Consider the following 144,179-nt stretch of genomic DNA (forward strand, 5'->3'; position numbering starts at 1 on the left):
GTACCCAAGTACAGAGTTAATGCAAAATTAATTTGTTCCTTGCTTTACAAAAATTAATTGTATAAGCCTGTTTGGCTAATTGCATGCATATATATATATATATATATATATATTCCACCATATAAATACATTTTATATCAACACAGAGTGGAAAATCACATTCAGTGAAACAGTTTCATTTAACAGTCAATTGTTACAGTGCAAGAAGGTTAACTGAAATGCTGCGTGTAGAAAGGCAGTAAAAAGGTAAAGCATGTAGTAAGAATATACGGCTTTGGGTTTGGTGGTGAAAGATTAAGAGGAACTGAGGAAAAAGAAAGAATTTAAGTGTTTTTCGTATATATGTCAGATCCAGACAAAATAATGAGGAGACATGAAAGGAGGCATTAAAAAAAAGTATCGAGTGGTGTACATGATTTAGTTGTGTGCAACCTGGATTTCCTTTCTAACAAAAGATGAACAGGAACTTAAAAAAGGCCATTACTGATCTACATTCACGCATGCACTTAAAAAAAAAAAAAAAAAAAAAAAATCCAGCACCACAGGGCATACAAACATTTTAGAAAATGTACATCTCTGTATATATCCATATATGTCAAATATATTTTAGTTGTATATGATTTGAATGCAATAGATTATGGAGCTGTCCAAAGTTCAAACCCAGAACAATCCCATACAGAAAAATTCTACTTTTCATTCTGTCATCACACGCACTCCCTTGACTTTTAACAAGTCCATTATTGATGAAAATAAACAGTCCTTCTGATCAAACACAAATCAGCAATTTCTTTTAATCTGAACAATTTTGACATCAGGCGTTTCGCTCTTTGCCAAGCAAATGTTACTGGATTTTAATGCATGCAACAGTGGATTTTTTTTTTCTTTACAATATCTTAAATCGTATGCTAACTGCAGTTTTTGCTTTTATTCTTAAATTTTTTTAATTATTATTAATTTATGTCTGAGGATGATGAAGTCTTGACATGGCATAATAGGATTTTTCTTCAGAGCTCTAATTTTCTTTTTGCATTTGTGGTTTGCTTTCACAGGTCTCCTCTTCCAGTTCTTCAGGTCAGTGAGTTCTTTTCACTAAGAAAAAAAAAAGACAATGAAACAGGTTAAACTTGTTACATGCATTCCTGCCGTATCCTGACGAGTTCAGTTTTGAAATAACTATTAATTAATCAGAAGAAATATAATTGGGAAGTATTAGTAAGTTTGACACATAAACATTAAAAACCACATTTAAAGACACGATGGTGCCTAAATCTTTTGTGCAGTAATACATGGATATGTAAAAGGTGTATAAATAATAGGCATGCATAACCTATTATTTCTACACCTTTTATACACCTCAAGAACCTGCTTAACCAGGTTATTGAAGTTTTTTTTCTCCCAAATTATGGATGCATGTTGAGTGATTAGTCTGAGCCACAAAAAGAACAATTCAAAGAAATAACTAAAGCTCAATATTGTCTCAACATTCATGTCTGTTGTAAGGGTCTGTGAACATCTGAAAGACTGGCCCGTATCTGCTACATTGCAAAAAGCAGCGCACAGAGCATCGCTAATGTCACTGGTTGTTTCCTTTCCATACTGTTTTCATTGTTATGCCTCTAAATTATGACAGCAGCTGCATGCATGTGGGTGAGTGGGTGTTGCTGATGCATCCCTTGAACATCAAGATGAATCAATCAATCAACAACTTTATTAATCCCACAAGGGGCAATTTCATTTGAGTAGTCTGTTAAAAAAAAAACACACTAACATAATAACATATAACAAGAAAACTAATTAAAGCAAATAAAATCAAGTTGGATGATGTGATCTTGAACAAACATAAACAGTCACAGAGCCAAAACTAAGTGTCTCTGAAACCCTGTACTCCCTATAACTTTTCATAGATGTGAGACAAGTTGACCAAATTTGCATGTGTTTTCCACAAAATAGGCAAAACATAACTAAAATAAACTTCAACTTGCCATTCCTGCTTCACTTCCGGGTCAACCCCTGAGTTGGGACATTCCCTTTCCGGTTGATATAGATTGTAAATTTGTTTTGGGACCTGTTAATTTGTTTCAGCGTTTGTAAAAGTGTTTCACATCTTGTTAATTTGTTTTCTAAAATGTAATTTTGTTTTGGAACTTAAATGTAAATTTCTTTTGGAACTTGTAAATGTGTTATGGTAATGTAATTTTGTATTATGATATGTAAAATTGTTTTTTTAAAATGTAAATTTGTCTCAAGCTTTGTAAAAGTGTTTCAGAATTTGTAATGTTGGTTTGCACCTCCAGGCCACCGTACTTGATGGTCTGAGCCACGTTCAATGATGAGTGACCTTGACCAAATATTGAAGGCCACAGGGCCAAAACTAGTATCTGTGTGTGATGAAGACTGTACTCTCAATAACTTTCCTGGGATTTCAGACAAGTTCATCAAACTTGCAGCAAACATGCTTCGCTTCAAGGTCTAGGCCAACTACAACAGGGGACACTAGGCCTTCAGGCCAATATTGCATTTTGTTTTTGTTTTGTTTTAAAAGCGCAATGCTCAGAGGTGCCGTAGATAAGCGAGTTGCCTGCATATATCGTTGCCAGGTGCCTGAGGTGAAGTTTTGGTTCAATGACTGATTTTAATTTGCTTTCATTGTGTATGTTACTGCAAACAGAACTCAAGCATGCCAAAAGCATCTGCACCACTTATTCTGCATCCACCATCAAGATAAGGACCATTTGTTTGATGAGACCCCATTTACTTAAAACCTGGTAAAAAATATTGCATTTGTAATCAATATTTTTATTCCATTAACTGAGAAAACAAATTTTCAAATAATACTTCATAACAGTCATTACTGGGGAAACCCTCATTGCTGAGGCTTTGAGCAGCAGCAGCAGGATTGCTATTGTTCCTGCCCAGTCGGCTCTGCACACTCACTGCAGTGGTAAATCAATCTACACACGCGGCTTATAAATCTGCTGAGTTTGGATGCAGAACAGGTATTTGGTGGTGGAGTCATATATCAGCCTGCAATCACAATGCAGTAGGATATATATTTTTTAATATAAAATGTGTTGTGTCCATTCACATATCAGATAGTTTTTCCCCTTTTCCACATATTTACAGGGCGGCACATGGGGTTAGTGTAAATAAGGGTCAAATAAAGTGCCACGAACAAATTTGGCGTCTACTTTTAAACAATGAAAAACGTATGAAAACTTATGTGCATGCAATAGATGGGCGAGCTTTCCCCTGGAAGTACACATTTTAAATACAGATGGTTTCTCCTATTACCAGGCCTAGCAGTGTGCATTGGGCTGTGCAGTCATGAAGTTGCTGAACTGAGTTATAGATGATGCCCTACCAACAGATTACTCCTGCATTTGTAAAACACACCTTTCGCAAGCACAGAGCAGGCAATTTTGGTTCACTTCGTTAAGGACACCTGGCTAGTACCACACTGGACCCATTTTGCCTTCAGGACTGCATTGCTTGATGGTAGAGGTGTAACTTTGCAGTACTTGTACCTGAAACTGAGATGAAGACAATGAGGACGATCACTCCCAGTACGATGGAGACAATACCGAGCAGACGGGCCAGTCGCCCCAGCCTCCTGGCCCCATCCACATCCCCTGACTGGAGACTGTTTCTAGACTAGAGAGGGGACACAACACAGAAAAGCAAAGTAAAGGCTATTACAGTATTTGCACAACTAAAGGTTCACTCTGAGATCGCCACCAAAGTTAATAATTAACTCTATGACCCACAATTCTAATCCAAGGTGTTTTGTAGCATAACTGTGTGAAGGTCACCCCCACTGTGAAAAGATTTTGTTAAGCTATATCTAAACTTTTATCAAGTGCTTCATGAAATCCTACGTATTGTCATTGTAAATATGCCTGAAGTTTCAAGTGGTCAAGAAACAGCTCTGAATGAGAAAGATGTAATTTGTTTTTGAGAACAAATGAATTTAATAAATCATTCTCTCAAACTGAAAGACCACACTTTTGAATAAAGAGGAAATATAACATTCATACTATTTGGCACAATACTTGTTTGGACTCTGTGAGACAATGATAACTGCAATGGCAATCCAGCTATGCGACGATAAAGCTGTTATGCTTTACAAAAGAGTATTCAAATGTTTAATTACAATACATACGAGGTCTATTAGAAAAGTATCCGACCTTATTTTTTTCAAAAACCATATGGATTTGAATCACGTGTGATTGTGTCAGACAAGCTTGAACCCTCGTGCACATGCGTGAGTTTTTCCACGCCTGTCGGTTGCGTCATTCGCCTGTGAGCAGGCTTTGAGTGAGGAGTGGTCCACCCCCTCGGCGGATTTTCATTGTCAGGAAATGGCGGAATGATCTGGGCTTTTTTTTTTTCCATCAGAATTTTTTCAGAAACTGTTAGAGACTGGCAGCTGGAAACCGTTCGAAAAATTTATCTGGCTTTCAGTGAAAATTTTACGGGCTTCACAGAGAATAAGGACTGTTACTACAGCTTTAAGGACGGCTTTAAGGATGCTTGGCGCCATGCGGCACCGCCGTGACAGGGTCTGTCTGCCGAAAAAGTGTTGATGTCCACGTCTTTTCACAATTCCTGTGCTAGTCAGACGACGTCCTGGATAAAACACAGTGTCCAGTTTGGAAATGAATGGCACATTCCACTGTTACAGGAGTTTTTGTCATGGAAAGAGGAGCAGAGGCTTCGCGCGTCACGGCGGTGCTGCATGGCGCACAGCAACGCCGTGATGAAGCCTCACGGGACATGTTCTGGCATGTCCAGGCACATCCACAATTTCTCGGATAATCACTCGATGGAAAAACCACCGACAGCTGTCTGAACGCCATCTCAAAGCCGTCCTGTGAGACCAAAACGGAGGTGGTTTTGTCTCGCTCCATCAGCAAATCGGTCGTGAAGCGTGAAGCCTCCGCTCGGCTTTCCATGACAAAATCTCTTGTTAAAAGTGAAATCTGCCGGAAAATGGTTGATGTCCAGCTCTTGTGATAACCAGAGAAATGGCACACGATGGTCCCGGCTCCACAGAGCCATCTGTTTAGAAATGATCCGGTGTTTTGTGGCTCTCGATGGTGGCACAGAGCGAGGCGCGCCAAGCGTCCTTAAAGCTGTAGTAACTGTCCTTATTCTCTGTGAAGTCCGTAAAATTTTCACTGAAAGCCAGATAAATTTTTCGAATGGTTTCCAGCTGCCAGTCTCTAACAGCTTCTGAAAAAATTCTGATGGAAAAAAAGCCCAAATCATTCCGCTGTTTCCTGACAATGAAAATCTGCCGAGGGCGTGGACCACTCCTCACTCAAAGCCTGCTCACAGGCGAATGACGCAACCGACAGACGTGGAAAAACTCATGCATGCGCACGAGGGTTCAAGCTTGTCTGACGCAATCACACGTGATTCAAATCCCTATGGCTTTTGAAAAAAAATAAGGTCGGATACTTTTCTAATAGACCTCGTATTTACCTCATGTATGAGTGTCTGTTCAGTCGTCACAAGAAGCAGTTTACACTTGAGCTCTTTGTCTTATATGTACATACACACAAAACTAAAAAAAAACATATTGAAAGAAACACAATAAGACAAGTATTCAAATAAAATATACTAGATTAATATAAAATAAAAATACTGTGTAACAAGATTTGTCAAAGGCAGCATGTTGCAAGTTTAATGTTGCTATTAGCAGTGGTGAAAATAATTTTATTTTTAGAAATCTTTCCATATGGTACTTATGAAGTTTTCACACCAAAAAAAAGGCATAAAAAATTATGAACAATAAAAGGAAGGAATAAAAGTTCAAATGAAAACCAGTGTTTAAAAATACAAAATGCTAACTTAATTAGAATTACAGAAAATTCTCAATGATGACCATTGTCTTAATGGTAATGATGTTAACATTTAGTTGGGCTGCAACTAATCATTATTTAAGTAATCAATTACTTAGAATTTTTTTTTTCAATTGATCAGTTAATGTTGTGATCTTTCTCAATTAATCTATTGATTATTTTCTGATTAGCTGATTAATTCTTTGGTTAATGAGTCAGTAAATCAAAACCATAAATTCTTCTAAAAACTTTCAACCTTGTATTATTTTGTCATAAAATGTATTTTACACTTAAAAAAAAAAATAAATAAATCGAAGACAAAGGATATAAAATGCCAGAGATTAAAAAGGAATCTATGAAACTGAGAAAACCCAGCACAGAGCCCTAATTCTTCCTGAGATACAAAACGTCACATCAAATAATAATAATTAAAAAAATTATATTTTTCAGGGCAGCAACTAATGGTTATTTTCAGAATTAATCTATTGTTTATTTCATGGATTCATTAGTTGCTGTTCCCTGATCAGACATTCAATCAAACATTTTTGGGGCAGCATCAGAAATTTTACAGGTGTTGTGTCAGACCGTCAGGGTGAAGAAGGAGCTGAGCCGGAAGTTGATTTACGCTCCTATCCTCACCTGTGGTCATGACTTTGGGTAATGACTGAAAGAATAAGATTGTGGATACAAGCAGCAGAAATGATATTCCTCCATTAGATATCTGGGCTTACACTCCTGGACAGGGTGAGACGTTTGACTATCCAGGAGGGACTTTGAGTAGAGCTGCTTCTTCTTCCCATCAAAAGTAGCCAGGTGGGCATCTGGTGAGGATGTTCCCTGGTTGTCTCCATGAGGTCTTCCAGGCACGTCCAACTGGGAGGAGGCCTTGGGGAAGACCCAGGACACGTTTGAGAGATTATATTTCTCAGCTGGCTTGGAAATGCCTTGGAGTCTCCCGGGAAGAGGCACAGGACTTGGCTGAGGATAGGGAAGTGTGGTGTGAGCTGTTTGCTCTGCTGCCACCACGACCTGTACCCGGATAAGCAGCTGAAAATGAATGGCTGAATCCATTAGTTCTTTGGTCCATTACTTGACAGAAAATGATGAAATATATCAATGTTTCCCAAAGATGATGCCATCAAAAAAGGGAGCAAAGAAACCAGAAAATATTCACATTTAAGAATCTAAAATTATATAACTTAGTTGATTAATTGAATAATTAATCATTGCAGTTCAACTAAAGGTAGTGAAATGTCTTTAAAAATCATTAACAACCTTCCCTCCAATCATCACCATCATCATCAAATCTCGTCAGACAAAAAGGGAAAAAATTTTAAGGGGTACCAGATAACTGAACTACAACCACAAATCATAAATAAATAAATACACAGTGGGGAAAATAAGTATTTGACCCCCTGTTAGTTTTGCAGGTTTTCCCACCTACAAAGAATGGAGAGATCTGTAATTTTTACACTTCAACTGTGAAAGACAGAATCTAAAAAAACAAAAATCCAGAAAATCACATTGTATGATTGTTAAATAATTAGCATTTTATTGCATGAAATAAATATTTGATCTCTCTCTCTCTCTCTCTCTCCCCTCTCTCTCTCTCTCTCTATATATATAATTTTTATTGCAGACAGTATGAAGCAAAGATTTTTTTTGTTTTGTGAGGTCAAACAAATTTCATTAGTTAATATACATACGGGTGATTCTTAGACTACGGGCACTTATTATGTCCTTTGATCATATTGTATGAAAAACAGAAAAAAGGGGAAATGTCACGCTTTTATAGTTATCTTTACAATGAAAGTGTGTTAAGAAATTTGTTCTAGTAGTCTATGATGACTTTTTCACCTTTTTCAGTATCATTATATGCAAATATTGCCGTTTTGTGCTTGTCCCACATCCAGACTTTTGATCTTTAATGATAAAAATGAATGGTAAAGAAATGTTTTTTCTAATGTTTTAAAATATCTCTGAATAAAATATCAGTAAAATAATCACAACATAATTGGGGTATTCAATGTCATACAACTGTTGTGATTTTTTTAAACAAAATGTAGTTGTCCCACACTATTGCTGTAATTTCCACCACAACACTGTAATGTCCCTTTAAACAGTTTGTATGAAAGATTGTTTGGGTAGTTTCTATGGAGATAAACAGTGACATCAGAGCACATGTATATAGCACCAAATTACAACAAACAGTTGCCCCAAGGCGCTTTATACTGTAAGGCAATGGTGTGGTGGAAATTACATTTACAAGGCCAATAGTGCCCGTAGTTAAAGAATCACCCATTCATTCCTGTATTTAACACCTGCAACACATTCCAAAAAATAGTTGGGTTGAGGAAAATGTATTCTAAATATCACAATTACATCATTACTTTTACATTCTGATTACTTTAGACAAGTCAGGGGATGGATACATGAACATTTCCAAGTCACGGACTTCATTTAAATCATCCATGAAGAAGTACAAACACTACAATACTGTGTGGTAAATATGTGTAAAGTCTGCAGTTCTCAAAAACTGATTGGCCATGCTGGAAGGACATGTGTGGAAAGCCACACGAGAAACCTGAGCCTGGATTTGATCTGTTTTCCTGCTTTCTCTATTTCACTTCAGCATAAAGCTCTGAATAGGGACGCGACAGGAAAATGTTGCAGTGTTCCCATTTTATCTGCTCACATCCCCAAAAGGAGACCACAGGACACTTAACATTTTTTTAATTGAAAACCAATTTGTTGGGAATGTAAAGTTGATATGCAAGTTAAAAATGCATGTTTACATTGTCAGGACACTAAAAATCAATAAACACACCGTGTAATGGAATTACTACTTCAAAACAACACGTCAGCAATATGATAAATATCTGGGATTTTATAACCAGACTGTGTAAAAATGTTTTAGGGACTACAAAATAAATGAGTCCATCACCTTAAAAATTTAACATGATGCTAACTAAGATAATTACCTCCGCCAAGGACGTTATATTTTCGGTCGCATTTGTTTGTTTGTCTATCTGGTTTGTCAGCAGGATAACTCAAAAAGTTTTGAACGGATTTGATCAAATTTTCTGGAGTGGTTGGAAATGACAAGAGGAACAAGTGATTAAATTTTAGTGGTGATCTGGATCACGATCCGGATCCAGGAATTTTTTAAAGGATTCTTCACCATTGCGGGATAGGGGGAATTTTGACATTCTAGTTTCTAACTCCACAAAAACAAGGCAGAAAGGCTTGAAAAAAAATTAGGGTGTAACACAGTCAAATGTTCTATCAAACAACAAAGTTTGGTGATACTCGGATCCGGATTCCAGATCTGGTGATCCAGAATATGCAAAAATATAGGGAAAATAGAAAATGTGTCAGTGTGAGGTGACAAATGAAGCTAGAGATGCACAACTAAAACCAAATTGTAGCTGAATCTGTACTGATTCAGTAAGGTGTCATCAGATTTGATGTAGCTTCAAATGTTATGGAGCTAGATCCAAGAACTGGGAACCGCCATTAGCGCAAAACTGTTTTTATACAATAACTTTTGAACTAATAAAGACATAAAAGTGATTCCAAGTTCTAGTGGTATGTTTTCATGGTCAAGGATGTCAAATATACAGGAAAGAAAAGTGTATGTATCATAGTTTTGGTTGTAACACTGAATTATTGAATAGATCACTGTGCCAAGGAGGGAATCTCTTTAGGGTCAGTGATCCTATGGCCTTGGCGGAGGTTTGCACTCTTTGAGTGCTTCTAGTTTTTGTTTTTTATTTGCCAGGTTAAAAGGGAACATGAGGTCAAACTCATAAATGTCCTGTGAACTTTGATGCACCAGAACCAAAACTATCCCACAGCTTAACTGAACTGAGCTTTAAGAGATGAAACATTAAACCTTTTTGTCTTTTATAGGCTGGTCGCCGTGGTGGGTGAGCACTGCACCGCCATGTGGCAGAGCAAGGTTTTGTTTGTTTTACGGCAGGGCTGATGGGCTTGTTTCCACTGCAGAAGGTTCCCAGTTCAAGGCCACCCCTGCCCATTCTCCATGTGATGTTGAGTTGTTTCAGTAAGGACATCCGATGTAAAACTGGTGCCAAATCAACAGGCAGATGCACCTCAGATCTACTGTGGGGAGACCCGAGGGAAACAAGGGGGGACTGAAGGGACCTACTTTTTGGTGCCTGATGCGTTGCATGAAGTACATGTCTACAACTCCTGCTGGACAGGTCACCGTTCAGACTCAGGTTACTTCACCAGGCAGTCCAGGACCTGTTTTTACAGCTGGTTGGACTGAGACAATGCAGATTAAGTGTCTTGTCCAAGGACACAGACAGGCAGAGTAAGCAGGAATCAAACCCACATCTACATATTGGCAGGTCATCTCCTTATCCACTGAAGCACCTGCTGTACAATAACAGAACCACACTTCAACAGAACCAAACATTGACATCTGATTCCAACAGTATGGACTGTGACCATAATATACACAATGTACCATCTAGTGTCCAATGCAAAGAAACGCATTTCATTACGGAGATCACAGCAGCTAGGAGATGTTGTTCATCATCATCCAGTTGTGTGGAATATGTGCGCGGAACACTACAGTGACAGAAACAAGAGACAATAAATTGAATGAATGAATTTATTTGGCACACAATTCAACCATAATAAAAAAACTCATAAGAAAACAACTCTACAATGAACCCATGTGAATGACAATTAACAATTCACCTCTTACTGCTGCAGACAATTCTCTTTACTTCTCCAACTACACTTTGAACGTCCACAATCAAGCAGCTTCTCTCTACAAGTAATAAATGCTATATATGTATTACAATGCAAAAACTGATATCTAAGAAAGTAAAAAAGACTTGCTTAAAGAAAATTTGACTTAATTTTTGTCTAAAAAGAAAAATAATCTTGTCAAGCATTTTTTTACATAAGAAAAAATGTCTTATCTTGGGAAAATGTATCTCATTTTTTCTTAATAAGTTTGTCCAGCTCACATCAAGCTGTACTGAACCAGTAATAAGGAAAGGCAATGGATTTCAAATCATCCAAGCAAAGGAACAGGATTGTTTTCCTTATTTTAAGACAGAGGCTAATCATAATAAGAATTCTGTCTAGTTTTAAGGCACATTTTGATCATCCAGTGCCTAGACATTTTGCTAGTTTTGCAAATTCTAGCCAAGTAAATTTTTCCGACCCCATTGACAGATTTGCTTGTTTAATACAACACAATTTGACTCGATTTCATATTATTTGGCTTACTTGAGAGGGACAGTTTATACAGAGTAGTAGCTAGGTGGCCTCTGTGTACGTGTGTGTAATTTCGATCATGGAAAAACTGGGGAGAGCTGGCATTTGTTGTTTGGTACGCTTATGGGTGATTCTTTAACTATGGGCACTATTGGCCTTGTAAATGTAATTTCCACCACTCCATTGCCTTACAATATAAAGCGCCTTGGGGCAACTGTTTGTTGTGATTTGGCGCTATATACATGTGCTCTGATGTCACTGTTTATCTCCATAGAAACTACCCAAACAATCTTTCATACAAACTGTTTAAAGGGACATTACAGTGTTGTGGTGGAAATTACGGCAATAGTGTGGGACACCTAGATTTTGTTTAAAAAAATCACAACAGTTGTATGACATTGAATACCCCAATTATGTTTTGATTATTTCACTTATATTTTATTCAGAGATATTTTAAAACATTAGAAAAAACGTTTTTTTACCATTCATTTTTATCATTGAAGATCAAAAGTCTGGATGTGGGACAAGCACAAAACGGCAATATTTGCATATAATGATGCTGAAAAAAGGTGAAAAAGTCATCATAGACTACTAGAACAAATTTCTTAAAACACTTTCATTGTAAAGATAACTATAAAACTGTGAAATTTCCCCTTTTTTCTGTTTTTCATACAATATGATCAAAGGACATACGTGCCCGTAGTCTAAGAATTACCCTTATGTATTTTGGGTCAAGGAGCAGAGCAGAGTTGTAGTCTTACACACCTCTCTGCAGCTTCTCTCCCCCTGCCATCCCCTCATTACCCCATCCCCGTAGAGACGGTGCCTGCTCCCAGACTACCAATAACCAGCAAAAATCTATTTAAGCATAAAAATTCAAAAAGAAAAAATAATATAGCACCTTCAACTGCACCACAGACTAAAACAGTTAAATGTGGTCTATTAAACATTAGGTCTCTCTCTTCTAAGTCCCTGTTGGTAAATGATATAATAATTGATCAACATATTGATTTATTCTGCCTAACAGAAACCTGGTTACAGCAGGATGAATATGTTAGTTTAAATGAGTCAACACCCCCGAGTCACACTAACTGTCAGAATGCTCGTAGCACGGGCCGGGGCGGAGGATTAGCAGCAATCTTCCATTCCAGCTTATTAATTAATCAAAAACCCAGACAGAGCTTTAATTCATTTGAAAGCTTGTCTCTTAGTCTTGTCCATCCAAATTGGAAGTCCCAAAAACCAGTTTTATTTGTTATTATCTATCGTCCACCTGGTCGTTACTGTGAGTTTCTCTGTGAATTTTCAGACCTTTTGTCTGACTTAGTGCTTAGCTCAGATAAGATAATTATAGTGGGCGATTTTAACATCCACACAGATGCTGAGAATGACAGCCTCAACACTGCATTTAATCTATTATTAGACTCTATTGGCTTTGCTCCAAAAGTAAATGAGTCCACCCACCACTTTAATCATATCTTAGATCTTGTTCTGACTTATGGTATGGAAATAGAAGACTTAACAGTATTCCCTGAAAACTCCCTTCTGTCTGATCATTTCTTAATAACATTTACATTTACTCTGATGGACTACCCAGCAGTGGGGAATAAGTTTCATTACACTAGAAGTCTTTCAGAAAGCGCTGTAACTAGGTTTAAGGATATGATTCCTTCTTTATGTTCTCTAATGCCATATACCAACACAGTGCAGAGTAGCTACCTAAACTCTGTAAGGGAGATAGAGTATCTCGTCAATAGTTTTACATCCTCATTGAAGACAACTTTGGATGCTGTAGCTCCTCTGAAAAAGAGAGCTTTAAATCAGAAGTGTCTGACTCCGTGGTATAACTCACAAACTCGTAGCTTAAAGCAGATAACCCGTAAGTTGGAGCGGAAATGGCGTCTCACTAATTTAGAAGATCTTCACTTAGCCTGGAAAAAGAGTCTGTTGCTCTATAAAAAAGCCCTCCGTAAAGCTAGGACATCTTTCTACTCATCACTAATTGAAGAAAATAAGAACAACCCCAGGTTTCTTTTCAGCACTGTAGCCAGGCTGACAAAGAGTCAGAGCTCTATTGAGCTGAGTATTCCATTAACTTTAACTAGTAATGACTTCATGACTTTCTTTGCTAACAAAATTTTAACTATTAGAGAAAAAATTACTCATAACCATCCCAAAGACGTATCGTTATCTTTGGCTGCTTTCAGTGATGCCGGTATTTGGTTAGACTCTTTCTCTCCGATTGTTCTGTCTGAGTTATTTTCATTAGTTACTTCATCCAAACCATCAACATGTTTATTAGACCCCATTCCTACCAGGCTGCTCAAGGAAGCCCTACCATTATTTAATGCTTCGATCTTAAATATGATCAATCTATCTTTGTTAGTTGGCTATGTACCACAGGCTTTTAAGGTGGCAGTAATTAAACCATTACTTAAAAAGCCATCACTTGACCCAGCTATCTTAGCTAATTATAGGCCAATCTCCAACCTTCCTTTTCTCTCAAAAATTCTTGAAAGGGTAGTTGTAAAACAGCTAACTGATCATCTGCAGAGGAATGGTCTATTTGAAGAGTTTCAGTCAGGTTTTAGAATTCATCATAGTACAGAAACAGCATTAGTGAAGGTTACAAATGATCTTATGGCCTCGGACAGTGGACTCATCTCTGTGCTTGTTCTGTTAGACCTCAGTGCTGCTTTTGATACTGTTGACCATAAAATTTTATTACAGAGATTAGAGCATGCCATAGGTATTAAAGGCACTGCGCTGCGGTGGTTTGAATCATATTTGTCTAATAGATTACAATTTGTTCATGTAAATGGGGAATCTTCTTCACAGACTAAAGTTAATTATGGAGTTCCACAAGGTTCTGTGCTAGGACCAATTTTATTCACTTTATACATGCTTCCCTTAGGCAGTATTATTAGACGGTATTGCTTAAATTTTCATTGTTACGCAGATGATACCCAGCTTTATCTATCCATGAAGCCAGAGGACACACACCAATTAGCTAAACTGCAGGATTGTCTTACAGACATAAAGACATGGATGACCTCTAATTTCCTGCTTTTAAACTCAGATAAAACTGAAGTTATTGTACTTGGCCCCACAAATCTTAGAAACATGGTGTCTAACCAGATCCTTACTCTGGATGGCATTACCCTGACCTCTAGTAATACTGTGAGAAATCTTGGAGTCATTTTTGATCAGGATATGTCATTCAAAGCGCATATTAAACAAATATGTAGGACTGCTTTTTTGCATTTACGCAATATCTCTCAAATCCGAAAGGTCTTGTCTCAGAGTGATGCTGAAAAACTAATTCATGCATTTATTTCCTCTAGGCTGGACTATTGTAATTCATTATTATCAGGTTGTCCTAAAAGTTCCCTAAAAAGCCTTCAGTTAATTCAAAATGCTGCAGCTAGAGTACTGACGGGGACTAGAAGGAGAGAGCATATCTCACCCATATTGGCCTCTCTTCATTGGCTTCCTGTTAATTCTAGAACAGAATTTAAAATTCTTCTTCTTACTTATAAGGTTTTGAATAATCAGGTCCCATCTTATCTTAGGGACCTCGTAGTACCATATCACCCCAATAGAGCGCTTCGCTCTCAGACTGCAGGCTTACTTGTAGTTCCTAGGGTTTGTAAGAGTAGAATGGGAGGCAGAGCCTTCAGCTTTCAGGCTCCTCTCCTGTGGAACCAGCTCCCAATTCGGATCAGGGAGACAGACACCCTCTCTACTTTTAAGATTAGGCTTAAAACTTTCCTTTTTGCTAAAGCTTATAGTTAGGGCTGGATCAGGTGACCCTGAACCATCCCTTAGTTATGCTGCTATAGACGTAGACTGCTGGGGGGTTCCCATGATGCACTGTTTCTTTCTCTTTTTGCTCTGTATGCACCACTCTGCATTTAATCATTAGTGATCGATCTCTGCTCCCCTCCACAGCATGTCTTTTTCCTGGTTCTCTCCCTCAGCCCCAACCAGTCCCAGCAGAAGACTGCCCCTCCCTGAGCCTGGTTCTGCTGGAGGTTTCTTCCTGTTAAAAGGGAGTTTTTCCTTCCCACTGTAGCCAAGTGCTTGCTCACAGGGGGTCGTTTTGACCGTTGGGGTTTTACATAATTATTGTATGGCCTTGCCTTACAATATAAAGCGCCTTGGGGCAACTGTTTGTTGTGATTTGGCGCTATATAAAAAAATTGATTGATTGATTGATTGATTCACCCTGATGTCAGGCTGCTGCCATGCAAGGTGGTCATGAAGGTTGGATAGGATTACTTTGAAAGAATACATGTGGATTACATGTATGTATGTACATACATTTGGATTACTTGTAATCTGATTACTTTTGGATTACATTTCAAAGTAATCCTACCCAACCCTGGCGCTCACTACACACACGGGAGCAACTAGGGGATTAAAGACCTTGTCCAAGGGCCCTTAGTGATTTTCCAATCAGGCTGGGATTTAAACCGAGGATCCTCTGGTCTCAAGCCGAAGGCTTTAACCACTAGAACATCACCTCCATATTCTTACTATGATGCACAATAAGGTAAAGACCAAAGTGATGGAAACAAAGAAAAAACAACCAAAACACGGTGCTCATAGAGCACAAACCTCCGCCAACATTAGTTTCTAATTACACAAAATTTTTACCTTGGAAAAAAAATTTCAAGGTCAAAGTCCTGTTAGAAGTGACTTGTGATAAAGCTAAATTAAAATGTCAAGAGGATGTATTTAGTTCATGCACTTGAATAAAGTTTTTTTTGTGGTGTTGTCAGGTTTTGTTTTGTTTTGTTTTTTTCACCTTTTTCAGTTTCTGAATTCTTTTTTAGATCATTTTCACAAAACGTTGGTTATCTCTGCTATTCACAATTTCTCATTGCTTTTTGTCACTTGGTTCTGACTGATAACTGGAAGACAAACAGGCATAAAATTGGAGCCTCCATCCAATTTTGGTCAGTGGTGGGCACAGATAACCAAAAAAACTTCGATAACAGATAATCAGATAACTGAAAAGTTATCTTTGATAAAGATAAACCGATAAACCACCCAAAAATGTATCGGAAGTTACAGATAACCGATAACCGATAAATTCCAGTGTTGTCTCTGGTACATTTGCAACTACAACCCCTGGCAAAAATTATGGAATCACCGGTCTCGGAGGATGTTCATTCAGTTGTTTAATTTTGTAGAAAAAAAGCAGATCACAGACATGACACAAAACTAAAGTCATTTTAAATGGCAACTTTCTGGCTTTAAGAAACACTATAAGAAATCAAGAAAAAATATTATGGCAGTCAGTAACGGTTACTTTTTTAGACCAAGCAGAGGAAAAAAATATGGAATCACTCAATTCTGAGGAAAAAATTATGGAATCACCCTGTAAATTTTCATCCTCAAAACTAACACCTGCATCAAATCACATCTGCTCGTTGACATTGACCCTACGTGTCTTCTTGCAAGGAATGTTTTCGCAGTTTTTGCTCTATGGCAAGATGCATTATCATCTTGAAAAATGATTTCATCATCCCCAAACATCCTTTCAATTGTCCAAAATATCAACGTAAACGTGCATTTATTGATGATGTAATGACAGCCATCTCCCCAGTGCCTTTACCTGACATGCAGCCCCATATCATCAATGACTGTGGAAATTTACATGTTCTCTTCAGGCAGTCATCTTTATAAATCTCATTGGAATGGCACCAAACAAAAGTTCCAGCATCATCACCTTGCCCAATGCAGATTCGAGATTCATCACTGAATATGACTTTCATCCAGTCATCCACAGTCCACGACTGCTTTTCCTTAGCCCATTGTAACCTTGTTTTTTTCTGTTTAGGTGTTAATGATGGCTTTTGTTTAGCTTTTCTGTATGTAAATCCCATTTCCATTAGGCGGTTTCTTACAGTTCGGTCACAGACGTTGACTCCAGTTTCCTCCCATTCGTTCCTCATTTGTTTTGTTGTGCATTTTTCGATTTTTGAGACATATTGCTTTAAGTTTTCTGTCTTGACGCTTTGATGTCTTCCTTGGTCTACCAGTATGTTTGCCTTTAACAACCTTCTCATGTTGTTTGTATTTGGTCCAGAGTTTAGACACAGCTGACTGTGAACAACCAACATCTTTTGCAGCATTGCATGATGATTTACTCTCTTTTAAGAGTTTGATAATCCTGTCCTTTGTTTCAATTGACATATCTCGTGTTGGAGCCATGATTCATGTCAGTCCAATTGGTGCAACAGCTCTTCAAGGTGTGTTCACTCCTTTTTAGATGCAGACTAACGAGCAGATCTGATATGATGCAGGTGTTAGTTTTGGGGATGAAAATTTACAGGGTGATTCCATAATTTTTTCCTCAGAATTGAGTGATTCCATATTTTTTTCCTCTGCTTGGTCTAAAAAAGTAACCATTACTGACTGCCACAATCTTTTTTCTTGATTTCTTAGTGTTTTTTAAAGCCAGAAAGTTGCCATTTGAAATGACTTTAGTTTTGTGTCATGTCTGTGATCTGCTTTTTTTTCTACAAAATTAAACTGAATGAACATCCTCCGAGGCCGGTGATTCCATAATTTTTGCCAGGGGTTGTACTAACAAGCTGAATTTGAGTTTTAACACCACAATCGCTTTTGGAAGCGATATAAAACAAAATCTACAATCTACAAAATCTGTAATCTGGATCAGATCCAGATCAAACTTTGTCAGGTGATAGTGAGTGCCAGTGTGTACCTCACTTTCAAATATGAGAGTGACTGGGGCACGTTTGATTAAAATATAATGTAAAACATACATTAAATGGGGTTTCAATGTTAAATTTAAATGGCTACAAATTCTGTAATCTGGATCAGATCCGGATCAAACTTTGTCAGGTGATAGTGAGTGCCAGTGTGTACCTCACTTTCAAATATGAGAGTGACTGGGGCACATTTGATTAAAACATAATGTAAAACATACATTAAATGGGGTTTCAATGTTAAATTTAAATGGCTACAAATTCTGTAATCTGGATCAGATCCAGATCAAACTTTGTCAGGTGATAGTGAGTGCTAGTGTGTACCTCACTTTCAAATATGAGAGTGACTGGGGCATGTTTGATTAAGATACAATGTAAAATATACCTTAAATGGGGTTTCAATTTTAAATTTAAATGGCTACAAAATCTGTAATCTGGATTAGATCTGGATCAAACTTTGTCAGGTGATAGTGAATGCCAGTGTGTACCTCACTTTCAAATATGAGAGTGACTGGGGCACGTTTGATTAAGATATAATGTAAAATGTACATTAAATGGGGTTTCAATGTTAAATTTAAATGGCTACAAAATCTGTAATCTGGATCAGATCCAGATCAAACTTTGTCAGGTGATAGTGAGTGCCAGTGTGTACCTCACTTTGAAATATGAGAGTGATTGGGGCACGTTTGATTAAAATATAATGTAAAATATACATTAAATGGGGTTTCAATGTTAAATGTAAATGGCTACAAAATCTGTAATCTGGATCAAATCCGGATCAACCTTTGTGAGGTGATAGGGAGTGCCAGTGTGTACCTCACTTTCTAATATGAGAGTGATTGGGGCACGTTTGATTAAGATATAATGTAAAATATACATTAAATGGGGTTTCAATGTTAAATTTAAATGGCTACAAAATCTGTAATCTGGATCAGATCCAGATCAAACTTTGTCAGGTGATAGTGAGTGCCAGTGTGTACCTCACTTTCAAATATGAGGGTGATTGGGGCAGGTTTGATTAAGATATAATGTAAAATATACTGGGGTTTCAATGTTAAATTTAAATGGCTACAAAATCTGTAATCTGGATCAGATCCAGATCAAACCTTGTCAGGTGATAGTGAGTGCCAGTGTGTACCTCACTTTGAAATATGAGAGTGATTGGGGCACGTTTGATTAAAATATAATGTAAAATATACATTAAATGGGGTTTCAATGTTAAATGTAAATGGCTACAAAATCTGTAATCTGGATCAAATCCGGATCAACCTTTGTGAGGTGATAGGGAGTGCCAGTGTGTACCTCACTTTCTAATATGAGAGTGATTGGGGCACGTTTGATTAAGATATAATGTAAAATATACATTAAATGGGGTTTCAATGTTAAATTTAAATGGCTACAAAATCTGTAATCTGGATCAGATCCAGATCAAACTTTGTCAGGTGATAGTGAGTGCCAGTGTGTACCTCACTTTCAAATATGAGAGTGACTGGGGCACGTTTGATTAAGATATAATGTAAAATGTACATTAAATGGGGTTTCAATGTTAAATTTAAATGGCTACAAAATCTGTAATCTGTATCAGATCCAGATCAAACTTTGTCAGGTGATAGTGAGTGCCAGTGTGTACCTCATTTTCAAATATGAGGGTGACTGGGGCACATTTGATTAAGATATAATGTAAAATATACACATAAATGGGGTTTTAATGTTAAATTTAAATGGCTACAAAATCTGTAATCTGGATCAGATCCAGATCAAACTTTGTCAGGTGATAATGAGTGCCAGTGTGTACCTCACTTTCAAATATGAGAGTGATTGGGGCACGTTTGATTAAGATATAATGTAAAATGTACATTAAATGGGGTTTCAATGTTAAATTTAAATGGCTACAAAATCTGTAATCTGGATCAGATCTGGATCAAACATTGTCAGTTGATAGTGAATGCCAGTGTGTACCTCACTTTCAAATATGAGAGGGACTGGGGCACGTTTGATTAAGATATAATGTAAAATGTACATTAAATGGCTACAAAATCTGTAATCTGGATCAGATCCAGATCAAACTTTGTCAGGTGATAGTGAGTGCCAGTGTTTACCTCACTTTCAAATATGAGAGTGATTGGGGCATGTTTGATTAAGATATAATGTAAAATGTACATTAAATGTGGTTTCAATGTTAAATTTAAATGGCTACAAAATCTGTAATCTGGATCAGATCTGGATCAAACATTGTCAGTTGATAGTGAATGCCAGTGTGTCCCTCACTTTCAAATATGAGAGTGACTGGGGCACGTTTGATTAAGATATAATGTAAAATGTACATTAAATGGTGTTTCAATGTTAAATTTAAATGGCTACAAAATCTGTAATCTGGATCACATCCAGATCAAACTTTGTCAGGTGATAGTGAGTGCCAGTGTTTACCTCACTTTCAAATATGAGAGTGATTGGGGCACCTTTGATTAAGATATAATGTAAAATATACATTAAATGGGGTTTCAATGTTAAATTTAAATTGCTACAAATTCTGTAATCTGGATAAGATCCGGATCAAACTTTGTCAGTTGATAGTGAGTGCCAGTGTGTACCTCACTTTCAAATATAAGAGTGATTGGGGCACGTTTGATTAAGATATAATGTAAAATGTACATTAAATCAATCAATCAATCAATCAACATTTATTTATAAAGAGCTTTACAGCACCGACTGGTGTCCAAAGTGCTTAACATTAAAAACACAAATTTCCAAAAATAAAACATATAAAATAAAATAAAAAAAAAACCATAAAAAAGAACAAAAATAACAGAACATGTCACCTCCCCACTAAGTGTTAAAAGCCAGTTTAAATAAATAAGTCTTTAACTTAGATTTAAAAAGTGCTAGGTCAGGAATAGTACGTAACTCAAGAGGTAGCTCATTCCACAGTCTCGGGCCAGCTACCGCGAAAGCAAGATCACCCCAGCGTTTATATCTTGACCTTGGAACATCTAAGTAAAGCTGGCCAGACGCCCTTAATGTCCTACTGTAGGTGCGCAAAGTTAAAATTTCAGACAAGTAGGGAGGTGCAAGGCCATAAATAGCTTTAAAAACAAACATTAAAATTTTAAAATCAATTCTAAAACGAACTGGAAGCCAGTGGAGTGAGTACAGGACGGGCGTAATATGCTCACGTCTAAAAGTGTTTGTCAAAAGACGAGCAGCAGCATTCTGCACCAATTGGAGACGTGCAAGAGACGACTGATTAATGCCTGAATAAAGTGCATTACAATAATCAAGTCTGGAGCTGATGAAAGCATGAATGGCCGTCTCATAATCACATGTACTGAGAAAGTGCTTTATTTTAGCCAAAAGGCGAAGTTGGAAAAAACTAGCTTTGACAACAGAATTTATCTGTTGATCGAACCTCAAACAGCTGTCAAATATCACTCCCAAATTCTTGACAGCTGGTTTTACATAGTTAGCCAAAGCACCAAAATTTGGTGTTACCACATTTGGTATGCCAGAGCGCTCAAACACCATGATCTCAGTTTTACCATCATTCAGGTAAAGGAAGTTTTGGGACAGTCACTGCTTTACATCACGAATACAATTAAATAATGATGACAAAGCATCACTCCCATTAGTCCTCACAGGCAGATAGATTTGCAGATCATCTGCATAACAATGAAAGGACAGGTTGTGCTGGGTTATAATTGACCCCAATGGCAGAATGTACAAAGAAAATAGAATCGGCCCAAGGACAGATCCCTGCGGCACTCCACAGCACAGAGGAGCAGTTGATGAGGAAAGGTCCCCAATCATGACAGAAAAGCTCCTTTCAGCCAAATATGATCTAAACCACTTAAGTGCAGTACCATGAATGCCAATAAAATGTTCCAACCGGGAAACAAGTACTGCGTATCAAAGGCTGCTGTGAGGTCCAACAGAACCAGCACAGCAGGATTCCCTGCATCCACCGACAAAGTGATGTCATTATGAACTTTTAAAAGTGCTGACTCAGTGCTGTGTCGTGATCTAAACCCAGATTGGAATTTTTCAAGGATGAGATTGTCTTCTAAAAATGACTATAACTGTAAAAAGACAACCTTTTCTAAAACCTTAGATAGAAATGAAATGGTGTTTCAATGTTAAATTTAAATGGCTACAAAATCTGTAATCTGGATCAGATTCAGATCAAACTTTGTCAGGTGATGGTGAGTGCCAGTGTTTACCTCACTTTCAAATATGAGAGTGATTGGGGCATGTTTGATTAAGATATAATGTAAAATATACATTGAATGGGGTTTCAATGTTAAATTCAAATGGCTACAAATTCTGTAATCTGGATCAGATCCGGATCAAACTTTGTCAGGTGATAGTGAGTGCCAGTGTGTACCTCACTTTCAAATATGAGAGTGATTGGGGCACGTTTGATTAAGATATAATGTAAAATATACATTAAATGGGGTTTCAATGTTAAATTTAAATGGCTACAAAATCTGTAATCTGGATCAGATCCAGATCAAACTTTGTCAGGTGATAGTGAGTGCCAGTGTGTACCTCACTTTCAAATATGAGAGTGATTGGGGCACGTTTGATTAAGATATAATGTAAAATGTACATTAAATGGGGTTTCAATGTTAAATTTAAATGCTACAAAATCTGTAATCTGGATCAGATCTGGATCAAACATTGTCAGGTGATAGTGAGTGCCAATGTGTACCTCACTTTCAAATATGTGAGTGACTGAGGCATGTTTGTTTAAGATATAATGTAAAATGTACATTAAATAGTGTTTCAATGTTAAATTTAAATGGCTACGCAATCTGTAATCCGTAATCTGTATCAGATCCAGATCAAACTTTGTCAGGTGATAGTGAGTGCCAGTGTGTACCTCACTTTCAAATATGAGAATGACTGGGGCACGTTTGATTAAGATATAATGTAAAATATACACATAAATGGGGTTTTAATGTTACATTTAAATGGCTACAAAATCTGTAATCTGGATCAGATCCACATCAAACTTTGTCAGGTGATAGTGAGTGCCAGTGTGTACCTCACACTTTGTCAGTCAATAAAGATTAACATCCTACATAACACGCTGAAATATGAAAGAAATTCTTTTTTTTTTTGACAGAGTTATGAATTCTTGAAAATCCATTCAGTGTTAAAGGATCGTGATTTTTCCTGACTCTGACCTATGATCTTGAAAATTGAATCAGTTCTTGCCTATCAGGATATGAATCCTCTGTAAAAAAAAAAAAAAAAATTCATAACAATATATGAAAAATTGTGGGTTACAGGCTGTTCACAGATAGACAAAGAAACAGGGGTGAAAATCACCTCTACCCAACTTTGTTGGTGGAGGCAATAAATAAAAATAAATTTACACGTCAAAGATGCACAGTAAGCCCCCTTTGGCTACTCCCTTGTTTGCACTCAGGGTCGCCACAGTAGATCCAATGTGGATCAGCATGCTGATTTGGCACAAGTTTTACACTGCACGCCCTTCATGGCACAACTCCACAATACATGGAGATATGTGGCAGGGGTGGGGTTTGAACCGGGAACCTTCCACACTGAAACCAAGCACACAAACCACTTGGCCACCACCCCTGCCTACATCAAGGATGCATATATCTGATAAATATATTAAGGGTCAAAGCCTTAAAATACCCCAAAGAATGAAAACATCAGGCTTCATATTCTACAAAACATAACACAAGGAGTCAAGATTTTTCTGTTGCTGTTATTTCTTTTGTCAATTCTTCATAACTAGAAAATGATTTACATATTAATTATTTTAAAAAGATCTCACAGCTTTTGGTTTGATGGATCATATAAAAACACTATAAATGCAAGTTGGCAAAAAACAAAAAACAAAACTTAAAAACAAAACAAAATGAGGTACTGATTATCTCAATATTTAAAGTTTATATACTCAATAGGTTATTATAAATAACTCAAAAGTTAAACTAAAATGAATGTCGTTAATTTGACCTTAAACTAATTATGCATAATGATGTGATGTCCTAAATTTGAATTCAGCATTAATGTTGCACGACGGCACCAGGAAGCAGTCTGGTGTTGAAGCAGAGAGCTTCTGGTTTGTGGATATACCAGTTGACATATTCTTGTGCCAAAATATATTTGAACTATCTTGTTTTCTTTTCAAGTTGAAACTGCCCCTCAAGCTTGGGTCTCATTTGATGTTATTTTCTCTCTTTTGTGGTAAAGAGCCTGATGTATACACATTTACAGGAAGAGAGTACTGCTTTGGGGCAATGCTGAAGACGTGAAGGCATATTGAGAAACTAAAAAATTGGTGGATCGATTTCGATTACACGTCATCCAAAATGTCCATGAAAAGTCACAAAACCCCAAAATGCTGGAGTTCCACCTCCATTCAGTCCAAGTGTCAGTTATCAAGAGCCAATAATTGTGTGTTGAATCTGCAATTTTGCCTCAAGTTGTTGTTTGAATATCGTTTTTGTATTTGAAATTTTAAAGGTATATTTACACAAATATTGTAAATTGAAACAAAAATAGAAGCTAATTTATTTTTTAATTTAGCTGCAATCAAGACATGTAACACTAACTTCAGATATTTAAGTTCTAATAACTTGCTGTTGGTTTCTGACAACTGATTGTGTTTAGATAGATAGATAGATAGATAGATAGATAGATAGATAGATAGATAGATACGTTATTCAATCAATCAATCAATTTTTTTATATAGCGCCAAATCACAACAAACAGTTGCCCCAAGGCGCTTTATATTGTAAGGCAAGGCCATACAATAATTATGTAAAACCCCAACGGTCAAAACGACCCCCTGTGAGCAAGCACTTGGCTACAGTGGGAAGGAAAAACTCCCTTTTAACAGGAAGAAACCTCCAGCAGAACCAGGCTCAGGGAGGGGCAGTCTTCTGCTGGGACTGGTTGGGGCTGAGGGAGAGAACCAGGAAAAAGACATGCTGTGGAGGGGAGCAGAGATCGATCACTAATGATTAAATGCAGAGTGGTGCATACAGAGCAAAAAGAGAAAGAAACAGTGCATCATGGGAACCCCCCAGCAGTCTACGTCTATAGCAGCATAACTAAGGGATGGTTCAGGGTCACCTGATCCAGCCCTAACTATAAGCTTTAGCAAAAAGGAAAGTTTTAAGCCTAATCTTAAAAGTAGAGAGGGTGTATTGATCCCAGAAGGAAATTCAAGGCATCCAGCAGCTTACACATTAGACAAGACACACACATTGCACCAGACACACAAAATAGGGTTAAGTAAATAAAAGAAAAATGGACTAATCAATAAAAGCTACTAACTAAAAATAAAATAAATTTGTGTGCAAGTGCAGCATCCAGTCTCAGTGAATATGACGGAGGAGTAAATGTAGTAGTGCAGTAGTGAGAAGGTAGCACGAATAACAGCGAATAACAATAATTAAATAATAATAATAACAACAGGTTCCTACAATATATTAATAAAAATATCAGCAGCAATTCTTAAAGGAGTTAACTGCTGTGGTAAAAGTCAAAGATCCATAATATGTAGACTGATGTTTCAATACAATAAAGTGTTTTTGTGAGTTGGAGTTTCTCATTTTAATCCTGACATTTACCCACCAGCCCCAAGTGCACTCTGGGATATCTCTAAAGAAGACTCTGGAGACAAAAAGGCTCATGGGAGTGAAGAAACCACCTGAGTGTTTGCTGTGTTTCACCCGTGTTTGTTTCTTTGTGAACAGTCTAGAACCCACAATTTTCCATATATGGGTGATTGTTAGACTATGGCCACTTATGTCCTTTGATCATATTGTATGAAAAACAGAAAAAAGGGGAAATTTCACACTTTTATAGTTATCTTTACAATGAAAGTGTGTTAAGAAATTTGTTCTAGTAGTCTATGATGACTTTTTCACCTTTTTCAGCATCATTATATGCAAATATCTCCCCCTGCCATCCCCTCATTACCCCATCCCCGTAGAGACGGTGCCTGCTCCCAGACCACCAATAACCAGTAAAAATCTATTTAAGCATAAAAATTCAAAAAGAAAAAATAATATAGCACCTTCAACTGCACCACAGACTAAAACAGTTAAATGTGGTCTATTAAACATTAGGTCTCTCTCTTCTAAGTCCCTGTTAGTAAATGATATAATAATTGATCAACATATTGATTTATTCTGCCTTACAGAAACCTGGTTACAGCAGGATGAATATGTTAGTTTAAATGAGTCAACACCCCCGAGTCACACTAACTGCCAGAATGCTCGTAGCACGGGCCGAGGCGGAGGATTAGCAGCAATCTTCCATTCCAGCTTATTAATTAATCAAAAACCCAGACAGAGCTTTAATTCATTTGAAAGCTTGACTCTTAGTCTTGTCCATCCAAATTGGAAGTCCCAAAAACCAGTTTTATTTGTTATTATCTATCGTCCACCTGGTCGTTACTGTGAGTTTCTCTGTGAATTTTCAGACCTTTTGTCTGACTTGGTGCTTAGCTCAGATAAGATAATTATAGTGGGCAATTTTAACATCCACACAGATGCTGAGAATGACAGCCTCAACACTGCATTTAATCTATTATTAGACTCAATTGGCTTTGCTCAAAATGTAAATGAGTCCACCCACCACTTTAATCATATCTTAGATCTTGTTCTGACTTATGGTATGGAAATTGAAGACTTAACAGTATTCCATGAAAACTCCCTTCTGTCTCATCATTTCTTAATAACATTTACATTTACTCTGATGGACTACCCAGCAGTGGGGAATAAGTTTCTTTACACTAGAAGTCTTTAAGAAAGCGCTGTAACTAGGTTTAAGGATATGATTCCTTCTTTATGTTCTCTAATGCCATATACCAACACAGTGCAGAGTAGCTACCTAAACTCTGTAAGTGAGATAGAGTATCTCGTCAATAGTTTTACATCCTCACTGAAGACAACTTTGGATGCTGTAGCTCCTCTGAAAAAGAGAGCTTTAAATCAGAAGTGCCTGACTCCGTGGTATAACTCACAAACTCGCAGCTTAAAGCAGATAACCCGTAAGTTGGAGAGGAAATGGCGTCTCACTAATTTAGAAGATCTTCACTTAGCCTGGAAAAAGAGTCTGTTGCTATAAAAAAAAAAGCTCTCCGTAAAGCTAGGACATCTTACTACTCATCACTAATTGAAGAAAATAAGAACAACCCCAGGTTTCTTTTCAGCACTGTAGCCAGGATGACAAAGAGTCAGAGCTCTATTGAGCCACATATTCCTTTAACTTTAACTAGTAATGACTTCATGACTTTCTTTGCTAATAAAATTTTAACTATTAGAGAAAAAATTACTCATAACCATCCCAAAGACGTATCGTTATCTTTGGCTGCTTTCAGTGATGCCGGTATTTGGTTAGACTCTTTCTCTCCGATTGTTCTGTCTGAATTATTTTCATTAGTTACTTCCTCCAAACCATCAACATGTTTATTAGACCCCATTCCTACCAGGCTGCTCAAGGAAGACCTACCATTAATTAATTAATAGCTAAACTGCAGGATTGTCTTACAGACATAAAGACATGGATGACCTCTAATTTCCTGCTTTTAAACTCAGATAAAACTGAAGTTATTGTACTTGGCCCCACAAATCTTAGAAGCATGGTGTCTAACCAGATCTTTACTCTGGATGGCATTTCCCTGACCTCTAGTAATACTGTGAGAAATCTTGGAGTCATTTTTGATCAGGATATGTCATTCAAAGCGCATATTAAACAAATATGTAGGACTGCCTTTTTGCATTTACGCAATATCTCTAAAATCAGAAAGGTCTTGTCTCAGAGTGATGCTGAAAAACTAATTCATGCATTTATTTCCTCTAGGCTGGACTATTGTAATTCTTTATTATCAGGTTGTCCTAAAAGTTCCCTAAAAAGCCTTCAGTTAATTCAAAATGCTGCAGCTAGAGTACTGACGGGGACTAGCAGGAGAGAGCATATCTCACCCGTGTTGGCCTCTCTTCATTGGCTTCCTGTTAATTCTAGAATAGAATTTAAAATTCTTCTTCTTACTTATAAGGTTTTGAATAATCAGGTCCCATCTTATCTTAGGGACCTCGTAGTACCATATCACCCTAATAGAGCGCTTCGCTCTCAGACTGCAGGCTTACTTGTAGAGTGAGACTGCCCCTCCCTGAGCCTGGTTCTGCTGGAGGTTTCTTCCTGTTAAGAGGGAGTTTTTCCTTCCCACTGTTGCCAAGTGCTTGCTCACAGGGGGTCGTTTTGACCGTTGGGGTTTTTCATAATTATTGTATGGCCTTGCCTTACAATATAAAGCGCCTTGGGGCAACTGTTTGTTGTGATTTGGCGCTATATAAAAAAAAAGTTGATTGATTGATTGATTAATTAATGCTTCGATCTTAAATATGATCAATCTATCTTTATTAGTTGGCTATGTACCAGAGGCTTTTAAGGTGGCAGTAATTAAACCATTACTTAAAAAGCCATCACTTGACCCAGCTATCTTAGCTAATTATAGGCCAATCTCCAACCTTCCTTTTCTCTCAAAAATTCTTGAAAGGGTAGTTGTAAAACAGCTAACTGATCATCTGCAGAGGAATGGTCTATTTGAAGAGTTAGTGAATTAGTGAAGGTTACAAATGATCTTCTTATGGCCTCAGACAGTGGACTCATCTCTGTGCTTGTTCTGTTAGACCTCAGTGCTGCTTTTGATACTGCTGACCATAAAATTTTATTACAGAGATTAGAGCATGCTATAGGTATTAAAGGCACTGCGCTGCGGTGGTTTGAATCATATTTATCTAATAGATTCCAATTTGTTTATGTAAATAGGGAATCTTCTTCACAGACTAAGGTTAATTATGGAGTTCCACAAGGTTCTGTGCTAGGACCAATTTTATTCACTTTATACATGTTTCCCTTAGGCAGTATTATTAGACGGCATTGCTTAAATTTTCATTGTTACGCAGATGATACCCAGCTTTATCTATCCATGAAGCCGGAGGACACACACCAATTAGCTAAACTGCAGGATTGTCTTACAGACATAAAGACATGGATGACCTCTAATTTCCTGCTTTTAAACTCAGATAAAACTGAAGTTATTGTACTTGGCCCCACAAATCTTAGAAACATGGTGTCTAACCAGATCCTTACTCTGGATGGCATTACCCTGACCTCTAGTAATACTGTGAGAAATCTTGGAGTCATTTTTGATCAGGATATGTCATTCAAAGCGCATATTATACAAATATGTAGGACTGCTTTTTTGCATTTACGCAATATCTCTAAAATTAGAAAGGTCTTGTCTGAGTGATGCTGAAAAACTAATTCATGCATTTATTTCCTCTAGGCTGGACTATTGCAATTCATTATTATCAGGTTGTCCTAAAAGTTCCCTGAAAAGCCTTCAGTTAATTCAAAATGCTGCAGCTAGAGTACTAATGGGGACTAGGAGGAGAGAGCATATCTCACCCATATTGGCCTCTGTTCACTGGCTTCCTGTTAATTCTAGAATATAATTTAAAATTCTTCTTCTTACTTATAAGGTTTTGAATAATCAGGTCCCATCTTATCTTAGGGACCTCATAGTACCATATCACCCCAATAGGGCGCTTCGCTCTCAGACTGCAGGCTTACTTGTAGTTCCTAGGGTTTGTAAGAGTAGAATGGGAGGCAGAGCCTTCAGCTTTCAGGCTCCTCTCCTGTGGAACCAGCTCCCAATTCAGATCAGGGAGACAGACACCCTCTCTACTTTTAAGGTTAGGCTTAAAACTTTCCTTTTTGCTAAAGCTTATAGTTAGGACTGGATCAGGTGACCCTGAACCATCCCTTAGTTATGCTGCTATAGACTTAGACTGCTGGGGGGTTCCCATGATGCACTGAGTGTTTCTTTCTCTTTTTGCTCTGTATGCACCACTCTGCATTTAATCATTAGTGATTGATCTCTGCTCCCCTCCACAGCATGTCTTTTTCCTGGTTCTCTCCCTCAGCCCCAACCAGTCCCAGCAGAAGACTGCCCCTCTCTGAGCCTGGTTCTGCTGGAGGTTTCTTCCTGTTAAAAGGGAGTTTTTCCTTCCCACTGTCGCCAAGTGCTTGCTCACAGGGGGTCGTTTTGACCGTTGGGGTTTTTACGTAATTATTGTATGGCCTTGTCTTACAATATAAAGCGCCTTGGGGCAACTGTTTGTTGTGATTTGGCGCTATATAAATAAAATTGATTGATTGATTGACTTTGTCGTGACGACCCCACCCGCTGTGTTTCCAGCTGGACACCGTGCTTTGTTCCAATGGACGCTGCGCTTTGTGCGATAAACACTCCGTATATAAAATTATTTCGTAGTGGATTAATCATTTTCTCTTAGAGTTTGGCTGTTGAAAATGCCTCTAATTTCTTCCAGACTCACAGAGGGCCGTTTCATCTGGAGCTTTTTTCTCTCTTGTACGCTGCATGAGATGGAGAACATATTTGGAACAGTCTAAAAGGTAATTATTGCTAAAGTTTACATTGTAATGGCTTGGTAAAACAGTTGCATGTTTATTCCTTCTTGTGAGCTGCTGTAAAATTATGTTTATGATAGGTATAACATCTCGTTATAATTGTACGGACAAGTTGCGCTGTGATGCGGTGCACTGACGCAATCACTCACGTGCAATGTTTTTGAATTGTTTGCACAATGTTCATGTGAAGTTCACATAATTAATGCGTGATGGAGATTTTAAGCATCGCCAAGTGCTTGCTCACAGGGGGTCGTTTTGACCGTTGGGGTTTTTCCGTAATTATTGTATGGCCTTGCCTTACAATATAAGGTGCCTTGGGGCAACTGTTTGTTGTGATTTGGCGCTATATAAATAAAATTGATTTGATTTGATTTGAAATATTGCCGTTTTGTGCTTGTCCCACACCCAGACTTTTGATCTTCAATGATAAAAATGAATGGTAAAGAAACGTTTTTTCTAATGTTTTAGAATATCTCAATAAAATATCAGTAAAATAATCAAAACATAATTGGGGTATTCAATGTCATCCAACTGTTGTGGTTTTTTTTAAACAAAATGTAGTTGTCCCACACTATTGCCGTAATTTCCACCACAACACTGTAATGTCCCTTTAAACAGTTTGTATGAAAGATTGTTTGGGTAGTTTCTATGGAGATAAACAGGGACATCAGAGCACATGTATATAGCGCCAAATCACAAAAAACAGTTGCCCCAAGGCGCTTTATATTGTAAGGCAATGGTGTGGTGGAAATTACGTTTACAAGGCCAACAGTGCCCGTAGTTAAAGAATCACCTATATATTATAATGTGTTCTGTGAAAGGTATCTGAAAAGCAATTCAGAAAACGAAAAAGTTGAAAAAATACTGAGGAGTTTGACCATGTACGGCCTTAGACGTTCAAACTAAAATTTTAAAATGAAACCTAACCAATGAAGAGAAACCAAAACTGGAGTGATATGGGATTCTCTATTGGTGCCAGCCTTGCCGCAGCATTCTATACAGACTGAACGTGATCCAAAGCTGATTTACTGAAACAAGTACAAAGACTGTTACGATAATCCAAACGAGAAGAGAAAAAAAGCATGAATAATCATCTCAAATTCAACCTTTGACACCAGTAATCTGAGTTTTGAAATTTCCCTTAAATGATAAAAACAATTTCAAACCAGCTGTCTGGAAGGATGCTCGAGGGACATTGAACTGTCAAAAATGACACCTAAATTTCTAAGGCTCGATTGAACAGAAGAGCCAAGAAGCTGATATGCTGACAACACCACAAAAAATTTAGATTCAAGTGCATGAACTAAATACATCCTCCTGACATTTCATCACATCTAATTTAGTTTATGAAAAGTCACTTCTAACAGGACTTTGACCTTGAAATTAAATTTTTGGAATCGGAAATGAGTGTTGGCGGTTTGGGGTTTGCACGCTGCGAGTGCAGTGCTAGTTTTACTATTTTTAAAACAAACCCTACACAGAGTAAGCAGATTGTAAAATCTGTCTATCACAGATGTCAGTGTGTTTATTTTTTCATCTTTTCTACACAAACTGAAAAACTTCAGCATCTCACTATGTGCTCTGCAATGTGAGGCTCTGGCACAAACACAGTCTGAGAGGATCCTGTATCGATCGAACTGGACTCACATAGCAGAGAAAAGCAAGATCAGCACCTCAAATCAATGGAGCCGCCTTTTTAAGGGCCGCTGCTCCTTCAGCTTGTGCCCGATTAAAAGAAGAAGAAAAAAAGTGTTTGTTTGTGCATTCCATCAAACACAGGCAGCTGCAAAGTCAAAGTAAGATGAGTGTGTTTTTTTGAATCACAGCGTTGTTGATGTGATACGGACCTGCTGTGTGTACGTGCGGGTGTTTGTGTCGTGAGCGCTGTGTGGGTGATGAATGTCCACACTGATTCACAGTGAGAGTAATAAGCTCGGCCATATGGGTTTTCTGAATGGAAAACACCACCTGAACTCAGTCACTGTGCATCACACGCCACCCTAACCTCAGTCTATGTATTCTGGTCACACAAACAGTTCTCGTCGGTCATTTTAGAAGAAATGTCAGTTTATCCATGCAAATTATTTCTTTGTGATTCATTCCTACAGTAATTCGTGGGTTCTGTGTGGCTTCATACAACATTTCTGTCCAAACCTGACCCACTTTATCCTTCACTAATATGTCCTTTCACCACGTTTAAACCAAATTGGTTACAGACTCTGAGTTAAACATTTATGAGCCCTATCTTGACATTCTACAGCGCATAGTCTAAAGCGCATTAGCACAAGTGCACTTGGGCCTGTCCAACTCCACTTTGCTGTTTACACACCAAAGTATACCAGAGGACAAGTATAATTACTTTCCCTTCAGATAAATCAGCAAGCAAACCTAGCTCAGTCGCTAAATTGAGTCACCAAACCAGTTAGCATGACTCTGCTTTAGAGCTTTTTTGAGGAAGCATCATTTTCTGTTAATATAATGTTACGTTGGTACCCACTTTGTAATTTTATGAACTAGATAATTTGTGGTAATGTTTAATATACGTGATTATCCACACTGACGAAATGTTAGCAACATCAGGAGCCTGCATCATCAAACTTCTAGCCCCAACTATTCCTCCAGAATGCAATTTACAATGACAGAACCTTCTTCTTAAAACAAAGTCAACCTCAGACTGTTATGTTTAGTTATGTTTAGTCATGTCAGAATGAACCCAAAAAAATGCAGGCAGCAACCAAGCAGGAGGTATGTGAAAAAGGTGATTCATTTCCCCACACAGGTGAGTAAAGTCCAACAAACTGAGTGAGTACTAACAAGGTCCAAAAAAACAAACAAAAAATACAAACCAATAACACAAGCCAAGGGAGGAGACTAAATAAACTGACAAAGGAAAGTAATCAAACTTTAAGGCACATGGGGGAGACATGAGATCAGAAAAAACTAACAAACTGAAACACAGCTAAACATGGGTGGTGACAAGGATGAACAACATACTGACAATGAAATTGCAAGAGGGACCAAAAGAGAAGGAACTGGCAACTAAACAGGGAAAAGGTGCAGGCTTAAACACATAGTGGAACTAATGAATAAACGAATGAGGTGTGGGGATAGAGAAGACCGGAACGTAACGCACGTAAACCACTTCACAGACTCTAATACATACAAGGTGACTCAAGAACTAACTGACTCAAGGGGGTGTGTAGACGCAAAACACAAAGATAACAAAACACAACCAAAGGTAGAATTCACAAAAACCAAAATACAAAATGACAAAAACAAACATGGAACTCAAAAGTGTACAAAGTGCAAAGAGGGAAACAAAACATGATAAACTTAAGAATACATAATAAGGACTAACAACAAAAACCCCAGAAACACAGATGGGACAAACCACAAGGATGACAAACCCAAATGACAGACAAGGACAAGGGAAAGGATACAACGAATACAACCAAACGGGCACAGACAGAAGATGAGGACAAGACACATGAACATAGACAGGACACAGAGAAGACAAACAGGACACAGACATGAATGGAGAACACGCCACAGCACAGACAGCATGCTGAAGAGACCTGACAAAAAAATGTCCTGTCACTTCTAAAGTCTCACCTCAGACTGGTCCTCACAAAGACATGAAAACGATGTACACACGTGAGCAGTGCGAATGCTCAGCAGAAAAGGTTTGACGTTAGTATGACCTGTAAGTGCACTCTGTCCCTCTTACCATCAATAATGGACGGCAGACGGCGGCCTAGTCGAGTGTTCATCAAAGACCTGCTGTGTGCATTCACATTTCTCACATTCATATTTTTTCTTTCATCACCATTCACTTTATTTGGCGCTCCAGAATGCCAATCAGCTTTTTATGTCTAACGAGGGTTTTTTTTTTTTTTTTTTGCCAGCGTCTGTTTTCTAGTTTCTCAGCAAGATAATACAAAAACTAACAAACTGATTTTCACACATCTTTTAAAACTCGAAGGCGCGATGATGATCACCAAATGAATAATTAATTCATAGGTTAATTTCTCAGTCACTGCAGACTATTTCAATATATTTCCATCATAATCAGATCAAAATGTTGTGAATTGCTGGTGGATTTATGGGGAGCTACGGACCAAACAACCGTTTTATTGAACTGAAAGAAAGAAAGCAGTAAAGCCAGAAAGACGACTGTGTCTTCAAGAGCTGAGCAGCTTTGGTAAGTTTAGTTGATTTTTTTTTTTTCTCTTTTTACTTGCTATGGATTATTGCTGTTGGTGTGAATGACATCTGTAGTTTGTCTGTGCCCGTGTGTCAATTGCACGTACACACACACACACACACACACACACACACACACACACACACACACACACACACACACACACACACACACACACACACACATTCCAGTAGGTTGGCTGGAATGTGTTTAATTCTCATTGAGTTCTTGGCGTTTATGGCATTTTTGGCTAGATTGGTGGTGGTCCACCGACTCCACACATGCACCCACACAGTCCTGTCTCCTAAAGGAGCTGCACCCCTCTTATAATATGTGGTACTGACAGTGATTTGGGATGCATCCTATATCTGTTTGTCATCGAGTGTTTAATTGTGCAAGTATAACTCCAACGTCCATCCAGGACCCAAAATGGTACCATAATGTGGTGCATACTAAAACTGAAATGATACAGAGAAAACTAGCAGGGCCCCTTGTGCAAAGATGGCACCAGTGCTTAGTTCCAGACCTGACTGGAGGCCTGATGACGCACAAATTGGGAAACAAACTCTGCAAGTCAGGCTTTGATTTTAGTTGAGTGGATATGGTTCGTGGATATGGTTAAATTGCTGTTTGTGTCCCACCAATAGTCCCAAACACAAAACTATTCATACTTTCATTCATTCATTCAACTATTATTCATATAAAACACAACAAAGGGGCATTTAAGAACCTAGAACCTCACTCACTCATCTTCAACTGCTTATTCCAATTCAGGGTCACGGGGGGCTGGAGCCTATCCTAGCAACCATGGGGCACAAGGTGGGGTTCCCCCTGACTGGATGCCAGTCTGTCGCAGGGCCAGAACCTATAACATGCCAAAGTTATTTTTAAGCTACAGTGGGTAGCACTTTATTAGAAGAATAGAACAAGCTCTTTGTATCTACACAGGAGTGAGCACCCTCATGGAGGCTGCCATGTTGCACTGCCATGTTGAAGTAATTGCTGAGGTCAGGTACACATCACTTTGGGTGAAGTGGCGAATCCAAAGACAAGAATTCGTACTTCCATGACTGGCCGCTTGGTGAAAACACACTCGGGCTGTATGCTGTTCTACTGAAATCAGCTGGTTTGGTTTTGTTTGTAACTTGCTTCTATGTTGTGTTTATAAATCGAAACCATAAGTCAAACCTGCTTTCCATTTCAAGACCTCTGCCTCACGGCTGGACCACAGTATGCTGTCAAGGTAAATGACTCTTCCTTACAGTAGGGGGCAGAGCACACAAAGACAGAAGTGCTGACTCATTGGCTGTGTTTGGGTTTGTGATCGCCTTTGATTCTATTAAAAGCTTTGGTGATGTTTAAATTCAAAATCAGCTCATTGGTAGCTGAGCGTGTACGTACGAGATACAAAATTTAAAGTTATCGATTAGCTGTAGCTTCAGATAAATTTTTAGGCAGTTTATCGGATTAGCATTATAAAAGATCACTTTTCACTTAGCTGATTAGCAGTTATCGAAACTAGCTTTTTGGTTAGCTGTGCCCACCACTGTTGAAAAGTGACCAAATTACATGTATTTGGACAGCGTTCTGCAATGTTTTCACTGACCAAAAATAGCCACCAGAGGGTGCTGGGATAATGTCCCACTTTGAGAATAGCCCAAAAAGGACATACTTGCTCCACCTTTTTTTCTTTTTCTTTTGAAATCTAGTATCAACATTATTCTAAAATCCATGGCCATCAAAATACCAATAATGGAATTTGCGCTGCTTTTTGTCAGTGTCTGTACAGAAAGGAAGCAGAAGTGTTTGGCCTTGCAGTTGTACTTCAGTGAAAATAGGACCCACAGTGTTATTATGTTAAAACCTCCATTAAAATTGCAAACCACTCAGTACAGTCACGTGATGAAATCTGTCAGTCTCCTCACGGCACCACTTTTATTCTCAGTGCCATAAAATGCATTACAGCTGCTGCAGCTCATAAAATTTAATTGTACTTTGTTACCAGGTCAACTGGAAGAACAGTTCAAATAATCTGTCTTTGCATCTTCAAAAAGAAAGCACAACGCACTCGATGTCATGAACCATTTTGAAACATGAACCATTTCATGGGGTTCTGAAATGCTGAATCATTTTCTGAAGACTGTTTCATTGAGTGTTTTGTGAACCTTGATACAGTGAATCATTTTATGAAACAGTTGGTTCATTTTCTGTTTTCTGTTTCTGAATCACTTCAAGTTGTATAGATCTTCAAATGAACTAAACACGATCCATCTCAGTAAGACCTTGGACTTCCACTTCAGTTCTAATTGTGACCACCAGGGGGAAGAGCCTCTGAAACCTTAGATATATCCGTGAACATCATGTATGAGCTTCAAGTGAAATGTGGTTAATAAGACCTGCTCACTAAGGCCTCAGACAAGTTTGACATTGGGGCAGAGTTTCTGAAACCTAATGTATGAGATATCTTGAACAAGACTTAATATATCAAGGTGAAAGTTGGTACACGAGTTCACCTCACTTAAACCTCAGACAAGTTTGACTTTGAGAGTGTTTTGATTCTAAATGCTGCCTGCAGGGGGCCCACTTCTCTGAAACCTTGTGTATGTGACATCTTGACAAACACTATGTGAATCACGGGGAAAGGTGACAAGGTCACCTCATGAACACTTTGGACAAGTTCGATGTTGGACCTGTTTTTATTCCAATTGTGGCCACCAGGGGGTCAGAGTTTCTGAGACCTAATGTATGCGATATTGCCACAGTAGATGTACTGCATATCTGTGGTTACGGGATTAGCTTCCACTATTACACTGACAACACACAGATCTATGTGCCCATAAATACGGGTCCAGTCTCTCATACTGCAAATTCCAGAGAAGGCTGACGAGACAGTTATTGGTTGAGCTCAGTGCAGGCATCAGTACAATCTTGTGTCTTTTTTGCCACAGTGATTAAGTTTAAACACACCTTTTTTTCATTCAGTTGTATCCACTGGGGCACAGTAATTTCATTGAATACAACTTTAACACTGAGAATGATGAATATGATTTTATATTCTAACCTGAATGCTCCTGTTTATGTCTCCTCCAGGACTGTGATATACTTCATGTGACTGGAAATGGCAGCACAATGTGCTCGATCATCATTTCTGCAGTATCACATTGCTAATAAGAAGTCATTTCCATCCACGTACACACCTCCATCTCATGGCTGCATTGTTTGGACATATTTCACAGGCAATTCTGCAGCTGGTGCAAAAACGTAGCTGCAACTCAGGTGTTCCATTACCGAGACCGGTGGGTCCGGGCAGTAAAAATCTATTACCCCTGCCTTAGCAATCACCATAAACGAGTGCACACCTCCAGAGTTTGCCAGGCACGACCCTTCCCCCCTCAGAGCATCTGTTTGTGTAGCAGCAGCCAGCTGGAGGTTAGTCATCTTTTGGGGTTTCCATGCTGCTGCATATGATGTAGATGACGATTGATGTAACTTTTTTTTTTTCACCAGTGCCCCACCTGCCTGTTAAAGAAAGATGCTGGTGGCTTCACAGGATGCATGCCTGTGTTTTAGAATATACACGATGGTGCACAGAAAGCTTTATTTGTTAATTTTCTACTTGGTCTGTGATGCTCACCTGATGAAGGGCTTATTAACATACAGTTGTGGTTTAAAACTCCATTTCATTCCAATGGAATACAGGATTCCCACTGTTCCACAGTTAAAAAGACTTGAGTTAATAGGGTTTTTGTAAAGGAAGAGTTTGCATCATGTGTGTTGTGTGGGCCGCTGAAGAGGAGGTACTGCTGGCCCACCACCAGAGGGCGTCCTGCCTGAAGTGCAGGCTTCAGGCACGTGAGGGCGCCGGAGCACCGGGAGTGGCAGCTGTCACTCATCATCATCATCCACACCTCCATAAGAGCCGGGCAGCATCTCCACCTCACTGCCGAGAAATCGTCTACCGTTAACAGTACCCGATCTGACAGCCAGAGGCAGTGGCCACCTGGGGACCCAGTGCTTGGCAGCTCCAGGATTGCTTCAGGTCCGGTGGAGTGAGGGGCGTGTGGGATCTGGCTCTTTTCTGGACGGGCGTCTCCTATCCTCGAGCCTGCTAACACACCACCGTAACTTATTTGACTGGTGATCTCAATTGTGTTGTCTGTTGCTCTGTTGTGCACATTCACAACATTAAATTGTTATATTTGGCTTATTCCATTGTCCGTTCATTTGAACCCCCTGTTGTGGGTCCGTGTTCCTACACTTTTCACAACAGGATTTCTCGGCCAGCGTCATGGATCCCGAGGGGCGTCAACCATCGCTTGAACCGCCAATGGAAACACAGGGTGCAGAGGCGTCGGCAGGAGGCGTGTTAGGAGAGCTGCAGCAAATCTTAACCGCCTTCACTGCTCGGTTGGATTTAGTAACCGAGCAGAACGTCATATTCAATCGGAGGATGGAGGCTCTCACCGCCCAGGTGGAAGCGCGCACTCCAAGCACTGCTGCAGCGCCTCCTCCAGCCGAACGAGCACAAAATACAGACGTTCCAGTGGTGATTCAACGAACCCCCCCCCCCCCCCCCCCCATCCCCTGAAGCATACATAAGCCCACCGGAACCGTACAGAGGTTGTGTCGAGACGTGCGCGGACTTCTTAATGCAGTGCTCGCTCGTCTTTGCACAACGTCCCATCATGTACGCGTCAGATGGTAGCCGGGTGGCTTATGTCATCAATTTGCTTCGAGGAGAGGCATGCGCCTGGGCTACGGCGCTCTGGGAGCAAAACTCACGGCTCCTAACAACATATACTGGGTTTGTGAGGGAGTTTAAACAAGTGTTTGATCATCCCAATAGAGGCGAGACCGCTTCGACTGTGCTGCTGTCTATGAGACAGGGACATCGGAGTGCAGCCGAGTACGCCATCGACTTCCGCATCGCGGCTGCGAGGTCCAGCTGGAATAACGTTGCGCTCCGCGCTGCCTTCATAAACAGACTGTCTCCGGTCCTGAAGGAGCACCTGCTGGCTAAGGATGAGCTGCGGGATTTTGACGGGCTTGTTGACCTGGTTATACGGTTAGACAAACGGTTAGAAGAACACCGTCGGGAGCGGGGCGAAGGGCGTGGCCGGGCACAAGCCGTCTCTCTTCCTTCCGGGTCCGAAAGGGTGCCGCCGTCTCCATGCTCCACTGTCAGAGAGCCCCGTGGAACCACAGCTCCCCCTGCTGATGAAGCTATGGACACGAGCAGGGCCAAAGTAAAATCACATGACAGACAACGGAGGCTGGCTCGCGGGGAGTGTTTTTTCTGTGGCTCTGATGAGCACATACAAAGAAACTGCCACAAGCGGTTAAACTTCAACACCCGCCCTTAGAGACTGGGTTAAGGGTGGGTCATAACATCCACGCAGGAAAAGCCCGTAGATCAGCATGCATCCCAGTAATGATCCTTTGTGGGGATCTTACCCTTCACGCCCCAGCATTGGTGGACACGGGGTCTGAAGGGAATCTGCTGGACAGCAGATGGGCTAGGGAGGTAGGGCTCCCTCTAGTGGCACTACCTTCCCCATTGAAGGTACGAGCACTAGATGGCACCCTTCTCCCATTAATCACACATCAGACACAACCAGTGACATTGGTGGTGTCTGTAAATCACAGGGAGGAGATTGTGTTTTATGTGACACCTTCTACCTCCCGAGTGATTTTGGGGTTTCCATGGATATTAAAGCACAATCCCCGGATTGATTGGCCGTCTGGGGTAGTGATGCACTGGAGCGACACCTGCCACCGGGAATGTTTAGAATCCTCGGTTCCACCCTAATGAGCTAATGAGGAGGTTAAAGTCCCCCCAATCTGTCAGCGGTGCCTGAGGAGTACCATGATCTTGCTGACGTTTTCAGCAAAGATCTGGCACTCACTCTTCCCCCACACCGTCCGTACGATTGTGCCATTGATTTGATCCCAGGCGCTGAGTACCCGTCCAGCAGGCTGTACAACCTCTCTCGTCCTGAGCGCGAATCAATGGAGACCTACATCCGGGACTCGTTAGCTGCCGGGCTGATCCGGAACTCCACCTCCCCGATGGGTGCAGGTTTCTTTTTTATGGGCAAGAAAGACGGCGGACTCTGTCCATGCATTGACTACAGGGGACTGAACGAAGTCACGGTTCGTAATCGATACCCGCTGCCTCTGTTAGATTCTGTGTTCACGCCCTGCATGGAGCCAAAATTTTTACTAAATTGGATCTTAGAAATGTGTACCACCTGGTTCGGATCTGGAAGGGAGACGAGTGGAAGACGGCATTCAACACCCCGTTAGGTCACTTTGTGTACCTGGTCATGCCGTTCGGCCTCACCAATGCGCCCGCGACGTTCCAGGCATTGGTTAATGATGTCTTGCGGGACTTCCTGCACCGGTTCATCTTCGTATATCTAGACGACATCCTCATCTTCTCCCCGGATCCTGAGACCCATGTCCAGCATGTACGTCAGGTCCTGCAGCGGTTGTTGGAGAACCGGCTGTTTGTGAATGGCGAGAAGTGCGAGTTCCACCGTACTTCTTTGTCCTTCCTGGGGTTCATCATCTCCTCCAACTCTGTCGCACCCGATCCGGCCAAGGCTGCGGCGGTGAGGGATTGGCCCCAACCGACGAGCCGTAGGAAGCTGCAACAGTTCCTCGGCTTTGCTAATTTCTACCGGAGGTTTATTAAGGGTTATAGCCAGGTAGTTGGCCCCCTGATGGCCCTGACCTCCACTAAAGTCCCCTTCACCTGGTCGGATCGGTGCGAAGCCGCGTTTAGGGAGCTGAAACGTCGGTTCTTGTCTGCACCCGTTCTGGTGCAGCCCGATCCCAATCGCCAGTTTGTTGTTGAAGTGGATGCCTCTGAGTCAGGGATAGGAGCCGTGCTGTCCCAGAGCGGGGAGTCCGACAAGGTTCTCCATCCATGTGCCTATTTTTCCCGCAGGTTGACCCCGGCGGAGCGGAACTATGACGTCGGCAATCGGGAACTTCTTGCGGTGAAAGAGGCTCTTGAGGAGTGGAGACACCTGTTGGAGGGAGCTGCGGTACCATTTACGGTTTTCACGGACCATCGGAACCTGGAGTACATTCGGACCGCCAAGCGTCTGAACCCCAGGCAAGCCCGCTGGTCACTGTTCTTCGGGCGATTTGACTTCCGGATTACCTACCGTCCCGGGACTAAGAACCAGCGATCAGACGCCCTGTCCCGGGTCCATGAAGAGGAGGTCAAGGTCGAGCTGTCAGATCCACCGGAACCTATCATCCCCGAGTCCACTATCGTGGCAGCCTTCACCGGGACGTGGAGAAGACCAGCCCTGACACGGAACCCGGACCCGGGGACCTGCCCTAGGAACAGACTCTACATCCCACCAGAGCTGCTGTCCTGGACGTCTGTCACGGGTCCAAGCTCTCCTGTCACCCAGGGGTGCGAAGAACCGTGGCAGTGGTCAGGCAGCACTTCTGGTGGGCGTCCATGGAAGCCGATGTCCGGGAGTATGTCCAGGCCTGCACCACCTGTGCCAGGGGAAAGGCAGACCACCAATGAGCGCAGGGTCTCCTCCAACCGTTACCTGTGCCCCACCGCCCCTGGTCCCTTATCGGCCTGGACTTCATCAGGGGTCTCCCGCCGTCCCAAGGCATGACCACCATCCTCACGATAGTGGACCGGTTCTCCAAGGTGGCCCACTTCGTGGCCCTCCCGAAGCTCCCGACGGCCCAGGAGACTGCAGACCTCCTGGTCCACCACGTCGTACGTCTGCATGGGATTCCATCCGATGTTGTCTCTGACCGTGGTCCCCAGTTCTCCTCGCAGGTCTGGATGAGTTTCTGTAGAGAGCTGGGGGCCTTTGTGAGCCTCTCGTCCGGGTACCATCCCCAGACCAACGGACAGGTAGAGCGGGCCAACCAGGAGTTGGAACAGGCCCTTTGCTGTGTGACCTCGGCACATCTGACGGCCTGGAGCAACCATCTGGCCTGGATCGAGTACGCACACAACAGTCAGGTCTCGTCTGCCACCGGCCTCTCCCCGTTTGAGGTGTGTTTGGGGTACCAGCCCCCATTGTTCCCGCTAGTGGAAGGAGAGGTCGGGGTGCCCTCGGTCCAGGCCCATCTGAGGCGGTGCCGTCGGGTGTGGCGCTCTGCCCGCTCTGCCCTGCTCAAAGCCCGAACGAGGGCCAAGGCCCATGCAGACCGCCGGCGGTCCCCGGCCCCTGCATACCAGCCTGGGCAGGAGGTTTGGCTGTCAACAAAGGACATCCCATTACAGGTGGCATCTCACAAGCTGAAGGATCGGTACATTGGCCCTTTCACCATCATCAAGGTCCTCAGTCCTGCCGCGGTGAAGCTGAAGCTGCCAGCTTCACTGCGGATCCATCCAGTGTTCCATGACTCCCGGGTCAAGCCTCACCACACCTCTTCCCTCTGTGCCCCCGGACTGGCGCCGCCTCCTGCCCGGATCATCGACGGGAAGCCTGTGTGGACAGTTCGCCGGCTCCTGGACATCCGTCGTAAGGGCCGGGGATTCCAGTATCTGGTGGACTGGGAGGGTTATGGACCCGAAGAGCGCTCCTGGGTGAAGAGGAGCTTCATCCTGGACCCGGCCCTCCTGGCCGATTTCTACCGCCGACATCTGGACAAACCTGGTCGGGCGCCAGGAGGCGCCCGTTGGGGGGGGGGGGGGGGGGTCCTGTTGTGTGGGCCGGTACTGCTGGCCCACCACCAGAGGGTGTCCTGCCTGAAGTGCGGGCTTCAGGCACGTGAGGGCACCGGAGCACCGGGAGTGGCAGCTGTCACTCATCAACAACACCAGCTGTCACTCATCATCATCATCCACACCTCCATAAGAGCCGGGCAGCATCTTCACCTCACTGCCGAGAAATCGTCTACTGTTAACAGTACCCGATCTGACAGCCGGAGGCAGTGGCCACCTGGGGACCCAGTGCTTGGCAGCTCCAGGATTGCTTCAGGTCCGGTGGAGTGAGGGGCGTGTGGGATCCGGCTCTTTTCTGGACGGGCGTCTCCTATCCTCGAGCCTGCTCACACACCACCGTAACTTATTTGACTGGTGATCTCAGTTGTGTTGTCTGTTGCTCTGTTGTGCACATTCACAACATGAAATTGTTATATCTGGCTTATTCCATTGTCCGTTCATTTGCGCCCCCTGTTGTGGGTCCGTGTTCCTACACTTTTCACAACAATGTGTCTTGCTTAGTTATCACGTTACAGGGTAACATACGTCACATCATAGAAAACAATGGACGTCAACATTGTTTGACCTTTACTTTGGAGACCAAACAATCAACGCAGTCAAAACTATTCCATTTATTAATCCCATTAGCTCAACCAATAATTTGCACCACTTTTAACCAAAATTGGAGAAACTTTAACTTTTGACCCCTGTACAAACTGAAATTGACTTTTATCACCATTCTTTCTGTTTTTACCCCATAACTCATAACATTCAGTCATAGATAGTCCAAACTATACCTTTTTGGAATATTTATGATCAGACAAATAATGTGGTATAGTTTTCAATATGACTGGAGCATTTTTTTAATTTTGACCCTTGTGTGATTCTTCAATTAACCCCTACCTGGCTGCCTATTGAAAATTCAGGTGGCCAATCGGTTTTTACAAAAGAGTAATGTTTAAGGAGTATTTGTGCCAAATTTGGTGCTTGTTGAAAGATTCCTCTGTAAATATTCTGTTATCTGCCGCACTACTAGGCATGCCCAGTTCACGGTTGCTTGGCAGCACTGTGTACAATGTTCACTGAAAGATTATAAAGGATTGGGGAAACCCAACATGGTCACAATGGGCTTTTCCTCCATGCCTGACTGCTTGACAAAGCCAAAGTTCCATTGATTTGTTTCAGTAATGACCTGTTTCTTAGTATTTCAGTAATTCAGTGTGTCTTCTCGATCTAACTATTTACACAAGAGCCTGTAACACACTCCTGTATAGATGGCTACAAAAATAGGGCTTGTAGATTTAGAAGTGTTTATATATTTGACCAAATATAAGAGAAAAAACAAGCCAAATGGATTTATACAGGAATACATTTGTCTGGGAGGTGATTCCACCATCATGAATTTAGTTTGGTTTAATTTGTAACATTTATACTTCAAAGTGCACACTTAATAATACACATTTCACATATAAACATCAAAAAGGATAGCACAAAAAAGCATTAAAAAACTTGTTTCCATTGCGGTCCTCACAAGTACAATTTAAAAGTAACACAAGATAAAATGTACCAATATAAAAAGTTACAAGAATAAAATGATAATAAAATATGACTAAGCTTGATAAAAGGAGAATGTAGACTAAAATTTTAAATATATAAAACTGTCAGCATTCGGCTTTTCATATTTTGTGACAAGACTTAGATTATTTTGTTTGTGCGCTGCCATCACATTGCCTTCACTTGAATTGGCATTTGCAGTGTCACATCGCATAATATAGACTTCTTGTCTGTTGTTGCCCTGCCTATCTGGCAGCCTAGTGACCACTTGTCTCTTGCATCTGTAAAATGCCCACTCTGATTAATAAAAACATGAATGACAGCTGGTCAGTTGGCCTCTGTCTCTTGTAGCTAATCTGATCATAGGATTAGGACTAGGCTGGTGATCTGAAGATAGGCACTGGAGAGAAGGGGAATGAGAATAAGTTAGAACAAGCTATCTTACATGTGTATAAGGGTGATTCTTAGACTACGTGCACTTTTATGTCCCTTGATCATATTTTATGAAAAAAAGAAAAAAGGGGAAATTTCACACTTTTATAGTTATCTTTACAATGAAAGTGTTTTAAGAAATTTGTCCTAGTAGTCTATGATGACTTTTTCACCTTTTTTCAGCATCATTATATGCAAATATTGCCGTTTTGTGCTTGTCCCACACCCAGACTTATGATCTTCAATGATAAAAATGAATAGTAAACAAACGTTTTTTCTAATGTTTTAAAATATCTCTGAATAAAATATCAGTAAAATAATCAAAACATAATTGGGGTATTCAATGTCATACAACTGTTGTGATTTTTTTTAAACGAAATGTAGTTGTCCCACACTATTGCCGTAATTTCCACCACAACAATAATGTCCCTTTAAAAAGTTTGTATGAAAGATTGTGTGGGTAGTTTCTATGGAGATAAACAGTAACATCAGAGCACATGTATATAGCACCAAATCACAACAAACAGTTGCCCCAAGGCGCTTTATATTGTAAGGCAATGGTGTGGTGGAAATTACATTTACAAGGCCAATAGTGCCCGTAGTTAAAGAATCACCCATAAATGTGTGGGAGGGTAGTAACACTTATATCAAACAAGCTAACATACAGCTTGTGAACTCCAAACTTTATAAAACCATGAACAGCAAAAGTGAATGTTGACTCTTGAGCTGAAATTTGTTGTGATTGTGACCAGCTGGTAAAAAAAAAAAAATCCCTATTGGAATTTAAAATCATTCCCAGGAATATTTGTTGCAGGTAATGATAAAATGCAAGAACATGTAAAAGTTTAGAAAAACTGCATTAATTTGGTGCTATACCACAGATGGCCTATCCACGTATAGAGTGAAAATATTTAGCAGCTTCAAGATTGTAAAAAAGTTAACTTGTACACCACTTGAGCAAGCTGATAGACTATTTAAAATATAATGCAATGCTAAATTAGCCTCAGCGGTATGACCATAGTGTTCTTTATAATTTGCAGTTGTTTAATTAATTATTACAATCCTATTGTCTTATGAACAATTTGTACATGTTCAATAAAGTCCCACTATCAATCAATCAATCAATCAAACAAGATTTACGTTTTAGCGGCGTCTGTAAGAGACCTTCTGTGTGCGCTTATGTGAGCTTTTGAGAAGAGCGGAAGTCATACAAATCAAGGAATATTTGTAGATCACCCTCTGTCCATTTGCTGGTATTAATGAGACAAATTTAACTCCATAGAAGTTAGCTTTGAGTTTGCAGAAGTTAGTGTGCACACTAACATCCGTGAATAATCTTGTAAATCAGGTCAGAGGTGTTATTAGTTTCCAAAATCAGCGTTTTCAGTTTTAGAAGTGTTTATTTTTTGCTAGCTTTTACATAATATATGAGAAAGGCATTATTTCTAGTCCAAAAAAAAAGAAGTGAAGTTACCAGCTAGCGAAACCATGAAGAGACGTCACCATGCTAGCGTCCACTAAATGTTTTGTAAATGCTTCCAGAGGTGTTATCAGGTTACAAAAACAGCATTTTGCCTTTTGGAAGTGTTTATTTCTCACTATCATTTATATAATATATAAGAAAGGTGTTATTTCTAGCCAAAAAACGAAGCAAAGTTAGCAGATAGCAATACCAGGAAGTGACGTCACCACGCTAACGTCAGTGTGAACATACCATAAAATTAGGTACAGAATGTGACTTTTTAACCTCTTAAAATACCTCTTAGAATAGGTCCAGGTTAGCCGTCTTTGAACTTGTCCAAGGTCTGTTTTCCAAGAATGTTTCCTGTAAATTTGAAGCCTCTGGCCGTAATAGGACTGGAACTATACCAATACCCAATACCCAATGGCCATATTTGATGGCCTCGGCTAAAAAAACCCCAATATAACAAAAAATTAGACACAAGATGTTGTGTGGGCCACTGAAGAGGAGGTACTGCTGGCCCACCACCACCAGATGGCGCCCTGCTTGAAGTGCGGGCTTCAAGCATGAGAGGGCGTCATAGCAACCGGGAGTGACAGCTGTTACTTGTCATCAGCTGTCACTCATCCACATCATCACCACCACCTTAAAGGCCGGACTGCAACTCCACCTCCCCGCCGAGAAATCAACTACCAATCAGGTAATTTTCTCTGCTGACTCAAAACATTGAGTAATAATCTGAACTTCTTTGCAGCCGTTTTCCTGTGGTGTGTCCTTATCTGTGGGATTGGCGTTTGGTGTGATCAGCGACGGCTTCGCTTCACACCCCAACCAGATAAGTGGTTAGACAGGAGCTGCACGAGTGTGTGATTGGAGGTGGAGGTTCTCCCTCCTTACTGAATACAGACTGTGGGATTACTGAGTGTGCGACCTCACACTCATCAGGACTGTCTCCGTTCTCTGCCAGCAGTACCGGGTCTGACTGCTGAAGACAGCGGCCACCTGGGGCGCAGGGCTTGGCGGCTCCGGTGTTCTTCAGCTCCGTTGGCAGTGGAAGCTGTGTGGGATCGGCTCTTCTCTCGCCAGGCGTCTTCTATCGTCGAGCCTGCCCACACGTCACCTGGTGTATGATTGACAGTCACTATATTGTTATTGTCTGTACGTCGTTGTGCGATTCACAACATTAAATTGTTACTTTTGGCTTATCCATTGTCCGTTCATTTACGCCCCCTGTTGTGGGTCCGTGTCACGACACTTTCACAACACAAGAAAAGAACTGACAGCTTTGTTTTGAACCCGTGCATGTTCATTGCTTTGAGAAGTTACAAATGTCTTTAATGACTATTCAGAACACCAGACATTTGCTTCTGTTGGGTGTCATTAACATCATGAGCATGATTTGCTTTGTTCCAATTAAACTTACACTAGTGTACATTTTACATGAAGGGGGCGAGCACTCAGTGGTGACCTGGCATGCTCTACGTGCCTTAACTGCACCAGTTGGACCTCGCCGCACCGTCTGATTGAATTCCACTGTCATCCATTGAGGAGAACTACTTTATAGCCATATGCTGTCTCGCTCACACCCATCTGTCCTTGTAGCCAATGATGTTATGATTACGGCCGCTGCTGCTGCTGCGCCCGTATCCTCTTTCCACATCCTGAGGAAAGATAAAGGATGTTGCTCACTGCCACAGAGTTGGATATCTGCTGCAATCTGCCCTCTGCAGAGAAGCTAAATTGACTTCTGTCGCCTTCTATTGAATTAGTGGCAGCTCCAGTTTCTCCCTGCATCCCTCGTCTTTCTCCTGCCCCCCTATCCCGTTGGAGAGTGGCTGGCTTGTGAATGCCAGTAGGTTTGTTATGATGGCTCGGGGAGGTTCTCGTTTATACTGCCTGATATTCCCTTTGGTACTGCGTGGGGCCCATAGGAGTGATATTACAGAGCTAATGGGCTCACTGCATTGCCGCTGCCTTGTTTAGCCGTAGCTGTTGAGTGCAGGCTGAAGTGTGCTCAAATTCGCAGACCATCACGCCAAAAGCAACTGAGAGCTCCCATCAACCAGCGAGAGTTCAAGTCCTGGCATTACTGTAGTGCACTAAAAAGAAAAAAATAAATGAATGAAAAAAGTCCTAATAGAATACTGCCAGCTACTTAATGCAGCACTAACAGGCTGGTTAAAGGCCGGTTTATCTGCACTGCTCAGATTAGTTTTAATTTTTTATTTTTTTGTTGCTGCTTTAAGGGTTTTTTGTTTTGAACTATATATAAACCTTCATAATATTATAATTTTTGTGACTTCCTCATTAAGTCGCTTATACTACGTCAAGTCAACTCTAGGGGCACGTGCTGGTGTTGCACTTTGCAGCATCCACCACACCATGGAACCATGGGTCCTAGATGACAACCACTCAGGCAGACAATCGGTGCATCCCCCCCCCCCCCCCCCCCCCCCGCCTCTCCAAAGTAACCATCTGTCTGTTACAGCCAGATGAAATGTGGTGTTTCCTTTGCCTTCTGCATGTACTGTGGTCCTCAACACTGAGGCAGGTGTGAGCTGGATCATGCAATGAGAAATGCACAACGCGACCAAAATGCTCCCTCATAATGACGTACCCAAGGATCCTCCAAAGAGACCTCATACCAAAGACATCTTGTCATCACCTGAGAACACTGGTTAGCATTCAAGTCTCATGATCATACAGTAAAACAGGAAGCACCAGGACACTAAAGACTTGGACCTTCATTCTGCACCATTTATTTCAACTCTATATATGTTGTCCAAAGATCTGTAGAATGAAATTCAAAACATGCTGGTTCAGATAATGATGGATGGATGGAGCATGTACTTCCAGTTAGGCGTAGCTGTGGGATGACACCGAAAGGGCGACACCACATTCCACCCTCACATGGCTTCAAACTAGGTGAATGTTTGCAGACTCCACTGCACATTCTGCCCCCAAACATTGTTGGGGGATTCTCTCCAGACAGATAATGTCCAACCCCGGACAGAGCAAAATCAGGATCCGTATTTGACCAGATTTGATTTCTATGGTGGTACCTCCTCGATACATCTGTTTTATGAAGTTTTGTTCAACACAGTTTCTACTATATTTCTACAGTGCTGTGTTATTTCCAAGCACCTTGTAGGACGCATCTTAATGTCACCAAAAAACCCCTAAACAAACCCCAAAACAAAACAACAAGCCACGCGTTCTCACTCACACACTCAGCTGCTTCTTGTATTGACATTTCCAGCATCCCGAGACTTTCTGTGAGAGAATTAATCAGGTGTCAGCACCTCTAAAGTAGAACCAGCAGACCTGTGGTCAATAAAAAGTCAACACCAGGAAACCTGCAAGACCTCAGTGTAAGTGTGTGCGCGCGCACGTGCATGTGTGTAACAGAACACTGTTAAGTTCATGTTGATCAGGGGTCATAATAATTTAGTTAACAAAATAATTTGTCAAACTGCTGTGTTCTTCGGATGAATATCTAAAATACTTAACCAGGAAAAGACCCAGATTAGTCAGATTCCTAAAATGAGCATCTGGCAGTGCTGTGTCAAATCCGGAAATAAATTACCATAATTCATTCATTCATGTCTGTGTCTGGTTGTTTCTTCACTGTAAAATGAACAGTGACAGGAAACAACCCCGCCCCCACCCCGCCCCCATCTGAGAAAGGAATGCTGAGGTGTTTGGATTATTACCATTTATAATCAGGGGTGCACGTAACTGGTACTCGTGTGTGCTAAACATCATTGATGCACAGCAGAGGGAAGCACTTTTCCTACAATCTGTCATTGCTTTCCTCTTATGAAGTGCTTCCCTCGTGTTTTCTGCTACGCATAATTTATTTTTAGCACACACAATAAGACTAAATTACTATCAAAATTATTAATGTTATACTATTGTGTTTGTAACAATACATTTATGTTCTATGTCAACAGACTGTGTTTCTGTAAAGGTATGAAGGTTAAGTGTAAGGTTGTATTGTGATGCGTTGTATCAGGTGGACTAGTGGTTAGTGTGTTTGTTTCCAAAGCAGAAGGTTCCTGGTTCAAGGCCACCTGTGCCCATCCTCCATGTAATGTGGAGTTGTGCCAGGAAGGGTAACTGCCCTAAAACCTGCACCAACATTCAGATCTGCTGTGGTGACCCTGACAAAAAAAAAAAAAAAAAAAAAAAGATAACCAGAAAGAACTTAATATTGTTATATTACAGATTAATTTTGTATAAAAGGCATTTATATTATTATTGTGTAACATCGCTGGATTATGTCTATGCAAAGGTTATTTATTTTATTGTTATGTTTGTGTAATGATCCATCAAAAACATTTATATAGTCATATTGTTGATGTTGTCCTTTTGGCTGCTCCCATTTTCGTTCGGGGTCGCAACAGCAGATACAGCCAGATCCGCATTGGTATTTGGCACAAGTTTTACGCCGGATGCCCTTCCTGACGCAACTCCAGTGTTACCTGGAGAAACACACACAGCCGCTGGTGTTCCAAAGAGGTCTCCCATCCAAGTACTAACCAGATCCTGCTGTTGTGTGGGCCGCCAGAAGAGGAGGTACTGCTGGCCCACCACCAGAGGGCGCCCTGCCTGAAGTGCGGGCTTCAGGCTCGAGAGGGCGCTGCCGCCACGGACACAGCCGGGGGTGACAGCTGTCACGCATTATCTCTTGACAGCTGTCACCCATCCATGCTTCATCATCTCACTCCATAAAACCCGGACGTCATCTCCACCTCATTGCCGAGATATCGTCGAACCGTTCAGGTAATATTCTCAGCCTTAAAGTAAACTGTGTGTCAGTCTGAACTCTTTTTGCAGCCGCTTTCCTGTGGTGTTCCTTATCTGAGAGACTGGCGTTTGGTGTGATCAGCGACGGCTTTGCTTCACACCTCTACCAGATAAGTGGTTAGACAGGAGCTGCACGAGTGTGTGTTAGAGGTGGAGGTGGAATTCCCACCGTTGTTGTTACTGGGTGTGCACACACCCATATCTTATTGTCTCTGCTCCCTGCCAGCAGTACCAGATCCGACCTTCGAAGACGGTGGCCACCTGGGGACTCGGGACTTGGTGGCTCCAGTATTCTCCGGGTTCGGTGGCGGAGGAAATCGTGTGGTTCCGGTTCATCTCAGGACAGACGTCTTCTATCCTAGAGCCTGCCCACACATCACCCTTGTGATTGACTGTCTACAAAATTTCACATTCCTCTGTGTTGTGCTCATTCACAACAGTAAAGTGTTCATATTCGACTCTTTCATTGTCAGTTCATTTACGCCCCCTGTTGTGGGTCCGTGTCACTACACTTTCACAACAGGATATCTCGGCCAGTGTCATGGATCCCGAGGGGCGTCACCCATCTGTTGGACAGCCAATGGAAGAGCAGGGTGCACAGGCGTCTGCAGGAGGCGTGCTCGGTGAGTTGCAGCAAATCCTGACTTAGTGCTTAGCTCAGATAAGATAATTATAGTGGGCGATTTTAACATCCACACAGATGCTGAGAATGACAGCCTCAACACTGCATTTAATCTATTATTAGACTCTATTGGCTTTGCTCAAAAAGTAAATGAGTCCACCCACCACTTTAATCATATCTTAGATCTTGTTCTGACTTATGGTATGGAAATAGAAGACTTAACAGTATTCCCTGATAACTCCCTTCTGTCTGATCATTTCTTAATAACATTTACATTTACTCTGATGGACTACCCAGCAGTGGGGAATAAGTTTCATTACACTAGAAGTCTTTCAGAAAGCGCTGTAACTAGGTTTAAGGATATGATTCCTTCTTTATGTTCTCTAATGCCATATACCAACACAGTGCAGAGTAGCTACCTAAACTCTGTAAGGGAGATAGAGTATCTCGTCAATAGTTTTACATCCTCATTGAAGACAACTTTGGATGCTGTAGCTCCTCTGAAAAAGAGAGCTTTAAATCAGAAGTGTCTGACTCCGTGGTATAACTCACAAACTCGTAGCTTAAAGCAGATAACCCGTAAGTTGGAGAGGAAATGGCGTCTCACTAATTTAGAAGATCTTCACTTAGCCTGGAAAAAGAGTCTGTTGCTCTATAAAAAAGCCCTTCGTAAAGCTAGGACATCTTTCTACTCATCACTAATTGAAGAAAATAAGAACAACCCCAGGTTTCTTTTCAGCACTGTAGCCAGGCTGACAAGAGTCAGAGCTCTATTGAGCTGAGTATTCCATTAACTTTAACTAGTAATGACTTCATGACTTTCTTTGCTAACAAAATTTTAACTATTAGAGAAAAAATTACTCATAACCATCCCAAAGACGTATCGTTATCTTTGGCTGCTTTCAGTGATGCCGGTATTTGGTTAGACTCTTTCTCTCCGATTGTTCTGTCTGAGTTATTCTCATTAGTTACTTCATCCAAACCATCAACATGTTTATTAGACCCCATTCCTACCAGGCTGCTCAAGGAAGCCCTACCATTATTTAATGCTTCGATCTTAAATATGATCAATCTATCTTTGTTAGTTGGCTATGTACCACAGGCTTTTAAGGTGGCAGTAATTAAACCATTACTTAAAAAGCCATCACTTGACCCAGCTATCTTAGCTAATTATAGGCCAATCTCCAACCTTCCTTTTCTCTCAAAAATTCTTGAAAGGGTAGTTGTAAAACAGCTAACTGATCATCTGCAGAGGAATGGTCTATTTGAAGAGTTTCAGTCAGGTTTTAGAATTCATCATAGTACAGAAACAGCATTAGTGAAGGTTACAAATGATCTTCTTATGGCCTCGGACAGTGGACTCATCTCTGTGCTTGTTCTGTTAGATCTCAGTGCTGCTTTTGATACTGTTGACCATAAAATTTTATTACAGAGATTAGAGCATGCCATAGGTATTAAAGGCACTGCGCTGCGGTGGTTTGAATCATATTTGTCTAATAGATTACAATTTGTTCATGTAAATGGGGAATCTTCTTCACAGACTAAAGTTAATTATGGAGTTCCACAAGGTTCTGTGCTAGGACCAATTTTATTCACTTTATACATGCTTCCCTTAGGCAGTATTATTAGACGGTATTGCTTAAATTTTCATTGTTACGCAGATGATACCCAGCTTTATCTATCCATGAAGCCAGAGGACACACACCAATTAGCTAAACTGCAGGATTGTCTTACAGACATAAAGACATGGATGACCTCTAATTTCCTGCTTTTAAACTCAGATAAACTGAAGTTATTGTACTTGGCCCCACAAATCTTAGAAACATGGTGTCTAACCAGATCCTTACTCTGGATGGCATTACCCTGACCTCTAGTAATACTGTGAGAAATCTTGGAGTCATTTTTGATCAGGATATGTCATTCAAAGTGCATATTAAACAAATATGTAGGACTGCTTTTTTGCATTTACGCAATATCTCTAAAATCAGAAAGGTCTTGTCTCAGAGTGATGCTGAAAAACTAATTCATGCATTTATTTCCTCTAGGCTGGACTATTGTAATTCATTATTATCAGGTTGTCCTAAAAGTTCCCTAAAAAGCCTTCAGTTAATTCAAAATGCTGCAGCTAGAGTACTGACGGGGACTAGAAGGAGAGAGCATATCTCACCCATATTGGCCTCTCTTCATTGGCTTCCTGTTAATTCTAGAATAGAATTTAAAATTCTTCTTCTTACTTATAAGGTTTTGAATAATCAGGTCCCATCTTATCTTAGGGACCTCGTAGTACCATATTACCCCAATAGAGCGCTTCGCTCTCAGACTGCAGGCTTACTTGTAGTTCCTAGGGTTTGTAAGAGTAGAATGGGAGGCAGAGCCTTCAGCTTTCAGGCTCCTCTCCTGTGGAACCAGCTCCCAATTCAGATCAGGGAGACAGACACCCTCTCTACTTTTAAGATTAGGCTTAAAACTTTCCTTTTTGCTAAAGCTTATAGTTAGGGCTGGATCAGGTGACCCTGAACCATCCCTTAGTTATGCTGCTATAGACGTAGACTGCTGGGGGGTTCCCATGATGCACTGTTTCTTTTTCTTTTTGCTCTGTATGCACCACTCTGCATTTAATCATTAGTGATCGATCTCTGCTCCCCTCCACAGCATGTCTTTTTCCTGGTTCTCTCCCTCAGCCCCAACCAGTCCCAGCAGAAGACTGCCCCTCCCTGAGCCTGGTTCTGCTGGAGGTTTCTTCCTGTTAAAAGGGAGTTTTTCCTTCCCACTGTAGCCAAGTGCTTGCTCACAGGGGGTCGTTTTGACCGTTGGGGTTTTACATAATTATTGTATGGCCTTGCCTTACAATATAAAGCGCCTTGGGGCAACTGTTTGTTGTGATTTGGCGCTATATAAAAAAATTGATTGATTGATTGATTGAATCCTCACCGCCTTTACCGCTCGGCTGGATTTGATGACCGAGCAAAACGTCATCCTTAATCGCAGGATGGAGCCTCTCACCGCACAGGTGGAAGCACGCGATCAGAGCGCTGCTGCGGCTCCTCCTCCTGCCGACCCGGTGCCGGATATAAACGTTCCACTGGTTCGTTCAATGAACCCCCCCACCATCCCCTGAAGCATACATAAGTCCCCCAGAGCCGTTCGGGGGTTGTGTGGAGACGTGCGCGGCCTTTCTGATGCAGTGTTCGCTCGTCTTTGCACAACGACCCGTGGTGTACGCGTCTGACGCCCGCAGTGTGGCTTATGTAATTAACTTGCTTCGTGGTGAGGCACGCGCTTGGGCTACAATCAATCAATTCAATCAATTTTTTTATATAGCGCCAAGTCACAACAAACAGTTGCCCCAAGGCGCTTTACACTGCAAGGCAAGGCCATACAATAATCATGTAAAACCCCAACGGTCAAAACGACCCCCTGTGAGCAAGCACTTGGCTACAGTGGGAAGGAAAAACTCCCTTTTAACAGGAAGAAACCTCCAGCAGAACCAGGCTCAGGGAGGGGCAGTCTTCTGCTGGGACTGGTTGGGGCTGAGGGAGAGAACCAGGAAAAAGACATGCTGTGGAGGGGAGCAGAGATCGATCACTAATGATTAAATGCAGAGTGGTGCATACAGAGCAAAAAGAGAAAGAAACAGTGCATCATGGGAACCCCCCAGCAGTCTACGTCTACAGCAGCATAACTAGATGGTTCAGGGTCACCTGATCCAGCCCTAACTATAAGCTTTAGCAAAAAGGAAAGTTTTAAGCCTAATCTTAAAAGTAGAGAGGGTGTCTGTCTCCCTGATCTGAATTGGGAGCTGGTTCCACAGGAGAGGAGCCTGAAAGCTGAAGGCTCTGCCTCCCATTCTACTCTTACAAACCCTAGGAACTACAAGTAAGCCTGCAGTCTGAGAGCGAAGCGCTCTATTGGGGTGATATGGTACTACGAGGTCCCTAAGATAAGATGGGACCTGATTATTCAAAACCTTATAAGTAAGAAGAAGAATTTTAAATTCTATTCTAGAATTAACAGGAAGCCAATGAAGAGAGGCCAATATGGGTGAGATATGCTCTCTCCTTCTAGTCCCCGTCAGTACTCTAGCTGCAGCATTTTGAATTAACTGAAGGATTTTTAGGGAACTTTTAGGACAACCTGATAATAATGAATTACAATAGTCCAGCCTAGAGGAAATAAATGCATGAATTAGTTTTTCAGCATCACTCTGAGACAAGACCTTTCTGATTTTAGAGATATTGCGTAAATGCAAAAAAGCAGTCCTACATATTTGTTTAATATGCGCTATGAATGACATATCCTGATCAAAAATGACTCCAAGATTTCTCACAGTATTACTAGAGGTCAGGGTAATGCCATCCAGAGTAAGGATCTGGTTAGACACCATGTTTCTAAGATTTGTGGGGCCAAGTACAATAACTTCAGTTTTATCTGAGTTTAAAAGCAGGAAATTAGAGGTCATCCATGTCTTTATGTCTGTAAGACAATCCTGCAGTTTAGCTAATTGGTGTGTGTCCTCTGGCTTCATGGATAGATAAAGCTGGGTATCATCTGCGTAACAATGAAAATTTAAGCAATACCGTCTAATAATACTGCCTAAAGGAAGCATGTATAAAGTGAATAAAATTGGTCCTACCACAGAACCTTGTGGAACTCCATAATTAACTTTAGTCTGTGAAGAAGATTCCCCATTTACATGAACAAATTGTAATCTATTAGACAAATATGATTCAAACCACCGCAGCGCAGTGCCTTTAATACCTATGGCATGCTCTAATCTCTGTAATAAAATTTTATGGTCAACAGTATCAAAAGCAGCACTGAGGTCTAACAGAACAAGCACAGAGATGAATCCACTGTCCGAGGCCATAAGAAGATCATTTGTAACCTTCACTAATGCTGTTTCTGTACTATGATGAATTCTAAAACCTGACTGAAACTCTTCAAATAGACCATTCCTCTGCAGATGATCAGTTAGCTGTTTTACAACTACCCTTTCAAGAATTTTTGAGAGAAAAGGAAGGTTGGAGATTGGCCTATAATTAGCTAAGATAGCTGGGTCAAGTGATGGCTTTTTAAGTAATGGTTTAATTACTGCCACCTTAAAAGCCTGTGGTACATAGCCAACTAACAAAGATAGATTGATCATATTTAAGATCGAAGCATTAAATAATGGTAGGGCTTCCTTGAGCAGCCTGGTAGGAATGGGGTCTAATAAACATGTTGATGGTTTGGATGAAGTAACTAATGAAAATAACTCAGACAGAACAATTGGAGAGAAAGAGTCTAACCAAATACCGGCATCACTGAAAGCAGCCAAAGATAACGATACGTCTTTGGGATGGTTATGAGTAATTTTTTCTCTAATAGTTAAAATTTTGTTAGCAAAGAAAGTCATGAAGTCATTACTAGTTAAAGTTAATGGAATACTCAGCTCAATAGAGCTCTGACTCTTTGTCAGCCTGGCTACAGTGCTGAAAAGAAACCTGGGGTTGTTCTTATTTTCTTCAATTAGTGATGAGTAGAAAGATGTCCTAGCTTTACGGAGGGCTTTTTTATAGAGCAACAGACTCTTTTTCCAGGCTAAGTGAAGATCTTCTAAATTAGTGAGACGCCATTTCCTCTCCAACTTACGGGTTATCTGCTTTAAGCTACGAGTTTGTGAGTTATACCACGGAGTCATGTTGTGTGGGCCGCTGAAGAGGAGGTACTGCTGGCCCACCACCACCAGAGGGCGCCCTGTCTGGAGTGCGGGCTCCAGACATCGGAGGGCGCTGCCGCCTCACAGGAGCAGCCAGGGTGACAGCTGTCACCCATCACCTGAGACAGCTGTTATCAATCACCAGGGAGGTATATCAGCAGGACGGCATCTCCACCTCATTGCCGAGATATCGCTCTACTAAGGAGGTAACGAACTCAGCCTGTTGTATTATTCTGAGAATTAACACTGTGTTGCTTGTGCTCAGGTCAGCTGAAGACCGTATTGGACAAAGTAGGATAAGTACTTACATTCCATTCCAACAGTACTATTTTGAGTAGAGGTGGAGGTGGTGTTTCCACCCCGTGTGTTGCTGGGTGCGGCCGCACCCACACCTGACTGTTTCTGTTCCTTGCCAGCAGTACCGGATCCGACGAGCGGAGGCAGTGGCCACCTGGGAGTTCGGGACTTGGCGGCTCCAGTATTCCCGGGGTTCGGTGGCAGAGGAAATCGGGTGGTTCCGGTTCGACTCGGACAGACGTCTCCTATCGTCGAGCCTGCCCACACGACACCATTGGAATTCGGCTTACCGCTATAATTGTAATCTGTTGTGTTTGTTGTGCGTGTTCACAACAGTAAAGCTTTGTGATTTGACTTCCTCCATTGTCCGTTCATTAGCGCCCCCTGTTGTGGGTCCGTGTACCTACACTTTCACAACAAGTCAGGCACTTCTGATTTAAAGCTCTCTTTTTTAGAGGAGCTACAGCATCCAAAGTTGTCTTCAATGAGGATGTAAAACTATTGACGAGATACTCTATCTCACTTACAGAGTTTAGGTAGCTACTCTGCACTGTGTTGGTATATGGCATTAGAGAACATAAAGAAGGAATCATATCCTTAAACCTAGTTACAGCGCTTTCTGAAAGACTTCTAGTGTAATGAAACTTATTCCCCACTGCTGGGTAGTCCATCAGAGTAAATGTAAATGTTATTAAGAAATGATCAGACAGAAGGGAGTTTTCAGGGAATACTGTTAAGTCTTCTATTTCCATACCATAAGTCAGAACAAGATCTAAGATATGATTAAAGTGGTGGGTGGACTCATTTACTTTTTGAGCAAAGCCAATAGAGTCTAATAATAGATTAAATGCAGTATTGAGGCTGTCATTCTCAGCATCTGTGTGGATGTTAAAATCGCCCACTACAGCACTTTGGGAGCAAAACTCACGGCTCCTTACCTCTTTTACTGGGTTTGTGAGGGAGTTCAGAACAGTGTTTGATCAACCTAACAGAGGAGAGACCGCTTCAACAGTGCTGCTGTCAATGCGACAGGGGCTCCAGAGCGCAGCCGAATATGCAGTCGACTTCCGCATCGCAGCTGCGAGGTCCGGCTGGAATAACGTTGCGCTCCGCGCCGCCTTCATAAACGGACTGTCGTCGGTCCTGAAGGAGCACCTGGTAGCTAAGGAAGAATCGCGGGATTTAGATGGGCTTGTCGATCTCGTTATACGGTTAGACAATCGGTTGGAGGAACGCCGTCGGGAGCGAGACGAAGGACGTGGCCGGGCACGCGCCATCCCTCTCCCTTCCGGGTTTGAAAAGGTTCCGCCCTCCCCACGCTCCACAGCCTCAATGCTCCGTGTGGCTACAGCTCCCCCTGCTGACGAAGCTATGGACACGAGCAGGGCCACATTTAGACCACCTATCAGACAGCGGAGGCTGGCCCGCGGGGAGTGTTTTGTCTGCGGTTCAAATGAGCACATGCAGAGAGACTGCCCCAAGTGGTTAAACACCAACGCCCGCCCCTAGAAACTGGGCTAAGGGTGGGCCAAGACATTCATGTGGGACATACACATATTTCCACACGACTCCCAGTTACAATCCTAAGCGGGGATTTAACCCTTCAAGCCCCAGCACTGGTGGACACGGGGTCAGAAGGGAATCTGCTGGACAGCAGATGGGCAAGGGCGCTCCCTTCGCCATTGCAGGTGCGGGCACTAGACGGCACCCTTCTCCCTTTAATCACACACAAGAAACAACCAGTAACTCTGGTGGTGTCTGGAAATCATCGGGAGGAGATTGAGTTTTTTGTGACTCCTTCTACCTCCCGCGTGATTTTGGGCTTCCCATGGATGTTGAAACACAATCCCCGGATTGATTGGCCGTCTGGGGTGGTGGTTCAGTGGAGCGAAACCTGCCATCGGGTGTGTTTAGGATCCTCAGTTCCTCCCGGTTTACATGCTAAGGAGGAGGTCAAAGTCCCTCCCAATCTGACAGCGGTGCCGGTTGAGTACCACGATCTTGCCGATGTCTTCAGCAATGATCTGGCACTCACCCTTCCCCCGCACCGTCCGTACGATTGTGCCATTGATCTGATTCCAGGCATTGAGTTCCCGTCCAGCAGGCTGTACAACCTCTCACGACCTGAGCGCGAATCAATGGAGACCTACATCCGGGACTCATTAGCTGCCGGGCTGATCCGGAACTCCACCTCCCAGATGGGTGCAGGTTTCTTTTTTGTGGGCAGGAAAGATGGCGGACTCCATCCATGCATTGATTACAGGGGGCTGAACGAGATTACGGTTCGCAACCGATACCCGTTGCCGTTGTTAGATTCTGTGTTCACCCCCCTGCATGGAGACAAAATCTTTACTAAGCTGGATCTTAGGAATGCGTATCACCTGGTTCGGATCCGGAAGGGAGACGAGTGGAAGACGGCATTTAACACCCCGTTAGGTCACTTTGAGTACCTGGTCATGCCGTTCGGCCTCACCAACGCCCCCGTGATGTTCCAAGCCTTGGTTAACGACGTCTTGCGGGACTTCCTGCACCGATTCATCTTCGTATATCTGGACGATATTCTCATCTTTTCTCCGGATCCTGAGACTCATGTCCAGCATGTACGTCAGGTCCTGCAGCGGTTGTTGGAGAACCGGTTGTTTGTGAAGGGCGAGAAGTGCGAGTTTCACCGCACTTCTTTGTCCTTCCTGGGGTTTATCATCTCCTCTAACTCCGTCGCCCCTGATCCGGCCAAGGTTGCGGCGGTGAGAGATTGGAGCAACCACCTGGCCTGGATCGAGTATGCACATAACAGCCAGATGTCTTCTGCCACCGGCCTCTCCCCGTCTGAGGTGTGTCTGGGTTACCAGCCCCCATTATTTCCCGTGGTTGAGGGAGAGGTCGGTGTGCCCTCGGTCCGGGCCCACCTTCGGAGGTGCCGTCGGGTGTGGCGCACCGCCCGTTCTGCCTTGTTGAAGGCCCGGACGAGGGCCAAGACCCATGTAGACCGCCGGCGGTCCTCGGCCCCTGCATACCAGCCCAGGCAGGAGGTGTGGCTATCGACGAAGGACATCCCGCTTCAGGTGGAATCACCGAAACTGATGGACAGGTTCATCGGACCCTTCAGAATCCTCAAGGTCCTCAGCCCTGCCGCAGTGAAGCTCCAACTCCCAGCTTCACTGCGGATCCACCCGGTATTCCACATCTGCAGGATCAAACCACACCACACCTCACCCCTCTGTGCTCCCGGTCCGGCACCGCCTCCTGCCCGGATCATTGACGGGGAGCCGGCCTGGACAGTGCGCCGGCTCCTGGACGTCCGTCGAATGGGCCGGGGGTTCCAATATCTGGTGGACTGGGAGGGGTATGGACCCGAAGAACGCTCCTGGGTGAAGAGGAGCTTCATCCTGGATCCGGCCCTCCTGGCCGATTTCTACCGTCGACACCCCGATAAACCTGGTCAGGCGCCAGGAGGCGCCCGTTGAGGGGGGGGTCCTGTTGTGTGGGCCGCCAGAAGAGGAGGTACTGCTGGCCCACCACCAGAGGGCGCCCTGCCTGAAGTGCGGGCTTCAGGCACGAGAGGGCGCTGCCCTCCACGCCACGGACACAGCCGGGGGTGACAGCTGTCACTCATTATCTCTTGACAGCTGTCACCCATCCATGCTTCATCATCTCACTCCATAAAACCCGGACGTCATCTCCACCTCATTGCCGAGATATTGTCGAACCGTTCAGGTAATATTCTCAGCCTTAAAGTAAACTGTGTGTCAGTCTGAACTCTTTTTGCAGCTGCTTTCCTGTGGTGTTCCTTATCTGAGAGACTGGTGTTTGGTGTGATCAGCGACGGCTTCGCTTCACACCTCTACCAGATAAGTGGTTAGACAGGAGCTGCACGAGTGTGTGTTAGAGGTGGAGGTGGAATTCCCACCGTTGTTGTTACTGGGTGTGCACACACCCATATCTTATTGTCTCTGCTCCCTGCCAGCAGTACCAGATCCGACCTTCGAAGACGGTGGCCACCTGGGGACTCGGGACTTGGTGGCTCCAGTATTCTCCGGGTTCGGTGGCGGAGGAAATCGTGTGGTTCCGGTTCATCTCAGGACAGACGTCTTCTATCCTCGAGGCTGCCCACACATCACCCTTGTGATTGACTGTCTGCAAAATTTCACATTCCTCTGTGTTGTGCTCATTCACAACAGTAAAGTGTTCATATTCAACTCTTTCATTGTCCGTTCATTTACGCCCCCTGTTGTGGGTCCGTGTCACTACACTTTCACAACACCTGCTCTGCTTAGCTTCTGAGATCTGACGGGATCAGGCTGACACAGAGCAGACCAGCTGCTATATAGTCATATTGTTAAATTTTAATATCAAAAGTATTCATGTTAACATGCTATTTTGTCAGGTTCTGTTAATATTTAAGGAAAGATTTACTATGTTACTATATCAGATAAATATCCATATTTATATTATCAGATTTTGTTAATGTCAAATGTACTGTGATTATGTTACAGATTATACTAACATCAAATGCTTTTAAATAAAAATAGACTGCATTTATATACTGTTTTTCCATCAGAATCAGAAGCTCAATGTGCTTTACAATGATGCCTCATATTCACCCATTCACACACACACACACACACACACACACACACACACACACACACACACACACACACACACCCCGATGTCAGGGTGCTGCCATGCAAGGTGGTCACTATACTTTATCACTCACTTTATATTATCAGATTATGTTTTAAGATTATGTTAATATTAGTTGCTTATGTTACCTGATCAATCCAATAACAAAATAATTTATATTATCATCTTATGTTGTGATATTATGTTAATATCAAAGGTACTTGTTAGCAGGTTATACTAACTTCAAAAGCGCTTCAGATTATGTTGTTATATTCTGATGATATCAAAGGTATTTATGTTACCAGATTATACTATGAGCAAAAGTATTCATATGTATGTTCCTACATTATCTTAATATCAAAGTTATTCATGTGACCTGATTATACCTATGGAAAAAACACTTATCAAATTATGTTGTTGGATTATATTATTATCAAAGGTATTTATGTTCCGAGATTATACTAACAGCAAAAGTATTTATAGTATGTTCTTACATTATGTTAATATCAAAGTTATTCATGTGACCTGATTATACCTATCGCAAAAACAATTATATCAAATTATGTTGTTGGATTATAATAATATCAAAGGTATTTATGTTACCAAAGTATAGTCATATAAAACACATTTATATTATCAGATTATGTTTTTAGATTATGGTAATATCGCAATATTACTTATGTTCCCTGATCATTCCAACAACAAAGTAATTTAATTATCATTTTATGTTGTTACATTATGTTAATATCAACGTTATTCGTTACCTAATTATATACCAATGGCAAAAACATTTATATTATCAGGTTACGTTATTGGATTATATTAGTATTAAAAGTATTTATTTTACCAGATTATACTAACATTGAAAGCATTTATATTCTTCACAAGTGTAAACTGTGAATATTAATATCCAAGGTATTTATGTTACCAGATTATAGTAAGATCATACATTTATATTATCACATTGTTATTATATTATGTTAATGTCAAACACATGCACATTCTTATATCTAAAAATGTCAATGGTATTTTGAAAGATTTTGACCATTTCAATGGTATTTATATTTACAGATTATGTTAAGATTAAAATCATACATTATCAAATTATGTATGAACATCATTTATGATACCGGGTGATTATATCAGCTGAAATATTTACTGGAGTTAATATAAAATTTTGTCATATTGCTATCAACGGTATTCGTATCTTTTGCTAATAGATTTTTATTTTTGGTGTAAAGTTATTTAAATTGTTATTATGTTATGTGTGGTAGCCAGATTTTCTTTGTATTAAAGATATTTGTATTGTTATGATATTAGATTATGTTACCATCATTGTTTTTTTCTTTCAGATTTGGATGTTTGCTCAAAGCTCAACACAATTCATAAATACATTTTTCATTAATGAATCCTTGCTTTTGATTCTCCCTCCAGCTGTTTTCTTCTGTCGCGGCTCCCTACAGAAAACAGTTGACCACCGAGAACAGTCGGTCGCACTGAAGACCATCTTTGGCCCCAGAACGTTTGGGGTCACTTCCAGCTGCTTACTCACCATGATGGAGTAGACCAGAGCCACAATGTTGATGGGCCAGACGGGACAGAAGCAGGAGAAGATAACCAGGATCAGGTAATCCTTGGGCTTCGGGGTGTCCTGGACGGCGGGGTTCCCGGTGGAAGATCGGCTCAGACTGACCCTGGATGGCGACAGAGGGGTGGTGGCGGACAGCTGCCCTGCGGAGCCCGATCTCAGAGGGACACTATGTCCATTCTGATCGGCCTCTCGAGCCTTGTCACTGTCCATGTTGACCGTGAAGGAGGTGGACATCTTCATCCCATTCCCACCGGGGTTAGTGCTCACTGCAAGCAGCTTCTCTGTCTCGTGCGAGTCTGCGGGCTGAACGGATCCTCCACCCAAACTGGACTTCTCAAAGTTGGCGTCTGTGTTGATGGCCATGTTCAAGTCCCAAAAAGATTAATAAATGTATCAGAAGCAAAAACTTTGAAACCGGCTTGACAAACGTTTTCAGGTCAGAAGATGCAGGTTTCCCATAATACTGCAGTGTGCAGGTTTTTAGACTCTGGATTGGTGCTCAGGAGTCTGGCTGATGGATCCAAATGGCATTACTCTAACAGTGACGTGCTAAAGCCTCAGTGACGTGCTAAAGCCCTGCAAAAGAAAAGAAAACGGCGTGACTCTTGAAGGTCTGCACCACATTCTTCGTCTTTACTCACTTTCCTTCAGCTTCATTCGCGTCCAGCGTTTGAGTCACTTCCAGAAGAGCTCAGAGCTGAAACCTCTGACACATCCACAGAGACCAAACACCAGACACCCGCCGCTTCTCACTCAGTGGGCCCTCAACAAAGTCTGTCCTTCAGAACAGACAGGAGGAGGACGGAGAAGAGGATGTGTGACAGTAGTCCGAAACTGATGCACTTTATCCTGCTCTCCTGCACTGTGCGTGGTGCAGCGCCACACTGTGCTCAACGTGGGACCGCTGTCAAGGTACACAACATACCATATCACACTTCCGGTGGTTGTCCACAAAATAAAAGCCACGTTTGCCTGAAATATTTGCGCAAATGGGTTAAAACATTATTATTATTATTATTATTATTATTATTATTATTAATAGTAATAATAATAATAACTAAGGTTTAAGGAATGAAGACCAGAAACAACTGATAAATTGCTAGGCACAAAAATGAAACCTGAAATTTTATATAAAATTGTTTTATGGTAAATGGACTGCTGCATATATATTGCGCTTTTCCACCTGAGTCAGACGCTCAAAGCGCTTTACAATAATGCCTCACATTCACCCCGATGTTAGGGGTGTTCCAGAACAAAAACATTTATTAGAAACGAGCAATCTGAGATTTCTGACATCTGCCAAGGGTTGACGAGGGCTCAAAATAAAAGATAGTGTTCAGAATAATAGTAGTGCTATGTGACTAAAAAGATTAATCCAGGTTTTGAGTATATTTCTTATTGTTACATGGGAAACAAGGTACCAGTAGATTCAGTAGATTCTCAGAAATCCAGCAAGACCAAGCATTCATGATATGCACACTCTTAAGGCTATGAAATTGGGCTATTAGTAAAAAAAAATGTAGAAAAGGGGGTGTTCACAATAATAGTAGTGTGGCATTCAGTCAGTGAGTTTGTCAATTTTGTGGAACAAACAGGTGTGAATCAGGTGTCCCCTATTTAAGGATGAAGCCAGCACCTGTTGAACATGCTTTTCTCTTTAAAAGCCTGAGGAAAATGGGACGTTCAAAACACTGTTCAGAAGAACAGCGTAATTTGATTAAAAACTTGATTGGAGGGGGGGAAACTTATACGCAGGTGCAAAAAATTATAGGCTGTTCATCTACAATGATCTCCAATGCTTTAAAATGGACAAAAAACCAGAGACAGGTGGAAGAAAACAGAAAAAGAAAATGGCAAAGGCTCACCCACTGATCAGCTCCAGGATGATCAAAGACAGTCTGGAGTTAGCTGTAAGTGCTGTGACAGTTAGAAGACGCCTGTGTGAAGCTAATTTATTTGCAAGAATCCCTCGCAAAGTCCCTCTGTTAAATAAAAGATGTGCAGAAGAGGTTACAATTTGCCAAAGAACACATCAACTGGCCTAAAGAGAAATGGAGGAATATTTTGTGGACTGATGAGAGTAAAATTGTTCTTTTTGGGTCCAAGGGCCGCAGACAGTTTGTGAGACGACCCCCAAACTCTGAATTCAAGCCACAGTTCACAGTGAAGACAGTGAAGCATGGTGGTGCAAGCATCATGATATGGGCATGTTTCTCCTACTATGGTGTTGGGCCTATATATCACATACCAGGTCATGTTGCTTTATGCTGAAGAGGACGTGCCCTTGAAATGGGTGTTTCAACAAGACAATGACCCCAAGCACACCAGTAAATGAACAAAATCTTGGTTCCAAACCAACAAAATTAATGCCTTGCAGATGTGAAGAAATCATGAAAAACTGTGGTTATACAACTAAATACTAGTTTAGTGATTCACAGGATTGCTAAAAAAGCAGTTTGAACACAATAGTTTTGAGTTTGTAGTGTCAACAGCAGATGCTACTATTATTGTGAACACCCCCTTTTCTACTTTTTTTACTAATAGCCCAATTTCATAGCCTTAAGAGTGTGCATATCACGAATGCTTGGTCTTGTTGGATTTGTGAGAATCTACTGAATTTATTGGTACCTTGTTTCCCATGTAACAATAAGAAATATACTCAAAACCTGGATTAATCTTTTTAGTCACATAGGACTACTATTATTCTGAACACTACTGTATGTGATTCACATCGTGACCCGGACTTCACCTGGATTCCACAACACAATGCAATAATTGCATACTGATCCAGAATGGTCTGACTGATGAAAATATTGCAATGTGATATTTAATTCACAAAATGGTAAACCATGAGTTTTTCATGGCCTAACGTGGTGCAAATATGGTGAGAATCCATGAAGTGGTTTTGACGTAATCCTTACAAGTGAAATCTTGAGCCAGAATCTGGACCGGATCACCTCCAAAATTGAATTCGTACTTTAACGTTTCCCATAATGCCCCTGGCGGCCCGCTGCACTTCCCAGAATACAACACGGTGCCAGCAGAGTTCCGGCATCTCACAGCGCTGGAATGATTAATGAGGATATGGATGGCGTTGATCCGGCAAATTCACAACGATTATGATGATGACGTTCTCCCAAGTTGAGAGGGTTATCTAGAGGAGGTGTAGCACCTGTGATGGACTTCTGCCATGCCCCGATGTTGTCTTGTTGTCCATACTTCACGGTGTTTGTTTACATTGTTCCCTGAACACGAACTCTGCTGAAACTCATCTCTCATGTGAGTCATGGACCCCAAGACGGCGTGAGATACACAACTGCAAAACACCAAATGGAGTCTTCCATGGGCTAATATCTATCTGTGTTGAAAATTTTATCCATCCATCAATTTTCTCACCAATTAAGGGTCATGGGTTGGGGGCTGGAGCTGATCCCAGCAGTCGTAGGGCATGAGGTGAGGTGCACCCTGGAGAGGATACCAGTCTGTCTCAGAACGTGGCAAAAATATCAAGGGACTTATTATTGTGACTGGTGAAACGTGAAAGCATAATGCAAACTGCAACCTGACACTAAATCCTCCACACTTTAGGTTTAAGCAAGAGCCTGAACCCCAAATGCCTTTTTGATGAGGTCCTTGTTGGTGTTGCATACATGTGACAAAGAAGAGCTTTGTCAATAAGACTTTGTGAGGACAGAACGTGTATTTTATCGAAGAAATCAAGTTCTTTTTTTGTTTTTTTTGACTATGTGAAATGTATTTTGAAGGCACCATCATTACATTTCTATTGATGAAGGTTTCTAACTTGTCTCAGTGTTGGAGCATGTTATTCTGGTCTGAGCCGCCTCTCCATCACTCCTCCTCCTCAGCATCAGCACCAGTGGTTTATAGCAGGCCGGCTGTGGCTCATTGTGTTGCTGTGCATAATTTACTGTCGCCCCGTGCTTCTGCTCAGAGACGTTTCCTGTGGCAGTACATTGTAAATCAAGTGTCTCATCAGTTTTCTAGACATCACTGAGGAAATCCAGGTGTAGATTTTGCACCATGATTTATTGGCCCCTCAGCATTTAATATCCATGTGGTGTCAGATTGTTGAAATAAATTCTGGTTTTCAATTTGGCTCAGATGAAAACAGCCAGTAAATGAGAATGTGAAGCTTTTTTGTTTAATCGGGAGTCTCTCTCTCGCTCTGTTTTTCCTGGTCTGCTTTTATTGCTTCCCCTCATTAGACTGGTGGTGCGTTATAGCATCTGCCTCATGTTGCACAGGGACGTGCATTCTGCAATGTGGTCTGAGCTCCAGTCAGGAGAGCTGTGCAGACGACAGCCCCTGACTGTTATTATTATTAGGGCCCGAGTAGGACAAAGTCCTGTGAGGACCCTATTGTAATTGTGCTGTTTATTATTATTATTCACACTTTTCTAGCCCATTTTTTGCCTTTTCCCATGCTTAAAAACTCACCAAACTTTGCAAAGTCGTCCAGGCAGATCCGAAATTCGATATTAATGATTATTGTTGTTATTCAGAACTGTAAGTTGTGCTTATCAGGAGAAATTTCATCCTTCCATATGTCCTTCCAGCAAACGTCTATATCTTAAAAGTTAAGAACTGTAAAGCGCTGAAAATCTAAATTTTTATATATTAATACTGGAAGGTTAAAGCTCTACACACCAAAATACAATAAAATTAAAACTTTTGTGCATTTCTGACATTTATAAGTGCGTTTTTTTAACATAATTTTGAGTTTCAAGTAGGAAATGTACCAGAAGCACTGAAATGTTCATGTTGCCCACTAGATGGTGACAAAAGCTGCTCAAATGTGCAGCAAGGTCTCAACTGTTTATTTAAGAAGTTAACGTTTGGTGAAAATAAGATGGGCTGACAGCCAAAAATCAACTTACAGTTGTGTCCCTTTGCCCCTATGGGCAACTTACCTGTTGTTGTTGTTATCATTATTGTTATTGCACTGGGGGCGTAGGGGGGCAGTAGTGTTGTTCCACAGTGAAGCCAGGATTGAGGGAGTTACAGAATTGATTCTGTATCAAAGGCAGAGGGCAGAGCTGGTATGGATTGACAGGGTTGTGACCTTTTAATGACAGTTATATATGCAACCTTCCACCAGGGGCATTTTGTAGAACCTATTAACAGCAAACATACAGGAATGAAGATCCTGCTGTTGAAATGTCTGAAAGTTCCATATCCAGTATCATTTGGCAAAGAACTAAATGGCTCAGTCTTAGCATATTCATATTTTGTATGTTTTACATCACTCTATCCAAATAGCGCATCTGATTTTTGAGCGCTGGCATCCCGTCTAAGCTCACACACTGTGGCAGCATGACGCTGCCTTGAGCTGATCTTACACCAGGCCAAGTTTGATCACAATGGGCTGTTGGGGATTTTCTGCCTGTGATTCCCACCCCGGTAATTTTATGTGGTGAGCGAATTTAAGATTCAAATATTGACAGGAAGACAGACTTAAAAAAAACAGATGCTGTATTAAAGATATGCCAACATTGAACAAGAAAGTCACCATCACAGCGCTGAGACCTTGAAAACAGACGTCACGTGCACCGCTGTTAACAAGAACCCCATCCTCTGGGCTCCTCTGCGATTTAAGCCTGCACTCGGCCAACCTCCAAGTGGGCGGGCCTTCCCTGCTTGCTGGATGAGTGGATCTATGTGATTGGGTGAAAAAGTGAGACCTTATGTGCGGGTGACATGTTCGCATTGCTCATCTGAACGGTATGTGTTCAAGACCTTGTGATGGATGTTTATGTCAGCATTAACACAGAATATTTCATGATGCCTGTCCCAGATGGAGACATGTAGACCTTCAATTTTGTATCAAGTTGGGCTGAGGACAAGCATCATGAAACATTCTGCCCAACAGGACCAAGATATAATTTGAGTGATTTCCTTAAGCAGCTCGCCACTGGTCACATTCAGCAAGGCCTTTTCCAGCGGGCATACCACTCAGCAAAAGACATGAAAAGTTGTTGTGTGCAGCCGGCCGTATGGCTTCTGACGTGCTGGAGTGGTCCATGTCATATGGTAAGGTTCTGTGCTTTTGTGTTGGCCCACACACCAGCCACAGTAGTGATCGGATATTTAGCTGTGATCTGGGTGTCTGTGTGTGGATGGTTGCGCGTTTGTGGCCATCACCACAATTCGGTTTTGGGTGCTCTTAAGGGGATCAAGACTCTGGTGTCCAAGATTAGGGTATGAATGCTCACTAATTAGACAACAGACTGTTGCTGTCACTAGCACTGTTGCCTCACAGCAAGAAGGTCATGGGATCGATTCCCACCTGTGGCCTTTCTGTGTGGAGTTTGCATGTTCTCCCCATGTTTATGTGGGTTCTCTCCAGGTGCTCAGCTTCCTCCCACATCCAAAGACATGCAGGTTAGGTGGATTGGAGACTTTAAATTGCCTGTAGGTGATGCATGTGCGTGTGAACGTGCCTGTATCCAGGGGCGCCACCAGGGATTTTGGGTCCCATAAAAAGAAATCTTACTGGGCCACCCCCATATTATTTTGTCAGTATTAAAAAAGTATTAGGGACCTCTGGACCCCTGTCAATCATGGACCCCTAGAATCCTTCTCCTTTTTCTCCCCTTTTCGGCACCCCTGCCTGTTGGTCTATATGTTCGTCTGTCTATGTGTAACCCTGTGACAGACTGGTGTCCTGTCCACGGTGTACCCTGCCTCATGCCCTATGACCGCTGGAATAGGCTCCAGCCCCCTGTAACCCGATGTTGGAAAAGCGGTTGAAGATGAGTGTGTGTGTGTTTCCTCAAATCCAGAGCAGTGTTTCTGTTCATATCTGTCACTGACCCTCATCATCCAATGAGTGCATTTAATTTATGTTGGTTAATTATGTGCACGTTTGGCCTGATGTTGAAAATGGTCCCTTGAATTTTCACTTTACATTGATTTGGGAGAAATGGGAGCAACAATTATAAGTCTTTTATTTATTTATTTTTTTATGAGCTTGTCAGGTTCAGGATCATTATAATTCATAGTTTGATCTGTGATGAGCTCAGTTTGAAACTGAAGTACATTTTCTGAAAGACAATGAAATCCTCATTTATTTGATTTGACCAGTAGCTTTACTGGAAATGTCACAGCCGCTGCTTCGCTTTTCCAGCAGAAAAAGTAAGTGTGACTTTGATGGGTATAGAATGTGTTTTCTGTTAGCATCCCGGTCAGAACATGCCGTTGTACTTCTTCCGGTCCTCTTGGTTCTTCTCTTCCATGCGCATGTTGAGCACAGCCAGTTCCTTCTTGACAGCTTTCTTCATGCTGGGGTCCAGCTCCAAGACCCTGCTGAAGTCCTGCCGAGCCTCCGCCTCATTCCACACCTCCATGTGGGCTTTCGCACGCAGGTAAAAGGCCTTCACTATACCTGGAAAAAAAAGGGAGTGGGGGCAACAGGTGAGTGACAAGTGACAAGTGTGGAGAAATCATTTGTTTCCAAAAGAATTCCAAAGAAAGCCATCCATTTTTGAAGCTCACTTATTCCAGTTAAGGCTCACAGGGGGGCTGGAGACTATTCCAGCGCTCACTGGTTGAGAGGCGGGGTACACCCCTGACAGGACACAAGCCTATCCTTTTAGGATGTGGCTACAGGTACAAGACTCTTATCCCAAGTGATATTGACTACAGATACGAGACTTTTCCATGCAGTGGTACATAATTCAAAGTTCCATTTTTGGCATGGCGGCAACACATGTTCAAGGACCACCACCTGTAAGTCGCTCTGCATTTACAGCCCACGTTTTCTTAGATTACTTCAAAAAGAAAACGGAGAGCATTAGGCTAAACCACTGCATCCTGTTAGTAATGTGATCTGATATGAGCGAAGCGGCCTGAAGCTCGCTCATGGTACACTGTCGTCCACAGTGAAACAGGAAATGTCCAATGTTGAACACTTCCTGGACAGACAATAGATGAGATCTCGTGGGATCTCGTGGAAATTCAGTGGGAAGTTGACACTGAAACAGGAAGTGCCAAATTTTGAGCCCACAGTGAAACAGGAAATGTCAAATGTTGAACAATTCCTGGATCGACACTTCCTGGATTGACAACAGAAGAGATCTCATAGGATCTAGCGGGAATTCAGTAGCAAGTTGACACTGAAACAGTAAGTGCCAAATTCTGAGCCCACAGTGAAACAGGAAATGTCAAACGTTGAACAATTCCTGGATCAACACTTCCTGGATTGACAACAGAAGAGATCTCATAGGATCTAGCGGGAATTCAGTGGCAAGTTGACAATGAAACAGGAAGTGCCAAGTTTTGAGCCCACAGTGAAACAGGAAATGTCAAACGTTGAACAATTCCTGGATCAACACTTCCTGGATTGACAACAGAAGAGATCTCATAGGATCTCGCAGGAATTCAGTAGCAAGTTGACACTGAAACAGTAAGTGCCAAATTCTGAGCCCACACTGAAACAGGAAATGTCAAATTTTTAACACTTCCTGGAGTTGCAGCACCCTGCTCAGAGTGCCACTCTTGTTGGAGCGACATCTCTGCTATTTTGGAACTGTGGGATAGCTTGTGCCCACAGACTGTGCTTGCCGAACTTCTTTCACCTGACCCAGTTTACGGTTGTTTGCAAAATGGTGCTGAATTTGCCAACATGAGAAGATGCTGCTGGACGAGTGTGAGTATTGACTTCTGATCATTTAGGCGTAAAACACACAAGATACACAAGCTCACAGGAATAGATCACAATTATGTGGGAAATACTTTTTGCGTAGGAATTCATCAAGCACGTCGGCCGCGGGGGCGTACTAACACAGAATACCCAGAAACTGGGTAGTTAATTGGCCAAAATGAGCATCCACTTTTAGCTTACCATAGCTAAGCTAGTGGAGCTTGTGAGAGTGTGGAGGATATTAACCTGTTTTTCATTATGTCATTTTTGCACTGCTATGTTTATCATCTGTAAGGTTTTTGTGTAATTTTTTGTTTGTTGCAATTTAAAAAAAAGAACAAAAAAAAAAGAGAAAGGGGAGAGCTCATGTGAATAGAGGAAATCTCACGGGAATTCAATGAGCAGTCAACACTGAAACAGGAAATGCTAAATTGTTGAGTTGACATTGAATCTAGGAACGCTAAAGTGGGAGGCAGCGTGCACCTTGACAGCACATGAGGTCAGTCAGTGATTATTTAGTGTGTAAATTGCATGACGTTTTTTAGCCATGCTAATGCTGCCCAGAAGCATTTACTGAAAATAAAGTCTGAAAGATCTAAATAAGATGGTGAGGACTTTCCAGGCATGTGAGACACAAATAAAGAAAAATGGTTAAAATGACGGGGGGTTAAGAGGGCCGTTGTTGTTGGGGCCTGGTAGGTGAAGCTGAAGGTTTTTAGCCATGCTAATGCTACCCAGAAGAATTGACTGAAAATAAAGTCTGAAGGATCTAAATGAAATGGTGAGGTGCTGAAGAGCTTCGCTCATTCTTGTCCATGACATATACATATTACATCACCTAGAGTTACTGAATTTGATGTTATTTCACGAGGTGTGTTGACAAAATTTGTAACTTCTGCTAAAAGCACAGCCCGTCTTTTTGGCCTGATACTAATGAAACTGTTTAAGGGGCCTGTGGCCCACTCTTGGGCTGACTGTATTGGAAATTATGAATCTCTCACTAACCTTGGGATCTGTTCCTAAATGTTTCAAATCTGCAGTGATTAAGCCATTACTTAAGTAATCTAACCTTGACCCCAGTTTACTGAAGAATTATAGGCCAGTATCAAAACTATCATTTTGTTCTAAAATCCTTGAAAAAGTGGTTTAACAGCAGCTCGGGACCACCTTACTGAGAATAATCTGTTTCAGCCACTGCAGTCTGCATTTAGAATGCATCATTCCACAGAGACGACTCTCACTAAAGTGGTACATGATCTCCTGCTTGCAATGGATTCAGAGACCACTAGAGTTCTGGTGCTGTTAGAGCTTAGTGCTACATTTGATATGGTGGATCATCGTATTCTACTTGATAGGCTGGAGAATCATTTTGGGATTACTTGGAATGTCCTTGCATGGTTGACATCATACCTGACCAGTCACTCTCACTGTGTCCTGTTCAATAACGTTACCGCTAACCTTTTGCCATGAAATAAGGGGTTCCACAGGGTCCATCTTAGGCTATTCTACCTTTACATAGCACCCCTTGGGCACATACTGCAGCATTATTTTTCATTGCTATGCTGATGATACTCAGTTGTACATGTGAAATCCCCTGAACACCTCTTGCGTCACCCGTCTGTGTGTCTCCAGGAATAACAAAACCTTATAAAACCAACAACAATCAATTGAACATTGTGTCACTTTAGGTGTCAAACCTGGATGTTGGTTGATGATGTCGCTTGTGTGTTCGATGACCTCATAAAACTCCTCCATGCGTAGAAGACATTGGCAGTAGTTGAGTGTCAATGTGTTGGCCATCTTCTCCAGCTTCAGCCACGCCACTTCCCAGGCTTTTTCCTGATGAGGAAACATTCACGATGGCTTTATTGTTGCTTCACGTCTATATGAATTTGAATATGAATCACTTGTAAAAAGCTTCACAAATTGCTTGGCACCTTTGTCTGCACGTTTTTAATGCAGATGATGGCCTCTTTGTACTTTTGTGTAGCCTCTTGGTAGCGTCCCAGCTTATAGAGCCGGTTGCCCTGGCCATGCAGCACAGGCACAACCTTCAGCCTCTCCTCATCACTCAGAGCCCAGGACTCCCTGTTGTACTCACTTGGCTGCTGCACCTGTTGGACATGTGCATTTTTCTTTTCTTCTGGTTTTCCACACGTTGCATGATTTTATGACATGGCACATGGACTTGTGCTTTTGTCTCTGTTCTTTCTCACCCTGAGCAGCTCCAGGACAAAGTAGAGGGGTTTGGGTTCCTTCATCAGTTCATCAAGGTCATCGTAGCCCAGGCTGTGGTAGGCGAACATGTTAGCCATGCCACATGTATGGATGTGCCAGTCAACTGGGTCTTTGCCCTCTGCAATGCGCCTCATACTTTTTGACACAATTGGATAAATTCCAGTGTGCTGGAGAAAAGACACCAATACAAAAATAAAAAAAACTTGCAAACCTTTGATCCAACTGATCTACCAGGTAATAAGTATTTCGGGACTATGTCTTCAACTTAAGGTGTAAGATACCATCTAATTCTCAAATTCTGGAAGCAAAAATTAGGCATGAAACAACTCAGCTTCGACTTCAGTGTCATACAGTACTGTACAAAAGTTTCAGGCATCCCAGAGTTATAATAAAAGTAACATTTGATGGTTCTTTTCCTCATCACTTTTTATTGGCGTGTTAACAAAAAAATCAGTTCCAACAAAAGTGAATATGTGAGCTATAGTTTTTATTCTGTAATAATAATAATAATAATAATAATTTCTTTGTAAGTGCACTGGCCAGTGGAATACCATACACAGTTGCAAATGATTAGATTAGATGGAACTTTATTAATCCCTTGGGAAGACTCCCTCAGGGAAACTGAGGTTAAAGCAGCATTGTATAGCAGGACAGATGGTAAGAAGCACACAGAGCATCAAAGGTGAAAATAAAAAAACAATTTGCAAATATAAATATAAGTACCAGACATACTGGTTTACTGGCTACTACTGTTCCTCTCCTTCCCATCCTCTGTCTTCCTGTTACTCCTCCTCCCTCTGAGTGAGGAGTTGTACAGTCTGATGGCCTGTGGGACAAGACAGTTTTTCACTCTGTTGGTCCTGCACTTGGAAGCAACCACAGGAGCAGCTGATGATGATGTGCAATGATCATGCAATATTAAAATGATTGTGAAACACATTTACACGTGCTTTCATTTATTTGCATGGTCTTAAAATAGTTTTTGAGGTCCTGCGACTTATACTCAGGTTCGACTTAACTACCAAAGAATCACACATGAATAGAACTCAATTTTCATATCTATTTTCTTTACAGTTGAAATTCATACACATATTTAATTTATTTACAAATATTTATCAGGTTTCCACAATTTTTAATGCTTTTATGGTGCATAAAATGTGCCTAAAACATTTGCACAGTACTGTAAATCACAGAAGTTGAGTGAAAGTTACCCTGTAATACGCGGATAGTGATTAAATAGATGAGTCCACCTCCACATTTTAACATGAAAACTGAAATGCAAAGAATGCTATCATCTTGTAAGTCTTCAAATTAAAAGTGCATATAATGAGGAAAAACTCAAACTTCAGTTAATTTTGATGCACCAGATCAGTTAAAAAGCAAGTTTGATTTGCTTATTTATTATATATTTATTATATGTAGTATCAAATCAAATCAAATCAATTTTATTTATATAGCGCCAAATCACAACAAACAGTTGCCCCTTAAGGCGCTTTAAATTGTAAGGCAAGGCCATACAATAATTACGGAAAAACCCCAATGGTCAAAACGACCCCCTGTGAGCAAGCACTTGGCGACAGTGGGAAGGAAAACTCCCTTTTAACAGGAAGAAACCTCCAGCAGAACCAGGCTCAGGGAGGGGCATTCTTCTGCTGGGACTGGTTGGAGCTGAGGGAGAGAACCAGGAAAAAGACATGCTGTGAAAGAGAGCAGAGATCAATCACTAATGATTAAATGCAGAGTGGTGCATACAGAGCAAAAAGAGAAAGAAACACTCAGTGCATCATGGGAACCCCCCAGCAGTCTAAGTCTATAGCAGCATAACTAAGGGATGGTTCAGGGTCACCTGATCCAGCCCTAACTATAAGCTTTAGCAAAAAGGAAAGTTTTAAGCCTAATCTTAAAAGTAGAGAGGGTGTCTGTCTCCCTGATCCGAATTGGGAGCTGGTTCCACAGGAGAGGAGCCTGAAAGCTGAAGGCTCTGCCTCCCAGTCTACTCTTACAAACCCTAGGAACTACAAGTAAGCCTGCAGTCTGAGAGCGAAGTGCTCTATTGGGGTGATATGGTACTATGAGGTCCCTAAGATAAGATGGGACCTGATTATTCAAAACCTAAGTAAGAAGAAGAATTTTAAATTCTAGTAGTATGTGTTTATGTAGTATGTTTACTGCATACTGTACACTGCCACCTGCTGGACATGTATGGGCTTGTTGTGGGGAATAATCTTTTCATCACATGCATGATGGAAATTAGGAGCAGGTGTGGTTCAAGCTACACGCCGCATGATTTGAGCTTCTTTATCAATTTCTTTCATTTCAAATGCATAAGTCTGGTGGTCGCCCAAGTTACGGCTGTGTGAGGTGTGTTTTAATCAAAAAAAAAAAAAAAAGTCAGCCAACTCATATTATCTTGCTGAAATAGTCCCCGTGGCCGTGTGAGGTTTGGAACCAGTATCAGTTCACATGCAAGCAATTTCAAATATTTAAAGCATTCAGTTATAATGTTTAAATATATACTATTTGGATATGTTTTACTGAGTTCAGTTGCTGCTGCCAACGTCTGCCTCCTGCTGGACAAAATTGGCACAGCCGTGGGCAGCGTGGAGCGGCCATGTTGGAGTGAATAAGCCTCATCACTTCTAATCAGAGTGGAAGGAGCTGAGTTGCGCTGATTCAGCAGGAACAAGAGCCGATTAAGGAAAAGTGAAGCAGCTGTAGATTAATGACATGCTGCCTCAACCCATCTGTCTCTGAGCGTCTCAACACAAACACACCCGACATAACAATTGAGATGTTATGTGGATTCACAGACAGAAGCGGATGATTACATTACTTGAATATCGAAAATGAAAAAAAAAAAACAACTTCAATATCAGATCATCAAGACAAGAGGTCAGATCCAGATTTTAAAACTGGATTTAGTGTGTTAGATTTAGTGTGTGTTAGTTGTTCCTGTTGGGACCAACAGGAACCCTAAACACAAGATGGCTAACAGGGCTCTGATGAAACAAGAAGTCCTCAATCAGGCAGAAGAGGTGATGGCTTGACACCCAACAGCTGAGAAGGTGGATGAAGGGTGCAGCAGGTCCTCAGACCAGGATCATCTGGGATTTCCCAGCCATTGAATCAGGCTAAGGATCTGTCAAGGACTATGTGTTTGTCAGCATGCAATGACATTTCCACATTAAACAAACCCACACACAGGTGTCTCCAGATCGACCATCTAGCTGTAAGGAACCATATATTAGATTTTGGGCAAGATGTGGACATAAAAAGTCCTATACAGGCCTTGGGGACTGCCGGTGCTTACGCCATAATGTGAACCAAATGAGAGTCCACAACTCTCCCTGGATGGGACACCAGGGTGGGATGAATTTACAGCTGGGCGGATTCAAAGAACACAGATGAAGTAAAGTACCCAAGGACACAGAAAAGTCTGAAACAGACGCACCTGGAACTGAATCCTGGTAAGTAGTAAGTTAGTAGTCCAATAGAAGCAACATCCTACCTTGCACTTCAGTTGAAGACAGACAAATACAGAACTGCTGGGCCTGAGGGGAGGTTAATCAAATACTATTACAGGTATACTGGGGAATCAAGGAAAATAATTTTAAAACAAAACCAGATGGTGCTTCAGGAAAAATAATTTATTTTTTCCCGAGGCAAAAATATGGCCATCGGGTTAAAAAAAATCAGGTATTGCGAAGACTTTGCGTCTAGGGCTGAAACGATTAGTCGAGTAACTCAAATAATTCGATTACAAAAAATGTTCGTGGCAAATTCTGTGCTTCGAAGCTTCGTTTAACGTTGTAGTACATATGCCAGGCCTGTGTGTGGCGCTGCAACGTCCGCAGAAAAAAACAAAAAAAAACAGAAGAAGACTGGAGCATAACAGCTAATCAAATTAGCAACGATAGCTACCGTATGAGTAAGACTGTAAAGAAATCCTATTTGCATTGCGTAAAAAATAATATCCAGAAACCTCCCTTTTATAACAAGGAAATCGTGTCCCCTGTGCTCTGGCCCCAGACTCCTCCTTGGCTTTGGCATGAGCCAAATATTGATCTGACAATAAGTCATTTGTTAAAGAATGGGTCCACGGAAAGCTTGGCATCTCATGTGAGTCTCCATCTTGGAAATAATTGGAATGGTGTAGTTAGAATTTTCACCGATGGTTCTAAGGACCCAAATAGTAACAAGGTTGGTTTTAGGTTTTATGTACCCCTTCTTGACCTTAGACAAGAGTCACCGCCTTCCGGATGGCCTGTCTATCTTCTCGGTTGAATTAACTGCAATTTTGTGGGCATTGTGGTGGCTTGAGGAAAGTGGAGTCAAGAGTGCAGTGATTTGCACTGACTCTTTGTCATCTCTGATGGCCCTGGAAGGAGGTGAGGGTTGTAAAGCTCGACCAGACATTATTGATGAAATTTTGATTATAATGTACAGGTTAGAGATGGTGGGTTTTGACATGGCTTTTCTGTGGGTGCCAGCTCATGTTGGAGGTGAAGGCAATGAAATTGCAGATGGCCTCGCTAAGGCAAGCTTAAAAGAAGTGAGCGTTCATTTTAAAGAGAACTGAGAACTGAGTGTCGCTCGTTTGTTATGGATGCCATAGGAAAGCAGTGGCAGCAAATGTGGGATGCTGAAATTAGGGGAAGAAAGTCATATGATATTGTTCCTTCAGTTAATGGCACCATTATAAGATCTGGCCTCTCTCGGCAGGATGATGTCAAGCTGACACGTCTCCGGCTGGTCCATTGTGGGTTGGGTAGTGGATTGTTTCTCAATGGAAAACACAAAGATTGCCTTTGTGAATTTTGTGATGTCCCTGAAACCGTGACTCATTTTATTTTGCATTGTTCTGCTTATGCAGAGCAAAGAAAAGATATGTTCTGTGTGCTTACATCATTGGGAATTAACACCTTTTCCCTAAGGACCATTCTAGGTCAAGGAGCTTCCCCCAAAGAGAGGGCAATGGCAGTCATAAACTTTCTGAGGAGCACAGGGTATTATAATAAAGTGTAGGGCAGATAATTCATTGTTTTCTAGGTGTACATTCTGACAAGTGGGGGGCAGCAATGCACTAGCCGTGCCTAGTCTGCCGGAAATAAAAAGAAGAAGAAGAACGACAGCTACCGCTTTCCAACATGACACACAGAGTAAAATAAAGGCTTTTAAGAGAAAGATGGTCCACGCTGATCATCTGAAATAGACTTACTGTGCATTTAAACCGAAGCATTGTGTTTGTCTGTTTTTAAAAAACACACGGTCTGCTCTATGTGGGGAGGGACTATTGACCCGGCGGCCGGCTGCTGTCTCTCTCTGCCCAGTGTGAGGGGCTCTCAGACCAGGCGAGTCACAGCTCTGTCCCCGGCTACATTGACAAACAACAGAAATCCACTCTTCTGTTTATCTCAGACTCACACTGAGTGTTTGACTTTTTAACTTTTGCTTTTTTAGGCAACACACAACACTTCACAAACACGGTAACTTAAATAATAATTAAAAACCTGACTGCGAGGTCTGCATGTTCAACCTCCAGCTGAAATGCATCTGCTGAATTGCAGAGAAAGAGGGATTAAAAAAAATCACGCAGGGACCCAGTACATCAACCTTTGTAAAAAAAACAAAAACAAAACTTAAAAATGGTTACATTTTACAAGTTGGAGAAAACAAAACAGAAAACCACATCCCACTGCCATTTCAGCAAAATGCCAATACTTTGGCGCAGTGACATTGTGCCATTGCTTAGGGAGAGACCTGGACTATTGATGTTGTTTAAAAACGCAGAAGTACTTTTTATCCGCTTACTTGATTAATCGCCAGAATAATTGATAGAATACTCGATTACTAAAATAATCGATAGCTGCAGCCCTATTTGCATCTATCCATCTGTCTGTGCTCAGGATAGGTCCAGGCCTGTTACTACCAGGGTCTTCAAACTCATAGGGATCATTCATGGGACACAGACCTTGGACAAGTTCAAAGATGTGATTTTTTGACCCCTATTCTAAGGGATCAAAAGGTCATATTCTTTCTACACACTCTTACTGATGACATGCTCATACTGAGGGTATTTTAGCATTGCGTTATTTTTTTGTACTTACAATGGTGTCACACCAGAACTCTGCAACCTCACCGATCCTCATAGAAGACAACAGGGTCTCCCAAATGTCCAGTTTAAACATGTTTCCGATCACTATTTCCATCGGTGTGCCAACGGCTTTGCTGTCATCTATCACTGTACGGTCATCATCACATAGCTGAGTGCGGAAGTGAAATGTCACCTGGAGTGAAAAGAAACCAGATGATGGAAAAGTAGAAAAAAGAGAAAGAAATAGCATAGCTTTCCTGAAACTACAGAATGTTGACAAAAGGATGTGAAAATTTTACTGAAAACAACTGAAACAAATATAGGATTATCTGCCATTTTAAAAATAATTGAACATTTTTTCACATAATACAGAAGGCACGGTAACATTTTGTCTGAGATGTCATGAAAATGTAGTGATCACAACTAAAATTAAATTGCTAGAAGATAATTTGTATTTATTTATCAAGGGACAGCGCATGTTAAAAAGACAATGTACAGAGACACATCCATAACACACAGGATTATAGCCTAAGCTAATTTCCATCCTTAGTCCCCGTATGGGCACATGGCCCGACATAAAACATAGGTCAAATGCATCCATAGTCACCCCATCTCTCTCTCTTACACTCCAGGCACACACACACACACACACACAGCAACACGCTCCAGACCCATACACACAGATGGACAAAATAGACAAATAATATTAAAAAGGTTAGGGCAAGTCCTCGCTCTCATTTCATTCAAATTGCTTAGACACATCGTCACTGTCATTCCTTCAAAACCACAGTATTTACACACTATTTACAAGATACAGGTATAAATACAATTGCAGGTCCCCGGCTTATATGCAAAACGCTTTGTTTAAAATTAACCTGTGTGCAAAGGGGCTCAGTTCAGTTCAGATAAAAACCTCTTTGGACAGATAACCTAGTTTTCTTTAAAAGGGTCACAAAGCATAAATCTTACGTATTCATTATCCTGTAAGAACTGAGCAGAAAGACATGACATTCTACTAGATATCCCTATCATGTAGAATAGAACAGAATAGAATCTTTATTGTCATTGTAACATGTACAACAAAATTAAAAATGCAAGACCAGTCAGTGCAACATGCAACAACATTCAGGCCATATAAAACCACAAGACTCTAAAACTATAAAACCATAATATATATATATATATATATATATATATATATATATAAATAATTGTAACACAAACCAGCAAACACTCAACCAAACATTCAACATTAATTTCACAATCCTTTAGTAGTACTAGCAGCATGTGGAGTAAAAGCTGTCTCTGAATCTATTTGTTCTTGTTTTGAACCCAACCGTAAACTCAACACCAATCTTAAAGCCACCATCAATACTGACCCAAGCCTGACAGTAGCCCAAAGTGAACTCTGGACCTAACCCATACTCAGGTTCAATCCAGCTTTCTTCAAGTCCCAATCCCAATCCCCATTACTAAGCCCAGACCCAAGACTAACTCAAGCCACACCTGACCCTAACCCCAACCTTAACTCCAACCCTAACCCAAACTCAAATCAACCTACCATTAAACCCAACCTCAATCTAATCCCAACCCTAATACTAACCAGAGCACCAACCGTAACCCAACCCCCAACAAAACACCAACCGCAACACCACTCTCATTACTCAACCAAGCTTAACACGAGCTCTGAGCCAAACTCTGGCCATAACCCAAACTCAATTTCAATCCAATCCTATCCTCACCCCAATACTAACCCATGGCTCAAGTCTAACCCTAGCCATAACCCTAACACACGCTCAACCCACCTAATTCCCAAGCCTAATCTTAACCCCAGCCCTAACCATAACCCTACCCTTGAATCAACCCTAACCAATATCTCCACATGCCTTAGGTATACACAGTAGTGTTCAGAATAATAGTTGTGCTATGTAACTAAAAAGATTAATCTAGGTTTTGAGTATATTTCTTATTGTTACATGGGAATCAAGGTACCAGTAGATTCAGTAGATTGTCACAAATCCAACAAGACCAAGCTTCATGATATGCACACTCTTAAGGCTATGAAATTGGGCTATTAGTAAAAAAAAAGTAGAAAAGGGGGTGTTCACAATAATAGTAGTGTGGCGTTCAGTCAGTGAGTTCGTCAGTTTTGTGGAACAAACAGGTGTGAATCAGGTGTCCCCTATTTAAGGATGAAGCCAGCACCTGTTGAACATGCTTTTCTCTTTGAAAGCCTGAGGAAAATGGAACGTTTAAGACATTGTTCAGAAGAACAGCGTAGTTTGATTAAAAAGTTGATTGGAGAGGGGAAAACCTATATGCAGGTGCAAAAAATTATAGGCTGTTCATCTACAATGATCTCCAGTGCTTTAAAATGGACAAAAACCCAGAGACACGTAGAAGAAAACGGAAAACAACCATCAAAATAGATAGAAGAATAACCAGAATGGCAAAGGCTCACCCATTGATCAGCTCCAGGATGATCAAACACAGTCTGGAGTTACCTGTAAGTGCTGTGACAGTTAGAAGACGCCTGTGTGAAGCTAATTATTATTGCAAGAATCCCCCGCAAAGTCCCTCTGTTAAATAAAAGACGTGCAGAAGAGGTTACAATTTGCCAAAGAACACATCAACTGGCCTAAAGAGAAATGGAGGAATATTTTGTGGACTGATGAGAGTAAAATTGTTCTTTTTGGGTCCAAGGGCCACAGACAGTTTGTAAGACGACCCCCAAACTCTGAATTCAAGCCACAGTTCACAGTGAAGACAGTGAAGCATGGTGGTGCAAGCATCATGATATGGGCATGTTTCTCCTACTATGGTGTTGGGCCTATATATCGCATACCAGGTATCATGGATCAGTTTGGATATTTCAAAATACTTGAAGAGGTCATGTTGCCTTATGCTGAAGAGGACATGCCCTTGAAATGGGTGTTTCAACAAGACAATGACCCCAAGCACACTAGTAAACCAGCAAAATCTTGGTTCCAAACCAACAAAATTAATGCCTCGCAGATGTGAAGAAATCATGAAAAACTGTGGTTATACAACTAAATACTAGTTTAGTGATTCACAGGATTGCTAAAAAAGCAGTTTGAACATAATAGTTTTGAGTTTGTAGCGTCAACAGCAGATGCTACTATTATTGTGAACATTCCCTTTTCTACTTTTTTTTTTACTAATAGCCCAATTTCATAGCCTTAAGAGTGTGCATATCATGAATGTTTGGTCTTGTTGGATTTGTGAGAATCTACTGAATCTACTGGTACCTTGTTTCCCATGTAACAATAAGAAATATACTCAAAACCTAGATTAATCTTTTTAGTCACATAGCACTACTATTATTCTGAACACTACTGTACCTTCACAGGTGACATGATGAAAAAATCTGCTTCCTTCACCTGTGGATTCTCCAGGGAAATGCCCATTGTGGGTTTCTCACCCACTACCTGAAAGCAAAGGGAGCATAAACTATTCTCCAATTAAAGCAAAATAACATAACCTTAACCAGTGCATTTTTTTCAGAATGAATTGCAGTATTAGTAAAATATTTTTGGCTATTCAGTTTAATATTTGTGTTTAACATATCTGATGCCATTTATGATCACACTAAAAAGGTGTATAACATGATCCCTGTAGCAGAAAGGCACATCGTGGTGGAAAAACTGTCATGACCTGCTTCTATATCATGTAGAGGTCAATTCCATCACGTACACTGTGAATAAAGTTGAAGAAGGGCTAGAAAATATCAAATGTCTTCACAGAGACTTTTCAGCTGTAATTTCTAAATGTCACTCAGAACTAGAAAAAGTTATTTGTAGATCACATGCTGTATTATAATATTGCTGCTATGTCTATTATTTTACCAGTCTTTTTAAAATCTTTTTTTGTTTGCTCTCCATATTCCCTTTACAGCAAGTCATATTTATTCTTAATTTACTTTATTTACATTTATTCTTCTTTTTGTTGACAGAATCTTTGCAGATTTTCATCATTAACATTTTAAACTAACAACTGAGGTTTTCATTTTATATTTTTATGACCCAATATAAATACTTGAATTGTATAATTGTATTGTTGTTGGTGGTGTAATTCGTTTTTTTGTTCTACTCATACTATACTGTATGTATTCCTTGCCAAGAGTTTAGACTTTCATTGACTTTAATGGAAGGTTTTATATAAATAAAGGTTGGTTGTTTGAGCCACTGTTTAGCTGTTACAATAGCTAAAGGTGCGTCCTCTATCGCCCTCTACTGTCATCTTCTGGAAACTGCAGCATCAGTGTCTCATTGAGCTTCTTTCTTTCAAAGTGGCTTAAACTCAACACAAGCGAGAAAATTTAAAACAGAAATCCAAAGTACTCAGCATATTCATAGTGAACAACAACCTTTTCAAGTTTGTTCTTTTCTCTAATAACAAATCTGCAAAAGGATTAATGGTTAAAAAACAGGCATGGGGTTAGGGTTAGGGTTTAGGGTTAGGATTTAGGGTCTCGATTTTTCTTCTCACTTCATCCACCCTGTGCTGATGTGTGATCTTTGAGCACATGCTTAAATAATTAATATTTTAATTTCATTCAGAAGATTGAGAATAGCAGAAGAAATGTTCTTCATAAGATAAGGTAAGAAAGATAAGAAAGCCCAGTGTCACATTGCAGGATAGAACAGTAGGAATAGACAGAAGGGAATGCAATAAAACAAACAAGTATCTCTTAAAAAACAAGAACTAAAAAAGCACTGAGTGCCGGGTAAAGCTGAGGCTACCAGTGTTCAGTTCAATGCTGCACTGCCGGGACACTGTCGGGATGTGAAAGTGATCAGATAAAGTGACTTCAGCGTGAAATGTACGATAAGTTACTCTGATATTTACAATATGGACAGGTTAAAATAGAGAAGGTAAAGTGACTTGAGTTTGCACCATAAGTTAAATTATTGCACCTAATAAATACAGCAAGTAATGACATCATCTTTAATTTGTTGCAGTACGGCATCTCACCATTGTGGTTCATTCAGGTGTAACTCACAGTCAAAAGAGCTGCAGATTCATGTCATCTTTAATGGATGAGAATAAATTAGTTTGAAATAACAAAAGAGTAAAATTAAATAATGGAGAAAGTCAAGCTGTGGAGTTTCAGATTTATCTGATCTATGAATGAACATAAAATCAAAATTACAACAAAATATTAAAAAAAAAAACCCATCAGAACTAAAACAATCATAACAACAACAATAAAAAACAACAAAAAGGTCTTGGAGGCTGGTGGTACCTTTGCTCCAGTGATTAATTTTGGGATGTCTCCGGTTCCTCCATGCAGGATGGTTTTCTTGATGCCTTCAGATCCCAGTAACAGAGTGTCCTGCATATCCGACATGGTTGATATACATTAAAATGTGTCTGATGTGCAGGTTTGTTTGTTTGCAGTGTGGAGATCAACATTAACAGGAGGAGTAACGCCGAGGTGATGCTCCTACTGGATTATTTGAGGTTGAGATAATAAGATTAGAAACTTCTCGTCCTCTCCTGTTTCATTTCTTCTTGTATCATCAGCACTTTTTCTAAAGGCTCTTACATAACAGAAACATCCAGCAAGAATGCAAGACACACAACACGCAACAAGAGTTTCCACAATTACAATCACAACAACCAACAACCCACGAAATTGATGTTTTCTGGGTGTAAGTAAACGGCTTTTATACAACCCCTGGCAAAAATTATGGAATCACCGGCCTCGGAGGATGTTCATTCAGTTGTTTAATTTTGTAGAAAAAAAGCAGATCACAGACATGACACAAAACTAAAGTAATTTCAAATGGCAACTTTCTGGCTTTAAGAAACACTATAAGAAATCAAGAAAAAAAGATTGTGTCAGTCATTAATGGTTACTTTTTTAGACGAAGTAGAGGAAAAAAATATGGAATCACTCAATTCTGAGGAAAAAATTATGGAATCACCCTGTAAATTTTCATCCCCAAAACTAACACCTGCATCATATCAGATCTGCTCGTTAGTCTGCATCTAAAAAGGAGTGAACACACCTTGGAGAGCTGTTGGACTGACATGAATCATGGCTCCAACACGAGAGATGTCAATTGAAACAAAGGAGAGGATTATCAAACTCTTAAAAGAGAGTAAATCATCACGCAATGTTGCAAAAGATGTTGGTTGTTCACAGTCAGCTGTGTCTAAACTCTGGACCAAATACAAACATGGGAAGGTTGTTAAAGGCAAACATACTGGTAGACCAAGGAAGACATCAAAGCGTCAAGACAGAAAACTTAAAGCAATATGTCTCAAAAATCGAAAAATGTACAACAAAACAAATGAGGAACGAATGGGAGGAAACTGGAAGAAACTGGAGTCAACGTCTGTGACCGAACTGTAAGAAACCGCCTAAAGGAAATGGGATTTACATACAGAAAAGCTAAACGAAAGGCATCATTAACACCTAAACAGAAAAAAACCAAGGTTACAATGGGCTAAGGAAAAGCAATTGTGGACTGTGGATGACTGGATGAAAGTCATATTCAGTGATGAATCTCAAATCTGCATTGGGCAAGGTGATGATGCTGGAACTTTTGTTTGGTGCCGTTCCAATGAGATTTATAAAGATGACTGCCTGAAGAGAACATGTAAATTTCCACAGTCATTGATTATATGGGGCTGCATGTCAGGTAAAGGCACTGGGGAGATGGCTGTCATTACATCATCAATAAATGCACAAGTTTATGTTGATATTTTGGACAATTGAAAGGATGTTTGGGGATGGTGAAATCATTTTTCAAGATGATAATGCATCTTGCCATAGAGCAAAAACTGCAAAAACATTCCTTGCAAAACAACACATAGGGTCAATGTCATGGCATAGGGTCAATGTCAATGAGCAGATCTGATTTGATGCAAGTGTTAATTTGGTGGATGAAAATTTACAGGGTGATTCCATAATTTTTTCCTCAGAATTGAGTGATTCCATATTTTTTTCCCTCTGCTTGGTCTAAAAAAGTAACCGTTACTGACTGCCACAATCTTTTTTTCTTGATTTCTTATAGTGTTTCTTAAAGCCAGAAAGTTGCCATTTGAAATTACTTTAGTTTTGTGTCATGTCTGTGATCTGCTTTTTTTTCTACAAAATTAAACAACTGAATGAACATCCTCTGAGGCCGGTGATTCCATAATTTTTGCCAGGGGTTGTACTCACAAATTGAATGAAGTACCACACTATATATTACCTTTTTATGTTCAGTTGACTTTGTTAAATTCATTGTTTCTAAAAATACAAGTTCCTTTAGTTAGAGAAACTTAATATTTGTACTTTAACGAACTTAATACATTCCAAAACATTGCAGCCTCGTTTAGTTAGGGCCGCTTGCTACCTCTCTAACATAAAGAGCTCTTACAAGTTTTGGATGTTGAACGCAACTTTCCAACTCAACTCATCTTGTAAAGTTAAGTTCAACATCCAAAACTTGTAAGAGCTCTTTATGTTAAAGAGAGGTAGCAAGTGGACATAACTAAACAAGGCTGAAAGTCTACAAGTTGGTTAAAAGTAACATCTTGTGTTCTTTTGAAGATGTCTCATATTCATTTATTATGCAGATGATATCCAGCTGTACCTCTCATTTACTCCTCACAATCTGTCCTTCAAAACTCGGTTAATGTCATAAAGAACTAAATGGCTGTTAACTGTCACTTACTACAGCAAAAACTGTACTTGTTGTTTGTACTCCTGATGAGTTTGTTCCCTTAGTGATAATGAACTTTGGCTTTCTGTTCACTCAACAGTCACAAATCTGGGTGTTACATATGACCAGGATCTTAATTTTGAGTTACATACTGACTGTCTTGTACAATCTTGCTTTTTTAGTTGAGTTGGAAATGATCCATGCTTTTATTTCATCAAGTCTTGAATATTGCAATTCGCTGTTCTTTAGCCTCTGTAAATCCTCTCTGGGTTGCTTACAAATGGGCCAGAATGCTGCTGCAAGGTGTCTTACAAGGTTATCTAAAATATCTCATTTAACACCCATTCTGTCCTCTTTGCATTGGCTTCCCATTCAGTACGGACAAATGCCTCTCTACATCAGTGAACTTTTGCACCCTTATATGAGCAGGTCTCTGAGGTCCTCAAACTAGAACCTGTTGGTCGTTCCTAGGTCAGCATTTGAGGTTGTGGCTCCCAAACTGTGGAATGCACTGCCACTCCATCTATGTTCTGTGGACTCTGCTGAAACTTTTAAAGAGCAACTCAAGGCCTACTTGTTAAGCCTTGCTTTTAACTAGTTTTACAGTGCAAAAGTATTCACTACGCTTCACTTTTTCCACAATTTGTTATGTTACAGCCTTAGTCCAAAATGGAGTAAACTCATTTTTTCCTAAAATTCTACCCACAACACCCCATAATGACAACATGAAAAAGTTTTTTTTATTTTTGCAAATTTATAAAAAATAAAAAACTAAGAAATCACATGTACATAAGTATTCTCAACCTTTGCTCAGTACTTTGTTGATGCACCTTTGGTAGCAATTACAGCCTCAAGTCTTCTTGACTATGATGCCACCAGCTTGGTGCACCTATCTTTGGGCAGTTTTGCACATTCCTCTTTGTAACACCTCTCAAGCTCTATCAGGTTGGATGGGGAGTGTGGGTGCGCAGCCATTTTCAGATCTCTCCAGAGATGTACAATCAGATTCAGGTCTGGGTTCTGGCTGAGCCACTCAATGACATTCACAGAGTTGACCTGAAGCCACTCCTTTGGCTGTGTACTTAGGGTCATTGTCTTGCTGAAAGATGAACTGTTGCCCCAGTCTGAGGTCAAGAGCGCTCTGGAGCAGGTTTTCATCCAGGATGTCTCTGTACATTGCCGCGTTCATCTTTTCCTCAATCCTGACTAGTCTCCCAGTTCCTGCTGCTGAAAAACATCCCCACAGCATCAGTGGTGTAGTCCAGGGTATATGGCGGTATACAGCGTATAACTACTTATTTTTCAGTCAGCATTACGTATACCCACTTCTAAATCCCCCCTGATGCGCACCATTCACTAATATCTGTGTACCAGATTGCCCGGCTTTTCATCAAGGATGGTGAAGCCATGACCCACCCTCCTCTGCCTCTAATTGGCTGGTACTCATTGCCTTCACTGATTAGATTGGTTAACTTTCGGGATGTGGACTGATGAGCCAATCAGAGGCAGAGTAGGGCGGGTCATGCCTAGGTCTTTTGGATCCTTTGGATCTATGAAGCTTAAATATGAAAAAGTATCGGTATCGATATCGGCGATACTGGGCCTGTATTTACTTGGTATTGGATATCAAAATTCCCGGTATCGCCCACCTCTACCCTGAAACCAGCAGCCCTGGCAGCTCCCAGCCTGAAGCTCGCCAGCCAAGTCAGTGTGAGCAGAGACAAGGACCCAGTCTACCACCACCAGGTCAGCACACACAGAGGCAGTAAATTGCATCTCCAGTTTACTGAAAGGTGAAGCCTCACACTGTAACAAAAGGTGATTTTGACAGATTAAGCCTCATTTCGAATGTTGATTTAGCTTGTAACAGTAGATGAATTTCTGTGTGATTTCATTTTACTGCTCTTCTATTTATTTTGTCCTTATCCATGTTTTATTTACAATGCCACTGTTACATAACATTTTGTACATTTTTTTGTTAAACTCTCCCAAGTATTTCACTCACAAATCTTCTGTATGGTTCAGCTTAACTTGCTGAAAATATTTTGAATTGGTGGCCCAGATCGTTAATGTAAAGAGGAGGACCCATGTCTTGCTGGTGACTATCCATCCATCCATCCATTTTCTTCCGCTTTATCCGGAATCGGGTCGTGGGGGCAGCAGCTCAGGCAAAGCCGCCTAGACCTCCTGATCCACACACACCTCCCCCAGCTCATCCAAGGGAACCTCAAGGCGTTCCCAAGCCAGCTGAGAGATGTAGTCCCTCCAGCATGTCCTGTGTCTTCCCCGGGGCCTCCTCCCAATGGGACGTGCCCGGAACACCTCTCCAACGAGGCGTCCAGGGGGCATCCGGAAAAGATGCCCGAGCCACCTCAACTGGCTCCTTTCAACGTGGAGGAGCAGCAGCTCGACTCCGTGCTCCTCCCAATGACTGATGGCTATTGTGATCACATTAGTGTGTGTGTGTGTGTGTGTGTGTGTGTGTGTGTGTGTGTGTGTGTGTGTGTGTGTGTGTGTGTGTGAGAGAGAGAGAGACAGAGACAGGGAGATGCATCTTTTTTTTTTTTTCCTCTGTAGACATTAATAATGACTGGCCAGACCTGTGGACTGCTAAACAAATGGAACACTTCAAATCCAAGAAAACCTGGTTGGGATCCAAAAACAAAAAATTGGGTAAGTTTAGGTAGACTGCTAGTTTGGGTAACTTTTCAAACAGTGGGCACAGAGAGCTATTGTTTGCATGTGTGTGTGTGTTTGCGTGTCCTTGAATGTGTGTGTGTGAGAAAAGGACCATCCATGCACACATACAACTGTGGATACCGTAGTTACATTGTTTGTTTATGCTTCATAGGATGTCTGGTCTGTAGCAGTGTGAACTCCATTGGGATCAACGAGGAGCAAGGTCTAACACTCTCAAGAGAATGGATGAACTCTGAAATTCAAGTATCTGACAGTAGAACAAGTCTGTCAGCCTTGAGAAATAAGGTGAGGAAACATGCATTGTCCAAGGCCCACACTCAGGCTGTGAAGGTGGCAGAGCAACAGAAAGAAGCTGCCACTGAGAATGCAATGGAGACTATGACTGAGTCCTACATGAAGGAAACAGAAGCAGTTTTTCGAACAGCTTACCATCCAGTATTGTTCTCAGTCAACTTTCAAAAACAGTCAGTTCAAAAACAATCCTGACGATGTAGTCCATAGCTGATGCTGTGCACCAACGTCTTTGTGTAGTTCTGCTTTTCTCAGTCCAGCGAAACTTCATGACAGATATTTGTTGAGCTCTTCATCCAATTCAATTTCAATTTATTTCATTCATATAGCACCAAATCACAACAAAGCTACCTCAAGGCGCTTCACACAAGTAAGATCTAACCTTACCAACCCCTAGAGCAAGCACACAGGCAACAGTGGTAATGAAAAACTCCCTCTGATGATTTGAGGAAGAAACCTCAAGCAGACTAGATTCAAAGGGGTGACCCTCTGCTTGGGCCATGCTACAAACACAATTGACAATACAAATATACAGGAAATTTTGGGAGTCCATGCTGTCGGTGTCCATCCGACAGCGGTTCTCTTTTAGCGAGAGATGTCCCAGCAAATATTCCAAACGCCTCCAGATATCCACATACTGGATTTGTGTTTTGTTTTGTGTTAGAATAATGAGCAGCATCAAATAGCTGCTAAGCACCGTCACTGCTCATGTGCGCATGCGGTGGTTGCAGTGTGCAATAGCACAAATCATATGGAACCAAAATTGCACACTAAATGGAACGCAATGGCAAATGGGAGGAATGATTAATATCATGTGACATACAAACCACCAATCAAATGACAAGGATTTATTCAGGAGTTATATAATAGGTCTTGTTTTACAGTTGGGTCTATATGTATTTTGACATTGGGCTAGTTTTTATTGTCTCTTAAAAAGTTACATAAAACAATCTGTACACCACATTTGAATGGGATAGAAACTCCTCTGTAATACATATCTCTTAAGTCAACTTCAATCAACTTTTTTCTTGTATAGCGCCAAATCACAACAAACAGCTGCCCCAAGGCGCTCCACACTGCAAGGCAAGGCCACACAACAATTATGAAACACAGTCTACGTCTAAAGCAACATAACCAAGGGATGGTCCAGGGTCACCCGATCCAGCCCTAACTATAAGCCTTAGCGAAAAGGAAAGTTTTAAGCCTAATCTTAAAAGTAGAGAGGGTATCTGTCTCCCTGATCTGAATTGGGAGCTGGTTCCACAGGAGAGGAGCCTGAAAGCTGAAGGCTCTGCCTCCCATTCTACTCTTACAAACCCTAGGAACTACAAGTAAGCCCGCAGTCTGAGAGCGAAGCGCTCTAATGGGGTAATATGGTACTACGAGGTCCCTAAGATAAGATGGGACCTGATTATTCAAAACCTTATAAGTAAGAAGAAGAATTTTAAATTCTATTCTAGCATTAACAGGAAGCCAATGAAGGGAGGCCAACACGGGTGAGATATGCTCTCTCCTGCTAGTCCCCGTCAGTACTCTAGCTGCAGCATTCTGAACCAACTGAAGGCTTTTTAGGGAACTTTTAGGACAACCTGATAATAATGAATTACAATAGTCCAGCCTAGAGGAAACAAATGCATGAATTAGTTTTTCAGCATCACTCTGAGACAAGACCTTTCTGATTTTAGAGATATTGCGTAAATGCAAAAAGGCAGTCCTACATATTTGTTTAATATGCGCTTTGAATGACATATCCTGATCAAAAATAACTCCAAGATTTCTCACAGTATTACTAGAGATCAGGGAAATGCCATCCAGAGTAACGATCTGGTTAGACACCATGCTTCTAAGATTTGTGGGGCCAAGTACAATAACTTCAGTTTTATCTGAGTTTAAAAGCAGGAAATTAGAGGTCATCCATGTCTTTATGTCTGTAAGACAATCCTGCAGTTTAGCTAATTGGTGCGTATCCTCTGGCTTCATGGATAGATAAAGCTGGGTATCATCTGCGTAACAATGAAAATTTAAGCAATACCGTCTAATAATACTGCCCAAGGGAAGCATGTATAAAGTGAATAAAATTGGTCCTAGCACAGAACCTTGTGGAACTCCATAATTAACTTTAGTCTGTGAAGAAGATTCCCCATTTACATGAACAAACTGTAATCTATTAGACAAATATGATTCAAACCACCGCAGCGCAATGCCTTTAATACCTATGACATGCTCTAATCTCTGTAATAAAATTTTATGGTCAACAGTATCAAAAGCAGCACTGAGGTCCAACAGAACAAGCACAGAGATAAGTCCACTGTCCGAAGCCATAAGAAGATCATTTGTAACCTTCACTAATGCTGTTTCTGTACTATGATGAATTCTAAAACCTGACTGAAACTCTTCAAATAGACCATTCCTCTGCAGGTGATCAGTTAGCTGTTTTACAACTACCCTCTCAAGAATCTTTGAGAGAAAAGGAAGGTTGGAGATTGGCCTATAATTAGCTAAGATAGCTGGGTCAAGTGATGGCTTTTTAAGTAATGGTTTAATTACTGCCACCTTAAAGGCCTGTGGTACATAACCAACTAACAAAGATAGATTGATCATATTTAAGATTGAAGCATTAAATAATGGTAGGACTTCCTTGAGCAGCCTGGCAGGAATGGGGTCTAATAAGCATGTTGATGGTTTGGATGAAGTAACTAATGAAAATAACTCAGACAGAACAATCGGAGAGAAAGAGTCTAACCAAATACCGGCATCACTGAAAGCAGCCAAAGATAACGATACATCTTTGGGATGGTTATGAGTAATTTTTTCTCTAATAGTCAAAATTTTGTTAGCAAAGAAAGTCATGAAGTCATTACTAGTTAAAGTTAATGGAATACTCAGCTCAATAGAGCTCTGACTCTTTGTCAGCCTGGCTACAGTGCTGAAAAGAAACCTGGGGTTGTTCTTATTTTCTTCAATTAGTGATGAGTAGAAAGATGTCCTAGCTTCACGAAGGGCTTTCTTATAGAGCAACAAACTCTTTTTCCAGGCTAAGTGAAGATCTTCTAAATTAGTGAGACGCCATTTCCTCTCCAACTTACGGGTTATCTGCTTTAAGCTACGAGTTTGAGAGTTATACCACGGAGTCAGACACTTCTGATTTAAAGCTCTCTTTTTCAGAGGAGCTACAGCATCCAAAGTTGTCTTCAATGAGGATGTAAAACTATTGACAAGATACTCTAACTCCCTTACAGAGTTTAGGTAGCTACTCTGCTCTGTGTTGGTATATGACATTAGAGAACATAAAGAAGGAATCATATCCTTAAACCTAGTTACAGCGCTTTCTGAAAGACTTCTAGTGTAATGAAACTTATTCCCCACTGCAGGGTAGTCCATCAGGGTAAATGTAAATGTTATTAAAAAATGATCAGACAAAAGGGAGTTTTCAGGGAATACTGTTAAGTCTTCTATTTCCATACCATAAGTCAGAACAAGATCTAAAATATGATTAAAGTGGTGGGTGGACTCATTTACTTTTTGAGCAAAGCCGATAGAGTCTAATAATAGATTAAATGCAGTGTTGAGGCTGTCATTCTCAGCATCTGTGTGGATGTTAAAATCGCCCACTATAATTATCTTATCTGAGCTAAGCACTAAGTCAGACAAAAGGTCTGAAAATTCACAGAGAAACTCACAGTAAGGACCAGGTGGACGATAGATAATAACAAATAAAACTGGTTTTTGGGACTTCCAATTTGGATGGACAAGACTAAGAGACAAGCTTTCAAATGAATTAAAGCTCTGTCTAGGTTTTTGATTAATTAATAAGCTGGAATGGAAGATTGCTGCTAATCCTCCGCCCCGGCCCGTGCTACGAGCATTCTGACAGTTAGTGTGACTCGGGGGTGTTGACTCATTTAAACTAACATATTCATCCTGCTGTAACCAAGTTTCTGTTAGGCAGAATAAATCAATACGTTGATCAATTATTATATCATTTACCAACAGGGACTTAGAAGAAAGAGACCTAATGTTTAATAGACCACATTTAACTGTTTTAGTCTGTGGTGCAATTGAAGGTGCTATATTATTTTTTCTTTTTGAATTTTTATGCTTAAATAGATTTTTGCTAGTTATTGGTGGTCTGGGAGCAGGCACCGTCTCTACGGGGATGGGGTAATAGGGGGATGGCAGGGGGAGAGAAGCTGCAGAGAGGTGTATAAGACCACAGCTCTGCCTCCTGGTCCCAACGCTAGACAGTCACAGTTTGGAGGATCCCAAAAAATTGGCCAGATTTCTAGAAATGAGAGCTGCTCCCTCTAAAGTGGGATGGATGCCGTCTCTCCTAACAAGACCAGGTAAGTGAAAACAGAACTTTGTCTTTGAGTGAGAGACAAAAAGGAAGAAAGAGAAATGAAATGCAAACATCTGAGAGGGTCGGACGTGGTTTCCATTCCAGAGGAAATTTCCTGGATTTGTGTGGATGTGGTGCAGTGAACAGGAATCGGAGGAGCAGACGTTTACTGCTACGGACTCCTCGACCTTCCTGTGAAACATCTGTGTCCCATTTGGGCAGCCCGTGTGGAATCCCAGGTTCCTGTTGAGTTTGCTCACAAAGTCTGTAAGCAGCTTTCAGGAAAATTATTCTCCATATTAATGATTCATCATCACACAAATAGAAAACCCTATAACTGTATTTTTGGCACTGTAAGTTTACAGTATTTGCAGGGTGAAGCAACTTGACGTAATCAACATTACATCATAAACTATCAGACAAGGTTATTATCTTATCTTTGTGCAAATCTGCAGATAACAACTCAGCACATCAACTTTTTTGTTTTGTTTTGTTTGTTTTTTCCACTGATGTAACAAACAGCAGAGTTCAGTGTGTCCTGGGCAAGAGTCCAGCGGACTGACAGCTAAAGCTCAGCGCCCTCCTGTGGAATAGTGTGGCCTCCTCTTCTAAAATAACATTTCAGGTTTCCAGACACACATAAAAAATTAAATAAACAGATGAAAATAAAGTTATTTCACTAAAGCAAAGGAAAGGTGATGTAACACAGTGGTAAACATACCACTGTCCCAGCTTTTTTGAAACATGTTGCAGGCATCCATTTCAAAATGAGCAAATATTTGCACAAAACCAATCAAGTTTATCAGTTTGAACATTAAAACTCTTGTCTTTGTGGTGTATTCAGTTGAATATAGGTTGAAGAGGATTTGCAAATCATTGTATTCTGTTATCATTTACGTTTTACACAAATTCCCAACTTCATTGGAATTGGGTTGTATTTTATTGTTTGTAACATTTGGAAAGAGGTGTCATTTGATTTAAAACAGCGATTCACTGTGAAGTTATTAATTCAGATCGAAATCTGCGCGGCTTATTGGAGCTGTTCACTTAGTCCAACAAAACAGAGGATATTATTATTATTACAAAGAAAAAAGAATCCCATTCCAGTGTCTGGGTCCAAATAAAACAGCTTCTGCTTCGCATTTTCTTTCTTCTTTTAACTTTAACAAGCGACCCAATTTGCCCGCGGTGGTGAAGCGCTGCCTCCGCCATGCTTCATTTAGGGGTGGTGCTAATTAAAGTGTGAGTTAGGTTAGTACCACAGGTGAGGCATTGATTTTTGGTGAAATAAAAAGAGGATTGTGGAAAGAGGACCAGCTTTATCTCATTACTGATCAAGCTGTTGTGTTTTTTCAAATGGCTCACAAACGTCACTCCTAAAAATGAAAAAAAAAATAAAATAAAATAAAATAAATGGCCATCAAAAGGCTTCCTGTCACGTTTTAATGTGTTCATTTTGTTTAATTAAAATGGTCAAACATCCTGTACAGTTTTTAATCACCTCAGATGTCCTGAGGCAGACGTGCGCATATCAATGAGGGCTGCTCCAGTTATTAATAAAGACAATCAGATTATTTCTCATCTTTCTACATTTTGCTGCTCTGTAACCGTCCACAGAGTGGAAAATTCTCTGTGGTGTTTTGCAAAACTGAAAATGCACCATGGGAATATGGTGTGACACTTCTGTAAGATGACAGATTTTTGTTGCTATAGTTACGGCCGTTAACATCATCAAATCTCTGTGGTTAAGAGAGAAAACGTCCTGTTTTGCATCCCTGCAGAAAATATTAATGCATCCTAAATGGATCTTTGAATTACACTCCACAAATCTCTGTGAGGGATCAGCATGGAGGAGAAAGACAGGTACATCTGGAGTTTAATGAAACACATGAAATAGATAATCGGTTTGACCAGGACTTCACTCTGTACCTGAAAAGCAGCTCCGAGGGAAACAGGACATTCCTGCTTCCTGCTTGTCCTGTTGAAAGGCAGCAAATGCTATATTGTATAAAGCAAAGGTTAAATTGTATATATATATATATATATATATATATATATATATACACAACAAAAATATAAACGCAACACTTTTGGTTTTGCTCCCATTTTGTATGAGATGAACTCAAAGATCTAAAACTTTTTCCACATACACAATATCACCATTTCCCTCAAATATTGTTCACAAACCAGTCTAAATCTGTGATAGTGAGCACTTCTCCTTTGCTGAGATAATCCATCCCACCTCACAGGTGTGCCATATCAAGATGCTGATTAGACATCATGATTAGTGCACAGGTGTGCCTTAGACTGCCCACAATAAAAGGCCACTCTGAAAGGTGCAGTTTTATCACACAGCACAATGCCACAGATGTCGCAAGATTTGAGGGAGCGTGCAATTGGCATGCTGACAGCAGGAATGTCAACCAGAGCTGTTGCTCGTGTATTGAATGTTCATTTCTCTATCATAAGCCATCTCCAAAAGCGTTTCAGAGAATTTGGCAGTACATCCAACCAGCCTCACAACCGCAGACCACGTGTAACCACACCAGCCCAGGACCTCCACATCCAGCATGTTCACCTCCAAGATCGTCTGAGACCAGCCACTCAGACAGCTGCTGAAACAATCGGTTTGCATAACCAAAGAATTTCTGCACAAACTGTCAGAAACCGTCTCAGGGAAGCTCATCTGCATGCTCGTCGTCCTCATCGGGGTCTTGACCTGACTCCAGTTCATCGTCGTAACCGACTTGAGTGGGCAAATGCTCACATTCACTGGCGTTTTGCACGTTGGAGAGGTGTTCTCTTCACGGATGAATCCCGGTTCACACTGTCCAGGGCAGATGGCAGACAGCGTGTGTGGCGTCGTGTGGGTGAGCGGTTTTCTGATGTCAATGTTGTGGATCGAGTGGCCCATGGTGGCGGTGGGGTTATGGTATGGGCAGGTGTCTGTTATGGACGAAGAACACAGGTGCATTTTATTGATGGCATTTTGAATGCACAGAGATACCGTGACGAGATCCTGAGGCCCATTGTTGTGCCATACATCCAAGAACATTACCTCATGTTGCAGCAGGATAATGCACGGCCCCATGTTGCAAGGATCTGTACACAATTCTTGGAAGCTGAAAATGTCCCAGTTCTTGCATGGCCGGCATACTCACCGGACATGTCACCCATTGAGCATGTTTGGGATGCTCTGGACCGGCGTATACGACAGCGTGTACCAGTTCCTGCCAATATCCAGCAACTTCGCACAGCCATTGAAGAGGAGTGGACCAACATTCCACAGGCCACAATTGACAACCTGATCAACTCTATGCGAAGGAGATGTGTTGCACTGCATGAGGCAAATGGTGGTCACACCAGATACTGACTGGTATCCCCCCCCCCAATAAAACAAAACTGCACCTTTCAGAGTGGCCTTTTATTGTGGGCAGTCTAAGGCACACCTGTGCACTAATCATGGTGTCTAATCAGCATCTTGATATGGCACACCTGTGAGGTGGGATGGATTATCTCAGCAAAGGAGAAGTGCTCACTATCACAGATTTAGACTGGTTTGTGAACAATATTTGAGGGAAATGGTCATATTGTGTATGTGGAAAAAGTTTTAGATCTTTGAGTTCATCTCAAACAAAATAGGAGCAAAACCAAAAGTGTTGCGTTTATATTTTTGTTGAGTATATATATCTATATATATATCTATAGATATATATATATATATATAGATATATATATATAGATATATTTGTGAATTTTAATTCTGACCTCTTTAAAAGTCTCAGATACCCAAACATCATATAACATTTCTAAATATGATCTATGACGAAAAATGAAGGCAACACAGAACTACTCAAAACTGCAATATCTTGAATCGCCACTTGAGACTTGCTCTAAAAGCAAGTTAATCCCCATAGAAGCCCATGTTAAAATCTCCAAATTTATAGCAGAAATAAACATGTTTGCACCCTGCTACAAAAACGCTTTTAGTTCATTTGTTCATTGCAGCTGTACAGGGATGAAGTCTAACTCATTTGTTGTTTAAAGTCATAAAGTTACGAATGATTAGGGGCGTGGCTATTTTGAGTGACAGCTTACGTGTGCAGCCGCCAACTTGCAGAGGTAGCTACCGTCTGTGGATTTGACTGTCTTTGTCATTTCTGAGCATTTTCTTAAATATGTGAGCTGATACAGCTTATTGTGCAGTTAATTTGCATATGTGGCAAATTTAATTGTGCTCATCTCTGCACCCACAGACATATTGGCCTTACAGTGGGGGTGTACTTGACCGTAGTGTTCTGTGAGGCAGTAGAGAGATATTTCACCGCAGACCACCAAATAACTGGTCTAAAGTCAATCGCAGAGCTGTTCTGCTAATTATATGGCACGATATTCAGATTCGCCTTACATAGGTGGGTTCACAACACTTGTGCACTCTGGTTGAATACACAGGGATGCATGTACCACACATCATGCTCATCATCACGCAAACTGAAATGAAATTGAACTGAAAACAAAAATTAAAAGTGAAATAAAAGTAAAAGCTGATTTGAACCTTATTTTTGTGTTGAATTTTCTCCTCCCCAGGTTCATAGATGAGACTGGCAATGGGATGGTCCAGGTACAGCAGGGTGGTCTTTCTCCACTTGAGATATAGAGTAGATTGGGTAGATGAAAATGCAGGAGTAGTTGCAGTATGGAAGTACTCAGTGATTTTCACCTCAGGGAGCTGTGGTGGATCACTGTTGCTCCCATAACACTGGTCAAAAATAAAAAAATTTACTGACTTAGGGTAATTCCGGGGTGCTGAATCTGAATCTGAGCTCAGATTTCCTCTATCACATCACATTGTTTTGCAATCTGCATGTTCCATATTGATGGATTACGCAAAAGTTGCTCATTTACTCATCAGTTTGACGCCACTAATCGTGCACAAAAGCAGCTTCAAAAACATAGTTTTTAAACCAGGTTTGCGAAATATGAACAAGAGCTGTAATATCATTTATGGTGCCGAAGACATGTGCGAGACTTTAGCTTTTGTTTCAATGGTTGATACGATAAATATGTTTCCATATCTCAAAAACATGATGTGATTGGCAAAAACTAACACCAGATTTGGGTTCAGTGCCCTCAAATGACCCAAAATCCATTGACAAACTCCATGCAAAATCGTGTTGACCAGTGTAATTGTTTGTGTGCTTTGAAGCGTTGCACACAGATCTGTTTCCTCACCAGAAAACCTCTCACTTCTATCCAGCAAGGTCAAGGGGATCTGGCACTTAACAGAAGATGAATTGGTTTAATTCATGTTACATCCAAAACACACCCATGATTAAGAGACTAAATAAAATCCCTTTGCAGCCTCATCATTACTTTACTATCACATTATGCACTATGCAAAGAGCAAAGTGGAGTTGCACATGCTATGAATACACTTGCACTATGCACATTAGACTGTGTATTATTGATGGTTAAGATCGGACACCAAATGTGTTGTTGCTTTGAGCATTAAACCTGAAAGGAGACACTGCATTGCGTTTGGACATGATGTGAAACCACACCCTGGAAACTGAGCCAGCTACAGGCCAGTTTTTTATTTCTGCACTGCTGCACGTCTACATGGCCTTGGGCAAACACAGAGAAGTGAATTATAGGTAATCAAACAACATCCAGACATCCCAAATCTCAACAGTGTATTATCGTTGTTGCACACTGGAAAAACCCCTCGACTGGTTGGATTTACAGCTGATGCTGGGTGACAGTCAGGAATTACTACAAAATAAGAGGAGATGGAAGAGATTGATGTTGATGTCAAACAGAAACACTGTTTAATTTCAGCACACAGGAAATGCAGGTCAGACAATTGCTTTCGCTTCACAGGAAAGACAACATGCTATGCTATGTTGGGTACGGCGCTATTTCAATTTTATCGATTCAAATACAATTCTGCTGATTGATTCCCCATTTTAATTCTAAAATGCTGAAAAAACAGATAAAATATCTTTGCTTTTTTAAGTGTTACCTGAACATTCACAAAGTAAATAGTTTTAATATTTACTAATATTTATTAAATACAGAGAAAAACATACACTGCAGATGTGCATTGAAAGAAAATCATATTACACTACAGCGTGTAGGATTTAGTGTCATCTACTGGTGAGGTTGCAGATTGCATTAAGTCATCACTGGTCACGATTTTGTTTTCCTTTTTTTTTGTTTTTGTTTTTTTGCTTTTTTTGAAGACAGGGATCCCTGCTCCCGTGCATTCTCTTGTGATAAGCAAAATGCATAATCCTCCATTAAAAAAAAACAAAACAACAACAACAGTGTTCTCAAGCATGTTAGCATGCATTAGCAACCAGCAGACGGTGTATACATATGAAAGGAACCACTGATTCCTGTTTTCTTATTCAATCTTCTATTCTGGCTGCACCATAAAATGCAACAGGTGGAGTAAGAACGCCCCTTTTGGGCTGTTGTGTCAACATGGCGGCCTCTATAAGGGGGCCCGCTCCCACATAGATATGAAGGCCTCATTCTACGTTTTTGAAGAGACATTGATCTTCCAACTGTGGGCTCCCAGGTTTACTGGGTCTATCAGCAAAATTCAAAAACTGATATAGAGGTTGTAGTCTGCGCTTTCAACAAACATTCAAAGTGAAACAAAGTGTGGGGAATTTGATGTGAGGACTGTTTAATTTTGTCATTTGACGCATTGAACAACTCCAGAGGGTTCAGAAAAAAGACGAGTTGAAAGGAGTTAATGTTTACAAGTCGGCAAGGACATCATACACTTAAACCGCTATCAGCAAATATCTCATCCAAAGGTAACACTAACCTTTAAAGCACGCAAATAGAAGTGGGGTTAAACTCTCTGAATTATGGTAATTACAGAAGTACATAATATGTAGCGATAATTTCATAGAAGTTGCTCAACTCTGGAAAAACAGTCAGAATCTATGGCTAGAGACCAGGACCCATATTCACAAAGATTTTCAGAGTTCACTCAGAGAGCTCCCAACTTAGCCTAAAGATTCCTAGCAAGGAGCCTTATGAGTGATCCAGGAAGTTTCTGAGAGCAACTCTGAGCAAGGAGTGGATAGAAACCTTTATCTTTGGATGCATTAGGACTTCAACAATGCATTCAGGACTTGATGCACATTAGTGGAAATACCCTGGAATTGGTTCTCGCATGTGGTATTACTGCCACGAATATTGACATCATGCCTCTTGCATCGGTGGTCTCTGATCATTCACTTATTAAGTGTTTAGTGGAACAGCAAACTCCTCAACTACAACTGAACTCAATGTCTGATATCTTAGCTTCACATTTGGAAAATGCCCAAACAGTCTTGTGGATAGTTTAAACTCAGTGCTCAAAACTACACTTGACATGATTACGCCACCTTTGTTAAAACCACGCCCCCCCCAAAACACAGACACCTTGGTTCAATGACAACTCGCATGACCTCAAGCATAAAGCTAGAGGTCTAGAACGGAAATGGCATAGTTCAAAATTAGAAGTATTCCACCTTGTGTGGTGTGATGCTATCTTAGACTATAAGCATGCACTACTGGCTACAAAACGTACGTATTACTCTAACTTGATCAACAAAAACAAGCATAACTCAAAGTTCTTGTTCGACACGGTGGCAACACTTATACATGGACAACCACCTGTAGTTCACTCTCCTTTTACTGTCTATGGACAGGATGGGATGGATAGACCCTGATTCTTGCGTTTGTCTCTCTAGATTGGACTACTGTAATGTTCTATTTTCTGGTTTACCGCAGTTCAGCATTAGGGGTCTCCAATTGGTTCAAAATGGTGCTGCCAGAGTTTTGACACAAAGCAGAAATTTTGACCACATTACATCCATTTTGGCATCTCTTCACTGGCTTCCTGTCCCTGTGAGATTAGATTTTAAGGTTCTGCTACTAGCCTATAAAATTGTTCACGGACTGGCACCTCCCTACTTACGTAGCTGACTGAATGAAAGCCTATGTACCAGCCTGGGCTTTGCATTCTCGGGCTGCAGGACTACTTTGGGTCCCTAAGGTGAATAAAAAAAATCTGCGGGTCACGGATCTTTCTCTTATCGTGCCCCTGTTCTGTGGAATGATCTCCCTGCGTCAATAAAACAGTCAGATTCTGTAGAGACTTTCAAGTCTAGACTTAAGATGCACTTATTTTCTCTGACAAATTATACTGTATTTGTTGTCTTTCTGATGCCTGATTCTGTTTTTTCTCTCTGTTTGAGGTGCGGCTCCATCCAGAGAGGGGTGTGGTATCTGTTCCAGAAACCCTCCTGTCCTGTGCACTGGCAACATTTCCTATATATTCGTTTTGTGAATTGTTTTGTAATTTGTGTCTGTAGCATGGCCCAAGCAGAGGGTCACCCCTTTGAGTCTGGTCTGCTTGATGTTTCTTCCTCAGATGGAGTTTTTCCTAATGCTGCGTTTACACATAACGACGACAAGTCACGAATGCCACGAAGTACACATTCTTGGCCGCTAATCATGAATGTGATGATTCGAGGCAGAGGCGTCAGGTGTCCTCAGGAACTTACGAGTAATGGCACGTGTTGCTGGAGAATTATCAGGAACCATTACGCACGGTCAAGAATAGTGTTCCACGTTGTTGCGTGCTATTGCGCGTAACAGCGCATCGTTAAGTTCTGTCACGTTGTGAACGAGGTGAATTGTCTCCACACACACCCATATTCATCCAGCCGAATTCGGATCACTCCAGTTTTTCAGAAGAACTTTGTGACTGCATGCGTAGTTGGGCTCTGTGCCATGGAGTGGCGCAGAGAGGAGGAGGAGACGGACAGAGCCAGATGTGTGGCTTCATGCGGGTCTCGTCTCGCGCATTTTCCCCAAACATCAGGCACATGCAGCAGGTGGAACACCTGCAGGAGCGCGCTGAAGAGCACTGAAATTAGACTTTTAGCCGACTTGGTGTCAGCAATTACACTGAATGTGGTGCAGCATGGTTTAATTGTGCGCACGCTTCTTCCTCCGCCGGACTGGATGAGCTGCAGAGATGTCTGGCTGCACATGAGTCTCCTCTGATTCCTCTGGCTCAGACTCGTTCTCCTGCTCATCGGTTACAACAGCAGGTGGAACACCTGCAGGAGCGTCCTGAGGAGCTTCAGCAGGAACCATGGAACGACACTTGGAGCCGAGTTTAATTATGCGCACGTGACAGAAAACTGATTCATCGTGCGCGCAGTGAAATGTGACGCCGCGTTACAAGTCGTGTCAAAACTTGACAGTTTCTGTGTCACTTCGTAATAATGCGTGACAGTTTGGGCTCCAAGAACCATCACAGGAACCACTACGAACGTTGTCACGTTCTATTAAGGATAAGGATTAAGGATAACTCATCAAGACAGATCAATACGCTCAGTTGCGACCTCCACGATGTGAGACGAAATGAGGGTGGTGTGTGACATTCCTGGAAGATTTTTTGACAGGCAAAAACATGCTCCACGAATATCAAGAATATCACGCACCAACACGCACTATTAAGAAACCTATTCAGATGCGTTAAGTCACATTAGGAATGTCAGGAATGTGTCACGAATGACAGAAAAATGACACTCGTAATGCGTCTTGGTTATGTGTAAACGCACCTTTACCACTATCGCCTGTGTGCTTGCTCTGGGGATTGGTAAGGTTAGTTCTTACTTGTGCGAAGCACCGTGAGGCAACTTTGTTGTGATTAGGCACTATATAAATGAAAATAATTTGAAAATCTTTGTGAGGAGGTGGGGTTGACCCTGTTGCTAGGTATGACGCAGTCTTCTAAAAGCTGTAATTGGTTGTCACAAAAAGGGAACTTGAGAAAAACCAAATGCGCTCCTAGATATGAATGGACAGTAAAATCAACCGATCATAAAACCTGAACTGCATTAAGACGTGTAATTGTGAAAATAAGTTAATGTCATGATGATGAAACTCAGCAAAATTAAATTGTTACACAGCTTCAAAATGTTTGAACGTACCTCATTCACATACTGATTACTATTATATTGATTAGCTTATTGTTATGTTTATGCTCCATGAGACGAGTGTGAGAAGCGCTGGTATGTCCAATCCAAAAGAGCGGAGATTTCAGCACACAAGCCAAGTTCTTCTCAAACAGGTGAGTTTAGGCTACGGCTGCTGACATTGCTTAATTTGATATTAATAACTGTTTGAATGTTGTAGAATTTACATGCAATTTAGACTTTTTTTTCCTGTAGCCAGGTATCACAATGTTGTGATGACCTTCATCTCAGGTGTTATTACGCTGGGTGGGAAACATAAGCTCATGCACGATGCATGTGTTACTGAGTGACTGCCTTTCAACATATGGAGAATGTATCTCCTTCCTCTCTGCCTTTTTGTCTGAGACAATCTTAGGCTTCTTAAAAGTCCTCCTGCCTCCTCTTAACAGTTTTTCACCTTAGGAACTCTCTAAAGGCCTAAGATGCTTTGTGAATAACTTTTACTTTACTAAGGGCAACTTCTAAGAAATGTCTTTCTTAGAATGACGTCACCAAGAACTACTTTTAGCATTAGGATGCATCCTGAATATGGGACCAGATGTTGAACCTTAAGTTCTTATTCAGTTCACCTGAAAATTTCCCTAAAAATGAACGGGCACGTTTTGACCTTTGATCTATGTAGATCTCAACAACCACAGATTTAAACAGGTTCAGACCTGATTCAAGTCAGCATTTTTTCTGCAATGTCAAGAAACAATGGTTTTGACCTTTGAGCCTAATTAATTTAATTAGCTTATAATGCGCCAAATCACAGCAAAAGCCATCTCAAGGTACCTTACATGGAACAATTCAACATAAATTTAAATAAATAATTAAAAATTAATTTCAAAAAATGCAAATACATAATTAAAAACAGAAATAAAAGAATAAAACCAATAAAAATAAAAACTATTCACAAGAAAGAGAATAAAAATTGAGTTTTCAGTCTTGACTTAAAAATGTCCATGAACTCTGACTGCCTCACGGTCGCAGGAAGACTGTTCCACAGGGTGGGTGCACCATGAGAAAAGGCTCTTTGACCTGCTGACTTCTTCACCCTGGACACACAGAGAAGTCCCGCATCCTGTGACTGCAAAGCCCAAACCGGCATGTAAAGTTCCACCAGATTGGCCAGATAAGATGGCGCCAGTGCAGGAACAACCTTACAAGTCAGTAACAAAACCTTAAAATCTGCTCTCACAGAGACGAAATGGGTGTGATATGTTCAGACCTGCTACATGTTAAAAGTCTGGCGGCAGCATTCTGAAATGAAATGACGCCTGCTCGTACTTCCGTCAGCGGGTCAGAATGTCAAGTATTACACTTGAAAAGCTGTATTTTCATTTTTAGTGATGTAATGCAGATGGAAATGGTTACAGATGTTGCAAACAATTGGATATCAGAATAAAATGACAGGAGCCCAAGAAATCTGCTCAGAGAGTCCGTTAGCCATGTAGGCGGTGATGTGCTTTTGCAGAAATTTGCCTGATTCAGACCATTTTTCTCCAACCACTGATGGGCGGTCGGAAAGCGAGGGAGCAGAGCGAGCAGCAGGCTGATCTGACCTGTTGGAGATTTAATCACAGAACAAAACTGCGTGCTGGAAGTCTGTGTCACAGTGACTCATATCGCTTGTGTCGCACTGCCCACACCTTTTCTCCTGCTCTGTCCATGTGTAGCTATGGGTAAGCAGACAGGCGAGTCATGCACTGCATCATGGGAAACCGAATGTGCCAGCTTGCTGAAGTGTCCACAACTCTGAGAACACGCTGAGCTGCACGCAGCGCTGCCAGCAGGAGGTACACTGCAGACAGCGGACCTGCTGGAAACCAGTTGCTGATGCATTAGTTCCACCTTAAGCGAGTCAAACCCTATTTCTGGAAAGAACACCCGCGTATTTCCTGGGGTGGAGCCACATCTTGTGTAAAGGCCATTCATTCATTCATATACATAAGAGACAGGGGAGGATCCTTCCATGATGCACAGCTTATGCACATAGCATAATGTTTATGAACAGTGAGTCACCGGCTCCTCTGCCATTTTAGAAACCTGCATGCACATTCATAAGCATGCACAAGCTTAGTGATTAGAAAAATAAACATCTCCACAATGTAACACAGATCCTGCAAGACATTGTGCAACACCAGAAAGCAGAGTTTTTGTTGTGATGGCTAGTGGTGTTTTCAACTGCTTCTCAACCTTATGCATAAAGTTATTGTTTCTATTAAAGAGTGAAAGCGTGCTTTAAATATCATACAGTTTGGTAACAGCATGGAAGAGGTTTTATTTATATATTTAAATCACCTGTTGTCCACAATTTTGTCCTTTATGCAATCGTATGACATTCATGTATCCATCCCCTGACTTGGCTAAAGAAAATTGGCTATGAAACTGATGATTTGTACTAAAAAATGATAATTATATTTAGTTTGTCCATTTAATTATGAACTCTGAAAATGGAGAGATTGTGTACAAGGGTTTTCTTAAACCTCTGATTTACAGCTAAAAGTCTACAATAAAAGCAAAAAAATTGTTTCATTGTGGTGCTGTATAGAGGCAAAATTACACACACACAAAAAAGGTTACTGTTCAAATACTTACAGGCTTGACATTGTAATAAGTAATCATAAAATGCAAGAACATGTTCATAACTACATAGTTTTAGAGTTTGGAAAAACAGTTTTGAGTGTATTTAATGCTTCACTGCAGGTGTCCTCATGTCACCAACACCCCCCCTTTACCAATTTCTTGAAAACAGTTTGTCATACAACAGGGACGGGATGTTCTGAGGTGGGCTTGTGACTAGAGGATGCTTGGATCAATTTCCTGCCAAAAATTTCTAAGATCCCTTCCTGGGGAAGCTCCTTCCTTGGCAAATTGCTCCCAGTGTGCAGCTGAGGTGACGTGTGTGCATCAACAAAGTGTTGAGCAAAGGCTGTGAATACTTATTCAGGTTCAGACAGCTTCATTGATCCCTAAAAGGGCAATTCATTTCACACCCAGTTACCTCAGACAAAAATACACCAATTAATCCACAGTTATTACTAGCTGAACGTAATAATGGCACACATCAGAATTAAAACAACTGTACATATACATTTGATTGTTTATGTACTCGAAACTTGAAACAGTCTGTCATCAATTGAGGCAGTGTGAGTGTGTGTGTGTGTCTGTGTGTGTGGGGGGGTTTAGCAGCATGTGGCCGTGCAGCAAAGCTTGAGGGGGAATGTGGAGCTGCTGCAGCTAAAGCTGCACTACCTCCTGGAGGAAGAAGGGAGTGGCGTGAGCAGAGTCCAGGATGGGGGGTTGGGGACAAAAGCACATAATGTCTGGAGTTGCCTTGACGATGTCAGACTGTAGGGGAGGACAAAAGATAAGAGGGGAAGCCGAATGGTTCACGTGACTTTAGTTTTTTATTTTTAATAAATTTGCAAACATTTTCAAAAACACTTTTTTCATGTTGTCATTATGGGGTGTTGTAAGTAGAATTTTGAGGGGGAAAAAATGACTATTTTGGAATAAGGCTGTAATATAACAAAATGTGGAAAGTGAAGCCCCATGAATACTTTCCGGATGCACTGTAGAAGCCCAAAAGGGAGATACTTCCTAATCATTTTTCATATTCCAGTATGGCTGGAATCCTGAAGAAAAAAAGAAGAGGAATCAGTGGTTGCTGCCCTATACACTGCCTACTGGTTACTAGTGCCGACTAACAAGTTTGAGAAGCCCCGTTTTCGTGACCTTGAGGATCATACATAATGCTTACCGCAAGCCAAAGCAAGGAAGCATGAATCCCCCCCTACTTGTCGAAAATGGAAAACATAAATGAAAACAACACTCTGAGGAGAGAAGGCATCATGCAAACTGCAACACCTCATCACTAGATGACACTAAATCCTACACACTGCAGCTTTAATGCATGAATTCAACACATGGTTTTGTTGGTGCTTTAAATAAAAAACAGGTGGCAAGTTGTGTTCTCTTCACCACAAAACTTTTTTGCTGCTTCAGTCAAGCAGTAAATCTTGCAGTATGGTACAACGTGCTGAGTTTAAAGTAGAGTGCGCATTGGATATGTGTAGTGTTGCGTAACGACAACCGGTACAAACCAATGGTGGCAAGGTTTCTGTGCGTGATCCACTTGATCTGGTTGAAGTTTGCCTGTGGTTTCTTTCAGCTGCCCCATCAAGATGTAGATATTCACTGTGAACATGTGGAACAAATGGTGACTGAAATTCTTTCACAGCGGCTGCCATCGCCTTCACAAACAAATTGGTTTTTGAAGAATGCTCAACTCAGTCCCATTCAAAGCCGTACATGATTTCTACATGCATGTGCTCTAAACTCAATGACTTGGAAATGTTCACACATCCATCTGTTGACTTGTTTGAAGTGGCTGTAAAAGTGATTACTTACTGTAAATTCATCAGTCTGCCAATAAATGTGTCACATGTAAAATTTATGCCCAATTTAAAAATTTCACAACATGAAAGCTTTTATTAGTGAATAATTTTGGATATTTTATTTAGTATTTGATTTTATAATGTTGGTTTGTTTACATTTATTTCTGAACTTATTTAAAAATCTGCATATTATAGTGGCCAGGATTCTGTGTGATTGACAGGTTACAGTGAGGTCAGTGTTTTTGGGGAAACTGAAATCCTGAACTCCAACATTCAATGAACCATTTACATATATATGAAATATGAAATAAAACAGGAATTAAGCACTTAAATTTAAAGTTTAAATGACCAGAACACATTGGTTATCGATGGCTGTTTTCACCCTGTGCCCCAGCCTTACTGCAGTGTGTTCTAATCACCCATGTGCGTCTGGAAGTGTACAAAATAATTCAGAAGTGCGTGAAAAGATTGTCACCAAACTTAAAAGGAATATTGCTTAGTTGGGTGATTCTTAGACTACGGGCACTTTTATGTCCCTTGATCATATTTTATGAAAAAGAAAAAAAGGGGAAATTTCACATTTTTATAGTTATCTTTACAATGAATGTGTTTTAAGAAATTTGTCCTAGTAGTCTATGATGACTTTTTCACCTTTTTTCAGCATCATTATATGCAAATATTGCCATTTTGTGCTTGTCCCACACCCAGACTTATGATCTTCAATGATAAAAATGAATAGTAAACAAACGTTTTTTCTAATGTTTTAAAATATCTCTGAATAAAATATCAGTAAAATAATCTAAACATAATTGGGGTATTCAATGTCATACAACTGTTGTGATGTTTTTAAACGAAATGTAGTTGTCCCACACTATTGCCGTAATTTCCACCACAACAATAATGTCCCTTTAAAAGGTTTGTATGAAAGATTGTGTGGGTAGTTTCTATGGAGATAAACAGTAACATCAGAGCACATGTATATAGCGCCAAATCACAACAAACAGTTGCCCCAAGGCGCTTTATATTGTAAGGCAATGGTGTGGTGGAAATTACATTTACAAGGCCAATAGTGCCCGTAGTTAAAGAATCACCCAGTTATGTTTTGGAGTACATTGGTTAAAGGTCTATAATAATAATAATAATAAACTTTATTTAACCAGGTAGAATTCCATTGAGAGCAAAACCTTTTTTACAAGGATGACCTGACCAAGAAAGGCGGCAGCAGCAGCACACGTCATAATGGACAGGCTAACAACATGAGAATATTGGTGATAAATAAAACACAATCAACTTGGTCATAATAACATTGCACATGATGTAAAGTCTCAAGCAGATTTGAATTAGAAACATAGGCACTGAGCAACAGAATCTCTTTTGTGATCTCGGAAAATAGACCAGAAGGTGTTCAAGGAAGTCAGTCTGGGAGAATTGGATTAGAGAATATTTCAGTCAGAGGGAGCTGATTCTTTCCCGCTTCAGTGCAGACACGAGGTACACAAAAATTAACAAGTAATTTGAGGGCAGAGCATAACAGCTTTCAGACCTCTGAAGTAAACTGGATAAACAGGTCGGAACCAGACCAATAAGAATTTTGTAAACAAGAATCATCCAGTGTGTATAACGCCTGACAGACAAAGAGGACAGGTGTACAAAGTGGTCTAGGTTGAGTTTCTCAAAAACATACTCCAAAATTTTCCAGGATATTGTTGCAACAAATAAGGCTTGACAGATGATGGTCATAATGATCAGTAAATCATTTGCCATCAAATGATATGAGTTATTATATCTTTAAACGACATTGTAATTGCTCTAAACACATTTTACAGTACATCTCTACCACCACTAGGGCCAGACAAGTGATCCAAAGTTTACAGTCAATAATTTTGCCATCACAAGCTTTAAATCAGTGGTTCCCAACCTTCCTCCATGACCCCCCTCACTCCACGGATGCACAAATGCCATGCACATGCCCCTCAAAAGAGTGAAGTGATTCATTCAAATTTTGGTTTTTGGCAAAACTATATAACGATAAGTCTGGTCGAGTCTGGTCTGCTTGAGGTTTCTTCCTCAGAGGGAGTTTTTCCTTACTACTGTTGCTCTGGGGGTTGGTAAGGTTAGACCTTACTTGTGTGAAGCGCCTTGAGGCAACCTTCTTGTGATTTGGCACTATACAAACGAAAATAAATTGAAATATAACTAATTAAAGTTTCCCCTTTTTTGATTCATCCAGTAAAAACAAAAACAAAAAAAAACATCCTTTTTAATTTCTGTTTATTTAGGAAGTGACTAATTATGACTTCTGGTAAACATGTGCACTTCTAATTATTACAGTCGTCAAGAAGCTTTTGTCCGTTGTTGGCTCATCCAAGAAAATACTGTTTTTAATTAGATTTGACTGTCAAGTAAGTGTGTTAATTTTGACAAAATCAGAACAGTCTAAACTTCGGGGCCTCTGTGATCTTTGGCGCTCCAGAACAGTAAGAGCAATAAGAGATACTATTCTACGTTGTTGGATGAAAATGAATATGCCAAGTTTAAATCAGCAACATCTGTTAAACATCACTCAAGCTTACGTTACCTGACAATGAAGCTGTGAAATGAAAACCATCAGAGTTATTTATTTTCACATTTAATAACCCCAGATGACGATGTGAAATTGTTCCAGTCCGTCCTTCATATTTCCTGGAGATTTACAATAGATCCAAAGGATGGAAGCACTTCAGTCAACTCAGTCAACATGTGCAGGTGGAGTACGTTTTGTATTCAGAACTTTTTAAACAGTATATAATCTTTATTCATCAAAGTGAGTGGAATGGGGGAAGCTGTGCACACAAATGTCCTCATAGATTACAGATGTCTGTGGAATCTCAATCGTCAGTCGACCTCAGTTACAGTCGAATGAAAAAGTCTGGTGGTTGTTATTCTTGTGTATGTTCCATCTATATTTACATATACGAGGGCTGTCAAAGTATAGGTCCTTTTTATTTTTTTCAAAAACTATATGGATTTCATTCATATGTTTTTACGTCAGACATGCTTGAACCCTCGTGCGCATGCGTGAGTTTTTCCACGCCTGTCGGTGACGTCATTCGCCTGTGAGCACTCCTTGTGGGAGGAGTCGTCCAGCCCCTCGTCGGAATTCCTTTGTCTGAGAAGTTGCTGAGAGACTGGCGCTTTGTTTGATCAAAATTTTTTCTAAACCTGTGAGACACATCGAAGTGGACACGGTTCGAAAAATTAAGCTGGTTTTCAGTGAAAATTTTAACGGCTGATGAGAGATTTTGAGGTGATTCTGTCGCTTTAAGGACTTCCCACAGTGCGATACGTCGCGCAGCGCTCTCAGGCGCCATCATCAGCCTGTTCAAGCTGAAAACCTCCACATTTCAGGCTCTATTGATCCAGGACGTCGTGAGAGAACAGAGAAGTTTCAGAAGAAGTCGGTTTCAGCATTTTATCCGGATATTCCACTGTTAAAGGAGATTTTTTTAATGAAAGACGTGCGGACGGGTCCGCGCATCGAGACGCAGCCAAGGCGATGCGGCGGCACAGGATAAACACCTCCGTGTTGATAACCATTTGTAAAATCCAGGTGGCTTTTGATGGCTTTCAGTGGAGTGAGTATATGAGAAATTGTTTAACAGCAGGACATGTTCCAACTTGTCCTTAAGGCTTCCAACGGAGGTGTTTTTCCAGTGGCGGAGTGCTCACAGGAGTGCTCACAGGCGAATGACGTCACCGACAGGCGTGGAAAAACTCACGCATGCGCACAAGGGTTCAAGCATGTCTGACGTAAAAACATATGAATGAAATCCATATAGTTTTTGAAAAAAATAAAAAGGACCTATACTTTATTGACAGACCTCGTATGTCACTGAAATTTTCATTGATTTTTTTTTCTGTGTTCTCAGCTGAAATTTCCTTGTAGGTCGTGTACAACCACAGATCTGTGATTTAAACAACACCCCCCCCACCCCCGCTATACCTGTTGCTTGCACTGTATTATTGGCAGAAGTAAACATTTTGTGATGAAATAACTCAAACTGGAAAACCTGTGCAAATGTGATTGACAAATAACAATGACAATGAAAAACCCACACTCAAAAAACATTTATTTGACTGGATTCCCATGTAATAAATATATGTAGTCCCAACTAAATTATATTGAATTATCTTGTATGGATGTGCTTTATTTGAGTTGAGGCTACATATATTTATTAGCTGGAAATCCTGCACATAATTGAGTTCATCCAATGAGCATTTTTTTTGAGTGCAATTATTTTCCCCCATGACAATGTCAGAGTGGAATTACTTTCCATCATGCACGTCTTCATATGACGTGAGGGTAGTTTCCTTTGAAATTCATGAAGAGTTTGCAGAGGAGTTGTGCCGACACTGTCAACAACACACAGGATGATGGGTTAAAACTGCAATCATCTTCACTTGAACATGTCTGGAATTATTTTCCTTCATGCACCTCTTCATTGTGTGAAGCTTCACTAAACTCCACCAAACCATTTTGGATGAGTTCTGCTTTTAAAATTCACAGAGATGGGGAGGGTGATTGTTTTATACTCCCCAAATCTGTTTGGAGGTCGAACAACGTCACAGGTCTGAAAGATTTCATAACAAATGTGAGCCACCCCCAAAAAAACAAGCAAACAAACAAAAGCATCAATAAGACAGAGGTGATTTCAACATCTTGGATAGATTCATTCAACAATGTTTCATTGGGAAAGAAAAGATTAAATCTGTGAGAAAAACCTGTAAGTTTTCTCTTCTTCATGTAAATCCACTTTAAAATATTTCAAAGAAAGACAAACCTAACATGCAGTCTGTTTTACAATTCAAACACAGGGTCAGAGGTCACTGCGGTAGAACCCACTGAAACAGAGGACTTTTGATCCTGCAGTACTTATTCTGGCCAATAGGAGGACTGCAGAGTGCATGCTGCAGCTGCCCCGACTTGCAGAACTCTCGGCAGCAGCAGTGGAGTTTTTGCAAAGTCATGCAGTGTGTCAACAACAGGAGAGAATGTTCCAGAACGGCGGCACATTTATCTACACCGGCGGCTGCTCTGAAATCACATCTGACTTCACGCAACGCAGCAAACGTCTGTCCTGAACAAATTCAAAAGGCGCTGTCTTCTTGTGCACAGATTAGTTGTGATGTCAGGGTTTGTGGCCTTTGGCTCCTCGGTTCTCCCTGACCGGGGCCCCTGGCGTCCTGCTCTGTGTCTGGCCCCAACCTTTAGCTACATACCAGAACACACACAACGCATAGCGGCAAGGACAACGGGCAAACACGCGGCGCATAAACACAGTACTTCCAGACTCGCTGCCTCTTACTCAAACACAAATACAGAGATTTAAAGCTACAGTGTGTAGGATTTAGTGTGACCTAGTGGTGAGGCCGCAGATTGCATTATGCGTCACCAAATCCAGTTTTGGCCTTCTCATGTGATAATCCATCTTAAAAAAAAAAAAAAAAAAAAAAAATCAATAAATGAAATTATACATGAAAAACAGATGGTCATGAATACTTTATTCCATTCCTAAATCCAGCACACTGTAGTGTTAAATTATTTTAAACTCGTATTAACCTCTTCAATTTCACAGCAAGTCTGCTTAATTTGGAAAGTGTACTATGTTTGTTTCAGGTGTCACTTCTCTCAGTGGTAATTAAAAGTATTGTTTTGATGAGACGCTGACAAACACAGCGTGAATCCTCCTGTGTTCACTGTGTGACCTAACTGGCTTAATTGATCTAATCAGCCTAAGAGACCTGAACAGTCTTGATCCTGTTGTTGGGTTTTAACAAGAGCTCATGCCACGGTTAATACAGCACCCAGATCTGTCTACCACAGGCATGAGACAAAATCCAAATCAGGATTCTTTTCACCAAGACATCAAATCCAGGACATCCGCAAAGTCCTTTACGCAAATGGCAGATTTAAACTGTTAATATGCAGAATGCAAAAGATATAAATAAATCCAGTGACCATAAAATGTAAATACTGGCCATAAGTGTTATTTTTGTGTGTGAAAACAATGGTTATTGTCATCATCTTTGAATGTAAAACCCAATTATCCTAAAGCATTAGGGACATGGCCGCTTTAGCCTCATTTCAGCAGTCCAGCATGGTATGCTGTGGTTCGGAATGGTTAAGCATGGCTTGACTTGCGTTTCCACTTCCAGCCATAGCATTTTTTTCGGTAGGTGGAGCACAGTCATCACGTTATCAAGAGCATGTAAATTGTCGCGCTGCCCCGCCCCTTTCGTGTTGTGTAAAGGGGCCTTTAGTGCCACCGTCTCTAAGCCATACAACATAGCTGGTCTCATTACTGTCTTGTAAACTTTCCCCTTCACTCTTGCTGATATTCTTTGGTCTCAAATCACTCCTGCCACTTTTCTCCACCCACTCCACCCTGTCTGCACTCTCTTCTTCATCACTCTACCACACTTTCCATTACTTTGGACAGCTGACCCCAAATATTTAAACTCATCTATAGGGATGGGTATCAAGAACCGGTTCCTTTCGGGTATCGTTAAGAAATGATTCGATCCACCAACATCAATAAGCTTTGTGCTTAACAATTCTGTTATCAGCCCTTCAGAGTGGCCGTTGTTTTGGGGGGTGTTTGTCAGGAAAATGATCATTTGTCTACATTGATTACAGACCCTGCAGCGGGTCCATAATCAACTTTTCTGCAGCGTGGCTTTGCTTTAAACCTTGAACCAATCGAAGCAGTGGTTCGCAGATTGAAGCAATGCTTCGATCTATTGCTTCATTTATTCTTTCTTTCGCTTAATTTCCCCCCGCTAAAACCCTAAAGAGCATATGTCTGTGAGTATTATTTACCTTTTCTATGATAAACTGACCTGTTATGGTCTTCTGAAACAGTTGATAGATGTATTTTATAACTTAAAAATGGGAGCGATGCTAACACGTTAGCATGTCTATGGCATTTTCAATGTTAAAAGCTAGCATTAAGCAGTTGCAGCTGTCATGTTCGGGTGCATTTGTTTTCAAATTGTAATATTTCTTAAATTTGTTTTTGTTTAGATACTAATAATCTAATGATTATTATATACAATATATACTTATTATATACAATTTTAGAGAAAGAGACAAAAAGAACCTGAATAGAAACACAACAGAAAATATAAAAGCAAATAACAATGAACATAAATAAATAAAATGCATACAGAAATAAGTGTTTCCTGTGAACACCTAGTGACTCTTACACCTCCATTTCATCCCTCTTATTTAAGTTTAATGACAGTTTGTTTCGGTCAAACCATATTTTCAATGTGTTAATTTCTTCAGTGATTTCCTCCAGAGCTATCTGCAAAGCTAGAAAACTGCTGCATCCTAGTAAGAGCAGAATACTACTGGAATGAATTTGAATAAGTTGTTTTTTTTTTCTCACCTAAATGGATGCTGCACTCACTCCAGTTTATTGTCTGGAATAGTCCCAGATTGCATTTCAGAGCTTCTAGAATTCAAACATTTTCATGCGGGTGGTGTTGGGGGGTAATTTTGGGTTTCATCTTTTTTTGTTTTTCATCACTTTCATCCCTGAATATGTCAATCGTGAATCACTTTTGTGCGGATTAAAGTCACTAACTGGGACCCCTGTCTTGTTGCGAGAAAGAAACGAGAATCGTTCTCCGTTCTGTTCACACAGCTCCAAAACGTTGCACGGCTCTCTGCCGAGTCCAGTTAGAATGACAGAATCCAGTCTGAATTAATAACTTCAAAGCGAAACACCGTTTTGTTTATTTTTATTTATGTCCAGAGATCAAGGATACAGTGACCAATTTCATATTTATTTACTTTAAGACTCAATGAAATACATAGAAAACCTGTAAAGCCTACTTTTAGTACAAAATTCACGAGGTATCGATAAGGGAATCGATAAGGAATTGGATCAATAAGCAGAATCGATAATGGCATCGATATCGATAAAATCTTATCAATACCCAACCACTTCTACTCCTTGTAACGGCACTATTCCACTGGGCTCACTCTCATTCACACACATGTACTCTGTCTTGCTCCTACTGACTTTCATTCCCCTTCTCTCCATAGCATATCTCCACCTCTCCAGACGAGACTCAACTTGCTCTCTACTCTCACTACAGATCACAATGCCATCTGCAAACATCTTAGTCATCATAGTGATCTCCTCTGTTAACTTGCCCATCACGATTGTGAACAAGAAGGACTCAAAGTTGATCCTTGCCATAATCCCACCTCCACCTTTAATGAGTCTGTCATTCCTACTGTGCATTTCACCGCTATTACACTATCCTTGTACATGTCCTGCACTACCCTAGCATACTTGTCTGCCACTCCAGATTCCCTCATGCCATACCACATCTCTTCTCTTGGCACCCTGTCATAAGCTTTCTCTAAATCCACAAACACACAATGTAACTCCTTCTGGCCACCTTTATACTTCCCCATCAGTATTCTCAGAGCAAACATTGGATCTGTAGTGCTCTCTCAGCATGAAACCGTATTTCTGCTCACAGATCTTCACCTGTTTTCTAAGCCTAGCTTCTACTACTCTTTCACATAACGTCATGCTGTGGCTGATCAACTTTATGCCCCTGTTGTTACTGCAGCTCTGCACATCAACCTGATTATCATTATTGTAATTATTATTGTCATTATTATTATTATTATTATTATTATATTACTTCTACTTTGTCAGTTGATTTTTAAATGTATCACAATGAAAATAACTTCACTTTCTTGTGTCATCCATGTATTTTTAATGTATTTCCAATTATATTATGTACTTAGATTGGACTAACTAAATAAAATCACTCACCTACACTTTTAATATATACTCGTAGATAATTTGAACTACAAAAATACAATAAATCAATAACACAAACAACACTGTTGAACTAACATGAACCACAATAACCCCAAATACCCAAACTCCCATGGTGCACTGTAGTACAATGTCCATTGTTCACTGTTAATATCTCCAAAAATATTAGTGCTATCAAATTCCCATTTTTGTTGCATTCATCCTTGAGCCAAAATACATATGCATACCAAACAGCAAATGTCAGCTCTCCCCAGTTTCTCTGTGATCAGTCGAAGCCATATGTACACATGCACAAGGCACTTGGCTATTATAATATTTGTCCATGTAATGTGGCTACTGTAGCTATAACCAATGTAGCCTGAGATATTGGGTTCCTGTGTATAACGCACAACCCAAGCTTAGCGCTATTCTGGTCAAATTAATGCTGATGCCTCGCTGGACCAAGAACCATCATTTCAGTCTCAGAGTTTAAAACAAGGAAGTTACTAGACATCCAACTTCTTACTGATACAAGGCAATCTTCTAAAGATTTTATTTGACTGAGATTACTAGCAGTTATTGGCATGTACAATTGAGTATCATCAGCATAGCAATGATAGGCAATCCCAAAACGCTGCAGTATATGCCCACGGAAAAAAGCAGGGGGCTCAAGACAGATCCTTGTGGAACGCTGAACTTTATGTTACTACGATTAGAAGTAGTGTTATTGTACAAAACACAATGGGCCTCATTTATCAAACGAACGTATGGCAGAAAACGTGCGTTGGACCATTTTTACGCAACCTTCAGTATTTATCAATTTGGAAGTGAGCGGAGGCTAAGAGGAATCTCACGACAGAGCTCACGTCTGGTCTGACCTCGTGTACGCAAATCTGAGTCTGTGGATTTGCGGCGCAGCACTACAAAATCTGTCTGAGTCTGAAAATAACTATGAAACAAACCTCAGCTGTCATCCAAGCATAAGCAGCCACATATTCAGAACAGATCAAAACGGATTCTTAAAATGGATTAAACAAAATAAAGCCCACATTTTTAATGATACTGCTTCCTTTGTAAAATAAAAAATACATATGCTAAATGGCCTAAACATGACAACTAATCATTGCACATTAAAATGGCTAATGCTGCGCTTAAGTGCCGCAACATGTTTTTGGTGGCCAGCTTTAAATCGGACCACTTTTCCTTGACCTAAATGCAAAGAATTCTTAATCAATTAGCAGGCATAAGCTTTTAACTGTGGGTGCATAAAAGACTGATTCAAAATCATTAGGCATAGGTTAAGTCAAAGAATTCTTCATACCTCAGCCAGAGTCCGTTCCTCTGCGGCAACGCTGTTGCTCGCCTCCGTTACACTCTTCCACACGGCATTTTTATGTGCACCTTTGACTCCACTTTTCAGACTGCCAAAAAGTAAAAGTTTGTTTTTCTCCACCTCCGACGTTAGGATGCCGATTTCCATCTCCGAGAAGTTTTTCTTCTTCCCAGTGCTTCTTCTGTCCATGTTGAGCTCAGTGGGCGAGGCTTCCGAATCATGAATATTTAAGGGCGTAACATGTTAATGATGATTACATTCAGCCGCCGCATTTATCAAGAGCCGATCATTCGTACGCTGGGATTGGTCAGATACGAATGTTTCATAAATCACGTGTGTCTTGTCGTAAGACCAATTATGCGCTCAGATCTGCGCCTGTTTTTACGCAATGTTGATAAATGAGGCCCAATGTGAGCAACTTTCAAAGTAAATGAATGATTTCACTGTGAAGCACATCCAGGAACTCAGACACTATGAGCAACAAGCTGACACTTGACAAAGTTAAAACAAATAATTCAATCTATTAATGTCGCCCCAAGTCGCTTCACAAGGTTAATGTCTAACCTTACTAAGCCGCTGAACATACAGGCAACAGTGGTAAGGAAGAAGTCCCCCAGGCCAAATAAAATGCTGAAGCTGCATCTTCATCCACATTTTATGCAAAATATAGCTCTTTCTGTTACTGGGTAACAGGAAGGTTCAACATTCTTATTTTCTGAGTGATCCTGCTAACAAACTGATGTGACTAACAGCACAATCTAGTTGACAGAGGTAATAATGATGCCTCAGGGCTTTTTTTGTTCCTCATTTTCTTTTTTGGCCCAGTACAAAATGTCACGGTGCCATCAGATTTCCATATCCTTCCTTTGCCACTGTCATTACTCTTGCTTCAAAGTAGTCTGTAATCAAGCTGTGTGGCACAGTCTTACTGACCTTTTCTGTCCATCCAGGGAGGTTAGAAGAGGGGAAAGTCGGATACCAAAGTGCAGCCAAGAGAAAGTGACAAGATTGACCTGATTAGTTGACTCAACAAGCTGGACTAATCTGCTGGTCAAAGGATTAACGTGCTGTTCAGAGGTCATATTGTCTGACTTCAGTACACTTAACCTGGGTGAGTCCCAATGACAAATAATAATAATAAAAAAACCCTAACAAAAGTCAAACAAACAGGAATGTCTTATTTTAAACCATACTGTAGTCTCTAGATAGCTTCTTCTATGTCAAGTACAGTCAGGTACATGTGACCCATGAACCACCACAATGGAGTTAAAGTGAAAAAGTTAAGATGTGCTCGTACTCTAGATATTTAGCAAGTGGTTTCAAGTTTTCAGTTCAATTGGTTTTGTTTGCGGCTTTTTACGGCCCATATATAATTGGAGAAACTGCGCATAGTGCTATTTTTGTCTGTTGCATCACCGGTTATACAGCTTCATGGTGGAGTGGATTTTCTTAAAAAGATGTTGAAACCTCAGCGACAGTTTGCCAGAAGGTACATGAGACACTCAATCCCAAAACTGAGCCTTGTTTTGTATGAAAAGCCTTCGCTGTTCCACTCCAACACGAAGCTGCGACAAGTGGCAACAACACACACAGGTTACACTGTACATGATTTCACCAGTCACATTCCCAGAAGTCAAAAACACCATCAGAGTTGTTATAGGCATCTTGGTGGCTTTCCTCACGTCTTCTTGCAGTCACTCAATTTTTGAGAACTTTCCAACTCCAGACAGATTTTACCGTACAGTACCATACTGTTTGTATAGTGATTGCTGTGAATAAAGTCCAAGACATACTCGGTAACCTGCCTATGTTCATGTATTCATCCCCTGACAAACTGGCTATAAAAGTGATACTAGTTTGTCCAATCTCTTAGTCTCTAAATGGAGGAACTGTGTGTCAAATGGCCGTAACGTGTGATATTTTCTTAATCCACCTGAATTAAAGCCAAAGTTCTACACTACAAGCACATATTGCCCATTTAATTTCAACACTATTGTAGTAGCAAAATTACATTTTTAAAAAACTGTCATCCAAATACCTATGAACTTGACTAAGCAGTGGTGGGCACAGTTCCGATAATCCGATAACATAATTATCGAAGATAATGTTTTCATTATCGGATTATCTTTTTAGATAACTTTAAAAACCATTATCGGACTAATTATCTTCCGATAAATTTTTGTCCGACAACATTTAGACCGATAATGTAGTAAACAAAGCTGAACAGCGGCAAACATTTTTAAAATGTAAAATCAGTTGAGCACCTACCTGTTAAAAGTTTCCTAACAGATGTATAGTTTCACCCTCTGCAAACGGAAGAGAGCCGCTTCCAGGAGAAACCGCTCTAGCAAAGGATAATTGGTCACCAAAAAAAAAAAAAAAATCATTTCCTTTAACACCATACTGATCCAGAGGCATACATTTTTAACTTATGGTTCAAATTTTAACCAAACTAATTTTGGACAAGTTATTTAAAATTACTGTCATGTCTGAAGTTTTATAAAGTGAAAATATCAGATATATGTTTTAGTTTTAAAGTAATGTGCTAATTTGTAAGGTTTTAGTGAGCACATGCTGTGCCCAGCAGTGCATTATGGGTAGGATAGAGTAATCTCAGTACGTTCACGACATGAGAAATGCATTTCAGACACTCTGTTCAGGCTCCACGGACAACAGCATTAAACTCTAGTGCCTAAAACTCTCATGAATATATTCTCTGGGTTTATAGATGTTATTGTATTTGCATTTGTTAAATTCCACGCATCTTAAATGTAACAGACACGGATTATCTGGAATTTTGTTTTGGCAAGTTTTCAAGGCCTCTACTGCCATCTACTGGCCAGTAGTGTTCATGGCAGTATTCGTCCTGAAGCTGAGCAGACACGGTATGATATTTTTAATCACTGTGCTCAGTTCAAACTGTACCACAAAAGTTCAGAGCACACGATTTATGTTCTCACACACATTGTACGTTCAAAAACCACATGTCGAACTCGTGCTTCCAGAAGCAAAACGTAAGCTTTTTTCAATCTTAATTTACAAAAACTCTCGAAGGGAGACAAAGTTTAAAAACAAAACAACAACAACAAAAACATTACAAGATAGCCCTGCGGTGTTTGCACATGCACAGTGCGAGTGGTTAGATGCTTGTTGCTCTTCAGCAGCAGGATACCCTCACGACGGCCGACCAGAATAATATCAAACAGGTTTCATTTTCATCGTGATCAGGAGGTGGTCGTGAGATGTTAAATGCAGCTTGTTACTCCATGTACATGATGCAGGATGCGTGATTAACCTGAAACTCGGTCCAAAAAATTCTTGTACGAATGAAAAATCATCTGAAAAAGGACCAAAACACGCACAGTGTAAAGCCAACATTTATGTGTCAAGACAATATTGAGTGCACGTTTTACAACATCATAAAACGTGCGCATGGCATTAATAAAATGAGCGCACATTCTCTCCACATGCAAAACATTTTGCGATGACACTTCCAGGGCTCCATAAAAATGCCTGTTTTTACAAATAAAAAATGGAATATTTTCAAAAGCACATTTATCTGTAAACACCAACACACGACACACGTCACAATGTGTTGGTTTACATAATGAATGACTGAACCAATCAGTGTTTAGCAGAGGCACTTTTACCTAGAATCCTTTGCGATCTGTCTGTGTTTGTTACCAAACCTCAGAATTAGTGCATTATTCAATATTAAAAGATATATGTTATATTTTAACTTTGTACAAATGACAGAAATGACATTAATGGAGTTATTCTATCAGTATTCACACCAAACCGTAAGTCAGCATGACTTTATTTTACAAGACCTCCGCCTGACCGGAGCATTGTGATTGATAGAGAGCTAGCTTTGTGGTTATTGTCAGGGTGCTTCTGTGCTAGAAGTGATGTAGTAAAACAAGAGCTTCCAGCAGTGGGCAGGATGTTCAAACATAGAAGTGCGGGCTCATTGTTTGGGTCTATTGTCGGTTTTGATGCTTCCAAAAGTGATAGTGGTGTTAAAACTCAAATTCAGCTTGTTAGTAGTTACAAATGTACCAGAGACAATACTGGAATTCATTGGTTATCGTTATCTGTAACTTCCGATACATTTTTGGATGGTTTATTGGTTTATCGTTATCAAAGATAACTTTTCAGTTATCTGATTATCTGTTATCGAAGTTAATTTTTTGGTTATCTGTGCCCACCACTGACTGTAAGGCATTAATACATAACCTTAATAGACCGTGGCTACATTGTTTGGCACATGTGCACAGAGTACTCCGCAAGTCGCTCATGTAGAACACCGTGAGGAGCAGTGCCTTTTAATGCAGACATGGAGGCTACAGAGTGCAGAAATACATGGACGCGACGGAATCTATGGATAACACTGCGACACATGCCTGTAAACTGCCAAAGAAAGGTGGACAAAGTCCCTTAAATGCGTCCCAGATGTGACAATCAGAACAATACGACAATACTTAGTGGATGACATCGGCGCCGTCAGCTGTAATCTTGTATGCACTGTGCGCACATTTTTGTTACAACAGCAAAAATAGCTTGTGTGAAACTACATTTAATGTCTTCATTCAAATGTGCTTTACAGAAATAATAGCTGTGTTTGGGAGGAAAGCTGGAAAACAGTAGAGTTTTCCATTAGCAAGTGTTGTCAGGCAGATTACAGAATACTATAAAAACACGACGTTTAAATTCATTCATCAAAAACATTAAAGTATACTGCTCCAGTCGTCATGAAATCAAACACCAACTTAATATTTGTTAAGCGTTTGGGGACTGCATTTTATAAAACAGCCTATTAGGAGGGAAGGTGGATTAAGGTGTTTCATCCTTTTTAACACTTTTTTTGATCGTGGGTGATGATAGTACAACAGTGGCCTGTGGAATAAGCTGTGAAAGCCGCTACTCGTACGTGTTTGGCAACCTGTTTCTTAAAGGACATGTTGCATGTTTTTTAACAACCCAGTTAGCAACACAACGTCAAAGTTCTCATTACTGTAAATCTCCCGGGCTGAGTGGAACTTGAAAATGAGCTGTGGATCCGAGTGGACCGTTCCATGGCTGGCGATCGCAACTGCGATCACATGTGCGTGTGATGGCTTATTTTTGTTGTGGACTTATTTGGAAACCTTCACACTGGGGTGAGTGTGATATTTTTTTTTTTTATCTTTTGTTTTGTGCTCTTTTCAATGGAGGTTTCAATGAAAGTACTTTTTTTTTTTTTTTTACTTTGAGTCCGTGGATGTGTGTGTGTGTGTGTGTGTGTGTGTGCGCCCGCATGCAGCAGCTGTTTTAACCACAAATTTACAGGGACTTCTGTCTGAATTTGAACAATATATAATCAGTATTAAGCTTGTAGACTCTCAAATGACAAAACTGTCAATCTCTATAAAGAACCTTTTAAAAGAGAATTAATGTTGAATAACGCCCTAATAAAAACAGCTGATATGCGGATTAAAATGGCTGTTATGCTGTTTTAACTTGAATGCCAGCTGTTTATTGCCGCTTAATGGACTTGGATTGTCTCTGTGACATTTGTACAGGCAACATGATGACACAGATATATATATTTATTAGATTCTTCTGAGTTATATACAACACTTATTAGCGTTTTTAACAGGCCGTTTGTATGCCTCTTGGCCGCAGGTGCAAAACACCTTCTCACAGCTGCTCCTTTTACCATGACTGCATCAAAATGAACAATTATCACTTAAAAATTAGTCGCCATAACACAACATCACACTTGTGTAAACTTTGGAATTAATGTGTGCCTCCGTTCTTAATGTTAGATTCATTGCATGCAGTCCCAGCGTGCATTGAAGTGCATGCTGGGACGCTCCTAACACCTACGTCACCTGTCGCAAACACCCAAGTAGTCATGAGTAGTTTGTTTTCGGACGTCTCCGTAGCCATTTGCTGCGAATGCCGTATACTTTGAAACCGGTCACAGGAGTGCACAAAGTAATGGTGGATCATTGGATGGTCACTAACAGTCTAAATCTAAATTGTTATGATTTCAGTGTGACATGCCCTTTAAAGGTGTAATCACATTCCATTTTTCATAAAATTGACAAATTTTACTTCACACTGAAATCTAGTTACACCCCGTGATAGACTGGCAGCCTGTCCAGGGTGTAACCCACATCTCACCCAGTGACCTCTGGGATAGGCACCAATCCCCGCCATGACCGTTATTTGGAATAAGTGGGTATTGGAAATGAATGAATAACATTATGATGAAGGACCTTTGTTTCAATGGTACACTGCAAAATTACGGCTAATTTTATTGTTGGTTAAAAATAAAAAAATAAAATAAAATTGGGGTGGGGGTGGGTTCTTCCACAAAAATAGTTTGCTTTGGGAGATTTAGCAGATGACCTGAAGAAGAAACATGCATAAGGTTAGCAGTTCATGCTATATCTAAATTTGTGATGTACAACCAGTACAAATACATTTAATGAAACTACGATAAAAAGTCCATCTTCTCACTTACACATTTTGGCAAACCAAGTAAAAATGTTGCATTGCATGTATTGACAACTGAATTAGGAGACCTGTCTGAGGGTTGTCTTTCCTGACCTGTCCAGCAGATATCCAGTAAAACTTTCCTGTGAAATATATTGAGGTTTCGGCTACATTTCTTCTCAACAAGACCTCTGTTGGCCTATGTTTTCAGGCACAACTGAAGTTCCACTCCATTTCATCACCTCCATGAAGCCAGCATGAGCGTATGAAGCAAATTATAGGCTAGGAAACAGTTTGCCCAGCAGGAAATTCTAAATTATTCACAGACCAGGTCAATTTTGAGAATATTGGCAATATACGGTTGTGAATACTTTATATGAATACTAGGGAATAACATTACAATGGTGTCACATAAAATCATTATCACTTAAATTGTAAAAAATCCAAAGCGATTACTGCTTTAAGAAACAAATGCCAGGTATATTTGAAAATGTAGATTGATAGATCCTTTTACTTTAATTTTTAATGTATAACCTTGACGTCTGTGCACTACATCACTTTAAAAAGGAAACTAGGCTAGATGGAGCAAACCAAGAAGCTATGTGAATAATGCATCAATTCCAGCCTAACAGTATCAACACACTGGAAGGCTCTGCATGACTGAGCAGAAACTCAGTGAACTTGGAAGGTTCTTTGAATACTTTCCGAGAGAGATGATGTATTCAGAAGCCATATTTCATTTTCTGTCTGAGAAAGACCAGTGAACCAGCCAGATGTTTGACTGGGGAACCTGGCAGACAGGATCCACCTGCAGGAGACAGTAGTATTTGAAAGGCCAGATGCAGACCATGTGCTTTGAGAACAAGGGCCCATTCCTGATCTTTATGAATATTGATGGTCAATTTCCTCCAGATTTTGTGAAATGCATGAGAAAGAGAGAGAGAGAAAAAAATAAATAATATATATATATATATATATATATATATATATATATATATATATAATTCAGATACTCTAGAAACAATTTGCTTCACACCTATCTGATTGTTGAGTAGATGAAAAGTCAGTTCTCAAATGGGTACTGCATCGACCCAGATTAGTTTACACATGTTCTTGGGTATTCAGATTGTACTCACAGTAGGCGATTCGTTTGATCCCCAAAGTCAATTCAATTTCAATATATTTCATTTTTACAGCGCCAAACCACAACACTGCATCAAGGGGCTTCACACAAGTAAGGTCTAACCTGAGCAAGCCCTACAGCAAGCACACAGGCGACAGTGGTAAGGAAAAACTCCCTTTGATGATATTGAGGAAGAAACCTCAAGCAGACCAGACTCGCAAAGTTTTACAAAGCTGAAGAAACAAAAAATACAAAAACAAACAATATAATAATATAAAGAAGATGAGAATAGTCCACACAGGCGTCGGCACCACATGCAGGGTTTGCCCATGCCCTCACTGGGCCTGTCCCTGCAATAGGGTCACCTACGTCCAGGCCCTTCAGTTTGGATCCTTCCGTCATTCATACCTTGGACGGAGAGAAAAAGAACAGAATCAGTTGGCTGGAAAAAAAAAAAGAAAAAAAAGACTACACCTAAAGCCCCGGTAACACGGCACTAACGAAGGACACCGAAGCCAAAACGAAACAAGAAATCTGGATTTACGTTGACTTTCGAAGACATCGTTTAACCGTTGTCCAGCTTTGTTTCTGTAGCTGGCGCTTCATCATAATTTTCAAACTGTTGAAAAATGTGAATGAATCCTGACGACAACTTCAATTCGTCCGTATTCCGTTTTGCTTTCTGTCTCGATGGCTCGTCATCATTTTCATAGTTCCCGTACCATCAGCATTCTGTTTGATTGCTGTCCAACTTCTGTTCCGTTGCTAATAAAATGATTTTAAAAGGATAGGAAGCATAGTACTATGCCAGTATGCTAGCCATATGAGAGGGAGAATAGATTTCTACTTGAATAGATTTCAAGTCTGTTTGATGACTGAATACCAAATCAGCCCAGGCACCATTCAGTTGGACTCCGGCATGGTACACATCTAGCCTGATCTCTAACTGTGCTGGAGCACAGATGTCAGAACTGACATTAATGATGCGACTGTTCCATTTAACAATTACTATTATAGTATTACTATTACTACTTCAATAGTACTGTCTATAATTCATTCAAGAACATTTGGGTAAAAAAAATTGGTCGTTTTTCATCTTATTCATGATTACAGTCATGGTCAGAAAATTAAAAAAAGCCAGAAAATACCACAACATCTGCTGCCTCCATAGAAGTCTTATCTGTGCAGCACAATTGACTAATAAAGGCAATCATGCTGCACGCACAATTGACAACATTCACAGCATTATTATGAACGTGCATTCAGATGAACATTATAAGAGCCACAACATTCATCTGAATGCACAATCAATAAAATGTGCAAAATGAAGGGAAACCAGGACAATCACAAACCCACAGTGTCAGGTTCCTCACTCACCTTCCCAAGTAGCTTGGGACTCCGACGAGGGCGGTCGCCTCCACTCTCCCTTATCTCTCTGCCTTTAACCTTCAAGTCCCTACTTCACCAGACTGTGAATTCCTCAAAATTATATTGGATTCTGGATCTATTGGACTACTACTATTGGATTAACCAAGAAATTGATCAACTGGTCTCTGAACGCTATTGACACCATTTTTTATACAAGAAGGTCAGGACCGGGTGATCCTACCTGCCCAGATGGAATGTATCCTGCGGGCTATGTCCTCGACTCCTGGGGATCTTAGCGTGTTGCATGCTTGGCGCCTTTCTCCGTTGAGGACGTCGAGGATTTATTCATTTTTGGTCTCATGGCAGCAGGGCTGGTACGTTTTGGCTTATGTGCTGCCCTGATCTACCGGAAAATTGGCAAGATGGTGGCATCAAGAACCACGGGCCCTCGCTTGTCCATCATGATTAACAAGGTTGGCAAGGCAGTGCATTCTCAGACTGCGACGCAAATTAGATGACACCTTGGAGCTGATGCGTGCCTTGCAGTTGAAGCTGAAGGTTTCGGAGGCCAGTGAATATTCTTAATTCATAATTGGGAATATTCTTAATTCATAATTGGGATTTGGTTGTTCAAGTGGAACTGTTAAAAGTGTTTTTCACTGCTCAGCTACAACACTCCAGGCTTATCTAGCCTCAAGGACAAATTGCCCACTGTTTACCTCCAGAGGAATTTATTCAGGCCTTGGTGAGATTATTCGGCTCCATTCTTATCTCAACCCACAAAGACAAACTGACAGACACACATGGACTGAAGCATGCTCCAGCTTTTGCCTTTACCTCCCTTCCTGCCCCCCCCCCCGCGGCAGGCCCCCGTTCTTCCCAAGCTGGCAGGCGGCGCGACTCCAGTTGCAGTGGCTACCACACACTCACATCGCCTCAATTTGGGAAAACGGACTGTTTCAAGTTTAGTGCACATAAACAATGTCAAATGTATATATGTTGTCTTAATTCTGATGTGTGCCATTATTACGGTAAACAAGTAATAATTGTGGATTAATTGCTGTTTGTCTGTGGAATGTGAGTGTGGAAATCTCATTGTTGTAATGACAATGATAATAAAGCTATCCATCCATCCATCCAAGTACTACAATCAAGTTATCCATTGATTTTGCAAAGATGAGGCATCATCTCAGTTAACTATGTATAAAACTGCATTTGTAAGCAACCAATTTCAATGACAAATTTGGTGAATATTACTTGCTTGCATAATGAATTTTGCTACACAGATTACCTCAGAAAGGAGGCAGTAGGAGTGATTAGTATACTATTTGTGAGCACTTTTGAGAGCTGCACCTGCATTTTTTACTTGCTTTCAAAAGAGCATTGTTGATACCTCAGTGAAATGTGTGGTTGACATTTTGTTTTTGTTAGTATGACCAAAGCAAACGGTCACCCCACTGAGTTGGGCTTGAGTTTCTTCCCATCATTGAATAACCACCTTACCACTGTTGCCAATGTGCTTGCTCAGTGGGTGGGTGGGTAAGGTTTAAAACTTGATCATATTCTAATGCAATTAGCCAATTTCTAATGTATTTTGGTGCTGTATAAATACACTAAATTGAACAGGCCATTTTTTTCCTCCCATAATATTACCCAAAACAACATTTTGTCATTGGTATTGGCTGGTCTGCTTTGGGTTCAGCTGAGTTTTCTGGCCTCTTTTGTACCTCACAGGGGAACTTACAGAGGCCCACCTTTGGGGGAAGGACTACCACATGGCTCAGCAATGATTGGTCACAAAACAGCATAACTACAACAAGTGCGGCTTTAGCTTTCTTGTTACTAGGGGCGATACGACTTCTCACCTATTAGTATCTATTCAGCATAAAATGGACATCCTTACTTTGCGTCATTTATATTTCTACAGCAACCCATTGCCTAGTTTCCATATCAGGTGTAACCACCCAGTGGCACAGAAAATATTTCGGGTGTCCCCAAAAAATTATGCAACAATTTATCAGCAAAGAAAATGGTGAAAGCATATGTCTAGGAAATAAATTTATGGCTGGATAGAAAGCTAAAAGGTTGAAGTTTTTCATACCAATGTCAATACTGGCCCTGCATTTTGTCAGTCTCTTAGACAACATGTTCAATGTAGGCCCCGCGTTGGCCAATTACAGCCTGCAAATGCTTTGGGGAAAGTGTCCTGAGGAATGCTTCGGATTTCTCGGCAGATGTTTTCCTTCAATGCATCGATGCTTGGCATCAACATAAACTTCAGGGTCTCTGTAAGTAAAAAAGAAACATAAGTGATTAAGTTTGTAGCATTTAAGGGTCAAACCAAGTGTTTTAAATGTTGTATATTTTTTTGGGGACACCCTATACTTGCAGTAAGTGTCAGTGTGCATGTATGCCTGTAAGTGTATGTACAGGTGTAATTTAAGATTAACTGTATCTTAAAAACAGCAAGTAGAAGCTGTATGTTTTCAAGTGCCAATAAGCAAGAGAAGCTTGGAAATGTGAGATGGCCCAGCATTCATCGGTCTCCCTTTGCCTCTCTCACTTACAAGGGATTAAGTTGTCAGGTTACATTAAACTCTGAGCACCCTCCACCCAGACAAAACCGTCTTAAGGTGCAGGCCATCCAGTTATTTATAACTCTGTTGGGTAAGCCTCCTGTAGCTGCGGCCCCTCCAGCCCATAGACATGTATGGATGTCTGCGTTCTGCTTTATTTCATTCATATCAGATAATGCCTCAAACTATTCGCTGCATACAATTAAGATTAGGTGACAGTGTATAGACATGGGTCAGTTTGTGTGTCTGACTATCACAGTCATTTAACAAGATTGGTTGGCTACTCCTGGTCAGATTTTCTGAGGAATTACGTAATAGATCGGTGAACAGCAGCACAGTGACACAAGCACCTTTACTGATGTAACACAGTGAGTTCAGAGTTCAGGCAGCAGATATACACGTACTCCAGATCGTTCTGTCTTTGTTGCAATACTCTGCTTCCTATTCTCACTTTTTTTTTTTTGCACACTTTCTCCTCACAGCCTACATATTTGGAAGTACATTCTATTTTGGGAGCTCGGTGCTGGCCAAGAATGAGCTGAAACGTGTAGAGCAGATCACGGGTAGGGGACCTTGGAGACGCCATGCGTTCTGGCTTAAGTACAGCGGAGAGAGTGGGTGTAGGCTACTTAGTATAAGCTTAGTCCTTGGTTGTACCTTGGTTTCAATTCTGATTTTACTCATTTGTATGACAATTCATTTTCTAAGCAATATTACAAAGCTGAGAAGTAGTTAATCAGATTTTTGGTACCTGTGGAAATTCACGCTTCCAAAAAATATTCATTGGGGGGGAAATAAAACACACGCTTACAAATTTAGTTCCTATTCTTCACAGGATTCAGTTCCAGCTACTTGCTGCTCAGCGACCAAGAAGTCAACTATCAATGGCATTTAAGCTCTGCTAGTACTCATAGAATGAAAACGCAAATATCAGTAGTGCTTCTTTGCAGCCTTTGTTGATTTTCACAACTCTTCATGATAGGGCTGCTCTCTGGGACATCCTGAAAATTCATCGGATCTCCACGATCAGAGATGCTGGACATCATGGCCAGCCTATACACAGATACTGAGAGTGCTGTACAGACCAGAAGCAACTGGTACTGGGTGTTGGGTAGCGTGCTAGAAGCCAGGGACTTAAGTGCTTTTGGTTTGGTGACCTTAAGATCCCACATGATGCTGTGATCTTTGCAGAATACTTACTCTGCACTTTAGAAGCAGAGTAAGGAACCGGGGTATCTGGGTTTGTGATTGTCCTGGATCAAGCCGAAGACCAGGCTTTTAATGACTTCCTGGACTTGGCCATCAGAAATGTATGTGAATGTGGTGAAAATGCTGGACTTGCAGACATTCAGTTATCTCGAAGGTGATAGTCATGTCTCTGGGTCTTCGGCCTTTATGATAGAGAGCTGCTACAAAAGAGCTTATGGAATCATGACATAGCTGAACAGAGGTGGTGCAGATATTGTTGCAGGTGAATGAAGGTGCAAGTCTTAAAGGTTGTGGTGTTTCCTGCCTTACTGTGTGGTTGTAAGACTTGTATGCTAATCAGTGATCTAAGGCTACAACTGAATGTCTTTGGTACAGGTCTCTTTGGTGGCTCCTTATGCACAACTGGAATCAAGCAAGCAATTGTTTGGGAAGACTAAGATGAGGACTACTACTTCCATCATAAGAGGGCATCAACGTCAACATTTTGGCCATGTGGTGTGTTTCTATATGCATGATCCAGCATGTAGGTGCCTTAGAACTGAGGATCCCAGGGGCTGGAGAAGAACAAAGGGATGCCAATGCTTCACCTGACTGTGACGAAAAAAGTTTTGGCAAAAAAGTTTTGTGATAGAGAGATGAAGAAAGTAGACAAGAGTACAAGGAGATGTGGCATAAGGCGAAAAGAGAAGTGGCAAAAGCAAAGGAAAAGGCATATTGCGAGCTGTACAAGAAGTTGAATAGTAAGGAAGGAGAAATGGACTTGTACCGATTGGCCAGACAAAGGGACAGAGCTGAAAAGGATGTGCAGCAGGTTAGGGTGGTAAAAGATCAATCAATCAATCAATTTTTTTATATAGCGCCAAATCACAACAAACAGTTGCCCCAAGGTGCTTTATATTGTAAGGCAAGGCCATACAATAATTATGTAAAACCCCAACGGTCAAAACGACCCCCTGTGAGCAAGCACTTGGCTACAGTGGGAAGGAAAAACTCCCTTTTAACAGGAAGAAACCTCCAGCAGAACCAGGCTCAGGGAGGGGCAGTCTTCTGCTGGGACTGGTTGGGGCTGAGGGAGAGAACCAGGAAAAAGACATGCTGTGGAGGGGAGCAGAGATCGATCACTAATGATTAAATGCAGAGTGGTGCATACAGAGCAAAAAAAGAAAGAAACAGTGCATCATGGGAACCCCCCAGCAGTCTACGTCTATAGCAGCATAACTAAGGGATGGTTCAGGGTCACCTGATCCAGCCCTAACTATAAGCTTTAGCAAAAAGGAAAGTTTTAAGCCTAATCTTAAAAGTAGAGAGGGTGTCTGTCTCCCTGATCTGAATTGGGAGCTGGTTCCACAGGAGAGGAGCCTGAAAGCTGAAGGCTCTGCCTCCCATTCTACTCTTACAAACCCTAGGAACTACAAGTAAGCCTGCAGTCTGAGAGCGAAGCGCTCTATTGGGGTGATATGGTACTACGAGGTCCCTAAGATAAGATGGGACCTGATTATTCAAAACCTTATAAGTAAGAAGAAGAATTTTAAATTCTATTCTAGAATTAACAGGAAGCCAATGAAGAGAGGCCAATATGGGTGAGATATGCTCTCTCCTTCTAGTCCCCGTCAGTACTCTAGCTGCAGCATTTTGAATTAACTGAAGGCTTTTTAGGGAACTTTTAGGACAACCTGATAATAATGAATTACAATAGTCCAGCCAAGATGCACATGGTAATGTGCTGACAAGTGAGGAGCGTGTGCTGAGAAGGTGGAGGGAATATTTTAAAGAGCTGATGAATGAAGAAAATGAGCGAGAGAAAAGGCTGGATGATGTGGTGAGAGTAAGTCAGGAAGTACAAGAGATTAGCAAGGAAGAAATGAGGGCTGCTATGAAGAGGATGAAGAGTGGAAAGGCAGTTGGTCCAGATGACATTCCAGTGGAGGCATGGAAGTGTCTTGGAGAGATGGCAGTGGAGTTTCTAACCAGATTGTTTAATAAAAACTTGGAAAGTGAGAGGATGCCTGAGGAGTGGAGATGAAGTGTGCTGGTTCCTATTTTCAAGAACAAGGGTGATGTGCAGAGCTGCAGTAACTACACCCCTAACGGGAACAGCCAAAAGACAAATAAGAAGTTATTGCCTATGAATCGAGTTAATTTCCCTACTTTAGGCACTACTGCAGTGCCATCTTGTAAATTTTAAAATTAAAAAAGCATATAATGAGAATAAACTGGTTAACTTTGGTACAGTTCAATACAAAAAGCAAGTTTGTAAATATGGTGCCGTGTCTGGGTCACGGCACCATATTTTTTTTCTGCCTGTTGATCCCCTCCTGGTAATTTTATGCGGTGAGCGAATTTAAAGACTCAAAGGACTGAGAGGACATGGACTTCAAAAACCTGATGTTTGTATTGAAAAGTTGCCTACACTGAATGACAGCATCAGCTAAGACAGTGCTGGTGTCTTAGAACAAAACCTCACATGCACCATTGTGAATAAGAGCCTCAACATTAAATTTATCCTGCGTTTTAAGCAGTGGTGGGCACACTTCCGATAATCCGATAACAGATAATTATCGAAGATAATGTTTTCATTATCGGATTATCTTTTTAGATAAATTTAAAAGTCATTGGAGTAATTATCTTCCGATGAATTACCGTCCGATAAGTTTTAGACCGATAATGTACTAAACTAAGCTGAACAGTGAAAAACATTTTTAAAACTGTTAAAGCTGTTGAGACCTACCTGTTAAAAGTTTCCTAATAGGCATGTTGTTCTACCCTCTGCAAACAGAAACCACTCTATCCTCTGTAAGCAAAGGAGAACTGGTGACCAAAAAAAAAAGTCATTTCCTTTAACACCATACTAATATAATCGCAATGTCACCAAGTCATCCAGAGGCATACATGTTTAACTTATGGTTCAAATTTTAACCACTCATTTTAGACAAGTTATTTAAAATTATTGTCATGTCTGAAGTTTATAAAGTGAAAATATCAGATAAATGTTTTCATTTTAAAGTAATGTGCTAATTTTTAAGGTTTTGTGAGCACATGCTGTGCCAGGCAGCAATGCATTATGGGTAGCATAAGGTAATCTCAGCCGTTCACGACAGGACAAATGCATTTCAGACACTGTTCAGGGTCCACAGATAACAGCATTAACCTCTAGTGCCTAAAACTCTTGTGAATATATTCTCTGGGTTTATAGACATTAGTGTATTTGCGTTTGTTAAATTCCACGCATCTTAAATGTAGCAGACACGGATTATCTGGAATTTTGTTTAACATTTTTTCAAGACCGCTACTGCCTTCTACTGGCCAGGAGTGTTCATGGCAGTATTAAACGTCTGGGTACATGGCTGCTCTCAAAGTGTTGGTATTGTCCATTGTCCAGGCGCTTTTTGTGTGCATATATTTGTGAACTTTGTATTCTAAAACTACGGTTAGAAGTAATTCCAACTCATCGGTCCACACGAACGAGGTTGGCGCCATGTTTTTAGTTTTTGTGGAAGTGATGACAAGAGAATAAGGCTCCTGATTGGATAGAATTTTAATCAGTACCGCCACCCAAAGGTTTGGCAGACTAATTACAACACATTTATACGGTTCGATGTGGATGGATTTTTTTTTTTTTTTTTAAACGACAGTGTGGATGAAGTTTTTCCCCAAACTGAAAGGGTAAGATATTCGGTTTTACAAATACCCAACGTGTGTACATGGCCTTATGTCTGTGAAAGGCACTATATAAATAAATTTACTTACTTACTAATATTGAGTGCACGTTTTACAACATCATAAAAGTTTTAAAACATGCAATTGCGATGACACTTCCAGGGCTCCGTAAAAATGCCTGTTTTTACAAATAAAAATGGAATATTTTACAAAAGCACATTTATCTTTAAACCAACACACGACACACATCACATTAACGTGTTGGTTTACATAATGGATTACTGAACCAATCACTGTTTAGCACTTTTACCCAGAATGCTTTGCGGTCTGTGTTTGTTACAAAACCTCAGAATTAGTGCCTTATTCAACATTAAAAGATATGTTATATTTTAACCTTGTACAAATGACAGAATTGACATTAATGGAGTTATTCTATCAGTACTTTCAAAAAAACCATAAGTTAGTATGACTTTATTTTTCAAGACCTCCGCCTGACCGGAGTGTTGAAATTGATACGGAGCTGGCCTTATGGCTGCTCTCGGTGTGCCTCTGTGGTGGGAGCACTGTTGTAAACAAGTACTTCCAGCAGGGGCAGAATGTTGAAAGAAAAATGATTATGATTAATAAAGAGTTGATTTTGTGGGTGCTCTCAGGATTTGTCTGTGCTGCTTCCTGCAGGGGGCAGCATGGTCAAACATTCTTGCTTATTCTTTAGGTCTTTTACCGCTTTTGATGCTTTCAAAAGTGATCGTGTTAAAAAAAATCAATTTCAGCTCTTTAGTAACTGCAAATATCCCATAGACAACACCGGAATTTATCGGTTATCGGTTATCTGTAACTTCCGATACATTTTTGGGTGGTTTATCGGTTTATCTTTATCAAAGATAACTTTTCAGGTATCTTATTATCTGTTATCGAAGTTAATTTTTTGGTTATCTGTGCCCACCACTCGTTTTAAGCTTGCACTCGGCCGTTCCCCAGGGGCGTGGACCATGCCCTGCCACGTGGAACAGTGGAGCTATGTGAATGGGTGAAAAACGTTGCGTTTGACATTGTATGTGGGTGATGTGATCGCGTTGTTATATCTGAGCGGTATGTTTTATATCAAAATTTGTGATGAATGTGTTTGTGTCAGCGTGATAAGAAAAGAACAGAACATTTCACGGCACCTTCCCGGGCATATATGAAGTCCTTAGTTTCATCAGTTTCGATTGTACGTAAATCATCACATTTTTCAGGCAAGCATCAGAGCTGTATGTAGAACATTCAGGTCAAATCCAGTCTGTAACATGAATGGTCTGAGGACAGGTATCATGGAACATTCTATCCAACACTTATTTAATGTAACACATACATCTACTACCAGAGCATGTTTGGGCTTGTTGCAGAGCATTGCATGCATGATGGAATTTAGGAGCAGGTGGGGTTGGCGTTAGATATACATTAAAAAGAGCTTTTTTGTCAATTCCTGTCATTTTCAAAGCCTGGAATCTGATCAGCAGATCAGGCCACCAGTGCTGGTTTTAAGCTCCGGTCACATGGCACTAATGAAGGACACCGAAGCCAAAACGAAACATGAAATCTGGACTTACGTGCCTGTAGCTGACACTTCAGAATTTTCAAACTGTTTAAAAATGTGAACGAATCCTGACGACAACCTCAATTCGTCACATTTGTTCCAGAATAAGGTGTATTTGATAATCTTAGACTAACTCTATTGTGGAAAGTGTTCAAGCTATTGCACCTTGAGATTCTGTACTTACACAAGCTTTTGAGTATTTGTTAGCTAGCATGCATTGTGTAAAGTGCTGAAAAGGTCATACAAAAAGTGACAAATACAAAACTTACGAAAACAGCATTGATGTTCTCTTTCAGAAACATCTCTGCATAAGACTACTTTTCATTTCACCAACCCACAATACTGCTACTTTTTTTTTTTTTTTAAGTTTTACATGAGCAAAAAGGCTCCTCTGGTAATCACTCCAGCTCCATTTTTAATGAAGCATGGTTCAGTGGCTGAATGTCTTATTGGAGCGTTGTATTTTCATGAGGTGACAGAGCACCTGAGACTTCATTAAAATATAGGCTACTTGGAAAGAGGCAATACTCCCATACCTTGCCCTAATTTAGAAAAGTGACTTTTTTTTTAAGCAAACAGGCAAATTGCCATGCAGCTCCTTAAATTTTGAGCAGATGTGGACAAGCTTCACTTTCCTTAACCTTCAACGTCCACAAGAATCTGTCACATATTTTTCTTATAGACTCTACTGTGGACAAAATGCAGTTGGTTTGCCATATAATACTTGTTGCTATCAAAACAGACAGAAGCTGGCAGACTGTGCATCCAGAACGTATTCACAGCGCTTCACTTTTTCCAAATCTTATGTTACAGCCTTATTCCAAAGTGGATGGAGTTCATTTTTTCCCTCAAAACTCTACACACAATACCCCATAATGATGATGTGAAAAACTTTGAGATTTGCAAATTTATTAAAAAACAAAACAAAAAACTAAGAAATCACATGTACATAAGTCATCACAGCCTTTGCCACAAAGCTCAAAATTGAGCTCAGGTGCATCCTGTTTCAACTTATCTTTGAGATGTTTCTACAGCTTAATTGGAGTCCACCTGGAGCAAATTCAGTTGATTGGACATGATTTGGAAAGGCACACACCTGTCTATAGATAATGTCCCACAGTTGACAGTGCATGTCAGAGCACAAACCAAGCATGATGTCAAAGGAATTGTCTGTAGACCTCAGAGACAGGCTCATCTCGAGGCACAAATCTGGGGATGGGTACAGAAACAGTTCTGCTGCTTTGAAGGTCCCAATAACTGCAGTGGCCATCCTCAGGCATAAATGGAAGAAGTTTGGATCCACCAGGACTCTTCCTAGAGCTGGCCGCGCGTCTAAACTGAGTGATTGGGGGAAAAGGTCCTTAGCTAGGGAGGTGACCAAAAACCCGGTGGTCACTCTGTCAGAGCTCCAGCACTCTTCTGTGGAGAGAGAACATTCCAGAAGGACAACAATCTCTGCAGAAATCCACCAATCAGGCCTGTGTGGTAGAGTGTGCAGACAGAAGCCACTCCTTAATAAAGGGCACATGGCAGCCTCCCTGGAGTGTGCCAAAAGGCACCTGAAGGACTCTCAAATCATGAGAAACAAAATTCTCTGGTCTGACGAGACAAGGGTTGAACTCTTCGGTTTCAATGCCAGGTGTCATGTTTGGAAGAAACCAGGCACCATCCCTACAATGACAGTGTTAAACTTGTAGAGACATTCACTTATCTCGGCAGTGATGTACTTGTCTGTGGGTCCTTGGCCTTTGAGATAGAGAGGTGCCTGGGAAGAGCTTATGGAGTCATTAGGTCGCTGGACAAAGGTGTTTGGCAATGCCGATACCGCATCTTTGCAGAACAAAGGTCTGTTATAGTGCCCCTGTTTTGTGGAATGATCTCCCTGTGTCAATGAAACAGTCAGATTCTGTGGAGATTTTCAAGTCCAGACTTGAGATGCACTTATTCTGCCTTTCGTATGGCTAGCATACTGGCATAGTACAGTTCTACGCTTTTTACTCTTAATTCATTTTATTAGGAAACAGAGTGTGCCGCAGACTCAACTTTACCTAAATTCTGGGTCTTTTAGTGAAGCTTAGGGCTAGTGCCCAGCGATCACCTTAGTATTTCCTGTTTTTCTTGCTGTTTAATGCTGACAAGTTATACTGTATTTCTGATGCCTGATTCTGTTTTTTTCTCTCTGTTTAAGGTGCGGCTCCATCCAGAGATGGCTGTGGTATTTGTGCTGGAGACCCTCCTGTCTTGTGCACCAACTGCATTTCCTGTATATTCATTTTGTGAATTGTTCTGTAATTTATGTCTGTAGCATGGCCCAAGCAGAGGGTCACCCCTTTGAGTCTGGTCTGCTTAAGGTTTCTTCCTCAGAGGGAGTTTTTCCTATATAAATGAAAATAAATTGAATTCTCTAAGTCATTAGGGTCCTAGTGCTACCTGTTATGTTGTGTGGTTGTGAGACCTGGACGCTAACCTGTGACCTAAGGAGACAACTAGCTGTCTTTGGTATTAGATCTTTTTGGAGAATCCTGGGGTACCATTTTGTATCACAAGAGCGGTTACAAAAAGAGACTAAGATGAGGAGTTTTACTTGTATTGTGAGGGAGTGACGTCAACATTTTGGACATGTGATGCATTTTTCTATGCATGATCCAGTTAAGGACCCCAGTAGCTTGAGAAGACCGAGGGTACACCCCCGTCTCACCTGGCTGTGGCAAATAGTTTGTTATTTTTGAGATGTGGGAAAGGACTAGTTGTGTGCCTGTGAGGTTGCAACCCAGGACCAAAGGCAGTTCTACGATGTGAAGTGTAGTACCAGTGCATGCTCTCAGACCTGTCCTGAATCAGTATTGATTAAAGCTCTCCATGTCCTGTTGGTCTTGCATAGTGCAAAGAACTCTATATGTGAAGCAGTAAGTCATAGGTATTTTTGTCATCAACTCAGGTAATATTCAGGCTGCTTTGACTTGTCCAAGTCTTGGGCGATGGTTCTAGTAACCAGCATTTGCTGCTTTGAATCTCTGCTATTTTCCAATGAATTTCTTACCTACACTTATGCATAGCACAAAATTCAGTGAAATAAGTTGATGAGCTAACCAATACATTATGTAGATCCAGACAGATTCCTGGTCATGCCCCCAGTCTGTGACCTTGAACATGACACTTCATCTAAACTGGCCCAGTCCACCCAGTTGTAAACTGATACAAGCCTTGGATGGGGAAGTAACCTGTGATAGACTGGTTTTGCCCAAGGAAAGTTGTGGACTCATCTGCTTCACATGACAGAATCTGAGGATAAGCAACGGCGCCAATGGGCCTCAGGGCCTATGTCACACATACTACTTCTACTTATATACTGACATGAATATGTTCATCTGAGCCAGTATGATGCCTGTCAGGTGCTTCCATGCTATGGATAGGTCAACAGTTTGAAGGTGTAGTACACTTGTTGGGATCTTTCAAGGCCATTATTATTTGGCCCTGCAGTAGCAAGCCAAGAGAGACCCTAATAGTAAGTCCCTTTGCCTGCTCCCTTGTTTGCACTCGGGGTCGCCACAGCAAATCCGAGGTAGATCATGTTGATTTGGCACAAGTGTTATGCCGGATGCCCTTCCTGAACGACAACTCCACAGTACATGGAGAAATGTTCAAATGTTTCAAAAAAGCTGGGACAGTGGTATGTTTACCACTGTGTTACATCTTTCCTTCTAACAACACTCAACAAGTGTTTGGGAACTGAGGACACTAACTGTGAGTATCATAATTGGGTATAAAAGGAGCATCCCCAAAAGGCTCAGCTGTTCAGAAGCAAAGATGTGGCGAGGATCACCACTTTGTGAACAACTGCGTGAAAAAAATAGTCCAACAGTTTAAGAACAATGTTTTCCATATTATTTGTCTGATCATAAAGATTCCAAAAAGGTATAGTTTGGACTATCTGTGAATAAATGGTCTGGAGTTATGGGGTAAAAACAGCAAGAACACAGGTCAATTTCAGTTTGTACAGGGGTGCAAATTACTGGTTGAGCTAATAGGATTAATAAATGGAATAGTTTTGACTGTGTTGCTTGCTTGGTTTGCAAAGTAAAGGTTAAACAATATCAGCATTCATTGGATTCTATGACATGTGACATATGCTACCCTGTAACATGATAACTAAGCATGACAAATAATATGGAAGACCTTTCAATATGATTGAAGCATTTTTAAATTTTGACCCCTGTGTAATACTTCAATTGACCCCTTCTTGGCCACCTATTGAAAGTTCACGTGGGTACCCGGCATTTTTAAAAGAGTAATGTCTAAGGAATATGTGCGCCAAATTTGGTGCTTGCATCACCATTTGAAGGATCCCTCAGTAAATATTCACTTATCTGCTGCACTATTAGCTGGAGAATGCTTGACTTCAGTAAGTGTAAAAATTTGCTTGACCATATCTATTTTTCTAATTTTGCTCAACAGCCTATGTGTGCTCTATCTTGGTCCAGTTCCTGCTCAAGTCAAGATGTGCTTTTTTCCCCCTGGACGGCGCTAAGGTCACAGAGGGCCGTTGGAGCTCTCCAGGCCACAGGCTGCGATTGCGTCACTACAGTATTGAGTCAGGTGCACTCCCGAGGATCTCTCTGCCAGTTGCCGTCGAGGCAGGGATAATCTACCTAAGCAGCTTTCACATGAATTTGGCCACAGGGAAGAATTTAGGAGAGGTATGTAAACCTCTTCACGCCTGGCCTTGGAGCTTCTTCCTGCTTTGACTTAAGAAGTGAACAACGGCTGCATGGCAGACACTATTACGGAGATCTGTCATTAATCATCTTACTGTGACTAAAGTGCAAACAGGTCAAGTTAAAATGTACTTGCCAGTGTGCATGTTGTTCTCTATCATTTCAGTTCATCTGCTCACCTGTGTATATACAACCCCTGGCAAAAATTATGGAATCACCGGCCTCAGAGGATGTTCATTCAGTTGTTTAATTTTGTAGAAAGAAAGCAGATCACAGACATGACACAAAACTAAAGTCATTTCAAATGGCAACTTTCTGGCTTTAAGAAACACTAAGAAATCAGGAAAAATAATTGTGGCAGTCAGTAACGGTTACTTTTTTAGACCAAGCAGAGGAAAAAAATATGGAATCACTCAATTCTGAGGAAAAAATTATGGAATCATGAAAAACAAAAGAACGCTCCAACACATCACTAGTATTTTGTTGCACCACCTCTGGCTTTTATAACAGCTTGCAGTCTGAGGCATGGACTTAATGAGTGACAAACAGTACTCTTCAT

The 144,179-nt window shown here is 40.9% G+C and overlaps 2 protein-coding genes and 1 long non-coding RNA gene across 3 annotated transcripts; 1 reads left to right on the plus strand and 2 right to left on the minus strand.

Annotated features, from left to right (window-relative positions):
* Positions 1-723: 723 nt before the first annotated feature.
* trarg1a (trafficking regulator of GLUT4 (SLC2A4) 1a) lies at positions 724-65,015 on the minus strand. The gene is made up of 3 exons (XM_034169370.1): positions 64,274-65,015; positions 3,525-3,651; positions 724-1,089 (listed from the first exon to the last, which is right to left on the minus strand). The coding sequence occupies exons 1-3, from the start codon at positions 64,673-64,675 to the stop codon at positions 1,073-1,075; spliced, it is 546 nt and encodes a 181-aa protein (XP_034025261.1). The 5' UTR covers positions 64,676-65,015; the 3' UTR covers positions 724-1,072.
* On the plus strand, positions 2,016-12,405 carry LOC117509627. The gene is made up of 3 exons (XR_004560453.1): positions 2,016-2,300; positions 3,939-3,940; positions 12,393-12,405. It is a non-coding gene; the product is annotated as an uncharacterized LOC117509627 (long non-coding RNA).
* Positions 65,016-71,376: 6,361 nt separating the features above from the next.
* Positions 71,377-86,823, minus strand: aipl1 (aryl hydrocarbon receptor interacting protein-like 1). Its single transcript, XM_034169369.1, has 6 exons — positions 86,573-86,823; positions 81,320-81,499; positions 75,191-75,379; positions 74,912-75,088; positions 74,672-74,813; positions 71,377-71,717 (listed from the first exon to the last, which is right to left on the minus strand). The coding sequence occupies exons 1-6, from the start codon at positions 86,675-86,677 to the stop codon at positions 71,518-71,520; spliced, it is 993 nt and encodes a 330-aa protein (XP_034025260.1). The 5' UTR covers positions 86,678-86,823; the 3' UTR covers positions 71,377-71,517.
* Positions 86,824-144,179: the final 57,356 nt, after the last annotated feature.

Source organism: Thalassophryne amazonica, chromosome 4 (genome assembly GCF_902500255.1).
Source record: "Thalassophryne amazonica chromosome 4, fThaAma1.1, whole genome shotgun sequence".
Classification (NCBI taxonomy): Eukaryota; Metazoa; Chordata; class Actinopteri; order Batrachoidiformes; family Batrachoididae; genus Thalassophryne; species Thalassophryne amazonica.

Coding starts and splice junctions, on each gene's coding strand:
- trarg1a (XM_034169370.1), bottom strand. CDS start 64,675: ATGGCCATCAACACAGACGCCAACTTTGAGAAGTCCAGTTTGGGTGGA. Junction 3,652..64,273: donor CTCTGGTCTACTCCATCATG/GTGAGTAAGCAG, acceptor TCCCCTCTCTAG/TCTAGAAACAGTCTCCAGTC.
- aipl1 (XM_034169369.1), bottom strand. CDS start 86,677: ATGTCGGATATGCAGGACACTCTGTTACTGGGATCTGAAGGCATCAAG. Junction 75,089..75,190: donor TTGTCCTGGAGCTGCTCAGG/GTGAGAAAGAAC, acceptor CATGTCCAACAG/GTGCAGCAGCCAAGTGAGTA. Junction 74,814..74,911: donor TTAAAAACGTGCAGACAAAG/GTGCCAAGCAAT, acceptor TTTCCTCATCAG/GAAAAAGCCTGGGAAGTGGC.